This window comes from Perca fluviatilis, chromosome 15 (genome assembly GCF_010015445.1).
Source record: "Perca fluviatilis chromosome 15, GENO_Pfluv_1.0, whole genome shotgun sequence".
Lineage (NCBI taxonomy): Eukaryota > Metazoa > Chordata > Actinopteri > Perciformes > Percidae > Perca > Perca fluviatilis.
In genome coordinates, this window is record NC_053126.1 from 17,132,285 (window position 1) to 17,276,463 (window position 144,179).

At 39.8% G+C, this 144,179-nt stretch overlaps 7 protein-coding genes and 2 long non-coding RNA genes across 17 annotated transcripts in view; 5 read left to right on the forward strand and 4 right to left on the reverse strand.

Annotated features, from left to right (window-relative positions):
* Positions 1-464: 464 nt before the first annotated feature.
* igfals (insulin-like growth factor binding protein, acid labile subunit) lies at positions 465-3,342 on the forward strand. Its single transcript, XM_039825777.1, has 2 exons — positions 465-558; positions 674-3,342. Exon 2 carries the CDS (start codon positions 682-684, stop codon positions 2,413-2,415), a length of 1,734 nt encoding a protein of 577 aa, XP_039681711.1. The 5' UTR covers positions 465-558; positions 674-681; the 3' UTR covers positions 2,416-3,342.
* A 153-nt stretch (positions 3,343-3,495) lies between these two features.
* LOC120575136 lies at positions 3,496-13,419 on the forward strand. Of its 3 annotated transcripts, XM_039825775.1 has the most exons (30): positions 3,496-3,511; positions 4,095-4,183; positions 4,319-4,423; positions 4,530-4,772; positions 4,897-4,996; positions 5,137-5,248; positions 5,321-5,563; positions 5,655-5,942; positions 6,016-6,151; positions 6,238-6,429; positions 6,714-6,854; positions 6,945-7,136; positions 7,233-7,340; positions 7,432-7,576; positions 7,738-8,017; positions 8,514-8,596; positions 8,769-8,923; positions 9,311-9,437; positions 9,595-9,726; positions 9,814-9,978; positions 10,204-10,506; positions 10,688-10,741; positions 11,165-11,328; positions 11,425-11,563; positions 11,763-11,857; positions 11,952-12,066; positions 12,443-12,651; positions 12,752-12,840; positions 12,940-13,009; positions 13,202-13,419. In XM_039825775.1, exons 2-30 carry the CDS (start codon positions 4,097-4,099, stop codon positions 13,268-13,270), a joined length of 4,341 nt encoding a protein of 1,446 aa, XP_039681709.1. In that variant the 5' UTR covers positions 3,496-3,511; positions 4,095-4,096; the 3' UTR covers positions 13,271-13,419. The 3 variants fall into 3 exon arrangements, with proteins under 3 accessions (XP_039681709.1, XP_039681708.1, XP_039681710.1); XM_039825774.1 differs by lacking the exon at positions 3,496-3,511 and having other exon boundaries at positions 3,944-4,183; XM_039825776.1 differs by lacking the exon at positions 3,496-3,511 and having other exon boundaries at positions 3,944-4,141.
* Positions 13,420-14,230: 811 nt separating this feature from the next.
* On the reverse strand, positions 14,231-29,881 carry unkl (unk like zinc finger). Of its 4 annotated transcripts, none has more exons than XM_039824490.1 (16): positions 29,756-29,881; positions 28,898-29,107; positions 26,768-26,944; positions 25,941-26,074; positions 25,690-25,825; positions 25,404-25,521; positions 25,014-25,098; positions 24,632-24,789; positions 24,024-24,212; positions 22,569-22,619; positions 21,630-21,807; positions 21,448-21,537; positions 21,087-21,323; positions 20,490-20,677; positions 20,119-20,376; positions 14,231-19,944 (listed from the first exon to the last, which is right to left on the reverse strand). In XM_039824490.1, the coding sequence occupies exons 1-16, from the start codon at positions 29,818-29,820 to the stop codon at positions 19,789-19,791; spliced, it is 2,430 nt and encodes an 809-aa protein (XP_039680424.1). In that variant the 5' UTR covers positions 29,821-29,881; the 3' UTR covers positions 14,231-19,788. The 4 variants fall into 4 exon arrangements, with proteins under 4 accessions (XP_039680424.1, XP_039680423.1, XP_039680426.1 ...); XM_039824489.1 differs by having other exon boundaries at positions 24,623-24,789; XM_039824492.1 differs by lacking the exon at positions 24,024-24,212.
* Positions 29,882-33,197: 3,316 nt separating this feature from the next.
* On the reverse strand, positions 33,198-41,000 carry gper1 (G protein-coupled estrogen receptor 1). Of its 4 annotated transcripts, XM_039823771.1 has the most exons (4): positions 40,966-41,000; positions 40,577-40,655; positions 37,433-37,557; positions 33,198-36,027 (listed from the first exon to the last, which is right to left on the reverse strand). In XM_039823771.1, exon 4 carries the CDS (start codon positions 35,674-35,676, stop codon positions 34,573-34,575), a length of 1,104 nt encoding a protein of 367 aa, XP_039679705.1. In that variant the 5' UTR covers positions 35,677-36,027; positions 37,433-37,557; positions 40,577-40,655; positions 40,966-41,000; the 3' UTR covers positions 33,198-34,572. The 4 variants fall into 4 exon arrangements, with proteins under 4 accessions (XP_039679705.1, XP_039679703.1, XP_039679706.1 ...); XM_039823769.1 differs by lacking the exon at positions 40,966-41,000 and having other exon boundaries at positions 40,577-40,704; XM_039823772.1 differs by lacking the exon at positions 40,966-41,000 and having other exon boundaries at positions 33,198-36,366; positions 40,577-40,704.
* Positions 41,001-49,609: 8,609 nt separating this feature from the next.
* Positions 49,610-60,710, reverse strand: gpr146 (G protein-coupled receptor 146). The gene is made up of 2 exons (XM_039825179.1): positions 60,453-60,710; positions 49,610-54,112 (listed from the first exon to the last, which is right to left on the reverse strand). The coding sequence occupies exon 2, from the start codon at positions 54,070-54,072 to the stop codon at positions 53,071-53,073; it is 1,002 nt and encodes a 333-aa protein (XP_039681113.1). The 5' UTR covers positions 54,073-54,112; positions 60,453-60,710; the 3' UTR covers positions 49,610-53,070.
* Positions 60,711-69,733: 9,023 nt separating this feature from the next.
* LOC120575351 lies at positions 69,734-71,133 on the forward strand. Its single transcript, XR_005641976.1, has 2 exons — positions 69,734-69,870; positions 70,522-71,133. It is a non-coding gene; the product is annotated as an uncharacterized LOC120575351 (long non-coding RNA).
* A 12,707-nt stretch (positions 71,134-83,840) lies between these two features.
* On the forward strand, positions 83,841-99,392 carry LOC120575242. The gene is made up of 4 exons (XR_005641969.1): positions 83,841-83,947; positions 97,757-97,866; positions 98,062-98,192; positions 99,044-99,392. It is a non-coding gene; the product is annotated as an uncharacterized LOC120575242 (long non-coding RNA).
* On the reverse strand, positions 94,849-133,015 carry baiap3 (BAI1 associated protein 3). The gene is made up of 34 exons (XM_039825940.1): positions 132,716-133,015; positions 123,161-123,303; positions 113,355-113,442; positions 112,233-112,316; positions 111,952-112,059; positions 111,711-111,770; positions 110,591-110,657; positions 109,558-109,771; positions 109,283-109,327; positions 108,467-108,544; positions 107,763-107,868; positions 107,521-107,628; positions 107,338-107,430; positions 106,772-106,875; positions 106,563-106,680; positions 106,265-106,389; positions 105,070-105,160; positions 104,286-104,342; positions 104,075-104,172; positions 103,900-103,951; positions 103,612-103,763; positions 103,332-103,455; positions 102,441-102,581; positions 102,180-102,275; positions 101,693-101,908; positions 99,894-99,962; positions 99,714-99,793; positions 98,975-99,083; positions 98,383-98,454; positions 98,209-98,292; positions 97,763-97,883; positions 97,548-97,671; positions 97,268-97,473; positions 94,849-97,079 (listed from the first exon to the last, which is right to left on the reverse strand). Exons 2-34 carry the CDS (start codon positions 123,292-123,294, stop codon positions 96,976-96,978), a joined length of 3,528 nt encoding a protein of 1,175 aa, XP_039681874.1. The 5' UTR covers positions 123,295-123,303; positions 132,716-133,015; the 3' UTR covers positions 94,849-96,975.
* A 7,359-nt stretch (positions 133,016-140,374) lies between these two features.
* The window catches only part of usp31 (ubiquitin specific peptidase 31), a 19,608-nt gene continuing 15,803 nt past the window's right edge, over positions 140,375-144,179 (forward strand). Inside the window, exons 1-5 of the mRNA XM_039824990.1 lie at positions 140,375-141,573; positions 142,142-142,276; positions 143,207-143,301; positions 143,393-143,485; positions 144,081-144,179. The exon at positions 144,081-144,179 is cut by the window's right edge and continues 37 nt beyond it. Of these exons, the coding sequence (XP_039680924.1) occupies positions 141,049-141,573; positions 142,142-142,276; positions 143,207-143,301; positions 143,393-143,485; positions 144,081-144,179 (947 nt within the window). The 5' untranslated portion in view covers positions 140,375-141,048. The remainder of the gene's footprint in view (positions 141,574-142,141; positions 142,277-143,206; positions 143,302-143,392; positions 143,486-144,080) is intronic.

The following is a 144,179-nucleotide window of genomic DNA, read 5'->3' on the forward strand; positions in this document are numbered from 1 at the left end:
CTGTATCGGTTTATCAGTTAAAATCTACAGGAAATGCACTCAGTGACAGGACCCTGACTTTAGTAAACACCAAAGGCCACTTAGATAAAATCCCTTATTAGGTTGACAATACAGTAAGCGTGAGAAATGTTAACAACAATTGAGGTACATGCACATATAAGAATCTTCATTAAGTATGGTTAACACCTTACTGAGGCAATGGAAAGTATATTCTCATTTTACAGACTTTATAACAGTACAACAATTAAGGACATGGTATCATTTCATTAAAATGATCAAAGTTGATGTTGGTGGAAAACAAAATAGGAACCTCTGAAAAAAAACATCAGTACATAAAAAATGACTAGCAACATTCAGCAAAAGTCTAATGGTCATTAATGGGTTAATTGTACATACTCAGTGCAGCTGACTTTAAAAAAAAAAAAAAAAGGGGGGGGGGGGGAATGGGGCTTGGCATACTTTCCATTCAGCATACAAACAATTGCACAAGGTTCAGTCAGTGTCAGTATCAGTGTTTCACAGCCTGTCCGCCTTAAATCAAGACCTCTCACATTTAAGGTAAGCAATATAATATAGGCCTTACAGCATTAAAACATTTATAATTTAAACATGTCTGAATTCTGTTGTGAATATAATGAGTATTTATATGGTGATGTTTATATTCTATCCACAGCGGTTAGTATGCAAACCATTGTGCTGTTGGTGTTGTGGGTACTGGGAACATCACTGGTGTTGCCAGACCCTGACACAGCTGGAGAGAAAGTGGCCGAAGAGCCTATTCCATGTTCTAAGGGATGCACCTGTCTGCATGATGACTACAGCTCTGAGCTTAACATGTACTGCAGTGCTCGTAACCTTACGCAAGTCCCCTCTGACATGCCCCCATCCACTCATTCCCTTTGGCTGGATGGCAACCTGTTCACCTCCATCCCAGTAGCGTCTTTTAAGGATCTTTCTAACCTGGATTTTTTGAATCTGCAGAGTGGCGAGGTGGTGACACTTGACCCTCAGGCTTTCATGGGACTTAGGTCGCTAGCACACATTCACCTTGAGCGAAATCACATCCGGGTGTTACCAGCTACGATCTTCCACAATACACCTAACCTTGCTTCAGTTAGTCTGCATAACAACCAACTCACTCGTATTGAAGAAAGACTGTTTGCAGGACTCTCACACATGTGGCTTCTCAACCTAGGGTGGAACTCATTAGCAGTTTTACCTGAGACGGTTTTCCATGACCTGCAAGGTCTACGGGAGCTCGTTCTAGCAGGGAATAGACTTGCGTACTTGCAGCCACAGCTTTTCCAAAATCTTGCTGAGCTTAAAGAGTTAGATCTGACTGGAAATCACATCAAGGTCATCAAAGCTAATGTGTTTGTTAAACTCACTAAACTGCAAAAGCTTTACCTGGCCCAGAATCAGATCGTGACAGTGGTACCCAGGGCCTTCTTTGGCATGAAGTCACTAAGATGGATGGATCTCACAAACAACAGGCTGACTTCTCTCCATGACGACACGTTTTTGGGCCTGCACAGTCTTCATGTACTGCGTCTTTCCAACAACTCAATCACTGGAATTAGGCCCAGGACTTTCCGTGATCTGCAGTACTTAGAAGAGCTACGACTCAGCTACAACAGGATCCGAGCGCTGGGGGAAAGGATCTTTGAAGGGCTTGGTCACCTGGAGGTCCTAGAGCTGGAGCACAACCAAGTACAGGAGGCACAAGTTGGTAGTTTCACTGGGCTCTCTCATGTGGCTGTCATTAACCTGTCTGGAAGCTGCTTCCAAAGTCTGCCAGACCAAATGTTCAAAGGTCTGTCAAAGCTCCACAGCCTTCATCTGGACAGAGGTTGCCTAGCAAGGGTCACAACTCAAGCTTTCACTGGACTTTCTGGTTTACGGAGGCTTTTCTTGCAGCACAACAACATCTCTTTGGTGGAACGCCAGAGCTTTGTGGACCTGGTGAGCCTATTGGGACTGGACTTGAGTTTCAACAAGTTGGAGGTTTTCACAACCCATACATTCTCCGGCCTAAAGAATTTGGAGTACTTGCTGTTGTCCAACAATGAATGTCGAGACTTTTTGCAGAATGGCACAAAGCAGCTACTCCCAAAGCTGCGCTATCTGGACCTGAGAGCTAATACTTTGACAAGTATGGTCCCTGATTTTCCAGAGGGTATGGAAAAACTTTTGCTATCTGGGAACCGGTGGAAATGTGATTGCAGTGCCCTCCCACTCAGAAATTACAGCTTGAGGAATCCGTTGGTGATACCTCGGCAAGTTGAGACCCACGCAGAAGGTGAAGAGCCTGACACAACTATCACCATATACAACAACATTACATGCACCAGCCCACCCCGTCTAGCTGGTCAGGACCTGCGGGATATTGACAGTGAGCACTTCCAAAGCTGCTAGACAACATGCACAGATCTGTTTAGAAAAGTGGTTGGTGTTATCTGTAGTATTTAAAAAAAAATTGATTTCAATATTTTAATTGTAATACTAATACATGATTCAGGCTCTTGCATAACATTTACTATCTACAAATAAATGGTTGTCATGTGTTGCCTTTAGATGAAATGGTTCAAAAATATTTAAGGAATGCTATGAATTTCTTTAAATGAAAAGACAAACCAATGTATTTTGCTGTAACTTTTCAGAGTTATAAGTTAATAGTTAATGTCTAATTGTGGGAAAATGCATCTACATTTGGTAAATTGTCACCTCTCTCAAGAAAAGGGAGAATTTGAGGTTATTTCCCTCAATTCACTTAAAATGCTTTGAAATAATTTGGTTTATATTGGCAATGGAGAGCAAAATGGATTGTATAGACCGGAGTTCTACCACTTTGGGATTAGGTTACCAGGTGATGTTGCTTGACATGGAAACATGTTTGCAGGAGTTATAAAACAAAATAGATAGCTAAATGAGATGCATTTTGATGGATTTTTTAAATATTTAAAATATTTTAATATATCTTGGACCTCATTTATGCTGTTGAACATGCCTTGGTAATTTGTGTCCTTTAGGACAATGAAAATGGAGATAGCGGACTAAAAAAACTGAGTGCAACAAAACTGAAATGGCGTTTTATTCAATTTTAAGTTTAACCCTATACATAAATTAATTGGGATGTGTGCTTAATATTAAGCTACAGTACACATCCCAATTTAGTTAATCATTGAGTAGAATGGTTGAACAATATAGCATTACAGTTCAGACACTAAAATGTCTTCAACATGTGTGCATTAATTGGTGTAACATTAGTAATAAAGGTCAGTTTGTCACTTTAAAAAACGTTGGGAAATTGCCTTAAAAGCGTAATAAATGTTTTAAAACTTGTGTGCCTTCACTTTCTTATTTTTTTCTTTTTCCATGTGCCCAAATAATTAGTTTAACACACCAGTTTAGCCATAGTAACGTTACCAGGTACGCCACTTCCCCACTGACCTAATGCATACGCAGCACATGTCTCCCATGAATTAGCAGAAAGGCGAAGTTTGACAGATTGGTAAAAACAAATACAATGCCTTGAAAATATGTACCTGGATAGAAACAGTTGGCTCATCACGGTCGATGCAACACCGGCAAAAGATAGCACTATAGCTAGCTAGTCAGCTAGCTTGCCGAGAGGACTAGCTAGCTAGCGTCATTCCTTTTAGCACTAGCTAGATAAATCAAATCGCCTTTCAATAAGCCAGACTGCAAGCCAAGCATGTGAATATGGCATTTACTGATGTCTACTATATTTGTGCAGACCATAGACCGGTGCAGAGTGCAGACTCGTTACCTAGCTAGCTACATCCAACATCTCTCTATCTCATGAAGAGTTAACGTTACAGCAGAAGCCTGTAATGTAGCTAGGCTAATCGTCTGTTTAGGCGTTAAACATTTTCCTGTGTTTCTCTTGTGCGGCTTAAGTTAGATAGTTAGTTGCAATATTTCTGACAGCACCTGAAGGCAACATTGTTAACGAAGCACACGTGCACGGAGAAGCTTTTAGTTGCCATGGTTACCAGGAGTCACAAATAATGAACTGCGGCACATAAACGGTAACCTTAAGCTACATAAAAACACCTTTATTTTACCGCTAGTAATGGACCTGAATCATTCGTCGTGTTGGGATTCGATTCTAGAGAAGGTGAAACCACATATACCGACCATCGACTTCGACTCTTCATCAGTATGTTTTTTTTTCCATCCTAAAAATGTGCTAACGTCTGCTAGCTAACTAACGCTAACTGACAAAAACATTAGCTATAACTTCATTTACAACGGCAAATAACACCAACAATAATGGTTCCTCTCAACGTTACAGTCTGAGAATGAAGAGATTGTCCCCATATATCAAAGACCAGCTGGTCTTTCCCTGAAGGTCCCTGAAGACTTTGACATTTTTTCAATGGATGATGATGAACTAGAGGTTAGTTAATTACTGTATAGTGTTAATCGTAGTAATGCCAGGACCACCAAACAAACATGACTGGTAATCATTGATGTTTGTTTTGTGTGCATGTGTTTATAATCAGGAGCTGTTGAAACCTGTAGCTCAGACATGCTGGTCAGAAGAGAGTACGAAGATGGATGATGATGAAATTGTGGAAGGCACTACTGCCACTCTGTGGGGTACAAAACACTCAGAAGATGCTGAAGACGCAGCTTCTTGTGAGAGAGTTATTGTGGAGTTGAACAGAGCCAAGCTGGATGTCTCTGTAAAACCAAATGTGGACAGCACAAAATCTGATATGGGTTTTACTGTTCTCTCATTTGCGGTGAGTTTGGGAAAGTAAAAAGGGTTAGGAATAATCTCATGGTTATGGTTAATGCAGTTAGATATTCTCTAGTTGTTATACCTTCTTGTAAGAAAATACTGGTTTCTTACACACTAACATTCAGAGGCTTGACCAGTGGGATTTGGATGATGTCCTCCGAAATCTGAAAGAGGATGGGCTGCCTTTGCGACGTGTGTCAGTTGAGCCTTCAAAAACACATGCAGGTAAGTAAGTTTTAACACACACCCCTGTAGCTATAGCGAATACTTAAGGGTTTATGGATGATTATGGGGGGGGGTTATGTATTCCATTTCCATTATGAATTTATCTTGTGGTATAAGTTCAACCCAATTTTTGTTCATAGATGGTGACAAGGACAAATCCCACGGAAATATAATGGAGAGACTAGTTACTTTCTGTCAGAGCCAGTCATCTAAGTATCTGCCAGAGACTGTGAAAACGCCAAACCACATCAGGTAAGAAAGCACTGCTATGGTTTTGTGATCCAAATATATAAGATAATGATACTAATCACCTGTTTCATGCAGACAGAATAATGTGTGCAACAAATCATCAGAGAGGATGGAAGCAGAGCTGCAGCTGAGCCACCAGGAATGTCCCACTGTTTATATCGACCTGCGTTGCCCTGATCCTTCAATAAAACCACCAAGAACATCCCTAAATCTTACATCAGAGTCAAAGTCACCAGCCAAACTTAACACTCACCAGGAAACACCACATGCAAAGAAACCCAATCTCAAAGTGCATGCTGAATCACGGATGGGGGACAGGTAAATATATCCTGGATTAGAAACATTTGTCATGCTTCAGTCATGCACACTTTGTTTCAGTTCATAGTGTTTTTTTTTTCTCCGCTTCCAGGGAAGTGACTGGCAAGAGTATGTTGCTTCGGAAAATCAGGGAGATGAATAGAAATGGGAATAAATATCCCAATAAATATACAGATCCTCCCTATTCAGTGCCAGGAAATGAGGCAGAAGAACTGAAAGAGAAGTTACCCCAGCCTGTAGAGTCTACATGTAGCCATGAGTCACACCACGTGTGGGAAGATAAACAATCTTCACATGTACAGTTTGAGTACAGAAACCCTAAAATGGAAAGCCCACCAACAACTCAGCAAAGTACAATCAAAGAATCAAAACATATGAGGTATGTATTTTTATTTATTCAGCACATCATTGAGAATAGACAAGTATTTTAACCATGGCAATGCTTTTGTTAGTGACCAACAGCAAGTTACGCAGACATTACAACATGAACACCAGCAGATTTTCAAACAACTACAAATACATTGTCCACACAAATCTGTCAACCAGACGCAGCCAGCTGCTGAAAGGACTGATGTTCTTTATGATTTTGTAAGTGACACAAAACTTAAAATTTACAGTACTTAAAAAAAAAAAAAAAAAAAAAAGACCTACACTTACAATGACTTGTTTTTTAGGAAGCATCTCATCTACCGTCAATCAGTACGCTACCAGCAAATATTGAAAGTAAGGGGTGTATGCTACTGACCGTCAACCTCTCCAGTCCTGGCATGGTTGAAGCAAGAGCTCATGGGAGGAAAAAACATCTGGATCCAGCTGCAACCAAATCAGACATCTACAACACTTTAGTGGCTTGGTTTTTGTCTTTGGTTAGTGAGCAGTGGCTTCTCTCTCCTAATGTGTGCCAACATTTGACATTCACAAAGCTGAGTTTATGTTTCACCACTTAAGGGTCATATCCTTACGGAAGAGGATTAGGGCCACTGTTGAAAAATGTATTTGAGTTCTGACTTAATTCTGACTTTAATCTCAGAATTCTGACTTTATTCTCAGAATTCTGATTTTATTCTCAGAATTCAGAACTCAAATAAATTTTTCACCAGTGGCCCTAATCCTCTTCCGTATATATCCTTGTTCATCCATGTGAATTTAGGTTGGCCCAGACCCAGGCCATAATGAAGATGAGGTTGGTGCACAGGTCCCATTCTGGGTTGCAGGACTTCAGCAGCTGTGGACAGAGGGTGGACTTGCTTTGCATGTTTTAGCTGTGGCTCATCACTCTTATACACCAAGGGTGAATAGCAAAAAACAACAACAACAAAAACACTCTGTAGGCTTTACAATATCTGTGCTGACGCTGTTCTTCTTTTTGTTGGTTTTGTAGAAAAGGGACGTAGACATCCATGCACCTTTCTATAACCATGTCTGCAGGTTCCTCTCTGAGACCTCACTCACTGTAATCGCCCGCTGGCTACCTCAGCTCAAAAGCTTGCTGGACCAACAAGCCTATGCCTCACCCATCCATCTGCCCTCTTCCTGTTTAAATGGTTTCATCTCCACCACCTCCAACAAAAAGGTGGTTTGCTTCAGAGAGTGTGATTTCATATATGTTTTTAAGCACTGATTTTGCATTCTGTTGACTGTGTTCTGTTCCCCTGGCTTTGTATTTCAGGTTATAGATAGGACATTTTGTCTCAGTCCAGGGTTTTACTGGCAGACTGTGGAAACTCAGGAGCGTGTTTGTAAGGGGAGAGAGAGCACACAAGAGCTGCACACGGAGGTGAGCATGTTGTCCTTGAAAATTGTGTGTCTTTTCAGAGGCAAAGCAGTAAAAGTGGAATAACTGATTCCTCATCTCGTTTTTGTTGCAGGTATCAGTCGCTCTGGGATGCAAAGCTTTCCTCCTACATCCCCTCAAAACACACTACACCCTCCAGCTTATTCTCAACTCAGGACTCGATGTGTGTGGTCTGCGGCTCCTTTATCCACCACAGGGGTTCCTGAGGGACAGTGCTGGTAGGACATAACTAAAGCCACCTGGTCATAAAATACTTAATAACTGTTCTTCTGGCTCATTGATCTGGTGTGCATCTTGGATCCAGCTGTGGCCTTGGGCCTTTGTCAGTGTCCTTATTGAATAAAAGCTGTCTTTAAAAACTCTCCCCCCTGATTTGTAGGTGCTGTACCAGCCTTCCAGAGAACTGATGAGACCTGCCAGCCTGTTTTTGCCCTTGCTGTTCGGGGCCTTCAAGCCCACACAGTGTTGAAAGATTTAACTAGTTCCTTAGATCCTCTGCTGCCCAGGGAGACAGATCCAACTTCTCTTAACCCTCTCCACTGCAGAGGTCAAGAACCTCCACTCTTCTACTCCCCTCGACTGGCCAGTCAAGTCCACAGGGAGCTGTGCTTGTGGTTTTCAGGAAGACTTCCAGGAGGAAATGCACAGAATCACCACCGGTGTGACAATGGGATATTTTTTACATCATGTATACGTTCTTTTTTTTTTTTTTTATTATTTCTCAATTTATCGTTAGACTTTTTTGACCAAATGTAGGGATGGATTTGAAAAAATAAAGGGGGAATGACCTTATTAGGGTTAGCTACGGTATTTCATTAATAACTTTTGTTTGACTGAAATTGCTCTGAAATTTTGCTTGTTTTTTCAAAAGAACCGTAAAGTTAAATCTTCATGTCCTAAGAAAAACTGACACATTTCAGTAAGCACATTTTCACTAATATACAAGCAACTGAAAAAATACTGTGCAACTCATAAAATTGACTTTTTTTTAAAGTTTTAATTAAACCTGCTAAGTAACTTTTGCAGTCAGTTCTTAGAGACTTAAGATATTCTATAAAGTCAAGAAGGTTTACTTAGTGCATACTAAAGCATAGTCCCTTTATTACTGTGGCGCTGTTTTTTGTTCTAATCAGTCACCCTCTCTTTTGTTTGCAGAGTTCCACCTTCAGATGACAGAGTCGGAGGCAGCCTGTTCAGTTTGAGCAGATCACCTTCCTTTCTGTGTGCTACAACAAAAGGTACCGTAAAACTGAACAAGGAGCCAAAACTGTCACAAGGGGGAAAACTGGCTTCTCTCTACATTTCATTTTCAACTTTCATCTTTGCTGTCCTGAGGGAAATTTTGTTTGCAGCAAGGACCAAAGATTATTATTCGAGTGGGGCCACTAATCCTTCTCTCACCCCGCATAGCTGACTTACTCCTCGTGGTGTCGCCTGCTGTGCCTCCATGTTGCTACAGCCATGTGCTGGCTGTTTGTGAACGCAGAGGCTTCAGTCTGCGGGGGCTGCGGAGCCTGCAGCTTGAGAGCAATAAAGCTGCAGTCATTGGACTCTCCAACCAGCAGGTAGAACTGCAAGATATGAGTTGTGTGTAGAATAGAAAGACATTAGTTTATCAAACCTAATGACAAAAGTCAATCATTGATCAAATATTTTATATTGTATACTATTTGCTTTGTAGGGAATTTTACTATTTACTGCATACATTTGTAGAGGTGGAAAGGAGAATGAATTTTGATTATAAGACCATGGAGCTGGTGTTGAAATCCAGGAATTACATAAAAAAAAAATGTCTATCATAATGGAACATTTGGCTGTAATTGTCATCTTTGCAGGAAATGCACCTCTAACTGTGGGCCAATTTCCAAGCTGTTTGGGTCTAAGGAAACACAGATATCTCCTAATCCTGTATATATTTTTTTTTTTTTGACACCTGTGTATGTTTTCTCTAGGCCCTTGTGTTCTGTAGTCCACATTCTGTGAGCCAGGATCAGGGTCCGCTGGAGCTGCCCTCTCACTGTCTGTTGTTGTTACTGAGGAGAGAGAATGCAGTGCACCACAGTGTTAGTCTGCCAGCAGGTCTGAATTCCATCTCAAATTATATCTACACCAGAATTTATTTCTATAAACTATATCAAAAATAAACATTCTGGTGCAATAATGTGAAAAGTCTGCATTACAAAGTTCCTTGGACAATAACATAACTTTGCAGTTTTACATTGTTATATTGTTTCAGCCCTAATGAGAGAATTTAAGGCACAAAAGCTTCTGGGTTGCATCCACTCCAGACTTGATGGCGTCAACACAGTAGAGCCAAGCTTCTGCTTCCACACTGTGCCCTACAGCACTAACCTGTTCCATGTCTTTGGTAAGCACCGTGTGTTCAGTGTCAGTAAAGTAGCCGATGCTCCTCTGCTGTTTCCCTTTACGTTTCTTCTGTATATTTTCTTTTTAGTTAAGTGTATGTGGGCAGTGCCAGATCCTTCCAGGGTGATCCTGTCCCGTAAGAAGTGTTCATTCAACTCTGACATGGAACAGGTGGCAATTTTGACCTTGTGTGGGAAATACATGAGCCAAGGCCTGAACCTCCTACACAGAGTGCTGGCAGAAGGGCCACAAGGTGGGTGAAGTTCAACTGCATTTGTGAAAGCACAGCCTGTCCTTGGTTTTGGGACTGGAAGTGGCAGTAAACAAAGAGAAACACAATACACTGTCAAATACACATAGCAGTTAATTAAATGAATGAACAGATTAGTGAGGATGTGAGTGAATATTTCCATCAGAATTCTCTTAACTTACCTTTCCTTTTTTTTTTACCTCTACTTTTTTTAAATTGATATTCAAGGTGATGTCCGACATGCAGGATTCAAGCTGCTTGGCCTGAAGTGGCTGCCTGCATTGACTCGACTTCAGGCTCAGGAAGTGAGTCCATACGAGGTGGGAGAGCAGCTCTGTAAAGACAGCCTGGAGAATCTGATGTCCTCTCCTGCCCTAGTGTGTGCTCTTAGACGGTTGGATGTTTTTTCTTCACTGAGGAAGCTTCTACCACGCGACTACCCCGGTAACCTCAGTGTCCTGATGTCACCCACACCTGAAGTGGCTTTCAGACAAGCCTCCCTCTTCTTCTTTGAGCATGAGATGATTCCTGGTAAGTGTGTTGAGTGCTGTATACAACTTGCAATCAGATACCAAGTCTAAAATCAATTCTCTTAAGGGATGCTACAGTTTGAAGTATTTAAGCCTATCACAACATTTAAGGAGAAATAAGAGGATAGTCTTGTGTGTATACGCCGGGGAAAGGCTCATCAGCCCACTTCTGTCCTCTACAGACCACAGCGTACTCCCAGTTCTGAAGTTATCTCCCCAAAACTGCAGTATAAAAGGTTTGTCTTAAATAGCATCCTAACAAGTAGATTTCTAACAACTACAGAGCACATCACAATTGCAGTTTTAGATTGCAGTTTTTTATTCTATAAATCTGAGGAATTAAACTGATAAACTCTCTTTGACTCTGCGTGCACAGAGTTTTCTGGCTCATAAGCTCAAGACAGCACATACAGTATAGAAGATCTGTATGTCTTCACATCACAAAACAGATAATACATTCTCAATATGAATCTGAGGCACTAATATTTTGTTGAGCTCAGGCTTGTGTATAATAGTGGCAAACTGTTATTATCATATTAATGGTTCACTGTGGTTGAAGGTAGACTTTCTGTGCATTCCGTTACAATGTTGATGTGATCGTCAAAAAGAGAAATCTTGTGTCAATGCATATAATATTGAACATTCAACTTTCTGTTCAGGTCCACAGACGCTGCTCACTGTGTGCCTGTTCAAGCCAGGAATCTGGACTCACTCTCTGGCTAAAATAGGCCACACACTCCAGCTGAGTGGGCTCACATTGGTGGGCCTGCATGTAGTGAGCCTGGACAAAAGCAATGCTACCTCACTACTACCTGCACAAAGTGTAACCGATAATGATTATCTGTCTGAAAAATAAGCTTTCCTTTCATGCAAAAAGCTAATCCTTGATCATTCATACAGTGTTAACTGTTGTGTGCAGGACCCCTCAGACCTGGAGGCCCATGTGGAGTACTTGTGCTCTGGCTCCTCACTAGCCCTCTGCCTCCAGGGGGAGAATGCTGTGAGGAGGCTGCTGGATGTGCTGAGCCAAGATGACTCATCCCTGTGGACCTATTATGGTATGGCTCATTTATCAACATGGTTCCGTGCACTGTCCTGCATACTGGATACACATTCAAGAACTGAATTGCTATGTATGCCACAATACTAGTGCATTATGTAAAGCACTTTGAATTGCCTTTGTGAATGAAATGTGCTATACAAATAAACTTGCCTTGCCTTTTTGTTTGTTTAAAATGTCTGTAACCAATGTTATAGCATCAGGATCATATCCGAAAGCAATTCAGGATGTGAAGAGGCTTTTTCCAGAGGGGCTCTGTTGTACTGAGACCAGCACAATGAGACAGGAGCAGGTATGCATGTCGCACACAGGACTCAGGACTTGGGTTGCACTTTTGACTGATTAAAGACAGACATCCTGTGTTTGTGCTTGGTTTCTCGTTTCAGATACTCAGCATGCGTTCAGACCTTTTAGCCTCTGTGGAGTGCAAACAGAGCTGCACACTGGCCCCTGTGGACCAGGACGGTCTGTCACATTCAATGGTATCAGGAACAAATGGAGGTTTGGACTATTTTTCTGGTTTTATTTTGATAAACAGACAATTATATGTATCGATAACGATATTGATTGCTAAGAGCAATGCTGTAAACTGCAGAACCAGGCTATGCCCTGTATTCAGGTTGCATTAGTGGTGTACTCATGCATGCACGTTTTTTCCTGACTGTTGTAATTAATGAACTTACCTTTAAAAGTCAAAGCATTTAACATTACATGGTTTAATCATTTACTAAAGCAACATGGGTCCCTTCAAATTATTTAATCATTTATTGTGACTTTGGCAGGGACTCTTCTGGAATGGATGTTGAAATATGACTCGGTTCCAGATGACCTTTGTAAAGAAAATAAATGTCCTGTTTTGCTTGTTTATTGGTACCAGAGATACGCGGTGCCGTCTGGCAGACAACTTGTCTGCTGATACCCTTAAAAGCTTCACCTCTCAGCCAAGTGCCATCCCAGCTGGACATGCTTGAGCAGCTGCTGAGGTCAGGCTGCCATCTGGTGGCAGGGAGGATGAGCATACTGGATAATGAGCAGAGGAAACATATCGCTGACACACTGAAAATGTCATCGAGAAGAGATGAAAGGGTTAGAAGACTGTCTTTGAAATAAGTTGCTTTAGAGTTATCGCTGTCTTAAACAGAGCAATCAGCAGTTGATTTTACCTGGTCTCATGTTTCCTTAAAAGATGGCTCATCTTTACACAACGGCACCCTGTCTTATCATGGCTCTACAAGGGAAAGCGATTGTGACATGCTTTAACATGATCCTTGAAAGGTATGGAAAAAGACAACTCAAACCGATTGTGCATACATGTAGAATATTTATATATAAATAACTTTTTCCTTTTCCCTGTGTATTTCATTGTTACACTAGCATTTACAAGGTGAGGCCAGATCTCGAAAAAGCGGGGGAAATTATTATCTACCCAGAGAATCAGAAAGAGGTAAATTATGAATATAATTCATGTTTTTCTTTAAGGCCTTTCTTTATTCCTAATAGATTAACATAACATTTGCTGCTTTATGTGAACCACCCAGGTGTACTGATGTGTTAAGATTTGGTGTATTGTCATAAAATCTTGTTTTATAGATCAACAAGTCCCCTTTGAATATATTTGTTGTGTTCTCCCATCCAGGCCAAGCAGCTGATATGCTACCTATTTGATGCCTTGTCTCCTGAGAGCTGTCACACTGTTGTGCCATAAAGTTGAAATGGATACACTAGTACAAGCATGCCAAAGGTAATGCTACTTCTCTTGGCATTTTCATATAACTGTTCTGAAAAAATGTCATTTGTAATTCCAGTTGTTCCGGAAAGACTTGTTTTGTATAATAAACCTATTTTTCCAACTCACTGTAGTGTAATAAATGTTTTGTTCCCCCTTAAAAAATCATATTCCCTCTCCTCTGGTGTCCACTCGACTTTTAAGGCACAAGCAGTTGTTTTCTTTTTTTTTTTTTAAGATTATTTTTTGGGGGCTTTTCCCTTTTTTTGAAAGTGGATACACATGAAAGTGTGAGAGAGTTAGGGGCTGACACACAGCAAGGGGCAGCAGGTCGGATTCGAACCCTTCGCCGCTGCAGGACTCAGCCAACATGGGGCGAACGCTCTTACTGGGTGAGATAGAGGCCGCCGCAAACAGTCGTTTTCTGAATTTTATTCTGTAAGTTGTGTTTGAGACCAAAAGTATTCACACATTTCAGATGAAAAATTATTTTAATTCTCAAGATGATAAAAATAATTTTGTGAACTCTGTAAACCATTGCATAACTGTAGTGTAACAATTTAACAAGTGTTAACAAACTAGTAATACACTACAGAAAATACACAATCCTCAATGTAGAAAAGAAAAATCTACTTTTCTAAGACTTGCACCTATGTTTGTGTTCACAACTCAAAAAATATCAATATACCAACAGAATAGTTTCTACGATGATCAGTAAAGAATTTCCTACATATCCATAGAGCTCGTCACAAAATAAGGGACATATAGTTTAATCTATAATGTCTAAACCTACTGACATTAAGAAATGAATGCATGAAATGCAGTTTCCTCAGATTTAACACATTCTCTATTAAATCACTGTATTACCCTGAGAAAAATACATTTCTTTCCTTATAGATTTCCTCATTATGCTGACAAATAGAAACTTGAAAACTTGCATTTGTTTTAGTTCTAATACATTTTATTGAATAGCAGTTCACAGCTAGATGCTACATCAATATGAATTAACTGCGCTCCATAATATCCAGTGACCTATTCATTGAATATTTAATTTAGGACAATACATTCAATATTTCAGGGCTTCAATGTTAAAATAACACTTCTACTGAAATGTTCTAAAGTATATGGAACAAATGGTTCCACATTCAGATTATTTACTTTTAACAAAAGCTGTTGTACTAGTATTTACTTAATTTGAACAGCTCCATACATACTACTCCTATACATTACATGTACAAGATTGCATAAATCTTCAGGCTTCATTTTCAAAATATTAAAACCAAAAGACAACACAACAACTAACAACAATGCAAAATAGAAACCATTTCAATGCAGAGCATAATGATACATCTATTACAGTTCATTTACAAGATTCTTTCTATTTGGTGCTTTTCCTAACAAACCATTTTTTGAGAAGAGTTTTTGGTGCCAAATGACTAATTGAGATCAAAATTGTGTATTCAATGGTTAAGTATTGCTGTGTTTTTTTTTGAATGGTATGACAAATACAGACAGAAATTTATCAAGTCAATTATATCCTTTGTTTCCTCATTTGGAACTGGTGAAGCAAATCTCATTAGATCAGCCTTTTCCATTTCAGTTTGAGTGGCCTGAATCCAGAGGATCATTTTACCAATCACATTGTGGTCCACAAAAATATTGTAAGGCACTAGAATTTTGATTCCAAATAAGAATGTTATATTTTGTCATCTGACTGAGAGCAAACACTGTCTTAGAGACATATTCTCTTAATGATACCAATCAGCATTAAGTAGTTATTAAAAGGCACAGATGTACTTGAAATTGGTCCATTAGAGATAATTTTAACATATCTTAAGAAATGTAACCTGTGCTTATCAAGTGAATGTTTCATTACTTTTTAGAAAGCTTGAATTGGGGCGAGTAGACCACTAGAGAGACTGACAACGAAGTACCATAATAACAACAACAACTATGTTTTAATTATGTCTGTATCTGCCATTGATGTTTGTCACAATCATCTGTCCTGTCATTTTCCAAAACCAAAAACTAATTTGGACCACGGCTTTAAGAAATAGAAAACAAAGAGTCAGATAGAAAGAAAGCACCTTACAGTCATGGTAGGCCTATCATAACAGCATATAATGCATAACCACCAATTTCCAAAGTGATAGAGATTATGTAGTTAAGTAAAATCAACAAACAAAAGTTTATATGGCCACTTTAGAAGCACAAATGTCATACACCTTTGACATTCCTTTACTGGAGACAACACTTAAACTGAATCCTCACTTAAGGTCGGCATGTGCTAGCCAGTATTGCACAAACCTGCCATAAACGTCAATGTATACTTAACACAAAATCAAATATACAAATACACATTTTGTAAGGATCTGAACCATGCATTTTTGATCAATTCTGTAACTACTCACTATTAGCTAACTTTAGATAGAAAAAGAATCCATTAATTACCGTTAATGAACATTATCTATTTAAGGTACTAGGTGATTACTTTATTAAATCAATTTAGATTTCTTACTGAAATAAAACAAATGATGAAATGTAGTACAAAAGAAATAACAACACTTCAGGTCTTTGGTAAAACTGCAAAAAATGGGCTCAAGTCCATTAATGTTGCAAGCAAAATCCATCGGCATAGTCCTGTTGTTTACTCACTACGAGGATATATGCCCTACTGAATGAAATATTAAAGCAAAAATCCATCCAAAAACAGAACTCCTGCCACTCACAATGCGTTCTCACTTCCATCTGGATGGCCCTGGTGCTCTGACCTGCCAGACCCGGCCCTGTTCCACAACTACAGCCTGATCTGTCCAATACCTTAGAAATGATTTTAACTCTGTTCACGGGTAAATTTTCCCTTTAGAATAAATATTTGGACAGCTACTGGAACACTACTTTGGTTGATTTTTAGATTTCCACACTAGACATCATTAATTTAGTTAGCCTCCCAGGCAAACCAAAATAGACCAAAGAACCTTGTGAAGTTAGCTGCACCGTGCACTGCTATCCAGTGTATGGGGGAGTGTGCGAAGAAATCCGACAAAAATACATTTACCTTCCATCAATTAAAAAATGGGACAATCTACAGCAGAACATGTCTGTGACATCATTCATCATATACAAAAGAACTGACACGTTGACTCAAATGGATTTACAAATCAATCATTCAATTAAAATAAGATTTAGTCACGTTAGATGCAGAGACTTTTCAGAACATTGTGTCATAGTTTCTGAAATCCGAGCAGTGGATGCACAACGACATTCAAACATCTAATTGTATTACAATAAACTAATAAAACTACATAAACTACACTTTTCCAGTAGCAGCAAAGCTTGCAGAAGTTATTAAGCCTTTACTACACTAAAAAATAAGTCAATACAATATTCCGGCAGTGTGACCCAGTGCAAACTTTTTTTTCCTTCTTTTTTTTTTTTATAGCTGGTTAATATAATATTGTTATAATAAAATATGCAATACCAGAAGTGTTTAGCCTGCCTTTTATGCTGTAATATGATGAAATCATAAAACATGAAAACGCTTAAATACCAAAAACTCTTTATAATTTTCCTCTGAGTTTCATAACTGTCATTTATGTGAATGTAAACAATGCATTTTCCCATATTTAGAAGTAGCAAAAAGTGTACCATGAGATACATGATTTTCTATTTAATTATTATTATTTTTTTAAACACAGTAGAAGGTCATTTCAATTAGAGGAACCTAAGCACTTCCTAAGCAAGTCCTTTCCAACTTACAAGTTAACTACGGAATTTTTCATTCACTGCAGGATTATTACAATACAACAAATTAAACAGTAAACTGCTTAAAAAGCTTTTTGTTCCATATGTTGCTATATAAATTCATGTGACCTATGTTTGCATACTCCCAAACGTTGAATTGAAAAACCTAATTTCACAGACTGAAGCTGCACCAAAAGAGCACCACGACCAAGGAATGAGTGGGTGGGTGGGTGGAGGGAAGGTTCATTTCTAAGGTCAGGACACAGGCACTGACAAGGTTTGTTTTCAATTATCTTTCGCAGAAATACTTACTGGGATTGGGCCAAATACACTGGCATATATATTTATATATATATATATATATACATACACACACACACACACACATATAGTCATACACGTCAATGCTTCTGCAAAATTAAACAAAACATGTTACGCAGAAACCTGTGCGCAAGCTTCAACTACTTGTTTTTGCTCTGACAATTCTACACTTCACCTTTTTAACTAAGGCAAGGCACTTTAGAGTTAGAGGCCGATATGTTCTAGACAAGGTCAAGAGGCTAGATTCCTACAAAAATCACCATCTCAGGCTTTTAGCAAATACAAGACATGCTTCTCTAATAGGCTAGGCTATATAAATCTCTACAAAACAAAACTAACTAACTGATTGAAGAACAGCCTGAACATGTAGCATGTGCCTTACTGATATTACAGCTGCTGGTTATGCCGAAAATGCATTTTAAATTTGCACTTATTTGATTGAAATTTTATAAATCGAACTAAGAAAGTAGAAACTATTAAGTATTTGTTTTATGAAATCTTAATATCTAGAACCATGCCATGATTTAACAAGAGGACATATCCAAATTATGTTTCACAGTACACACAAAAGCTTGAGACATTAGCTTATACATATATAGAAAAAAAAATATAAATCTAAAAAAAGACAGGAATACCTAGAAAGCAGCTCAAAGCAAAAATTCTATACACCCTTTAATAAAGTCCCAGGTCAACAAAGTGCTTTAATAATAAATGAAACTTCTTCAGAGAGTTGGTCAAAATAATGATGCTTGACTGGTTGCATTAAAATATGTTAATGAAAATGTGGCTTTACTTAAAGAGGAACACTAAAATGTGTCACGTGTTTGGTTGTTTTCTAGGTTAGTCGGATGTACTGCTGCTGATTTACAGACACAGGTGTGGTTCAGCAATAATACCTCAGATGTGAAACGCACAACAAATCTGCATATTCGGTCTCAAATGTTGGACAATAATTTGGCCAAAAGATTACCATTTTTAGTGTTGAATGAAAGTGTGTATTAATTCCTCTGAGCATGGAGCTTCTGAACGTTCAGGGGCTTTCTGGTACAACGAAGATGATCAGCGACCCATTTCACACCTGCGTTTTGGCAGCTCCATACTCTGTAAATGGTATGCTTAGGTTAAATGATGATTTGCTTCCAAAAGCTCCCGAGTGAATTATTTGCCTTTGATGTATTCCTCTTTAATTAAAATAAAAAAAATAAAAAAAATAAAAAAAAATCAGCTTTGAGTTTTGCCCATTTCATGTTTACCATCACCGGACTTGTTGAGTGGGAGTGAACTCAACATTTCCTGGCAGTGCATTTCAAACATTTACACAGCGATTTCTTTGCATTTGAGAACCTGGAATGCCTATGGCACTAGCTATTGTGGTAAAATATTAACAATGGCTTTGTCTATATTTATGTAGCACTGTGTGGGATAGTGCTGTTCCACAACAGTGACATTTTCATTTTCCAATTCCCCTATGGGATCAGTGGGCTACAGGGCAACTCCCCTTGATATTATTACAAAGAATACTTTGTTTATCAGACTTTTCCCACCATCAGAATGACTGAAAAATGACCTAAAGACTTACAGTATGAGAAGGACATAAGAGTTTTTTTAATATGTAATTTTAAAACTAGAACTTTTCAGTTAAGATATAACAATAAAGTTACAGTGAGTAAGCTTTCCTTCTTGTATTTCTTACTTCAAATACAAGAATCTGTGATGTAACAGCTTCACTAAAACCTTTTGATTTAACACACATTTCTACAGTGTTTTCTCAAAAGTAACGTGGGACTGAAATGCCTTGCGTTTTTGCGTCAGGTGGACTTTAAGTGCATGAAGTAAAAAGATCAGAGATTTATCCATAATAATTCCAAACTGCAGTGAAAACTTTTCAATCCATAAAAAGCTAAACATGAGGGCAGAAATACAAACTCACACTCATTAATGTCTTTGTGTATACAGCTTTAAACCAAGTTTATTGGTCCTCTTTGCAATATTTCTTTTATAATCTGTAATTTTGGATTGACTATAAGAGCAATATGTCAGCTTGGCAACGCATGTATACATTTTGTTTCTGGAAAGCAGATATCTGGACATGTTATTTATGTCCTTTAGAGTGTCCAAATCATGATTGAAGATTTGAGAAAGGGCACTGCAAGGTAATTTGATATTCTAATTTTGAGTGTGTGGCTTTTCATACAGAAAGCTACCTGGATGAGCAAGGTAATGTGCACATAAAATGAGCAAAAACTATAATGATTGAATCCCCTGCACATCTGATTCCTAATACTATATTTGTATTGTCAGTCAAACATCATTGCATCCTAAATTAATTTAATCACTGTATAAAACAGACATTGCTATTTAGAAAATGTAATATCTATTAGTAGTTTTTCCAAAGGGCTAATTCTTTAAATAGTACCTCGAATAACTTTACATCACCACTTCAATATTTTTGTTCTACAGTAGGGACATTCTGTTTTACTAGGTGCACAGGTCTCACATAGTACATAATGTTGGCAAGGCTGCAGAACAATGCAACGATCATGCTTTTGGCAAACTATACATTTCTTTGACTGAAGCTGATATATTACCTGTTGGGAAAGAAAAGAATGAATATCAGCTGCAACTCAGGGAAATACAGTGCATGCAGACTTTTCAAATAAGCATGCTTGATGACAAAACGTAGATCTAAATGATAGACTGATAAACCAGTTTAAAACTAGATGCTACAAACAAAATTCTGTGTGTGATCTAGTCTGTCTTACCCCGTCTACAAGGTCTAGGTCATTACGCAGCTGACTCTGGATGGAGTGAAGCTTTGACAAGGGGAGCTCGTCCAGCTCTCCATAGTTCCGTAGAAGAGGTGTTCCAGGGGTGCGACAAAGCACATCAAAGTCCCCTTGGAGCTCCTTCAGCTTGCGCTCTGTTTCCTCCCATTTTTGTTCTGCCAGCTGCCGCTCTGTCTCGGCCGTTTTTGCTTGTTCCTTTGCTTCATGAGCGTCTTTCTGGCAAGCTTCAAAGGCCTGGAACAAAGTTGAATCTTGTGATCAAAATGTTTTGCCATCTATGAAAATGGAAATCATTCTGGTACGCTAAAACAGACGTATTGCAATGACAGTTAACTTATAACACTGACTTGTTTGACCTGATGCCAGGCCTCCTCCCATTGTTTTATTTTCCTCTTGGCCTCGTCCAGATCTCTAAAAAGGCGGGCCAGATCAGCACTACTGGTTCCAGAGGTTAGGCTGCTGAAAACTGGAGATGGACTCGGTGAAAAGCTGCCACTTACAAAGTCCCAAATGCTGCTAGCCCCTCCATTCAAGCCTATGTGTCAAAATCACAAGACCAAGCACAAAAGTCAATAGTTAGTTGCGACTGGAAAGTTGCACTTCATTTAGAGCAGGTCGGATAATTCAAAATATTTGAATCAATCCTAAAATTAAAGAAATCTAGTTGCTTCATTGGGAAAAATATTGTTCCTTACACAATCAAACTCTAACAGCAAGCCTTCTCAGCTTAACTTCTGCATATGGAACTCTATTAAACATTTAAGTAAAATTGAAGGAAGTGCTCAATACTCACCTAAAATAGGAATATTATTGAACAGAGGAGTGGTGTATTAAGTCTAGAAGAATCTTAAGATATTTTTATTGACCTATACGCCTCAGAGATTACAATCTGAAGTCAAGTGCTTTCTTTACTTGGAGGAAAATGTCTGATACTATCAGCTTACCCAAAGAATTCTGGGAAGAAGAGGCGGGTGTTCCCAGGAGGCCATGCTCTTGCTTGGCTAACATGTTTGAAGGTTGATTTTGCTGCGATAGCGTCCCAGACAGCAGGGACTGCGACAGCGACTGGGAGAGGGAGCTTAGCGGGGAGGTGGAGAGCGAAGACGAGGAATTAAAAGAGGACGATCGTGCCAGTGAGCCAGGAATGTTAACTGGAGCAGATCCACCTAGCACCCTTTGACCTGTGGGGACAAAAGCAAATACTTTTGTTGCTCAAAAATAAATGTACAAGCAAAATTTGATTAGATCAATTGTGATTGACTGCTAAAACAACTGAAAGTACTTTAACAAACTAGCTGTCCTTACTTGCCAATCCTACACTGTTGTCTTGCTCCTCAAACTCCTTGTCAAGAGATGCAACATTAATGTCACTGAAGTTAAGGTCCAGAGCGGATCCTGAAGGGAAACAAAATACATCGGGCTGACATTTGACAACAAAATACAGTAGTCAGCTCAATTGGTTTACAGCTGACTTTACATACACATACCTATGACAGACTCCACTGTGTTGCTCCCTGGATAGAAAGGAGTGGCTTTTGCATTCATTGTTGATAAGGTGGTGGGTGAAGAACTATCGGAGCCAATACTAGAGGCCAAGCTGGATGTTATACTGGAGGTAAAGCTTGATGCCAAAGGGTTAACCGCAGAGAATACAGTATGCTGTGTCTAAAAGGAAAGCACAGAAGGCATTTGTTTAATCCCCAATGTTATTAAGTAAATGTTTATTTATTTCAACACGGCACAAGTAAATCCTAGTATTTTAAATTTGCGATTAATCGTGATTAATCACCGCCCACGACCGTGATTAACTTGATTAAATTTTTTAAATAAATTGACAGCACTAAAATAAACACATTATTTATTATTCATATCATCAAGCTATTACTAAAGCGTGATTTATGGTCCTGCGGAGGCTCCACGCAGAGCTTTTGCCATAGCCTACGTAAGTGGCCTGAAGTTTATACTTGTGCGCTGGTGGGCGCGTCAATCTCTTTAAGACAATAGCAGTGTGTGTGTTTGTGTTTGTGTGTGTGTGTGTGTGTGTGTGTAACGGGGGGAGTGTGTGGTAGAGCAAGTGAGAGAGTGAATACCGACTAAAGGCATAGTAGGAGAAACAAAGTGTCTCCCCTGTGCTTTTTGACCGCGGTGGGAAAGCTTTAGCAGGAAAAGTTAACCCTCTCCTTGATTTCATGTGGTTTATGGAGAAGGAGAACCAGGAAATGAGTCGGGGGAAATGCAACGCTACCAAGCCACGGCCGAGGGATTTGCGTCGCCGTGACGTGTAGTTAAATTTTTGGAGAGGCGCGTGTCAGGCTACGGCGTAGGGTCCATGTCTCCACGTACCTAGGTACACAGCCACGGCCTAGATTTAACACAGAAGCATAAATCACGCTTAACACCACAAAGTAACCCATTTAAACACAAACCTGTTTTTCTTGGTCCATCAATTTCTGATCCAACTGCCCCTTGTTCTTAATCTAAAAGTCATCAAATAACACAGAAACAGCACATTTCAGTGACACAACTTTAGATTTTACCCCCAGATAGATCAACTAAAGGCATGTTTGCAAAGCAATAAGCCACAAACAAAATTAAACGCAGAGATTTTTCACCTTAACCGTTATCTACATTCCACAAATGGAGCTAACTGTGAGTTGATGACGTGCTCCGGAGCAGCGTTAAATACTGCTCAAGGTCTTGTTATTGTCAAAATATGTGTGGTAAATTTTTTATCAATCAGAATCCGAGGTGTGTAAACTGATCTTGTAACTTAGCTCTGTGTGCCACTTGTAACTCTAGGAATGACTCAAACATATTGCCTTTGAATACAGTACGTCCCCATTGATAGAAATACACATTTACTGTGAGTGGGCGGCATTCTTCAGAAAGCAGTGAAATCAACCTAAGGGGTATTCTTAGTGTAGAGTTAAAAAATACTCTGAGTTACAATACATACTGGCTGAGCGAACATATCTTTTTAGGGAGTCTGGTTACAAGATCGAGCTTCTTAGAATGTATACAGAATGCAACATTGATTATAAATATCTCTCAAAAAGGCTCAACAACGAGAAGTGTGGTCAAATTACCCAGGTATAAACTACTCAATACACTAATCAAGTGATAACATACTATGGAGTCTTTTGTTAAGAACAGGCAACACATTAAATGATCCAAGACCTAAAAACCAAGCAATTCATTCATTCAAGTGATAAAATTAAAATGACATGAGAAATAAATAAAAACAGTAATTCAAAAATGAATGAGAGTGATACATTAAAGGTCCAGTGTGTAACGTGTTTAGTTGTTCATTATCAAAATCTGTGTTGCCCGTTCACAAACTTTTTTCATGAGTATTTACCACCACCATCAATTCCAAGTATTGCTTTTGGCTTGAAATTTTACATTTGCGTTTGCATTAACTGGGGTAGATTCATGCGCCATCTTGAAATACGTTAGCCAGTAAGGGACATACAGGACATGCTGAGCCGCCTTTCGCGTTTTCGCTGTCACGTGATAAACTCACAGGTGCTGCTAATGCTGCTAATGGGTATCGTAGCTTCCCGGCCCCGGCAAGTTTGAGGAAGGAAACGTGGAGGACCACACGTATTCAAAATCCATATTTCAGCAACAGGAGTCTTCTTCTTCGCCCAGAAAAAGAAAAAGGATATTGAAAAGAGCAAGAGACCGGCTTTTTGAAGCGTGAAGGCTACCGTAGCTGTAATAAGTACTTTTGAACTGCGTGGTGTGAGAGAGTGGATTGCGATATATGATCTCAACGCTAGATGGGAGAAATTCCTACACATTGGACCTTTAAGTGTAAAGCCTTAAGTTGTGTCGATGTGTTATATTCTTCCTAAAGCTGAAGAGAGCAGTCTGTATACCTGATCCTCACGTTCAAAGCCCGGAGCTTTAGGATAGTTAGACGTCAGAGATGAGACACTGGATGTGGTGGACTCTGAACATAAACTACTATTAGTTAAGGGTTTGGACCTGCTGATGGATCCCACTGGGGATAACAAACTGTCGTTTCCTGAGCTTGGAGTTACAGTTGAGCTATTAGAACATGAAACCTGAGAAAGAGAAGTGCACATGATCTTAATAAAATGATGATCAAAAGATGAATAAAACCATTATTCTGAATTGACTAGAGAATCTGATTGAAAATCTAACAATAAATTAGAGACCAGCTGTTTTACTGAATTATCGTCTTGAATAATGAGAAATTGCCTCTGTTCTTTTGAAATAATGTAATGAAATGTAAAACAGTAAAGGAAATAGTAATAATGACAAACCAATGTATATAAAAAAAAAAAACAAACATGCCAACAGAAAAATGAGAGCATGGTAGACAAAATGTTGACAAGTAAATGGCTGAATTGTGATTTAGGTATTTGTCTACTCTTGAAATCCAACACCCTGGATGAGTGGGTTATGATACACTTCCTATTTAAGGACTGACTAAGCAACAGAGAAAACATACACTTCCTACTTGTCCGTTGCTACTGGTTGCGCTGGTGGTGGAGCTGCCTCCACTGTTCCACTCACTGACTGGACACTCTGAATACTGCTGAGAGCCCAGCTGGGACTGTGAACTTGACTGAATCACTGTTAGCAATGAGCTCATGGTCTCCTCTGTAGAGGGAATTCCTGAAAGGAATAAAATAAATATTAAAATCATATGGTGTATGAGCAAGCAGGTTGTCAACAGCCAACATCCGATAGCATTGCTTGTGGCTATGTTTAAATCAATCAGAAGGGTAATGTTGCATTTTTTTACATTTGGAAAAACCAAGACGACACCCACACAAGTGTGTAGCCTATATGAAATCTAAACTGAACTAAAGACAGTATTTAGATGAACTTTCACTTACTTTCTACATGTGCAAATGCACAAAACGGTCCTCTGGGGCAGTATCCTGTTTGTCGCATATCATTGCATTTGGTAGATTTGTAGATCTTAGAGAAAGAAAAACCACAAGCCAATAAGATACAAAGGTAAGAAAAAACTAGTCAGCCACAAAGTTACATCAGTGAAGCTACAATGATATTAACAAAACAATAAAACCTCATAAATACAATATCTTGGACTTCCAGCAGAATTACACAGTCAAAAACACATTTCTCAGACTACACAATACCTCAATTAGAGGCTGTTTTGGTAAGCAGTCAGTTTTAGGGCTTGGGTATTATCAGTAACAATGTATTATTGTGAAAAGGAAAGCTATGACCACCTGTTTTTCAGATGAACAAAATTAACTCACCTCTGGGTGAAACTGCTGTTCAGTGCGAGAATGACAATACTGGCAACTGTCTCCACTGTCACACTTTGAGGGTTCGCCCCATTCATCCCCATGTTTCACATTAGGGCAGGGAGTTGACCTGCATTCATAGAGTCAGAACCTTTAACCCATTGCAATCACACAACAATTTGTTATTCTTACCTAAACAAAGTCATATCTTACCTATATCTGAACTTTCTAGGAACCTTTAACCCATTACAATTACACAACAATTTGTTGTTCTTATCTAAACAAAGTCATTTCTTACCTATATTTGAACTTTCTAGGATTTCGTCTTCGATCTCTACTGTTGTGGTAGTGGGGGCAAGCGTAGCCCTGTCTGCATAGTCTTGGGGGCTTAGTACACTGATCTGTTTTATAGTTGGCTAAAACAAAGTTGGTATCTGCAAAATTGGCACAAAGTATGAAGGTCATTTTTCCTTTTGTTTTGCAAGAAACTAGAAAGTATGTTATTTGGTTTTGCGTGCGCCCATTATCATCAGAGTGGGGCTTACTCACCTTGCCACCGGGGGTCTTCTGTCAGGGTTTTCTCAATCATAGCTTGGCTGGCTAATACACCAGGCTGCAGATCAGGAATACCTTCCCCAGATCCTAACTGTCCATTTTGAAGGGCCTCTTGTGCTTGAATCTCTCTGTGCACATAAAACAATGTAGTTTGTATCACAAATTCCTTAAAAAAGTTTAAAAAAATAAATATATCCTATAACCAGTTACCATTGATTTTTATCATTAAGCTGCAAATAACATTTAACATATTTAATATAATTTAACAAAATGATATCTGCTGAATCTAAATCTTAAAATACTATACAGGCAAATACAAAAGACAAGCAACAATTTATACTGGACCATCTGATATACCGTATAAGCTGTCATAACATTAGTTATAGGCAGGTGTAACAGCATCCTAATATAATTCATTCATAAAACACATCTTGTAATATCAAAATACCAAGAAAGATAATGTTATAATTATACAGAGGTTTATACATTTAACTCCTGAACTTTCTGTACAGGCAACATTTTGCTCATGAAACCCTTTGTTTGAAGTCTTGGTATCAGTTTTCACTCAGATTCTTTCAGCAGCACAGAGCTCAATAAAACGTGTTTATCTAGTATCAGGTCTTTGTATTTATTTATTTTTTTTAAATTCACTGAACCGAGTGACAAACCTAAATGTGAGTGTAGCGATCCATTAATACTTATAATACAGGTTTTCTGTTTACATTCTGTGTAAATTGGCTGATTTGTTCGTTCCATTGTGAGGCTTGTGAGTGAAAAGTTTGGCAGAGAAAAGAGAGGCCACTATTTGCTTTGTATGTCACCTGATATCATAGACTGGAGGTCGGAGATCATGTGGCCCGTGAGCAAACGCACAGTGGAGGCCATTCTTCACACAATGCCCTCGAGCATCTGTCTCATGGATACAAGTGCCAGTCTTGTAATAGCGTAGATGGTACTTGCGCTCTGTGTCACCAGTTGTCCGGTGTAAATAAGGACAGCTAAAGAAGCAAGGACACAACATTGAAATATCTCATCAGTTGATCTAAATAAAAAATGAATTTAAAATGATTTGCAGTGACATTAAAATAATGCTGAAAAAGTGCAGCCCATACCTCAAATCTGTCCAAAATAAACAACACATGATTCTCCTTCAGGTTCAAGATATAATTGTACAGTGCATCTTTAAAATGCCTGTGCAGGCAAAGTGTTACATATGACAACATAATAGCCAAGCACTGCACTGACTTTTAAAACATGGTCCAAACTAAAAAGGATTATGAATTGTAATAAAATGAGAGGATTCTACTGTGAGTGCAGAGATGACACACCAGCAATGCTTCAAGAAATCTATGGCCAATAAGCCTCCTGAATAACTCAAATTTCCCTTTCTTGAGTAGCAACAGTTGCTATGGCAACACATAAGGTCATACAAAAATAGTTGCCATTGGCAGAGGAGGAATTGCAGGGACCAGAGTCATTCATTTTCCATTAGTTCAATAATCTTATTTCTTTTTTTATTTCTATGTGGGGCTCAATTAAATGCTGTGCCCTTTTTAATTCCCAGTCACATAGAGAGGCTGCCACCCCTTTTGAGAATTCACATATCTAGTTTCTGTGCGACTTGACAGTTTAGTCAATATTTGTGATAATGCTAAAGCCACAAGCCTGTCAAAAAATATTTAGAAACCATTTCCTCCTGTGATGACACATGATGCTACATGCAAAACAATGGAGACTATTTGGACACATATAAGAAAAATCCCAAATTGGTATCTTGTAGGGACACTATGGAGAACAGACATTTTTTGGAAAATATGAAACTAGGACAAGATCACGTTCATGCATCAAATTATATGTTGCCATTAGCTGAAAAATAATAGTTGCACCATGCAACTGGAGGGCACCCAGAGACAACCTGTCACGTAGCCTAATCTCAAAGACAAAGAGGTGTGGTCATGCGACAAGAAGGGTGAGTTCAATCAGAAATGTTACATTTTGGTGCATAGACCTACTCTAGATAGAGAATGCATGCAACAACACAAAGGGCTAAGAAGTGGCCCATGCAATATTGCATAATGTAACATGCTGCCAACATCTGCTGCAACATCACACCTTTCAGATAGGGGACACTAAATGATTAATACCGCCAGTTTATGGGCAAATCCCATTTGCCTTTGTAAATAAATAAACTGCAAGCAACACAATCATATTCTTCATATTGGACTCATCACTTGCGTAAATAATACACACAGCTTTCCATCTTATCTTTAGATCACTCTTGTTTGATTACACAAGCACACAGTACGGTCTTGGAAGTAATTTTAAAATAAACAGCTCCTGCATCAATTTAGCTTTTGTAACTGTTTATAACCTCAGTTCAGGCCCAGCTGAGCTGATGTGCACATACATATGCCATTAAACAACAAAGCGCTTGTCAATCCTACACATTTGTGTCGCAATAGCCACAGCAAGCTGGTAAAATTTTGAAGTTTTTAATCTATAGGAATTTATCTCAAACGTATAATAAAAACACATACTTTCAGTCCCTTGCAAACATCACTACGAACAGTTAGATACGTAGCGCTTCCTCCTTGGACTGTATACACAGCATAATGAAAAAGTCCTGCAGTTTCGTAAAGTTTGTTTCAGTCGCTGTAAAACTGACTACATGAAGCAATAAAGTACTACTTCAACAAAGAAACCAGAGCTATATCCACACTATTCCTCTCAATGAAGACACATCACAGCCCAAAGCCATTTACACATGAACACTAAAATGCCCTGATGAACTGCATTCAGCGTTGATGGCATTGGTTTCATTCAAGTTGTGATGTGTTTCACAAAGCTGCATCCCAAACATGGCAGCAAAACATCTGTCATTTGTCTGCAGCTGCATCATGACACATTGACACTATCGTGTAGCTGAAGGAATGACTGAAACAGGGACTTACTCATCCCCATCTGGGCAAATGCCTGTGGTCTCGTCGTATTTCGTGCAGTACACGTCCGGGCTGTAGTTAAAAGTTCCGTCTCTTCTTCTAATGGGTCGTCTACGCCGCTGGTTGAGAAAATGCCAATGAAAGCACGTAAAGGGTCTGTGCTGCGTACACTTGTGTTGGAGGAACAACGGACACTGCTCGGTCCTGAACTCCTTCAAGTATCTGAAACAAGGAAAAACAAAAAAAGAGGTATTTTTATGAACCGCGTTTTAAAATGACTATTAACTAAGAAATAAGTCGAAAGCAAGGGAAAAGTTAGAGACAGTGAGTCGTGTTATGCTGCTAAGTAGTGTAGCCTACTATTTTGAGTCACTAACGTTAGCTCGCTATTCAGAGAGAAGATTACGTAAGTATTTTGACCTAACGCTGGTTGAAAGTCCGTGAGCGTACGTCTATGAATGTGCGTAGCAAGGGGGAACTCAAAATAAGGCCGAGGTATACAAGCAGACTGGTTAGCGAGTTCCTGGCTAATCGTTTAGCAGACCAAGTTGACGGTATAACATTCAACGGATTATTCAAAACAATTCACCAACTCGGTAAAACTATTGTAAACAATTCCGTTAAAGCTTGGCTGGTCCATTAAGTGATGTAAGATGTCCGCGTTTCTTACATTACGGCTGATGTCGTTAGCGTGCAGTCGCTGTTTGCTATGTGACGTTAGGTAGTCACAAAGCCTGGAAAAGCACCATGTTTTGAACTCACACATAAGAGTTGACGAATGCATGAAATGCAAACGGGCATAGGTTTACGTGGAAATAATATTTTCTACAACGAGCGATTTTGTTGTTTCTTTGCAGCAGCTTTACTTACGTATAGTGGGTAGGTTTCTCGGTTTGAGGAGACGCATTGGCCGCCGTTTTCGAAACCGACGGCATTTTCAGTCAAAACAATGAATTGCGCATGCGCTCGGATCTCTTGCTTGCGTGCTTGCACGCCAGCGCACACTGCAAACAGATGCAGGGAGCGCGGCAAATATGAGACAGTAGGGACATATACTTCTGACTGTTTATGCATTCTGGTTTGTCATAGCCGATTCCTTTCTTTCTTTCTTTCTTTCTTTCTTTCTTTCTTTCTTTCTCTCTCTCTCTCTCTCTCTCTCTCTCTCTCTCTCTCTCTCTCTCTCTCTCTTTCTCTCTAGTAATGCACCTGTGTCAATGTACTGTTTTTTTATTTAAATTAACATATTTAATAATAATAATAATAATAATAATAATGATATTAAGGAATATGTTCCCACATTCATAACAATGAGGAAATCCTCCCTTTTTTCAAAGATCCTTACAGACTTGAATTTAGAAACTGTATCTTCCAGGCTGTAGCCTAGTCGGTCTTCAGGACAGCATTTTAGAAACACTGAGGTTATCAGTCAAAATTCTACAAATGACCCCCAGCCCCCACCTTGAGCCACCATTTGTTTTGTTTTCAATCTCAGTGATAGACATCCAGTAGACCAATATACATACTGCATTTAGCATACAGGCGTGGGCTAAATAACTAATTTTTAATAGTTTTATATTCATTTCACACTCTTATTATTTTATAAAGCATGTGTTTATCATAAAATTCTTTGAGAATAACTGATAAGTAAGAGATCTATTCTAGTAAAATATAAAGTATGTAGGCTATTAGGAATCAGTTTTTTTTATGGTTCACCATGTATGCATTGTAGACACAGTTTTTTGTGTTTTGGTTTATTCCAAACACTGCATCATTTGCCTCCAGTGTGAATTTTCAAATTTGTGTGTTAAGTTTTGATGCAAACATGTATTTCTTTTGAGTGCTTTAATTATTAGAAATTAGCAATTTGATGGGGTCTGCCTGCAGCATGTCAAACTCCAATCCTTTTTCTTCCCTTCTGTATATTGGAAGCTAAACTGTTCTATGCAGCTCTTTTTTCCTGTAAGGGATTTTAATTTGCAAATGCAATTATATGTCTAATCCATTATTCAGCTGCTGAGGTCCACCAAGTGCATTGCCTTGTAATTATGCATAAACCCTGGATTGTACTGTTGTAATTACTTTGACACGCCCTACCCCCACTCAGTTTACAGTTGGACAATGTCCAGCACCTTTCTTAAGTAAGAAACATTTTTAAGGTGCTCACCTTTATGCTGAATTATATCTTTGCTTGCTTTGTTTTCTACATATTTTAAGCAGATCAAGCAAATGTCATGTTTTTGTAGACTTCTCATCTCTGTTGTTATGAAAACCTAAAACACTAATTTGTTCAACCGATAAAGAATTGGAAGCTGAATTTAAGAAATGTACATTCAGTTACCAGTTCATTTGATACATATGTACAAATAAAATATCATCCAATACAACAGCTCAGCAATGAATTGTGAAGTTTCTGAAGAGCCAGAAAGGTGTTGATTGAACTTGGACTTGACTGAGCTATATTTAAAGATGTTTCTATTTTTTGTCCATCCTCATCTGCATGAATAAGAGGGACAGCATATTAAAAACACATTTGACCATAATGCAATTATCCAATACACCAACCCTACCTGCAGCCTAAAATTATCGTAGAGCTGAATACACACTTCTTTGTACAAAAACTGAACATATATTTCTTTTATTTTAGTTTTCTGCATTAGCACATTGTTTTGCACCCAATAAAGTGTTCACTCGCTGTGTATTTGCACTTTGATGTGTTTGAGCAATGGCAGCAGGGGTACAATGAGGAAATTGTGTCCTTATGCTTGTTAATGATTTTCACCAACAACTTTTTCATCCAGCTAGTCAGTAAGAAAAAGCTCCAGGATTTGTCTATATTACATTATCATCATCCTGTGGCTGCCTTAACATGCCAATATTCTCAATATTATACACACACATAACCTAAAGATATTGTATTGTTATTTTACCTGATGGATTTGTTGCTCACAAACTCATTGTTTAACCCAGCATCATCCAGAGGAAGTATTGAATGTACAGTAAGCAAGGGGGAAAGTCACACCCTTTTTCCTTTCTGTGACGTGAGTCACCACAAACCTTTAACCTTACTCAGTAGTCTCAGCTGTACTCACAGTCCACTGTGATTCCTTCTCACAGCATTGTGAATATGTGTGTTTGTATGCATTTGGATGTTTGTATGTGTGGTGTAAAGCTGATCCTTTGTCTCTTCCACAGTGTTGAACTTGGAGGGTAGGTGTTGCCTGTTTTGCTCATTGAACTTGACAGCTCTCATTGGATTATTACTTCCCTGTCTTTGTACCCTCTGTGCATCTGATCGAGCCATGTGCTGTACAATATACAAAATATAAGCTATACTTAAACCTGTTCTTGTCAAGGTTTAAAAGAGAAAACTGTGAAAAGAAGAACATATTGACTGCTTTCTTGCACAGTAAGAATATGGGACATAGAATTGTGCAATGGAAACACAATGCAAAAGAATCTTTAGTGTCATGTACCACAACAAGTTCTGCATTTTTGTAGGGACCTCTAATAAACAACGCTGCTTTCCCAGGCTGCTGGGACTGTTACAGCTGGAATAACAGTTTGTGGTTTGGACTGTTGATTCATGCCATTATCTCTGGCTGCCTTATGCACAAACACAGCTCCGGCCCACCGCAGGCTGGCAATACATAGCTTTGATTTATTGATGTACAATCCTCAACTGTACTCTTTTTGTTGTTGCTACATAATACATCTACCGCTTTAGAATTCCTAATGCACATAACCTGTTGAACATGCAGTGTTTGTTGTTGCAAACATGAATAAGAAAGGGATTATTCTGTAAACCCTGTTATATTTCATATAATGCAGATAACTGTGGGCGCTATTGAATCTGAAGGAAAGCAGTGCATTGTTACAGAACAAGAATTTATAATGTTTGCTCTGGCAAACTTGGCAACTTGACCATGGCAGGTTTCATTAAAACCTCTGCTTTCGAGCCTCTGATGGGAGACAATTAAAATGTTTAAACTGCACCTGTGTAGCATGGTAATCTGCATTACAGTAACCTGTGATCATTGTGTTAATGAGCATCTTTGTTCTGTCAAAAGCATTTTCTCAAAGTGATGATGTATAGGAAAATCCACACGTCCAAAGCCAAAAATGTGCAGATGATGTAAGTTTTTTACTTGGAAACTTGTCACAGGCCCACGTCTAGGGTTGGCCATTGCTGTTTATCAGTGTATATATGTTAAAGACGGGTAAGAAAAAAAGTTTGAAGCAGCTTCATGTTGTCAACATTGAATAATGTGTTTACTCAGTCTCATCCCCTTCTGGCAGAACAACACCTGCCTCTTTGCTTTACCATCATGCTAACAGGAGCTGACAAGTGAGGTAATAACTCAGCCATCTTTGAAATGATTACTCCATAAATCCTGCATTAACCACAATATATAGGTAGAGTTTAGGCATTACTTATTATTTTGGAGATTATCCTACAAAAATCGTGTCATTAATTAACCTGATAGCATGACTGTGATCAAAACGTCCAGTATACCAAATAAGAAATGAAGGGTGTAGCTATGTTAGCCCTTATTTATTCCACAACGTGTACAAAACGAGCTAGGTTTATGTTAAATGTTGTTGGGTCTTTTCGAAACACATTTCTCAACAACTTCTGCTTTATATTCCAAGAAAAGTGGGACATTTTCTTTATTTTTAAAAAATAAAACACATTTTGTGAATTTTTTTCTGCAATTGTGCAATTAATGTTTAGCTATACGTAAGACCATTTTCTTTCAACAGTAGTAAAAGAAATGTTAGCTGGAATGCACAAAACAAGTGGTACAGTAATATCAACAGGGACAGTCACTGCTACATGTTGTGTCTTTGATTTCACCCCCTAATTGTGATGTCCTGGACAGTTATTGCCTTGTTTTATGTTGCATTTCTACTTGACAGATGACAGCAGTCATTTTGTCATAGGTTATCATGGTGGTGTTGATGTGGATGGTAGGTATGTGGTAGTTTCTTGATAAATGCATGTTTTCCTTTTTACATAATACAGTTGAAAGTACAGTAGGTTTTTAACCGAAATGACCCATTCTTTGCAGATGAAATAGATAGCCTGATTAGATGTAACATGATGCATTATGTCCTCTATGCATGCTGTAATGCAGCCTATTTCTACAGGTTATCCCACATACCCAGAACATGTTCTGGAAGATTTGCATTATAGATCACATAACATTAAACGTCTCATTCCACAATGGCTGGTCTCCTCTGGCACTCATCTATTCATTAGTTACCTTTGCCCACTGGCTGTATACTTCAAGGGCAGAAGCTGACATTTTGTTTCTCACATTTCGTTTCCTGTTGATTGCCTTGCCATCCAACTAACTTTTTGAAGAAAGAACACACCAAATAGACTTAAAGCAAACAATCCAACATGCAGATAAACATGATTATAGCTTTAAGTACTGTATGTGCATTGTTATCTACTTAATTAAAGGGATGCACTTATTAAGTCATTGTCATCCTTTGAGTGTACATCCTTGGTGCTTTTATGCTTTTGTTCAGAAAGTGAGCAGGTTAACTGAGACACTTGTACAACTACGAGGCAAAGCTAAATAACAGATAAAGAAAGCTGAGGTCATATTTCACACTGGGTGAAGAATTTTTAGCATATTCTGTGGACTCAGATTCATAACAATTGTCCCTCTTCTTAACAGTCACACCACGGACACTTCCCTCCTGACAGGCAGGTGTAAATCGAGGCCATGGTGGCAGAAGCGGTTCACTACTGACCAGCTAGCCTTCTGCTTAATGAAGAGACGCAGCTTGTCCCTGAAGGTTTCTCCTAGAAAGCTGTAGATAATAGGGTTGAGGCAGCTGTTGGAGAAAGCTGCCAGGTTAACAATGTGGCCTGTGAGTGGGTAGTCATGCCACAGGGTGGTAGCAGTCCTCTGTGACGGGTCAGCTGTGCCCTGCAGCAGTTGGATGCTGATGAAGACGTTCTCTGGCAGCCAGCAGATAAAGAACACCAGAACCACCACCACAATCATGAGCAGGGCCTTCTGCCGCCGTGGCCACAATCCGCGGTGCTTCTGGGCCCTCATAAGGATTCGCCCAATCAGAGAGTAGCATAGACCAATGATAGAGAAAGGCACCAGAAAGCCAATGGTAACTTCCAGCCACTGAATCTCAAAGACATTGGCGAAGCAGAAGTGCACCTCACCCCTGTGCTGGGTCTGCACAATGGTGAAGGGTAGAAGGGTGGCCAGGATGGAAGCCATCCAGATGAGGCCACAGCTGAGCTTGGCATGCTGCATAGTCCTCAACGGGCTGCTGCTTATGGAGCTAGCCAAGGCAATGTATCGGTCAATACTCATCCATGTGAGAAAGAAGATGCTGCTGTACATGTTGACCTGCAGGAAAAGGGACATGAAGGTGCAGAGGACAGCGTAGTCATAATACTTCTCATTCAGATTAAAGACCTCAATGAGGGAATCTGCCACCAGGATGAGGTCAGCTACAGCCAGGTTAACAAAGTAAAGGTCGGGAATGGTCATCTTCTCTCTGTGGTTCAGGTTCACCACCAGGATTAAGATGTTACCAATAAATCCAATAGGAAAGAGGAGGATGGTGTACAGACAGGACAGGAAGAGACCAATGATGTAAGATTGGTATTTGTCTGAGTTTTCAATCAAATCCGTTGTGTTGTACTCATCTGAAGTGTTCAGTTGTTCTGTACCGTTAACATATATCCAGACCAGAGACGTTGTCTGCACTTCCATACTGACTGTGGTTGGACTGTCTTGAATCATAGGCCACATTTAAGTCACCTGTAGCTGCTACATCATTAGACCCAGCTAGTTCCCAGTGATGTCTCTTTAAAGGGTGAATCATCTATGCAAGTGAGTGGAACAAACCGTTTCTTTGACCTCATGTTGACATCAAGGTTCATTTACCAATAGATTCCTAACACAAAACTGAAGTGCCTCCATGTCTTAAAACCCTCTTTGGTCTTTGTAACCTGATGACTCACATAATCACAAACAGTGGTCCTGAGATCACAGGGTGGACTTCTTTCTCCTCTTGTGAGTCATCTGATTTGTCTGTCCAAATCCATGTGCATCTTTATTCAGCAAGCCATGGCCAGAGACGCTATTGCTGTGACACCTGAGCTGTGGAGAGGAGAGAAGGGGGAAAAAATCTGAACATGAAAGACAATTAGGTGCACAGATTTAAAAAAAAGCAGCAATCTTGTGTGCATTTAAATAAGAATAACTACAAGGTATTGTACTTGTTTAAAAAAAAAAAACTTCAAAATCTTAAGATCAAGTATGAAAATGATGCAGGTCCACTTTGGAGAGAAAAGTTTAAAAGGGGTCTAAAATGGATGGCAGACAACTAAGTTAGCACATTAACATTTGAGCTTCAGACTTAAACAGATGCATTGAAATCCTCCAAAGAATCCTCAGTCCATCCCAGCTCACTCGAAACGGTTTGTCCAGACTTGATGACTATTAATTGGCGAGATGAAAACATATTACTCATTACCATTTAATAAACCTCTGTGTTATCCCTTTGTTTGATGGCTCCAGTCGACACACATCACACTCAGGTTTGAATGCATATAACACAAAATCTATGTTTTATATTCACCGCAAGCTTTTACGTTACTAACTATCTTCTTTCTTGGTTGATGATTTTTAGTCCCAAAATCTGACTTTGGTGATGGAAAGACTGTATTCTGTTTGGCAAACATGACCTTTAGCAAACATTCACAGCCAACTAAGGGTTTTATTTCCTCCAGAGGAAACCCTTATGCAATATTAATACATTCTTATTAACAGTAGTCTTCACAGCAGCAATTCAGCACAGACATGCAAAATGAGATAAATCCATGTACAAGCTGGAAATCTTACCTACAAAAAAATTCTATCATAGTTTTCAAATCATCCAATAAATAAATAAATAATTATTATCACAGCATGAGTAGCATACAACCTTTCTTTCTTAATTTTCAGGGAGAGTTCAAAACCCCCCCAAAAGCTCACATAGTTTTATATTAATACTTTTATTTATAGTCAAATATTCCTGTAACATTATTCAGAGAAATTATCTTGTCACCAAAAATCTTGTTTACTCTGATATCCGAATCCTATGTTATCATTTTGTATTATTAGGATAGGATATTTTAACAGATTGAAATCATTTTTGAAACAGCTTATCTGAGCTTGTTTTGATCTGAATTTCTACCAAAATCAGTGAGACCTGAGATTATGTAAAAGTGATTTTCAAGGAACTAACAGCAACATGAGACATGTAATGGAGCAAGATAAATAGCTAGCTGATGACATAATATACAACTCATTATGCAACTGGACCCTACCCTTATTCTGTTGAACCCCATCCTTAACCAAAGTGAATAAGACATATTAACTGTAAATGAACAAATACATACATAGTTACCTATAATTTTAATGCAAATTGTCCTTGTTTATAAGACTTGAAATTTACATAAAACCCATAATGCACTATAACCTAACCACAAAAAGTAGCAAAGATATCAATAGCAGTACTTACTTTTTAAAATTCGGGATTTGTTGCTCCTCCATGCTTGTCCTTTGCAGATATCTGAGAGCCAGAAATGTGTAAATCCCATATCCGGGCTTCTCTTCTGCACCACCTGCTGTTTGGCCCAACCCTGTCTGGAGAGGAGAGGAGGGCGGGAGAGACAGAAAGGCAAGAGATGATCTGTCGCCCATGGTTTGTCACCATGCTTCATCAGCTTCCCTTGTCTTTTCTGCCCAGTTTGTGATACCAGGTGTCCACTGAGCATTTAAAAAGATCCAGAAACTGAAGTGGGAGAGCTGACTTTAACATAAAGCAAAGTATGGGCAGCAAATAAGTAGCAAGGATTTTGACTTGACCACGTTGTGTTGTTATGGAAACCACTTATATTTTTTTTGCAGTATTTGTTCACCTGGGTGGTCTAGCTTTTAGTCCTAAGGGCCATGTCAACACACCAAACATGACCTTTCTTAGTTTTCCATCAGTATGTAAAATAGTGTACCTATACTGATCTGTATCGATTATTGATTTCCACACACAACAAAACACATTGACCCTTGCTTTTTTACTGTTCATTCTCAATACTACAATTACATTCAAATAAGCCTTAAAACACGGTGAGCCTTCACTCTCAATAAACTGGAAACAGAACAGACTCTTTGCTCCTGGGCAAGGCACATAATTTGAACTAATCTATGTGTCCAAACTGTGGCTATGGAGACCTATTTGATGTGGTGTTGGCTAGTGTTGTGCATTTTGATAGCTAGGAGGCATTAACTACAGATGTCTGCAATAATTTCAGTAATATAATAACCATCTGCTATGACAAAGCTAGCTATATATATATACAGAGCTGTATAGTAACGAAGTAGAACTACTTCACTATTCTACTTAAGTACTAAAAGGCTGTATCTGTACTCTACTGGAGTATTATTTTTTTTCTCCTACTTCCACTTTTACTTGAGTACATATTTTCGATGAGTTTAATACTTTTACTCCAATACATTTTTTATGTGCTGCATCGTTACTTGTTACTGTTGTGAATTCCTCACGCTACGGACACTGTGTAGGTTACGTGTGTATTTATGGCTATGTTAGTTACGGCTATGTTAGTTACGGCTATGTTAGTTACGTAAGTTATGTACGAAATCCCCGAGGTCGCGTCATGTTTCTTTTCATTACGGTTGCCCGTTCAGAAGTCAGAGACGATGTAAGTTTGTACTCTTTCTATTTAGCTATTGTTGCAGCAGAGTAATCTATTTCTGAGTTGTTTGAGTCTGCAGTGAGTCCTGCATGTTAACCGTTTCAACAATAGACAATAATAGTTATAACAGCTGTGACATTAATGTACCTTTTGGGGTTTATTTCAGAAACTTCCTTCATATCCAGCAATATAGGCCCTACAGCTTGTGACTGCCTTAAAGTTGAACTCAAACAATATGATATTCAAAATTTGACTGCTTTCTTTAATAACTACATAACACAATACTTGTACTTTTACTTTTAGTACTTGAGTAGTACATTTTCAAATAAACTACTTGCAGTAATTAAGTACAAAAAATGTTGATACTTTAGTACTTCTACTTAAGTGTGGTGCTTAAAGAGCACTTCTACTTCTAGTCAAGTCACTTTTTTGATAGAGCACTTGTACTTTTATTCAAGTATGGGTAAGTAAGACTGCATCATAGCAAAGAATAGTTGTAAAACTAAATCATTTTAGAAAATACTGTTGATTTAATTGACCCCTACATAATATTTTGATATCATAGTAGATTTATTTACAAATTATCAGCTGCAAACACAGCAGTAGGTAGGGAAAATCACTTTGGAATCATCGTATAATATTGAATGAAATCAATGAAAATAGAGGCATCTATCGAATAAAGATTAAATGAAAAAACAGGATTAAAGTGTCCATGACAACAATCATTTTCAATTGGCCTCCAAAAGACAGAATGTAGCTCTGAGGTCTTCGCATGGTGGAAAGGTCACTTAATCCAGAGTCTATATCCACAGCCTTTCTCTTCCGAGATTGCCCTGTAGCCGCCGGAAATTCCGCCGTATGTCCTTTTTTTCGACTGTATTTCTGTTACCTAACGCTTCCTTTGTGTTGCCGTTCTAAACTCTGGTGGATTCAAATCTCTGGAGGGTGAATTGTGATAGCTAGCTAGACTATCTGTCCAACACAAAACTATATGCACTCCTGTGTAGCTCTCCAGACTAGCAAGGAAAAGAAGTATCTGAGGACTCTGCGCTGATGACAAAGAAAGGCAAGGCAGAGTGAGAGAGGAGTGAGAAAAATGTTCTGTGTAGAGTGACTCAATGACATAAAGGATCACAGTCTGACTTGAAACCAGAATAGTTGGGGTCTCATGGTAGTTGGTATCAGTGTGTTTAAAGCTAATGCGCAACTATTTTATATAAATGAACGTCCGTTAGATTCAAGCCATTGCCAAATGAGTTGATACAAAGCAAATAAGCCTATCAACTCCACAAAACTCTCCCAGTATGTCTATGTTTACAAAATGGTATAGTTCGGCGACATTCAGCTTGAGTGATGTGTTTTATGTCACCGCTGAGAAAGGACAACAGCAGCGTTCAGCTTTGGAGATGAAGAGGACATAAAAATGACCAGATAATTCTGAAGAGTCCATCATGTATTTTTTATCCTCTGTGTTAGTAACTGTGTGGAGGAGGGGTGGGGGTGCGATCACCCGAAGGCTTGCGTCATGTAGATGAGCCGACAGTATTGTTGTCATTACTTTCTTTATGGGGGCAACAGAAACTACGCACTTTAGCTTTATAGGACCAATGTTTAGGCTTTAGGGGAATCTATTAGCAGAAATGGGGTATTCAGTTGGTTGCAATTTGCTACCTCACCGCTAGAAGCTGATTTTGGTAACCAAGAAATGATGCAGCAGAGCAGCAGTGATGGTCTGAAGGAGTGGACAGGGTCTATATGCCAGCTGGTGGCCCTGCTGGCACAAACAAGTGTGGGTTTTGACAAGAGAGGGGAGAACAGAGAATTATAACTGAAGGTTGGAAGAAGAGGATTTTAGTTGTGGTAGAAAGTCGATTCAGCAGCTAAGATGAAGATAGAAGAGTGTCTGAGAGGTCATTCAGCAAGCCTGATGTGTGTAATTTTCTCTCAGCTACCTGAAATCTCAGTTATTCTGTCCACGCAACTTCACACACAAAAACGTGGGGATGTGGGGTTCAGTCGAGTGGAAAAGTGCTAGAGAGGAGAGAAGAGGAAAAAAAGAAATTAATTCAATTCAATTCAATTTTATTTATAGTATCAAATCATAACAGAGTTATCTCGAGACACTTTACAGATAGAGTAGGTCTAGACCACACTCTATAAATTCCAAAAAACCCAACAATTACAGTAATTCCCTCAAGAGCAAGCATTAGCAGTGGCTATTGCGACAGTGGCAAGGAAAAACTCCCTTTTAGGAAGAAACCTCGGCAGACCCAGACTCTTGGTAGGCGGTGACTGACGGGGCCGGTTGGGGGTGAGATGAACAGTGGCAAATAATAATCACATTAAAGATGATGGAACAGTGACTTTGAAGGTCATCGTGGAAGTTCATGTCATAGCAGGGCACATCGTGTCATACTGAGTAGTGCAGTCTCCTATACCGGATCCTGACTACTCTGTGCATATGAACATCACAGCAGGGTGTTGCGGGATGTAACGTGGCGCTGCAGAGCATGGGTGGATGCGGCGGACGCAGCAGGATGCAGCAGGACGCAGCAGGACGCGGCCGAAGTACAGAATGCAGAGCATAGCTCTGAATGACTCGGGGAGTAAACTCCCCAGAGCTAGGTTAGTAACAAGCATTTCTGGGACAGGATGCATACAAAAGGAAAGAAGTGGAAACAGAGATAAGAGAGCAGCTCAGTGTGTCATAGGAAGGAAAGAACTTCCCCGGCAGTCTAGAATTATAATAGCATAACTAAGAGAGGCAGGTTAAACAGAGGTGCGAGGTCGGGCTAGAACTCTCCCCAAACGGATCGGGCTGTACTGGCCTGCCTCCCTCTACTCTCGCTATATTATTGATTATATAATAAATAAAACTGATGACTACGAAGAGGAGCAGATGGGCCGGGTTAGGCGGACGCTGCAACTCCTCACTTCCTAACTATAAGCTTTATCAAAGAGGAGGGTTTTCAGTTTACTCAAATGTAGTGACGGTGTCTGCCCCTCGAACCCAAATTGGGAGCTGGTTCCACAGGAGCGGAGCCTGATAGCTGAAGGCTCTGGCCCCCAGTCTACTTTTAGAGACTCTAGGAACCACAAGTAGCTCTGCATTCTGGGAGCGTAGTGTTCTACTAGGACAATAAGGTACTAAGAGCTCTTCTAGGTATGATGGTGCTTGACCATTTAGAGCTTTGTAGGTCAGGAGGAGGATTTTAAATTCGATCCTAGATTTCACAGGAAGCCAGTCCAGAGAAGCCAATACAGGAGAAATATGATCTCTTCTCTTAGTTCTCGTCAGAACACGTGCTGCAGCATTCTGGATCAGCTGGAGAGTCTTAAGGGACTTATTTGAGCAACCTGATAGTAAGGAATTACAGTAGTCTAGCCTGGAAGTAACAAATGCATGGACTAGTTTTTCAGCATCGTTTTGAGACAGGATATTCCTAATTTTGGCAATGTTACGAAGATGGAAAAAGGCTGTTCTTGAGGTTTGTTTTAAGTGGGCATTGAAGGATATATCCTGATCGAAAATAACTCCTAAATTTCTGACAGTAGTGCTGGAGGCCAGGGCAATACCATCCAGAATAGCTATATCTTTAGATAATGAAGTTCTGAGGTGCGTTTGTCCCATCACAATAACTTCAGTTTTGTTTGAGTTTAACATCAGGAAATTTTGGGTCATCCAGGATTTTATATCTTTAATACACGCTTGAAGTTTAGCTAACTGACCACTTTCATCTGGCTTAATTGACAGATATAATTGGGTGTTGTCTGCGTAACAGTGATAGTTTATTGAGTGTTTCCTAATAATATTACCTAGAGGAAGCATATATAAGGAAAATAGAATTGGTCCAAGCACTGAGCCTTGAGGAACGCCATGGCTAACTTTTTGGAGGGTTTATCGTTAATGTTAACAAATTGGGATCGCTCAGAGAAATAGGACTTAAACCAGCTAAGTGCGATTTCTTTAATGCCAACTAGGTGTTCCAGTCTCTGTAACAGGATGGTATGGTCAATAGTGTCAAATGCAGCACTAAGATCTAGTAAAACAAGAATGGAGACAAGTCCTTTGTCTGCAGCAGTTAGAAGGTTGTTAGTAATTTTCACCAGTGCTGTCTCTGTGCTATGATTCTTTCTAAATCCTGATTGAAAGTCATCAAATAAACTATTGCTATGTAGAAAATCACATAACTGATTAGCAACTACCTTCTCAAGGATCTTGGATAGAAAGGGAAGGTTAGATATAGGTCTATAGTTTGCTAAGACCTCAGGATCGTGGGTGGGTTTTTTCAGAAGAGGTTTTATCACAGCTATTTTAAATGACTGCGGTACATAACCTGTTAATAAGGCAACCCGGTCTCACGCCAGGTCGTGTAATAGTCACGTTATTTTGATTCATAATTTCGTGTAGCCTACAGGTTACGATTTTTACGTTTTTTTCGTGTATATGCAACGACTTTTGAACGTGTACAGGTCACGCTTTTTGAACCTGCTCTGGGGGACGCGACTACGGGGAAATGAGGCGCCACACGCCGGCCAAAACAACGGCACGGGCCGCCACTCGCGATCGGGGAAATGCGGCGCCACACGCCGGCCAAAACAACGGCACGGGCCGCCACTCGCGGGCCGCCACTCGCGGGACACGGGAAATGAAACGCCACAATAACGAGACGGTTGGGGTTAGGAAAAAAAAAGAACGGGGTAAGGAACCGTAACACGCGGGACAAAGGTACTGCCACACGCGGGGCGCGATCCCCGGTCTCCGGCGTGAAAGTCCTGTGTTATTTCCCCGGTCTCCGGCGTGAAAGTCCTGTGTTTTATGACCCATCCACCACCCCGACCAACCTCCCTACGCGGACTTTCGCCTTATCAACTACTCGCTACTCGCTTTCGTTATGGAATCACGAAATATGCTTCCCATTAAAATGCATTGCTTTCAATTTCGTAATCGCCACACGAAAAAAACGGCATTTACGTAACCTGTCCACGACTTAATAGATTACAATAACGTGACTATATAACGACCTGGCATGAGACTGGGCTGTAATAAGGACATATTGATCATATCTAGTAATAAGTGTTAACCACGGGTAAGGCTTCTTTGAGTAGTCTCGTTGGGATGGGGTATTAGAGACAGGTAGATGGCTTAGCTGAGGATATCTTTAACATTAATTGTTGAAGGTCTATATTATAAAAGCAGTCTAAAAATATGTCGGGAATAGTCGTTCTTTCTAGCGGTCCTGCGTTTAAAGGTGAACCGTTAGAAGTTGAGGGCAAAAGGTGATGGATTTTATCTCTAATTGTTATAATTTTATCATTAAAGAAGCTCATGAAGTCATCACTACTCAGAGCTAGAGGAATAGATGGCTCAGTAGAGCTGTGACTATCTGTCAGCCTGGCTACAGTGCTGAAAAGAAACCTTGGGCTGTTCTTATTTTCTTCTGTTAGTGATGAGTAATAGTCTGATCTGGCCTTTCTTAGGGCCTTCCTATAGGTTTTGAGACTTTCTTGCCAATCCAAACGAGATTCTTTCACTTTGGTGGAACGCCATTTACTTTCGATGTTTCGCAAGATTTGTTTTAATTTGCGAGTTTGGGAGTTATACCAAGGTGCTAGTTTCCTTTGCTTCATCATCTTCTTTTTGAGGGGAGAAACAGAGTCTAAAGTCGTCCGTAGGCAGGTCGTAGCACCGTCTACAAATGTATCAATTTGAGAGGGACTGAGGTTAACATAAAGGTCCTCTGTTATGTTAAGGCATGACAAAGAGACAAATGCTGTTGGAATATCTTCCTTAAATTTAGCTATAGCACTGTAAGATAGGCATCTAGTGTAGAAGTTTTTATCTAATTTAGTATAGTCAGGTAGTAAGAATTCGAAAGTAATTAAAGAATGATCTGATAATACCGAATTCTGCGGAAATATTATTAAATCCTCAATTTCAATACCATATGCCAGCACAAGGTCGAGGGTGTGGTTAAAACAGTGCGTCGCCTTGTGCACACTGACTGAAACCGATTGAATCCAATAATGAGTTGAAAGCAGTGCTAAGGCTATCATTGTCAACGTCCACATGGATATTAAAATCACCTACAATAAGTACTTTGTCTGATTTAAGGACTAAACATGATAAAAACTCTGAGAATTCAGATAAAAATTCAGAATACGGACCTGGAGCCCTTAATAACAACACATATAATTGGCTGTAATGTTTTCCATTTTGGATGTTGAAGATTAAGAACAAGACTCTCAAACGAGTTATAATTTAGTTTAGGTTTAGGATTAATTAACAGGCTTGAATCAAAGATGGCTGCAACTCCCCCTCCTCGGCCTGAGCCTCTAGGAATTTGAGTATTAATATGACTGGGGAGGTGGCTTCATTTAGACATATTCTTCATGGCCCAGCCAAGTTTCAGTAAGACAAAATAAATAAATTGTATTATCTGATATCAAATCGTTTACCAATACTGCTTTAGAAGACAGAGATCTAATATTTAATAGTCCACATCTAATTTTCCTATTTTGTTCTATCGTTGCAGTCGTTTTAATTATAATTAGGTTGTTAAGTATAGTGCATCTTTTGTTTACCTTTGATTTAACCGATCTGAGCCAGGGGAAAGACAACGTGCTTATTAGACTATGAGTGGGAGAGCGATTAAGGAGGGCGATATTTCCCTGAATAGTGATGGCATGAAAAAAGACCAAGTTAGTGAAGTGAGTATAACGCAACCCTCAAGTGGAACAGGTCACATTGCTTATATCTGATCTTACTTTTTTTGAAAATAGATCTTACTATATGTGATACCACTGTTTGAAGCCCAGTAGAGAACACTGTTGGTGCATATGTTATAACCATAAAACCCTAACCTAAAGATAATAATAAATAACACACAAAAAAAGACTGGCCTCTCAGACTCCTTTTGATCTCTATGACTCTGAATTTACATATTGTGCTTCAACTACCACTCATTTGTGAGACCTTTCCAACTGGATTCATTTGCTTAGCGAGAGGATGCACTCCCTGTTAATGCCCACTGGGGGGCCCACTAGCATAAACGCTGAGTGAACATCACTGCACAAGCTTTGTCTGAATCAGAGAAATGACTGATGTGGTTATTATGAGAATGACAAAGAGGCTGAAGGTTATATAATTGAATCATATGGTAAATTACAATGAGAATCCAATATTTGCTTTGGTCTCGGTTTTGTATTATAATAACCATGAAATTGTGCCATAACTGTGAAAACACATGATTACAATAGCTTTTTCTTTTCTTGTATGAAAAAGAGGCTTATGAAAGAACAACAAAACAATACTTACCCACCTAGTGACATCTAATCAACAAGACAACATTAGCATTGTTGTTAAAGTGATGGTTCGGAGTAATTTCACCCTAGGGTCCTTTGCACCATGACCTCGAGCCAAATAACACTTGCCTGCTGGCCTCTGCTCTCTGCTGTTGTTGTTGCTGCTGTAAGACGAGTGCTTAGGGCCGTCTACAAATTACAACACCGAAAAGAGATGCAACAAAAATATTTTTTAATTTAACTTTTTTTTTTTAAGTAAGTGCTGTAGTATAACTAGCAGGAGACAAGTAATAATTGAGGTAAGTTTGGAGACATTACCTTATTTAATCATTAAATTACTAAATATTTTTGTTGTATCTTTTCTTAGTAATGTTGTATGACCGCCCTAAGCCACTCGTCTAACTGGCAGGTAGCAGCAGCAGCAACAAAAAAAGAGCAGAAGAGAGCAGGTAAAGTGTTCATAAACTTCTGGTGTACTTACAAACTTTCCAATCCATCGTTTTATGAGTACATAACCTATATGTACTAGTGTAGACGTTTGGTATAATTTCGGGCATTATTAGTGGGGTCATTTACGAGATACAAACGTGGGTCCATTAGCCCCTGCGCTAAGCTATTCAGCTGATAACGCTACTCTACGCTAACTCTCCCAATGTTAGACCCAGGTGAAAAAAGCTTCTGGGGGGGTGTTTGGCTCAAGGTCATGGTGCAAAGGACCCTAGGGTGAAATTACTCCGAACCATCACTTTAATGGGAAGTTGTGGGGTTTAACTGCTTGTGGTTGGGTGAGTGAAAGTGGGAGGTCTAGAGGAGGGAGGGTACAACACTATCATCTGCCTCCACTTACCAGTGTGATGTGCTTCTGGCTCCATCCAACATATCCCACAGCCACAACCACAACCTCTGAATGGAACATCCTGCACAGTCCAGCTCCTCTGCACTGCTTCAAGGGCCATGTTTGATATTTAGCTGATGCTGAAATTTTATTGTTAGTGTATTTTTTTTATTTATTATTCTCTGCTCCCATTTCTGAAGAGGAAACGCAAAGAACAGTACTGGCAGGGGAGGAAGGGTGGATTGTTTTAAAAACATCTGCTCCAGTCCATTTGTCTCCCCAGAGCTGAAGTGATGTGGTGGGTCAAAGAGGAAGGCTCCTTTCTGAAGTCTATGCTCTGTTCTGTAGGATTCATGTGGTAGGAGCTTTTTTTGAGGACAAAAACTATAGATATTTTATTCTGTTCACTAATCATAGGAGTATGTTTTAGATGCAGGACAGTAACCAGTTCAAACGTTTTGTACCTGTTTTATCTGTGTTATGCTTTTGGTTAAATCCAACTTGGGATCAAAACCAGCTTGGCTTTACATCATGTGGTCTTTTCTATTTGATCTCATTATATCATATTTGCATTGGAACACTTCCCTTGTCCCCTTTCCAGTGTTTACTCTCAAAATGTCCAACCTTTTCTATTTTCTTTTCTTTAAAATTATCAGTTTTGTTATGTGAATATTTTTCAGTCTCGAGGGGTCTGACACTTCTACTCTCTTCCTGTTTCAAGGATTCACAATTTTATTCCACTGCTGTCCTCTTTCTGACACCCTGGATCACAGTGTGAGATAGATTTCTAAAATACTCACTGTAACCTGTCTCCCAATGTTTTCGTCTTTAGATTCTGCAGCCCAATTTGACCCACATTAAGAAAAACGATAGCGGTTTAAGGGTCTGTGTGTGAAATCTGGTTGACAGCCAGATAAAATATTTGAAGCCACAAGCCAAATGTTCTGGCTTCATAGGTGGTCTGATTTTGGATGCTGTATAATACTTTTGGTCAGATTAAACCTCTAAAGGAGAAAAACAACATTGACACTAATGTAGCACATTAAAAACTGCCTAGTCAGCGTTACCCTATTCCCAGACAGATGCTCGTACAGTTAAGAACTTTTCCTGGTAGACTACACTTTGATTCAGTGCAACCTGAGGAAAACAACCTGTAGTTTTACACATAGTTCATTTAATCTGCATACCTTTTTTTTGTTAGATTGAAACAAAGTATCTAAACCACTTATCCTCTTGTATATTATTAAGATTCAACATTTTTTTTAAATAGTTTCACATCATGGGAAAAACTATTAAACTATTATTAGATGAGAGACCACTCATGTTTGTTAAAATTTAAGCTATACTGCCAGCGGACGGTTAGCTTAGCTTAGCACAAAGACTGGAAACAGGGGGAAACAGCTAGCCTGGCTCTGAAGTTTCTGCTGATGGTTGCCTAGCAACTGCTTCCAGCCAAGACACAGCCTGGCACATAGCAACAATTAGAAAATAAAGACAAGAAAGTAGCTCTTTTATACGAGTTAGTACTCTATTGGTTGATTACCCTTTTGCTAGCTAGAAGACCTACATCTTGTGACCAGTGCATTTACATACTAATGAGGTCAGACATTTTTAGCTGTATTACATCTTAGAAAAATCAATTGCATCATTACCTTCCTGCTCTATCAAAATGGAATAAATACAGATGGTATAACTACACTGACTGACTGACTGATGTTTTGTGTTCTTTGTGTTGTTTGCTTGAGCTAACAGAATCAGGCAAAAAGCCCCCCCCCTCCCATGAACTCCAGTCCTCAGAGGAAAGGGAAATGGCAACCATGACAACCATGTTCAATTCACTCTATTGTCATATCATTTCCAGATGTACTACATATAATTCAAGACCTCCCCCTCCTCCTGCTGGACCTCTTATGTTTGCTCTGTGTTTTGGCTCTAAAGATGTTAAAATATACACACTATTGTGCAATAAAATGTTACTGTTGCTGGGCCTGACTCTAGCAGTGACAACAGCTGATGCACCATGATTACTCCTCACTGCAATATGGCACTTTACCTCAGTCTGTTGAGCTTTAATTGTAACCCTTCTCATAATTAAATATGATTTTCACAGAGTGCTATCCCTTCATCATCTCAACCCTGCTAGCCTCCTGTTGCAGCACTTCAACAGCACTCCTGTTGGCCCCCCCCCACCCCAGCTCCTCCTAACAGGCAATCACACAGTTCTGTGTGCAGCATTGTTATCAGATGTAGCCTACACACATTGTTTTCATTGAGAATGGCAGCAGTATCGGACTGTCAGACCCACAGAAGACAAAACAATTCCCAGAATGCCTGGAGTGCTGCTATTTTCCCCAGTCGGAGTGGCGTGGTTGAATGGTCTCGCCACAAGCAATCTGCTGTTAGCGGTGTGGCGAGCCAGAGGAGAGCTGTGGCATCCCTACTCACTCCCACCGTCACTGCAGCTCAGAGGGAGGGAAGAACCTCGACAACCTGCCATCATCCTGACCTCACAGAGTCCAAGAGCTAGAATTAACAGTATTTTGTTTTCATACTTGAGTTGTAGCCTAGATGAAAGCAAAACTTGAGTCAAGCGGTCTGTGTTTTTTTTAGATAAAAAAGTAAAGAAAGAATAGTATTTTGTATTTCAAGGGACTTTTTTTTGGGAGCAAAGCACCAACTCCAAGTTCTATCTCGCAAGACTTGTCACGTTTGGTTAACTTGTTTCAAGAACAAAGAGGTTTGGCATTAATCATACCAAGCAGCCATTCGACAACTGACTGCATAGCAGATGTTTTAACATATTTCCATCATATGTATTGTCACATTTTATTGAGATACGGAGTGGTAATATCCATGTTAGTTTATTGTTTAATCAGTCTTTGACTCAGTTGACAATAGAGTAGATTACTTACAGAATCTAAATATATCTCTCAGAAAATAATACTGGGTTTTTGAAAGAGCAAGGTATCTTCTAAATCTCTCACATACAATACAGTATATACACATTATTTTGTATTATACATACACTTGCATACACAGTCACAAAAGCATCACATCTGAAAGTGGATTCATCTGGACTTTTGAGGTTTTGTTGTTCAAATAGCTAAAATGCATCTACATACATTCGAGACACGAGAACTTTGAGGGTGTTTTTACACCTGGTCTGCTTCAGCAATTCATCTGAACTCAGTGATTCTTGCTCAAATGTCTTCACACTGATGTGAGATTATGGCCCCTCTAAAATAATAAACCAAACTCAGACCTGAGCAGTAATCTGAGTTGGTTGTGATTTTGAGCACAATTTTCTTTTAATCAATCTTTTTTTGCCAGTTGTGTGCATCGTGCAGTCAGTCCATTTGTGGTGATTGCTAATTATTACCTCTGCCAAGGAGTTGGTTTTAGGTCCTGTGTTTTACAGTACATAGCAAGATATTTCAGCTGCAAAACGTGTAGGAAAACTAATTGGATTTTGGTTTTAAAAGTGAGGCCCTTTGTGTGATTGCAACCACATTTAGATGGCACGTGCACTATCAACTCCAAGCAGTCTTGCAAAAACTGATGATATTTTCCCTACAGGTGGCGCTGCAGGGACACGGTAAAGTTAGATGGTCATAACTCTTATTTAGCTATTCTCCAAAAATCGGCACAGTTGCCATTCACTTTTTGTAGTTTGATGCAAATTCAGAGTCAGACCGAAATAAAAAAACATTATCAAAAAAAAAAAAAAATATGTTGTTGTTACATCCAAATAGAAACATAATCAGAAAACTGGGAAACATTCAATTCTATTCACTATAATCCAAGTGCCACTGTTGGACCTATTGATTAAATAATAGTTTGAGTTTTGTCCAACAGTATATAGTACACCAATTTGGGTCTAAAAATGGACACCACCTTAACAAATGCTGCTTAAATTTCCTCCATCAGACTGTCACAAGCTTTGATTCAAACCACTTATCATCTGACCATGTACTACTGTTTGCTTTAGCGTTAGGACTTTGAACTGAGTTCACATAATGATTAACTGTGTCACGTTACGTACACTTTTTTTTTTTTTTTTTAAATGGGGCAGCATATACTGTAATACATAATGTAAACACAGCCTCAGTTGAAAATAAACAGTACTTTTCACTGATTGATTGTAGATACACATAAGGGTGGGGCTATGCAGCCAACATTAAAATGTTGGACACTGTTTCATACCTCATTTGTAGACAAAAATATCCATAGTCACGAGAGGTTTAAAAAAATACAGTATGTGTTTGTGTGATATACTACTATAATCTTATAATAACTTCATATATGTATAAAAAGGTATCAAATCTGAGTCAGTAGATCTGGCAATCCTTTACATTTTACGCTAAAAAGCCAAGCACACTGGTGAATGTAGCTTACATCTTGTGTCAAGGCACATCGCAGAATTGTTTATTTGAAGGTGTAAATTAAAACTGTCTACAGATATAAGTGATTAGGATTTATTGATGTCTGGAGGTAGACTATAACGGTGTGTCCATCTTCCATTTCTCTACAAGTGAATGCCCCACCCCGCTGGTGTATCTGTTCACAGGATGATTGATAAACTGGCCCTCCAATTCAGAAAGCAAATACAAAAACTAAACTACTGCAGTGATGCAACAGACCTCGTGCAAAAACAAGTTTAAAAAAAATATATTTTTCATTTTATAACTTGGGTTCATCACTATTAGTCTGTTCACTTAAAGTGTTAGTAAGTGGCAGCCAAGAAAGCAAAGCAGCTTTACCAATGATGTGCAGATTACCCCGACTGGATCGGAGCAGCGTTACAGTTCAAAATCTGTGTCAAACACGCGGTTTGCAGGTGCTCGACAGGCGAGTCATTTATAATTTGTGAAGATTTTTTGTGAAGGTGCCTCTAGAGCAACCAAGACAGGCTTCAAATTTCCACTGGGAAAAACCTTCCAACCACTCATACAATTTAGAGAATGTACATGCCACCTCCTCAGGGCCCTTCACTGACTTTATGTGAGCATAATTCCTGAACAAGTCACATACTGGGCTGAGGCTCAAATTAATGAGCTGATTTTTAATGAGTGGATTTGAACTGCTTATGGTTAACAGATAATGTGATTTCAGTAGAGATCACAAGAGGTATACCGGTTATGTCTGAACCCTGAATATAAGCTTTATGTAAGCATTTCATGTAGTTCTGTATGACGTTAAAGTGGTGTGGATGTACAGTATATTAATTTATTCTATGATATTTGTTGTGGAGCTTGACTAGCAAGAATAAAAGTGTCAAAACCTCAGAACTCAGTTAATAAACGTGAATTGAGAACATCTCTTCATACAAGTATGTCTAGCTACAGGGTAGTACTGGTGTTAAGAAAGAAAAGAGCTTTTAAGAGACCATTAATATGTACTCTACCTTTAAAATGTGAAGATTATTTACTCTGATCATGAGGAATTACGTTCAACACGTTTAAGTGAAAGGAAAAGTCAGCTCTGGAAAGGTAGAACTGACTTCTCAAGTGATCGAGGCCTCTAGTTTGAGGGCAGTAAACTGATGTTCGCTGGCAGCGCAACATGTTTGCAATGTTGACACACAATGCAAGTTCATTAGCTCTGGTGGGTCGCTGATATACCAGCCACCATCCAATAATGCACGGTTGTAGAGTTTTTTTGAAGAAACTAAATAACTTGGCTTCACGTAATAATTAAAGTGTGTAGATTACTGCTTCTGCTTGTCTGATAGGAGAACGCATCATGCATCATTTAGTAATTATTTTTGTTAGGACTTAAATAGTATCTAGTAACATATTGTGACTCAACAGTGAAATGTAGGTGGTCATGCATAGGTCAAACTTGCACACTGCAGACAATTCATAACACACCTTGACCAGGGAAGTTGCACCCACTGCAATGGTATAGTGCTTGGAAGTTCCTTGCTAACAGGATATTGCATGACTGTCTGTGTGAAACTCAGAGAAAACACTGTGCTGGATAGTTATCTGCTGATAGTGCCTATTTACCGCCCTCGAACTAGAAGCTCAAGTGTCTTAGTGGAGAGTTTCACTCAGTGACAAAAAATAACAGCACTTAGTGGTTTTTGCTTGGCGTGTCCTCTCACTGCAGAACTGGAAAGATCAGATCAAATTCTGGAAGGTGACAGGAAATTCCACAGTTAGCTACGTCGCTCTTAACACAGTCCAGAGCAGCGAGGGAGCCCACTCAGATACTGGCTTCGTGGGGGGGTGGGAATAAGTGCCAGCTACGCCAAGAGGTTGAAAAGAGGGAGTGGGAGGGGCGTAATCTCCCAACGAGGAGATCTCACGTCACCACTTGCTGCACTGTTGAGCGTTCATTAGGGCAGGACTGGTCTCTGCAGTGCAGCCTCCTGAGCAACCGCTGAAGCTTGTTGGAGAAGTTTTTGTTCATCTGCCTATACATGAGAGGCATCACAAAGCTGCTTGAGAAAGCCAGCAGTTTAGACACACATCTCAAGAAATAATATGTAGGTAAGTAATGTACGTTGCTAATGTATCCTGGTGCACCAGCTACAGTGTGTACCAACAGGGTCATGTAGTATGGGGTCCACAGTACAAACTGTACACAGACTGAGGCGAGCAGCAGCCTGTGGATAGAAGGGTCCAAGCGAGCCGAGTCCTGGTCCAGAGGTGTAGACTCCTTCCTAATGCGCAAAATGAGCACAAAGGCATAAAGAACAGCCACAGCTGGAACCACGTAGCCGATGAACATCATGATGGCGTCTGCTGCCTCCTTGTTCTGCATTTTGGAGCACTCAACCATCTTAGTGGAGATGTGGTTGCACACATAGAAGAGCAGCGAAGAGAAGCTAGTGAGCACCGCGCCGCCCCAGATAAACCCACACACGTGTTTGGTGTTATACACACTGGACATGTATGTACGAGGCAGCGCCCGCTCTATATAGTAGTCCAGACTGAGCAGCGTGGTGGAATACATGATGACAAGAGAGGAGATGTTGAAAAGGATGATCAGGGTGATGTAGACCTCATTGTTGTACTCCCACGCGTGCCAGCGGGTGAAGGTGGAGCTCAGCAGCTCCACGGGCGCCACCAGGTTGAGCACAAGGCCCGCAATAGCCATGTTGACGAAATAAACATCCGGCATGGTCATAGACACCTTGTTAGAGAGGTTGACCACGACCAGCAGCACGTTGTAGCACAGCCCCAACGGGAAGCACACCAGGAGGTAGATGATGGAGAAGACTGACAGGATGAGGCCGAAGTCCTGGCAGAGCCGGAAGTCCACGCTGGTGTCCGTCTCATTGTAGACCATGCAGAGCCACATCGCTGGGCTCTGACACAGGTCCAGTCTCTCAACAGGTCGACTGCAGACAGAGAGTTGGGGAGACAGAAGTTAGTTACACAACCATAGGTGTGAATTACAGGGGGGATGTGGAGGTTACAACCCCCCGAATAATCAAAACTGGCCAGTGCAACCCCCCTAAATATCCCTAAATAATTAGATTTACATAATTAAAGACATTTGCACTATAAATTGATGCAGAAAAGGCACAAATTGTTGCTGAAAAATTTACCAGAATGCAGGAAATGAAGTGTTTAATATGCTCAAAATTTCAGTTTTGCTCGAACGTGGAGATCGCAAGCCCCCCCCCCGCCAACGTTGAACGCAAAGTTACGCCCTTGTAAACAACAAATAACAAACATCATATTTGTTATCAATAAGCATTAATAATAATTAGAGCGGAGTAAAATCGACAAAAAAAATCAAATATAGATAGAACTAATGGTAATTTCATTTAATTTAAAAAAAATGGTTTGTGGATGTGATCACTAGGCCGTTTCATTGTTCATTTCAGTGTGTAAGAATTACATGGTACGGTGTATATTATCATTGTTTTGGGAACATGTGAAAAAAAGAGAAATTGAAGCAACAACAACTGATGAGATACATGACTGTGTTTGGATCGAGGTTATCCACCAGCTTGTCAATCTTCCCGTTGGTCTTCTCCGCCACATACTTATTGATGGTATCAGCACAAAATAACCAAAATCACATCGTCATTTTTGTGAGCTTATGTGGACATTTTTGAGAAAGTCACCTCCCACACACTCCACCCCCGCCTCCTTGAAAACCACATTCAATTGTTCTTATTTCCATGAGCAAAAATTCAACCCTCTCTGTTATTGCTTTCTGTTTCTGACTAGGGGAGCAAACAAGGCCTGGACACAAAAACACGTCAGCCACGGCACAGCTATTAAGCCCTGGGTAACACTATTAATTTCACTTCACTGCATCTGACTGGCTGAATACAAACGCCTCACAATATGTTTCATTTGCTGGCTCAGCTTCAAAACCCACTATTTCTCCTCTTTGAGAGCCACACTGGGGGAGAGCAAGTGTTTACCGCTTTGTGCTTTTCACATGGTCAAGCAGCCAGATAAAGACAAACACTTTTCTAGCCCGACACTTCACAGACTGCTTTGGTTGTACTGTTCTGAGTAAAGCTCATGCACCTTCTATTGACTGGGGGTTGGGCACGTGGTGATGGGTAGATTTATAAAGAGTGAAATGTGAAGCAGGCTCTGGCGAAGGGGTCAGCCAGGATCAAGTTGCTGGGTTGGAGTTCAGGGCAAGGTCAAAGAAAATGACCATGTGCATGTCTGGAGTGTTTGGGCTTTGAAAAAGCTTATGTAATGCTGCCTTGCATAATTCACCCAGGTCCTTTTAAATAAATTATTCAAACAGCTTTGGTCAAGGAAATGGAAGATCATAAGGCTATTGCAGGATTGCAGTGATAAATCAACCAAGTTCACTGTATTGCATTTCCTCAGTGACAATTTGGCAGTTATGCTCCCACTCGTTTGGCTTCACTTCCAAAAACTGCTTTGCAAAAGGATGATTCTCTGAAGAGCAAATAAACTTAAAAATAAAAACGGATGTGCTAATGTGCTAATCTGTTCCGAATTTTCTGGAAACCGCTTTCCTTGAAAATACTGTGGAACAAAGTGCAGGAAGGCAGTTTTGATTTCAGGAGGATGAGTAACGATGCCAGTAAAGAGGAAACATTCTTCCGTTCACTTACGTAACACCACTACAGAGGGGCTGTTTTGGCCTTAAGCCTCAGACAGACGGATATACACACAAGGGCTCAGTCCCTCCTCTATACTACTCCAATTGGCTGTAATAAGACTATAGTGGAGGCTGGAGCTCAGAGCTGGACTGGACCAGGATCAGGATCAGGAGGAAGAAAGCGTAGAGTTACTCTTTAAAAAACAACCGTCTTCACCAAGACAGGAGCACTGGACAGACCTCTTGTAAACATGCTCTCTATAAGCAGCTAGGTAACTCATTTACTAAAACAGGCCTTGACACAAGTACATAATGAGCTATGGTCCTCTCCCATGGATTATGTGCTTGTCTCTGAATAGGTTGTAGATTGGAAGAAGTTTGTGTACCCTTCACTCCTTCAACAACCTGTGATCACTTCAGGAGAAAATGACTTTTAAGAGAATTTGGGCAATTTCAAAGAGAGCACACACTGCATTGTGGTTGGCTGTCCCCATTCATTAGCACCTGCTGTGTACAGTCGTTTCAGCCACCCTTTCATTATCACATTGGCTTACACTACTGCTTCCGAGAGCTGCAGGGTTCCTACAATTCTGCATAAATGGCTTTGTGATGCACTAGTGTTTGATTACTTTAACAGTTTGTTTCCAAATACTTTGTTTCCTGTTACTCTATATACAGTATTACCCTAGTATTTGACACATAGCCTTGACAATGACAAAACAATGATGAAGTACAGATGAAAACTAACGCCATGGCATTTATAATGCGTAGTCGATTAAAAGGTAAACAGCGGAAACTTTAGAATTCCCTGTGTTTACCTACTGAAAGTGACAGAAATGTGTTAATATGTTAACACATTTTATTTCATGCTAAACCATCATGCCCTTTTTTCTTTTTCTTTTTAAAACATCCCCCAGGATTTCACTCTTTTAAAGATAGGCCAAACCAATCAAAGCATAGTTACCACACAATATAGTTGTGACACACGAATAGAGAAGAAAATGCTAATGTTAGGGAGCAATTAGTCTCCTCTGCATTTCCTCCAAGTCACTGCAAAAAAAGAAAACACATTTGTTTGCTATAGCCCATACTAAAAATATTTTAAATCATGGTTTTCATATTAAACTTGTGAACAACCACTGCTAACTTTGCACTGTCTGCATCAATTCATTCTAGGCAACTTCTACTTTGGTGTTGTCATTGCACTTTAGTTCTGCACATTTTGCCAGCAGCCCATGATAATGAAATCTCTAGTTTTCCACTCCGCTGAGGGGACAAACGAGCGAGGTGAAAGAAAAATGTCTTCTCCTACTCATATCGTATGAGCTATGTTTGTTTGAATTCAGAGTAACCAAGATCATTTAAATTTAAAACCCATGACAGAATCTGCAGCGTGAAGTTCAGAGATGCGATGTTCACATAAGCAAAACAACACACTATATGCTGTTGTTATTAGAGCATGTGTACTACCTGAGGCATATGAAGTTGGGGTAGTTCTCTCTTTTTAAAGGTCGAGACACACCGACCAGACGGCCGACCCTCGGCAGAAAAGGCAGTTGGACTGACAGTCTCCCCGAGTTGGTCCAAAAAGTGCCTCGGAACACACCGAAGCGACGAGACGTAATACGTCTCCATAACAGCAGGCAGCACTAATCTGTATTGTCGCCCAAAAATGAAAACCGGCAACTGATTGGACGAACGTGTCATGTGGGTCTGGTTTCTCCGGAAATTCAAAAACAAACTGTCATGGTAGTTGCTGAATCTGTCTTCATTTCAGATCGACAAAGGTCAGTTTAAAAGATTTTTGTCAGATTTTGAGAGACTCTAGTCACGCACATTCTGCTCCTCGTTTTCCGGGGTAGCACTCTACCAATCAGATGGGTCATTTCAGTCCGACTACCGGCAGTGCCCGCCCCGCCAATTATACATGTCAAATCGGCCAAAATGAAGGCCGACATCCCCCTCCGAGAGACGATGGCACGGAACACACCGAACAGACTCAAGTCACTGACATCGCCATCGGCTTTGTGTGTCTGGACCTTAAGGCAATATTTATGCAGTGATTTAGGCCACGTCCACGCGTACCATAACAATCCCCCTCCCCCGTCTTCCCTGGCATCGTTTCAAGAATAGTTGCGTCCATTTGTAAATGACTAAACACGCTACTTTATAGTCCAGGCCTATAGGTGGCGCTGTTTCTGCTATAGAAATTCACCAAAAACAGAGAAGAAGAGGCCGTGCATGCGCATAAAGCTTGCACGCTGTATACAAACAGACAGTAGAAGAAGAAACCAAACACAAGAAGAACATGACGAAAATGGCTAATGCAAGGAAACCAGAATTGTTTGTGTGGACCAATAGTGAATTGTTGTTGTTATGAGATGTCGTCGCGGTATAAGAGGTCGAAGGCTAGAGGTCAATGTAAAGGTGCCATATGTAAAATGACATGGCTAAGTAAGAATAGCCTAAGCTGTTGTCAGAGTTCTTTCACGTCTTTGACTGCAGCTGTAGACTTGGTTAAGCCCCGTCTGAACTTTTTAAAGTTAAATATTCCCAGAGGGGCAGGCCGTGCTTTAGCATGCTTCAGCCCCACCAAACATGATCTCGTAAGAGTGACGCACACGTGCTTGACGTCTCAGCGTATTGAAGCCAGATCTCGCAGGCTGATGGGAGTAGTGTGACATACTGGTCCCACACCCCTCATATATCCTAACTGGAATTTACAGGCTCTTCTCAGAAAGTACTGAGTGAAGTCACATGATTGGCCACTTGTGTATGCAGCAGCATGCAGCAGAACAACAACAGAAATACTACAGGAGAAGAAAACAAGATTACATGACTCACATTTCTCGGCACACACATGCTGTGACTGTGCAACGATGTCAGAGTTGCAACACAGTGACATCTGATGCACAATTAATAGTGTCACATTTTAAGTACTTGCCTACAGAACCAAACTATTTACAACACCAGAGGACATTAAGATGTAAATGGTTCATTAAGAAGTCTTTTCGGTTCCAGTGCGTTTCTCAGGCACCTTTTATATTTGGAAAGCAGCCCACTAACTGAGAGTATTAATGAGAAATCTGACTTCAGGTGAACGCTAATGCTGCATAACATTTTGCAAATTAAAATGACTAAGCTCTCAGGGGTGATTAAAATACTTGCCATCAACTCCATTTCTGTGGGAGGGTTTTATATCATTTTAGAACATTTAACCAAAATCCTCATCAGTCCCACTCCCAACAGAATTGGTTCACAGCGCTGGAAGATGAAGGGGAAGATGACTTGTTTTTGAATGGATTCCTCACAAACTACATCACTGTATACAGGTCAATTATCTACCTGCCTATCATCCTTCTTGTATATCTGTTAAATCTTGACGTGTTAGTTAAAGAAAAACTAAAAAAGCTCCAAAATGTTGATTTCAATGACTCACTGCTGCACAGAGGGTGTTGTTTACCACCCTGAAAAACAGTATTGCCTCTTATCAAGTTCTTGTGTAAGAGACTCCGGTCAAGCACAAGTCACAGACAGTCAAGGCAATTTCTTCAGCGTCTTTTTGGAACAACTGTGACAGGTATCAACAAAGTCAGAGTTCAATGGTCAGCACAAAGCAGGCTTACTGACATTAAGCCATGGCACACATCCCATGTCCCCTTTGGTCACATGGATGAAGTTGACAACAACAAGTGCAAAGCCTAAATCTCAAGAAGCATTTAATTTGGTGAGCGGTATCTTGGCAGAACTACACTTTCATACAGTCTCCTTGTTGCTGGCCATAATAAGTGGTACATAATTAGTAACCAAGGTAAACATCTGGTTATTAAATAGTGGCTTTAAAAGCTGATCAAAAGCCTTGATACCATTTATCATAACAAATAGAATATATGAATGTGCCTGTGTGGAAAATCTAACATTGCTATTATTCTTTAAGCAGTTTATGAATGATTAAACTTCACAAACCTAAACATAAAAAATCAGTAATTATTCATTGATGGCCTGGGATTTAGTAGATTTACTGATCCAGTGAGAAAGGCTACTTCTTGCAGGCTGCTAGTTATAAACATCGCATATATGCTTAATTAACAGACTCACCATGACATCCGATTAGCTCTAGGTCCCAATGGCAGATGTCATGTCAACAAGATAGGTTATTCATATAAAGAGCAGCCTACCACAGCTGTAAAACTACACTTTTTTTATTGCCAGTGAAGGGGCTTTGAACTTCAGAGACCTGATTAAACTGATAACTTTTCCCCCCAGCACCTGAGAAAGCTGATCCCGTGAGAAACATCTTCAGGTGTTGTTTTTCAAATATAAACGCGTCGTTAAAACTGTGAAGGTAGACTACTACAGGTGAACAAGGGGGAGAAAAACAACCCTAGCCTATCGTAGTCTCTATTAGTGCGGACATGTCTCTCCATTACACTTGACTGCACAGATCAAAGCGTGGATAGCTGTCACGGCTTTACAACTATTCTAACGTTACCAATTCTGCGGCTATTGTTACCACGGACACTTAATCTCGCATCGGGGCAAATTCACTTGTATACCACTGGAACGATTACAATTCAAGTCAACCGCATCTAATTAGTGAGTCGAAATGATAATAAAAAGAGAGTAAAACTCACCAGAAACGTATAGATTTGGCTGGGTGACAAACCTACGGAGGCATTGGGTTTGGATGTAGCATTTTCAGTGGCATTTCTCAGTCGTTTCATTTCATCAACACACGTAGAATAATCGCTTCGGTGAAGAAAACAGCAAAAAGAACGGTTTAACTGCGTTACGGTGGAGAACTCATCTATCAACTTTTCGTACGAGGCTTGTTCTGAAAAGGGGCTGTCCGTTGCAGACTTTACTACTGCTGAAGTGCTGCTGAGCCCTACAGTGTGTACACACGTGACCCTCCCCCACTGTCTCCCGGCTCTAGGTCGCGAGGCCCGAATGGCTGTTCTCTGCTCTGATTGGACAGGAGGCAGGGAGGTGGGGCGCGATGGAGACCAAGGGGGAACACACACACACACACACACACACACACACACACACACACACACACACACACACACACACACACACACACACACACACACACACACACACACACACACAAGCTACAGGTTCATCAATATTGAACAATTTATTTGAACAATGGCTACTAACAGAGTGATAGAGAAAGACAGGCTCTGGCTACTAAGTAAACACAGGTAGGCTATCAATGCCATTTCCTCAGTGGTGAGTTTAAATGGTGTAGTGCTGTGACGTAGTGTTTCTCCATAACATTGTGTTTCCCTAACTTTTGAGAACCGTGGAATGTCGTGGATATAGACTAGGGCCTAGTCTATATCCACGATGTTCCACTTACGGGATTGCTCTGTTGCTGCCGGAAATTCCACCGGATGTCACTCTTTTCGGCCGGTTGTCCGTTACCTTCCTTCAAGTCTGCCTTAAAACAATAGTCAGGTGCCCATATGAACATTGCAACAGGTTTCTACTTGCTGTAATCATTCTAGTGATAGGAATTAAGGCTTTTTGAAGGGAGCTGGATGTTCCTTTCAGAGAGCCAATCTTTTTTTGGGGGGGTGGGTTACTAAGTTTATCTGCGATATAATCATTAAAACTTAGACAATATAATTTTAATTGTGCATGTGTGTTTAGAATAAAAACCTTAAATAATGTAAAAACATCAAACACTAGGCTGACTTCCTGGTCACTGCCTAAGTTACTTTCTTGTTTTTTGCAAGAAATAAATATGCAAGATAACTGACACAACCTACAAAAGTCTCACAATGCCTGGCTCTTAATGTTATTACCAAAGTGAACTGTTTCTGGAGAGAATACGTTAAAGAAAACCAACCCGTCTCTGAGAGCCGGCTCCCATCGTTCACTTCAAGGAGTCTGCTCATAACCGACTTGTTTGCGAACAACACATCACTAAATCGTTCCTCACTTTCATACTGGCCCTGAAAAGATCAATTCGCAAATCAATTTCAGTGTAAGTGGTGGGGGACAAGGTCTACACAGCTTGTTTAGTGTAAAAAATACATTCCATCCCTCCACCACAGCTTAGCATGAAAACCTGCTGAAGCCTCATATTAACTTCAGAGAAACTGTAGAATGTGTTTTTTTTTCTTGTTGCAATGTTCCTATGGGCACCTGACTATTGTTATCAGACAGACTTAAAACTATTGTGAACCTATCCATTAAAGTGCTCATATTATGCTCATTTTCAGGTTCATAATTGTATTTACAGGTTGTACCAGAATAGATTTAAATGGTTTAATTTTCAGAAAACACCATATTTTTGTTGTACCGCACGTTGCTGCAGCTCCTCTTTTCACCCTGTGTGCTGAGCTCTCTGTTTTAGCTACAGAGTGAGGCATCTCACTTCTCTTTCATCTTTGTTGGGAGGCACACAGTGACCGAGCTAAGCACTGCGTAGCTAGTCGCTGCAGTAAGTAGTGCTGTAGCAACCTAAGCTGATATGAACGAATGGCATGGCGATAACGGTTTACAATATTACGTTTGTTTGTTGAGCGCAGTAAATGGCTACTACAATAGACCTGTTTGTACAGTTGTGTGAGCTTCAGTAGTTTTTCTCTGGAAGATGGTAAGTCCCTTTGGGGTGGACTTTGGGCTTTTTCACTTTGTAAATCTATAATGTGCACAAAAAGATATATAACACAATAAAGGAAAAGGAAAAAGCCAAAAAGCACGATATGAGCACTTTAACCCTAACCTAAACCATTATCTCTGTGAAGCGTAACCATAAACAGGAGTTCAGACTGAAAACAGCCCTGCATCAAAAGCAACACCAGGGATTGTGTTGGTGGGGTTGTGTTGTTTCATGTAGCTTGTGGTGAGATATGAAATATGATCCAAGAGGGCCATTTTGATTAAAAGATTTGTGGATTTAAAAATGTATTATTCAGAAAGTTTCCATTCTTGCATTAAACTAAATGTCATCCCTACTTTAGACAAATCTCTCGATGTCCTAAAGGTTATCCGCTGTCCTGCTTGTCCTGTCTCTCAAAATGAAAGACAATTTCAATCATGTTTGAATGCCCAGAGGAAGAATAATGGTGTGTTTCTATTCTGATGAACATATGAGAAAACGTTTGTAATGAAGCCGAGTTATTTATCGAAGTAATGTAATAAATGCAATATTTTAGAATGACGAAATGCCTGTGTTGTTCTGTTGAATGGAGTCTTTAATTAAGCATCTTAAATTCCCTAAGAAGATTAAGGATTATCGTTTACATTCTCCCCAGTTCATACACATATCATAATCCTGACATGGAGAACAATGTTGCACAGCATATGATTAAATTAAGTATTATATGTGTCTTGTTTGAACAGCAGCTAATTTCCCATACAGATAATAACCTAAGTTAGTTAATAACTAATTTCTTTTTATTACAATACCTAAAGGCTGTATCGTTTCATGACTTAATACTCATATATTCATTTTCAGGTTTCTTGCTTTGATAATTACACATTCTTAGGTTGTGTCTCAATTTGGATACTTCTGTGAGTACACTTACATGTAGTACACTGTGTACACACTATGTACTCACTTGTATAGTACGTACATTTTGACAGGGTAGTGCTGTCTCAAACTGGCGTGGCTGTTATGCCTTGACCGGAAATAACTCTTCTTCGTTTTAATGGTAAATTGCAGCTGGGTAGGGCATTACCCCCACCTATTGTCGCCTATTAAAATACTGTATATACCAGGTTGTTTTCTCACATCTGACTACAGTATAGTGGTACAGTTGAAATAAACACATGTACAGTATATATTACATTTGTACAGTATCATTTGGTGTTTGTCGTTTCAATACCATACCAATATACAGTATATAATCCTGAGTAATACATATTACCACAAATAAGTAAGTGCTGATAAGTCGATAAGCTAATTATAGCAAGTAAATGTCATGTTCAGTTTTATGTCACTGGAAACCTATAAAACCTTATTTGAAACCTTATTTGCTAAGCTCTATCCATGGGTCTGAGATAGCATGGCACATGCAGCATGGTAACATCAGTCCTTCACTGTGTACAGATCCATCCCTCAATTTCCTGCTCAGCACCTGAGGGGGTGGAGGGATACAGCAACAAAGCCCTAAAGTGAAAACCTGAAGCCACACAGTGTTAAAAGAACCTGGAAGCAGATATTTCATGAACTCTAAATGTATCAGTGCCCTTTCAGCTCTTCTCACAAGTAATGGATTAGTTCTAGGCCAGCAATAGAAAAGAAAAACAAAATGTACGATTTATGGAATGCACTGTTTCAAAACAAAACATGATCAGTGAGCACACTCAAGCTTTTTAGAGAGTGCGTAGGAGTGCTTAACATAAGTCTCTTGTACCACTTTGAAAGAACTGAAGCAAAAATATTGAAAGGGAATAATTCAAGTGCAGCATATTTCACTGATCTTATATTCAAGAGTTAGCATAACCAGAGTCCTGTTCAGTCTATTAGATTCAGTTGTTAGCCTTGTCCTCACTCAGATATCAAAATGTGTTACCACAGAACTGTAGACTTTGAGAATATAGTGTACAATTTAATGACCCTTCAGAAAACTGTAACTCAGACTGTTCCCTGATTAGCTACCATGAATCTAATCAGCCACATAAGAACAGAGAACTCTGTGCTCTAAATGTAAAACTGAAAAAAGACATTCACTCTGTCACATTATCTTCGAAAAGTATAAATTCAGATACCAGGACAAAAAAAAGCCTTATAATATCAGTTGTCATAACGTGGCAGTAATAGGAGATTAGTGCAGTGGAAACAGACAATATTTCCATTTGCATGTGCTTTAGTGATCAAATGTGCATGAAGGAGTTCTGCATCTCAGGAGTTACTCTTACACTTTCCACAGCTGCAGCGGTGATGGAGCCAAATCAGAAGCAATCATGGTTAAAGAAGAGTATTTCCTGTACATGAGCGGTGAGATATTCACCACTTCACTAAATTATGTTGATGATGGTGAGGCTCTGCAGGATCAGAGACAAAATGTTAAACTGGCCAATATGACGGTGATGGCTTAGGAGCTTTAAATGTACGAGTCTGGTCAGCACACAATTAACAGGCTTAAAGAGTGTAGTTCATTCAGTTCTGCTTGGTAAGTTTAAACTGTAGCACTTTAACATTTGGTTGGCTTTGACTGTGCATAACGATACATACAGTATGGCCAGTCAAACAAACCAGCGACAATAGCCGTGCAATTTGACAGCCAAATGACGTTTCATTTTAAGTCTACATAAAAGGAAGATCCTTCTTGTTCCTGGCCAGCTACGCCTTGATTTCTGTCCTATATCTCTGCTTTTCAACTAATTGAGACACAGCAGTGGAACACAGGTTTCTCATTCCTGCAAAAGCATCACCCTGGAGATTAGATTTGTTCAAGCAATTATATCATTGACTGCGTTCCCTTATGTTTTATCAAACATTTTAAGTCCATCAACATTCATATTGAGTTGTATTATGTAAAACTCACAACACACAGTATTTCAAATTTCCAGTTTTTGTCATGGAGTTACATTAAATAGTAGATATTTGATAATGTTTTCAATTGATAGAGGAGAAAGAAATTTGTGCTTTGCTTGATTTCAGAAAACAAATAAGATGATCTGAAATAAATACCCAAGCAATAACAAACTCTTCATCACTTACAGTCTCAGTGACTTGAGTGTAAAGGTTGGGTTTTAAAGATCCAATGGGTAGGAATTTCTTCCATCTACCGTTGAGATCATATATCGCAATCAACTCTCTTGCGCCACACAGTACAAGGTACGCATTACAGCTACGGTAGACTTCACGCTTTTTTCTCTTGCTCTTTTCAATATCCTTTTTATTTTTCTGGGCAAAGAAGAAGACTCCTGTTCCTGAAATTTGGATTTTGAATATGTGCGGTCCTCCATGTTTCCTTTTTCAAACTTGCCGGGGCCAGGAAGCTACGATACCCATTAGCAGCATTAGCAGCACCTGTGAGTTTATCATGTGACAGCGAAAATGCGAAAGGCGGAGCAGTATGTCCTGTATGTCCCTTACCGGCTAATGTATTTCAAGATGGCGCATGAATATGGAGCATCTACCCCAGTTCATGCAAACGCAAATGGAAAAGGAATACTTGGAATTGATGGTGGTGGCAAAAATTCATGAAAAGGACAAGTTTGTGAACGGGCAACACAGATTTTGAGAATGAACACCTAAACACGTTACACCACTGGACCTTTAATGCAATAATCCCTCAAATACAATCTTCAAAGTTCTACAACGTTAGTCAGATTAACTCTACTGTATGCTAAATGCACAGCTTAAAGTTTCCTTTAGCTTGTACGGCATTTATGAAAAGCAGGTTGGGTTTTTTCTTACAGAGCTATAATACAATTCCCGATTCCATGCTTTTTTCAATGATTTTGTCCATGCATATTGGTCACACATTGTATGTATCAAACTAGAAGATAATATTGCCATGAATCTTATTTTAAATTACTAGGTTTCACTTAATTTAACCCTCACAGCTGTGGTATATTTCATTAATACATTTAGTGCTGCTTAGGTATATTGGTAGGGGTTCTTTGTTTATAGTATTCATATTATATTAGTTATTCATCAGATATTGTGCCATCTGAATGACAGAAGTTCTTAATTATTGATCCTATGTTTAAATAAGGAACAAATGTTGATTTATAGTTTGTGTGGCATGCAGTGCTTGTAATGTGGTCATTTGCTGCAGCAGAAGAGAAAGTGAGTGTTAGTGTTAGGGGCAGAGTGGACCATGGGTCGGAGGACTAAATCACAGTTTATCCCCAATCAAGCTCTGAAATCTGTTCCTATTCTTGGAAGCCTCAGCACCACTGTAAGGCTCTGGTCTGCATTTACTTTGCCCTAAAGACTTTAGGCTGCATGACGACATATGGCTTGTTTACAAATGAAAGTCTACTGTATGCTCGGCCTCAATCAGCACCGGATGCATGTCAGCTGTTTGCACAGTCACTTTGGCACCAGATGGTCACAGACACGTACTGTGAGTCTAATGATAATGATTAAACCACTTTCTGAAACATTTCATAAGATTATGTCTCTCTTTTCTCACAGAGAACTGCTGTGATGAGAGCTGTTACTGTATACTGAAAGATGATGTTGTCAGAAAGTTATGACTAATCACAGCAGCAGACACACCTCAATGCTTGTGTGTTTGATTTTCTTTTATGTGGAGAATGCACACGGACAGAGTCAAACAGTGCAACACTGCAGTACAGTGCATGCAGTGCACATGCCTTTAAGCTCTGAGGCCTGGGAGTGCACATTAAGCTCATTAAGTCTGTGGTGGATTATGGTGTGTTGCAGACCAGGCACCAGCGTCCAGGGGCTGGGACGCCTCCTCATTTTCAGATGGCAGGGAGGAAGTAGATAAATAAGGGGTGGAAGAGCTCCTCTAAGTCACCATCAAGTCAACATTTACAGCTCACACAGATGGTTGATGCAGGATCCTGCATGCTTAACTAATATAAAATTAGACAGCATGTAGACTTCTGCCTTTTAATAGAAATAACACATCTAATTTAGATGCCATTTAAAACACACATGTTTTAACGATTGAAAAGCAGACTTAATTGCAATCCATAATGCATTTGCACACACCCACGCCACTAAAAACAAACAAGTGCAACGCTATGTAAAATGTTGATATGTACAACTGGAGAGCAGAGCTTAGATACTCCCATGATAATCAAAACAAGTTCAGAATATAAACATCAGGATAAAGCCTGCAGCTTGTTTTTGTTTTGACAACTGATTCGCCGCCACACTGGGGTCTGTCATCCTGTCAGACAGCTTCCTTTAAAAAGGTTTCCTCTGTAGCAAGATGTGTTGGTGTCACCAGGCCGGTTTGTGGAGGCAATGCATGTGTGTGTATCATCCAGTTTTCTAGTAATTTAAATGTGAACATAAATACAAATATGCAAATGTTTTAAATGCCAAAATAATGGTGTTGCAATAGCAGTGGAGCCTGGATTAATATGACCCCATGTAAGCCTGTCTCCTAAGCTGTGTGTGTGTGTGTGTGTGTGTGTCTGTGTGTGTGTGTGTGTGTGTGTGTGTGTGTGTGTGTTCTCGCCCGGGACAAATTATGCTTTGGAAAGCAAATTCATAATGAATTTTGATGTTTCCCTCCCATCTGTCTGTATTCTACTACTTCTTCCCAACAATGAATTAACCTTTAGCCTTTGCAAGCCAAATAATGCCATGGGCAGTTGTGTTTCTGCTTTGTCCTGGCTCACAGCCATCCTTTTTGTTTATGCTCAAGTGAGCATTATGCCTTGGCAGAAGATGGCAAATAGCACAATCTGCTAAACTGCAGCTACTTCTTCTAGTCTGAAAAACAGCTAGTGCAATAAAGATTATAGCTTCAGACATGCTATATTTTCCTTTTAAAATCATGTTCCCTTGACCAAGACCATGCATGTCAGTTCTGTGTGCATGCAATTCAATAGCACCTAACAATAGAAAAGCCAACTGCAGAGGAAATGTTATACTGCTGCCTTTCCCTGAGGTGTGCATCAGGTTTCCCCTTTGGGCTCCTTTCAGTTTACCTTGTTCCTACCAACCCTTGGGCAGATAAGATATACTTTTATAAGGTACTGTAGCTATAATCACTGCTATGCAGATGATATCCATTTATTCATTACACACTTGTTGATGGGTAAAGATGAGTTTTCTGCAGCTAAATACAGGACAACATGAGGTTCTTATTTGTGCCACAGAGGCTGTTTTATTAAATTGGAACAATGTATGTGGTCTTTTTTCTTCATTGGTAAGGTCAATTCTTAAACATGTAGGTGCACTTTTGAGTAGGTCTTTATCAGCATGTCAAATGAGTGGTTTTTGACTAATTCTACTGTTATGCATTGTAGGTAAAAAGACTGCATTTATATAGCGAGATGTGGCCAACCCACTCTACTTCCTTAATTCTACCTTCTGAGCCACATGAGGCTCACATAGGTCATGTAGATGTTCTGACTGAGGTGTGTTGGCTGTCCCTGTACCCTAAAACCTGTCACTCAATGCATTAGTTTTAATATCTGTAATATATATAGTACTGTAAAGCAGTTTATGATGTTTGCTCACAAAGGGCTATGTGAATAAACTCACGTTTTACTTACTAACTCAATGGGCTTTCTTTGGTTGCCTATCCTACAAACACAATGTGAAGTTTTATTATTGCTTGATTTATGAGCAACCCTGACCCTGCACACGTCAGCATGTAGATATTATCTCCTGCAGTGGATAGATGCAGAGAGGCCTGCATAGCTTTGTAACATTCCTGGAGTAAGTGAAGAGGACTGTTCATGTTTTGGTAATGGGCGTGTTTAAAAGGAGGATGAAGTGTAACTGAGGTGGTGCAGGGAAAAAAAAAACATGCAGACAGCTGTTTCCACCCACTGCTCTGCTGTTAGCTTGTCCCCAGCAAAGGAATGAGCCCTGACCTTAGGTCAACCTTGTAATGTATCCTTTTCAATAACATCCACCTCAGCAGTATGCTTAAACAGTAGTTTTATGGCACGTTCCTTGGATTTTCGCTGTTTCTCAAGGGACATTTATTTGTTGCCTTTTGTCACAGAATAGGAGTCCAAATCAGGTCAGCTCGCATGAAGCTTTTAGTGTAAATACAATCTAGAAGATTGGGGTGACCTCCGTTAGGAATGTGAGTGATTAAATAGCCTCCTGATCATGTGCTTTGTCTCTCGCTGGCAAATTGATCATCACTGTGTTTTTTGGATCATCTAGAGGGACTTACATTGTCCTCATCATTATTTGGAGTGTTGTACTAATCTAGGGATTTCTTTTCACAGTTCTCAGTGGTGATCCAGAGTGAAAATTGAATGAAGAATTTAGCTGAATGTGTTTTGCTTGGGGTAGAGGCGTGTTAACATTCTGAGTTTCATCAGATATATTTTTTATTTGTTCAAAATCTGCAGAAAATCTGCGGAGGTGTCAACGGAATTCCATGTGGGCCTGCTTCTACGCTATTGGTTAGTGGTAACAAAACATCTCTCTGTTGGTGGTATTTGGTGTCTGTGTGAAAGGCGCATATCAGGAATTGTTTTGCTACTACATATCTGTTTAACTTGCAGAAAGATCATACTGAGAAAAAAACCTGTGTCCTACAGACACTGTTTATATATTCTTAAAGAAAACTTAAAGATCCTATGGGTTAGGAACATTTTTAAAACCTTTATGAAAACTTGTCAGTAGTCAAATGTGATTTTATACTATGAAGTCATTCCTATTATAGGGGAAAAGAGAATAATTTCATTATTGTGTGCAGATAAAGACAATCTTCAATCTTCAAATTCAGCTATTGGCTTTTAGTTTTTGGAGCTGCTGAGTCTGGGGCAGTCATGCAAATCCTCTTGCACCTAATCTAGTTAAGAATGTATTGGTTTTATTGCATAAGAGTCTGGTTGCTTTGTGTTGCCCTTTATTGTTTTCTACTTTTTATAAAAAAAATATATAAACAAATATAACTTGGACACACAATTATATTAAGGCATCAGTTGACCTCGATGGATATTTCTAATGTGGACATTATCCTCACTTGAATGAAAAAAACAACTTATACACGTGTGGTTGAGGTCCATATGTCCTCACAACATTTTCTTTCATGTTTTTTTCTCTCTCAGTGGGCCAGAGAGGAATGGTAGGGGATCCGGTGAGGGCCCTCAGGACTCCCACCTCATGGGCCCCCTGCTCCATTCTGCTGCGGCTGTAAGGCAAGATTATTCTGCTGTTTAGTTCCACCAGATGCGGCAGCGCCACTGGATGGGCACTGTCTGGCCCTGATGAGCAGATCTAAGAGGGATTAGTGGGCTGTTGTGGTGGATCGGCAAGAACAGTGGGAGGCTGTCCACACACAGCTGTGTGTTTGTGTGTTTCATAATGCTCTGGCCTCTGGCCTGTATCTGGCTTTGGCTCCAACCCTGAACCACCTTTCCCTCCCACTGACCTCACAGTTCAGGGAGCTCTCGGACTACAGACAGCAGGAACTCCGAACTTTCTGGAACAGCATGAAAGCTTTTAGAGAAACACGATTCTCCCTCAAGGATTGTGGGAGAGATGTGCTCAGACAGACATACCGTATCATCTGAAAGTGTTTTTTTTTGGCTGCAATTGTTTGGGATTTCTACAGCTTTACAAACATGTAAAGCATTCATCAACAAATCATTTTAGAAAGTATTTTTTGCCGAAGAAAGCCATTTTTGTATCAATACTATATTAAAGGTATATTTCCTGAACAATGAGTCAGTGTAATTCTTGTCTACAAACTAAATAATCCTCTCATATAAAAATAGATCCTTGTTTGGACCTGAGAAACTGTGTTTATGTCCTTTCAGTGACATTAGTCATATTTCAAGTCCCCATAGCAGCCACTGTTAGCTGGTGGTTATTGACAGACAACAATCCCCGTAGTCGTAGACAAAGATTTGGTGGAAAATGTCAGGTGATAAATGTCTCATGGAAAGAAAAATCTCAACATTCCAGCATTAAAAAGGCCTGGAGAAGTAGGATAAATATAAAAAACACTGCGACGTTTATAGGCTTTGCAAGTGTTGGACACCAGCATAATTCAAATAAGTTACATCATCACAGAAAAGTGTTAAAAAACATTATTTTATTTTTAAAAACAGTGTTCTCACATTTGTGGTATGTAAGATATGGAAATATTTTTGTGGATTTTAGAGAGCTTTTGGAAAACCTGACCTAACTTAGACAGCTTTTAAACCTGACCAAACAAGGTTACTTAATAAATAAATGCGAGTATGAATTCAGGCCCTCTGTGGCTCTAATCAGAGAACTACACAAAGCTAATGACCTCCTGCTCTTAGTATGTTTGATTTTAATGAACTATTTCCTATCATGAGACTCACACTAAAATAGGAGAACAAGTTCAAAATCCAGCAGCAACATCAGTTCCCTGACTGATCTCATCTCTTTGTTGACCTAGAGTTTTGTTTTTGGCGTGGGCCACATTGTTTTTCTCCTCTCTTTTTCTCAAAACACTTTTCCTCAAAGACTTTCCCAATGAATCGGAAAGTGGAGCGGTCAAGAGAAATTGCTGTCCTTCCAAACTTTGAAGCCCTTTTAGTCTGCACACAACATCGCTAACAACTGTTTGGATTCAGTGTCTCTTTCCTCTCACTAGCTCTCCGTGTGTGTCTGTGTGTTTGATGTAGTGGTTTGGCTGTCCTCTAAAGCGTTCATTTCAGAGTGGTTACTTTGGGCCTCATTTTGACTCACTGGCTGTCCGCCTACACCCTGTGGTCTACCATCCACTACAGCAACTGCCTCTATGTGTGTGTGTGTGTGTGTGTGTGTGTGTGTGTGTGTGCGTGTGTGTGTGTGTGTGTGTGTGCGTGTGTGTGTGCGTGTGTGTGTGCGTGTGTGTGTGTGTGTGTGTGATTTTTCTTTTTGTGCACAAGTACTGTACATTCCACAATAAACTGTCTCTGCTATACACTGTATGTTGTTCTCTCTGGAATATAGGCTTGTTTAGTCTGGAATCGGTGGTGAACCATAAAGAAGAGCCCCTGGCTGTCAGTGTAACAACCAACCTCCAGTCAGCTGATGTTTTTTAGCTCCACTCATCATGCAGAAGCATGCAGTATATTGCTGTCAGCTCATAAGCCTATTAATGTAAGGATGAGGAGCGTACATGGAACATGCTCATTATTTTTTAATGATATCCGTCATCTTTAATCACAGTCAGAGCCGCACTCTATGCTGACTGCTCATATGCTGTAAGTGCAGAGCTTATCTTGTTAAAAGTGTTCCCCTTTCACTTTGTCAGATAAAGTAACTTCTGCTACACTTCCCCCGATGCCTTCCAGACACAGAAAAGCCAGAAGCCTCTTTTAAATTCATTGTGCAACAGGAATATACTACTGTATGAGAAATGAAGGCTTTATGTTTCTGGACAGCCATGAGATCACTACTAAATCAGAACTTTGCAGCTTGGGAGATAATTGTGGAAAAGTAAAAATATTACCTACAAATCTTTTTTTTTGTTTGTAGGCAGAAGTAGACAGACAGACTGTCCTATATCTCCATAATTATTAAATCCTCATGTTTTGAGCAGCATTTTGAGCAGCTTGCAGACCTTGCAGGTCTGAGCAATATACCTACATAAGGCAGACGGTGAGCCACTACCCTGCATATCTCTTGCTAGCTGGGTACAAGTACTTCCACTTTTACAGTATCATGTGTTAATCAAGTAATTCCTATAGGTTAGCTACTCCACGCAAGCTTTTTCACATCCATCTTTCACTGTCAGTGTTTAGCTCTGCTCTGTTACTGTAGTTATAGTCTCGCTTTGCCAGACCATCCACACGCTGCGGAGCGGAGGAGGGTCTGGCTAGTCCACACAGCATTCCGGGATGGGAGAAAAACGTGCTCTGGTTTATTGGCATTTTTTTAAACCAATCACAATTGTCAAGATCCCCACGGAGCAGCTGTAAAATAGTCATGCGAGAGAAAACTCAGATTTGACAGATATTCTAGCTAGCTGTCTCAATTTAGCATGCAGAGATCTGAGGAGCAGTCAACCATAGTCCTCATAAATCCACCAGAGTTTAAAATTCCAACACAAAGAAAACAGAAGGAAACGGACATCGGCAAAAATACATGCATCCAGCAGAATTTCCTGCGACAACGGGGCAATCCCGGAAGTGGAACGTCAAGGATATAGACTACTGCAGCAATGGAAGTGTAACGTAAATGAGCCACCAGATTTGTCTACATCAGAATCAGAATCACCTTCATTGGCCAAATAACATACAAGGAAGTTGACCCTGGTTCATATGTTACATGTCATATCTCAAATAGTATTCAACCATACCTTTCCACAGGCTTAGCTGAACGCGTCATAAACATGCTGACATTATGCCTGATAATGTGTTACATGAACATGCGACAATGAAAAAGCTAGAACACAGTTTTGGTTACAAATGTTGTAGTTATTGAAAATGCATACTTTTTCTTCTTCTTCTTTTTTTTGTTTTTTTTACTAGAATCCTAGAGACACACATTTTTAAAAACAAAACAATGGTGTCTTTTTATTTTCATGTGTGATGCCTGAAGGAAGTTCAGGCCTATTGCCTCTGAAAACATTTTTAAAATAACTGAACCAGACTGACAGGAACTGCGCGGGGACTGACTGGAAGACAGAGAGGAAGTGAATCGAGAACAAAGAGCCCATGGACCTCGGCGTTTATGACTCTCGATCTGCGCATGGAGTTTGTCTCTGCTGCATGGCTGTTTGAGCTACTCACTGTGAATCAGGCCAGGCTCTCTGAGTGTGGAGAATTGAATTGGTGTGGATGTTTGTACAACTGAACAGAAGACAGCAGGGGAGGAAATGCTAATGATCTTCATGGGCAATAAACAGAACATATATCTTAGGGTTGATAGATGCACATGACCTTTGGGGTGATTTAGTTACACTTAGGAATCTGAGTGAGTGTCTGGGGAAGCCTGACGTCAAAGGTCTTTTGGAGTTCTAGTGAAGAAGAGTTGACAAAACACAGAAGTCGAGAAGCCCTTGCCTCAGAAAAAAAGATCTAGTCTCGATCTCTTTTCTTCCAGGAACCAGAACGTTTTTGCTTCACCTCAGTCCAAAAACTACAAAATAGTGTCCCAACTCCCACCTTCATTCAGACTCCCATTTGGAACACATTTGTGTCATTTTGCTGTGTCATAACATTATTTATCGATCTTTCTGGTATTTCCTAGTCCTGTATTTTCCTACCTGTGTGTATTTGTGTGTGTTTAAACATTTAAAGCTCTCTTTGTTGTACTTTGTGATCAAAGCTGAGGAGTTTTACAGGCAAAAGACTGTTGGAGCAGTGGATATATATACCTCCCTCTGCAGCTCTTAATGGAGCAGAACACCCCCACCTTTCTCGTTTTTCTCCTCCTTAGTTTTGCCTCCTCTGCCACTACCAACTTTGGGGCCCCTTCATCAGATAGCACTGGAACTGATAAGGCTTGTCTGCTGCCTATAGACTACTCTGCGAGGGGGCCTGCTTGTAATGGCCAACAAATATTTATGTACGAACAACTGTGTAGTAAACTAGTATTTTAAACTAGAAGAGCATTCTAAGAGCATAGACCTCAGCCAAGGCATGCAGTGTGAATTTTCCCAGGCAGGACCTAATTTTTCAGATTATTCTGAAACCACATGAATGCAGCACAAATACCCTATCTCGCAATGTTAAAGAAAGGAAAACTACATTTCCGCCCAGTGATTTGGATCTGCACCAAAATCTAAATGGTTCTTGCTTGGCCCATGCTACACCCTAACACCAAGTTTTAGATAGGGCCAGTAGTTTTTTCCCTAACCCTGCTGACAGACAAACAAACTTGCAAAAACAAAAAGCTTTCTTGCTGAGAGTTACATGAGAAGATACCATTCTCATATCTGTATAGTAAATATGATGCTACTGCCAGTTAGCTTACTTCAGAAACGGGAAACAGCTAGCCTGGCTCTGTCCAAAGGTAAAAAAGTCTGCCTACCAGCACCTCTAAAGCTCACTTATTAACACATTTGCCTTCAATGGTACAGATTAAATAAAGAGATATAACATGTTAATTTGTGAACTTTAGAGGTGCTTGTAGACAGTGCCAGACTAGATGTTTCCCCCTTTCCAGTTTTTATGCTAAGCTTAAGGCCCTGACACACCAAGCCGACGGCCAGGAACTGATGGCGACGAACGCCGACCGTGGCGTCGGCCCACGTCGGCCCACGTTGGCCCACGTCGCCCCACGTCGCCCTTGTCTTGGTCAAAAGTTAGCACTGGAACACACCACACAGACTATGTACCACGTACGTTCTGCGCCTGCGTGTCTCACAGTCGCTTGTTTGCTTTCCTCACTCTCGTTTTCAAGATGAACAGCCAATCAGATGAATTGGCTGTTCGGCTGACAGCAGCCGACGAAGGCCGACACGTGGCGACGGTGCATCTTCTTATCTAACTCTTGGTAACAAAATGAATAAGTGTATTTCCCACAATGTCAAAATATTTCTTTATCACTGTATGGTAACAGATATGTCGACACTTACACTCTTTGAAAAATGTATGTTTAAAACAACTTCCCCATTTAACTTATTTCATCAAACTGCCAGACAAAATTGTCCATACATGTATTTTCGGGGTTGGAGAATAAATAATATGTCAATTCTAGCCAAGAAAGCTAAGGGATTTAGCTCGTCGTTCTTTTTAACTGCTGCGACAAAAATGTTTCTGACACCTGCTGATGTCAGTTTTTGATAGAGTAGTGGACTCCTTCCTTTTAATCACTGATGGTGTATTTTTGCAAAAATATTGTACTGTTGTACTATATGACATCCACATGAATTCTAATCAAAATGATCTATACCTTCTTGTTGTGGTTATGGCTCATGTTGTAGCTTCACCACCAGATCAGGCAAGAACCACAATTTCTAAGAGATTTATCTTTCTCCACCCTTGTGGTGTACCAAATGGCCGCCAGCAGGGGATCTAAATTCAACCAGCCATTTGTAGAAAAAAAAGCCGCAGAATAGGACCACATGTTTCACAGTCACATGAGGTACACGTTGGCTTGAAAGTGTTTGTACAGCAATGGCTCAAGTCATAATTTCTAGATGGCCAAAATATACTGTATAATATAAAATACTCCAAACAGACCTCATGTGTTAGCAAATGTATGCAAACATGGCCCAAAATTACATATTTATGTCACCTCTTTTGCCTTATCAACCCCTGCCAGCACTGGGACGGATTCGATGATTTTAAATGGCCGACCGTGTAGGCATAGCTTTTTTTTTTCTTGTTGTATGTTGCTATGCTATAAAAGCCACTCTCTTATGTGTGGCAATGTAGAAAGCAATCTTTGCTTCTATCTTGTCTCTTATTGTCCTATATCAGGACACCTCAGTGTATTTTTGCCTACCCATACTTGTATGTGTACTATCTTGCTTATTGGTTTTATTGGTTTGCACACATTCATAGAAAACAATACAACATAAATCACAACATATGTCTTTCACATGGAAAGAGAAAGACTGGCGGTCAGAAACCTGTGGGCGGCTAATAGTGAAACCTCACCCTGGTCACTAAAAGTTACTTTACAAAAACAAAGACATAAAATAACTACAACTAAAAGTCAATAATGGCGAAAATAGAAAATAGAATTTCTTTTACAATTTACATAGAATACAGGCAATACAACAACTCCAGATATCACAATACACCTGTTAGTGTGTGAGGAGGGAGATGCTTTTGATTGTGAATTAATTTCCTTGAACTCGCTTTCAAATGGTACCAAGCTTTCTTAAGTCAGAAAACATAAAGTGGGCTGCATTTTTTGTATAACCAACTTCAAACACTAATAATCCACATTCCTGCACTAATGTTCCTCCAAAGTTCAAAGAGTACCATTCTCCCTCTGGGGTTATTCTATGTAGTACTGCAGAACTCAGAGAATATGAAACTACACGCTCATGAAGTCCATTGATCTCACTCTGATTCAAATGATATGGTTGACTGGCCACCTGAAATCTCTCAGTACAGTGTGGGAAGGGCTGTGTTAGTACACAAAAAAGTCTGTTGTGTGCGTGATGTACTTCAGCTTGTGAACTTTCATACAGAATTTTTAGTGTTCAAAAATGTATTTAATATTTTTTTTCTGTGTTTTTCTCAAATTAGTCTTTTTCAAACAGGGGATTGCTGCTTAAAAAAATTACTTAAAGTAGAGGAAGGAAGACAAATAGATGTGAAAATATGAACAATAACAATCATAGTGTATTAGGTGTGATTCTGTCTAAATGGTTCCAAAACAGAGCCTCTTTACAAAATACACAATGCTGCTCTGACTCACATGAGGATTAAAAAAGGAGGAAAAACAATATCAGCCTCTCTAGCATAGTTAGATGTGCTATTAAATCATCATCTTGGCCGCAGGAATAATCTTTTGTTGCACACCACCAGCCACAATGATGGAGGTCTGCACAAAGTAAAACACCATAGGAAAAGGGCACTGATGCTGTGGGCTTTTGTCATTATTCAAACCTGTCACATGTCTCTATTGTGCAGTAACAAACTGTTTGTTTATTGTGAAACAATAATAGATGACAAATGTGTTAACCAACAGTTTGGTGCATATGTTAGAATCCTTTCTAAAACACACTGCAGCCGTAACACTTTGGCCATTTTGACTTGATGTTGTCCTGGTATTCTGTTAGATAGTTCTAACATTTTCTAGACAGTTTTTTGCTTGTTCCTCCCTTCATATATCACCATTACTGTCATTTCTGATCCCACAGACAAACTTGTGATACAACTTGAGGGAATCATGCACCTCATCACGTTGTTACACGCATCAGCCCAGGAGAATACTGAATTATTTGTTTGTTTGTTTTAATGGGTCACATGCAATAATAAAGACGTAAGCTGCTGTCAGCTTACGTTGTACGCTTTGACGTCAGGCTGTCCTATTTCAAAGACTGGATCCTCCGAAGAACGCAGGCAATGAAGGTAGAACCATTGAACCTGTACACCCTCCACAAATGAGACAGCGTAGCCCCCAAAACTGACAGTCCATTAGGTTGGTCAACTTGTAAAGTAAAAAAACGTTTATCACTAAAAAGATCCTCAAAAGGCTGACAAAGTATAGCAGTGGTGGTTAGCTTAAGCCAGGGCATTTGCTTTATGATGACCCATGATGGTGGTAGCCTGTGTAGCCTCCATCCAAATGCAGGCCCACCATCCAAAGGTACATGGTATTGAATTTACTGTATGAATTATTTCATGGAAGGTGTTGGAGTTTTGTGTCAGATAGCGCTAACATATTTGAAATCTGATTTCATTCATTGTTCAAAAAGCATTGCCCCTCCAAGAATTTGATGGTACAATTTCTAGATTTTATCTGAATAACAAAACGTAGCAGCTGATCTTTGAACTGGTGAAAGATGATGGCAAAACACATTTGCTGTGCTGTTTTCAGAGTGGTGCTGTCAGCATGGCGCTGGCTGCCTCCCTCTCTCTCTATCCTGTTACACTGTGGGCCTTTCAGCCGCCCCTCTCTGGGGCCCCCATCCCTTCCAAAGCCCTGCTACTCTCTATTGTTCTTGTGTTTGGTGCTTTGTTTGAGGCCTTCCCTTATCAGATGTGCAGGCTCCAGCTCTCCTATTTATAAACATCTCAAATATCTCCCCCTTCTGACTTTCTCCTCCCTGCTCCCTAAAAAAAAGCAATATTGAATATAACATTAAACAGAGCTAATCGTCTGACAAATTTACGGGCTGTGTCTCTCTGCTTCCATCACATATCACCATCCTCTCTCTACTCCCTGGACATTCCCCACTCTTTGCCTGCCAGCAGCCCTGTTTATTGGCCTTTTTAATGCATTGTGGGAGGTTTGTGTGGAGGTAGAGTTGAGGTGGCCACCCTTGTCTGGAAGCCTTGTTTTATGGGAGGTCTACATTCACCACACAGGATTTTTAAGAGACATGCAGACTTTAGCAGACGGCAGAGCATTGGGACATACCCACCTCCTTTTCCCACAGAGCTGAAATCAAGACATTGTTAGAGCATAATCCATTGTCCTTATGTTCCTCATGTGTACAATATTTATGTATTCAAGGTGGTAGAAGGATGAGTTGTGTGAGCATAGTGAGGTCATGTGAGGGACTCTATGGTTATAGCCAACACATGGAGGACCTTGGGTAGGATCAGTGAACCACAAGGGTGTCATTACACAGTTTTTCTTACATCAGCCACATTTCCTTCACACCCAAAAATACACATGACTGTAGCGAAAACAAAGCGCATGCCTCTGCTCTGTCCAGAAACACAAAGACATATGGACTGATAGAAAACCGTCACCACAAAGTTTTCCTGGGTTTGTCCGGGTGATATCTTGAACTTGAGTCACTCTGCTGCAGCTGTGTAGGAGATTTAACCTCAGGCTTAACCAGCTTGTATTAGAAAGCCTAAATAAACGCATGGGCCTCTGTGTGCTTTCAATCAGATAAAAGTATGTCCAGGGAGCAGGCATGGAGCATTCCTCTGCTCCTACACACTAGGTAGTGTTTGTCTGGCCTCCATATCTCTGGCCACTATTCCAATAGCAATCCAGGATGTATGCTGCTTATTAGATGTAGAAGCCTTTAGTCGCTTGCACCGAACTAGATCCCACAGAAAGATGATGTGATCAGAGCCTACATCTACTGTACACAATGGGCCAGCCAGCCAGCCAGTATATGGCATTACATGACATGGAGATAGCAGAGAGTCAATCACTGCCTCTACATATTATGTTATCATTATGCACGGTTTGTTTACACCACTGCATTTGTTACGTTTTTGGTGTTTACTTTGCTGCACTTACTGCTTGCAGTACAACTGACCCCTATTTTCGACCGGGTGCGTCGGCGCTGCGTTCCGGAGGCGCCGCGTTCCCCGCGAGCAATCACGGCCATTCAAGTCAATGCTTGATATTCCACCAGTCGCACCACGGAGCGTCCCAGAAGCGTGCATGAATCGGCTATCCGTTCTCTCCGCTAAAGATACGTGCCAGCCAGGTTTATTTTCACGTGCGCCGCGGGCTGTTCAGACAGCCGAAACAGTGAGAGCATCCAGTCAATTTACCAAAATACACCCCCCAATATCAACAACAGATTCATCTTGGAGACGGAAAAACATAATAGACACCACAGGACAACGCCAGAAAAGAGAAGGCATGGAGTTTAATTGCAGGAGTGCTTGGAGTGGAAGGTAGATACTATCTTAATAAACACGTGATGGTTCTGTTAAGTATTTGTAGAGACAATATAATCTGTGAGTCGGGCAGCAAGATGCTCCGCTTCTGAGACGCTCCAGGTGTGGAATGGCGCGTGGCGGGGGACGGAACAAAACCACGGCGTAGCCGGAACGCAGCACAGACGCCTTTAGTGGAAAATAGGATTGAGAAGGTCCATCTGTCTGTATGTTACACCACAATAAATCTTGAGGTGCTGATATATTGCAACATATGATTTAACTGAAGTTGTATGAGGTTAATGGTCTCTACTGGGACACACAGGGAGAAAAGGTATCATTATATTTGGAATGCTCTGAGGCATGTCTGACTTTCTACACCTGGATGCATAAAATTCAAAGCAAGTATGCTGCAGAAGTAAAAACACTGACAGAAAAAAAGATGATTTACATTGTGGTGGTGAATAGAGTGTCATCTAAACTGCCTGCAACAGCTATTTATGACAATAGATTATTTTAGCTCATCATAATATCTCTTAAGCACAAACAAAAGGGCAACATATGAGCTGGGTCACATTGAAGTTAATGTGTCACATTTTTAATAAAGATTTTAATATGAATACAAAATATGACTTTACCATGAAAATTAAACAATGTGTTTTGTGCTTTGAACATTGAACGGCAATTTAATCAATTAACAATCTGTATAGATGACCTGAAAATATCTCCAATAATCCATTGCTTTATTCTCAAGGGATGTTTGAATAACACTGCTTGCAGAAACAAAATACTTTCAGCTTCTTAATTTGACTTGAAGACGCTAATTTCCATATGTTTAAATATATGGAAATCTTTACGCTGCTTAAAAACTGACAGTCACAAGTTTGTTGTTGAGTTGCATTCATCACAAATTGCCCCAAACTATTTTTGTTGACGTTGTTGCACTTCTGAGGTTTGGCTGATGGATTAAATTGTCATGAAGTATTTCCATACCAAATTTAATTAATATCTGATGTCATTATGTTGACATTTCTCCTTTTCAGAATTAGACCAACCATAAATAATACCTCATTATGTCTAATGGCTTGTTTACTGGTTTTGGCTTGGTTCAGAGTTTGATGTATGGCTCTTTAAACTGTGTACACTACACTGTAATTCAGCCACTGCGCCACATGGTCAGAGATTTATGACACCAATTATTTTATAAATAGCCGGTGATGCAAAAAGGCTGGTGTACTTTTGCAAACTGCTGTCTCTTTATACTGTAACTAAGAGTAAGTGATACATTTGTTATCTGCTTGCTCCTGCTAAAACGACATATAAATGATGGAGGAGAGAAGTTTGGGATAGATAGAAAGATAAACAGACAGACAGACAAACAGATAGCATGGTTTTACAGCATGAGTTCTTTACTGAGATGAACCCATCATTCCTCACTTCAAAGAGAGCAGTGCACTCTGGGGCAAACTGCAGGATTTTGCTGTTGTGTAACAACCAAGGGGTGTTTCTAGGATCTGAGTGAAAGTGTGTGTGTGTGTGTGTGTGTGTGTGTGTGTGTGTGTGTGTGTGTGTGTGTGTGTGTGGGCTGGTATATGTGAGTGTGTGTGTGGCTCAGTGAATGCATTTGATCTGATAAAGTATAGTCTGCTCATGCACTGATTATATGCGTGGTATTTTCCATAGAAGGTTTGATATGCATGCACATGCAATTGGTTAATCCCATACTAAATTATATTGTGTGTAAAAGGGGCTGTTCCTGTATTCAGAACATTAATATAGCAGGAAACAACTATTGGCTATGTAAAGATATGGTGGAGTAATGGCGTCCTGACTAGAGAATAAGGTCACAATCCCTCTGTGTGTTGTAATCCAAGCTTCTTTGTTCTTTGTTTTGATAGTCGGTCCGGCTACGCATGCATGTGAGTGCCTTGTGCGTTGTATCAGACGCCAATGGGAGGGCCGTGACAAAGCATCGGTATTTCACGAGTTGGGAAACTGTCTGTGAGAGCTGTATGGAGGCAATCCTATTTTCAGAAGAAGTACAGCCCCTTTAACATTGGAGCAAGAGAAGCGACAGAAGGGATCTTTATCCTAAGTTTTAAGTGGAATCTAAAAGTTGTGAATGTTTACCTTTAAATTAATCCAACCTTCACCATGGAAAAAAACTCTCCACACATATATTCAGGCTTTTACTGATATGTTCTTAAAATTCTGCATTTACGCAACACATTCTTGAGAGTTCCCTTTAGACCATGAGCCAGATTTCTCACAGCTCTCTCTATTTCTGGACCCATGCTGCGATTTTTTGTTAGATTCTTTTTAAATTTCAAAAAGAACGTCTGATCATTTCAATAAACTTCCACCAAAGTCAAGACCTGTACATGACGGAGTGCTCTACTGCCATTGGGGGAGTCCACCATGTTGTTGATGGAAGCCAGTGAAGAGTATAGGATGAGACAGTGCTGGTGTTGCCAAATAGCAGGCATCTGGATTGAGTTTCATCCCGTTAGGGGTACAGATGGTGCTCACCAAAAACAAGCAACACAACTCTGATTAGAACCAGAGGGGCAGTTCTTGCACTTACGTGCACTCATTTTACTGCATGCTTGTCAAAAGGCCAATTTTAATAACATGTAGAAGAGTGCTTCCACACTGTTCTGTGGTAGGGCCAGGGAAAGCTTCATCCAATGTAAAAGCTAGTGCCGATAGATCAGCATGTGTTTCTTTCTGCTTCTGTTAACCTCAAGGAGAACCTTCAAGTGCTTAGTCTGAATATGTAATTTAGGTTTTAATTAATTTCATCGTGGGCAGCATTTTTGCTCAGACTAGAGGAAACCAATTTGTTTGCATGTAAGCAAAAGGAATTTGGGACAGATGGTGTTGTGTAAACAGTTCAATTGAAGCAGCTCTGCAGTAAAACATCTTCATGAAGCTTGCCAGTGAAAACAAACAAGCACAAGGCGACATAAGAGTGAGATGTCACCTCGCTGCAAGCTGGCACACAGACTCACAATGTTCCCTTCTTTTCATCCAGACTGAGTGTACCCTCGAATTACCAAGCATTAGCTCCTGGATGAAGGGGGGGGCACTGAGCTACTGTTCTGCTGGAATACAGGATGGCAGGTTCTTTTGAAAAGCTCACCACATGATGTCCACATGATACAAAAACGCACTGCAGCGCTAACCCACAATGGCCACAGAGTTTACTAGCTGTGTGGGAGCTGAGGAGAGCAAACTGTTGGCAGCTGCCATGGTGGTCCCAGCGACTCAACGATGACATCCATCAGGCTTTGAGCAGACTAAAGAGGCTGATGTGAGATTTTGGCTAAAGAAAGCCTACGTTTAGAGGATTTTGTCATTTTTGTCATTTTGAGGGCCATATGGTTTGCCTTGCGGTAAACTGTCACCTTCAATTTGTTTGCGCCTCCCAGCAGTGACGTCTTTGGTCTTCTGACACACTTGGGTACAAAAGTGTTAAAGACAAGATCCACCACTACAGAGACTGTAGTATTTTTAAGTTGCTACTATATTCAAGTGTCTAAGTGGTCATATGTGTTTAGGCGAGAATGTGCATTTAGAGAAAAGGAATGTGCTGGAAACAACAGGACTATTTAAAGGAATACTTTTGATGGCCCTCAATTTGCTTTTGGCTGATGTGGAATCATTTTGTTTATTTCAAAACAAGTAAGGAAAGTTAGAGTTAGTGGCCATTACAAAGCAAAATGGACAAGAAATGTGTTGGTTTATATGCTAGAATACACTGTATAACCTATACTAGAATATATTCATATACAATAGTCTACAGTCGTTTTGTATCCCACAATCAGCAACATTTAAATAGGTTGTCATGGGGGAGGAAAGTTTGTTTGCAGAGACTCAGTTATCACCTACTCTAATAATATGTCATGTTCATTTCTGAAAGCGTAAATGGACTCTCAAAGTTAAAGTCAAGATTACAGGTGACAGTGAAACAAAACATGGGACAGCTGAGCCAGTTGTGAAACATCATGTGCTTGGACAGAATGGTAGGATAACATTTTAACAGCTGCTCCTGTCCTGAAAAAAACACAACTTGAAAGTGCCAACACCCCATAGCTGATCCCCCCCTACTACCAGTGTTTGCTGTGCACAGCAATGCTGATGTACCGCAAGAGGGAGGAGTGGTGGTGTTTTGGCCGGATGGAGGCTTTGTCGGGGAAAGCTGATGTGACTTATGTGAAGGTCTGGGGGCATGAAAGCGAGGACGACAATCATACACTGTTCCTTTGACTCATGTACTGTACCCACAGGCCCCGTGACCACAGAGGCTCTCTTTAGATTTGTGTTTCTCACCCTCATTCCCTTTGGGGAGGATTCCATCGGTCTTTTCCCACAGCCTTCATGTGAGGGTCTAGTTAGGAGAAAGACAGAGAGCGCTACATACAGTTGTACCTCCCAGCCAGTGAACTTTGACTGTGGAGACTTTTAATAAACCACCACAAAAAAATAATGATATTTACATCCTTTGTACAATGCCTCACATTCAATGAATGCATGGAATGAAATGTGGCAGGAGATCTTTCAGTAGAGTGAAAATATTCCAAGGAAACTGAATAGTTGGCACTGGAAGACTCTATACAACACTCCAATACATTTTATGAAATATTTGAAGCCAATACAAAAGCATGGAAAGAGCAAGCGAGGAAGCACATTGTGTCTAAGTTGGCTTCAGGCCCAAGTATGAATCATAACATCGGTTTCCAAAGGTGCTGCAGTGTTCTGGTGCAAAATGTGTTTCTTGTCCAACAAAGTTTGGGAAGTGTGAAAAGTCTGCTGACCTTGAAATGAACCGGGAGATTTTATCTATGGCAACTGGTCACATTCTCCCCCTTTCACCACTGGTGGCCATAGATACAGTCGCCTTTGTTGGTTAGTGGCCATCAAAGACTTCAAAGACAGAGCAGTGGACGCTTTGGCTTTGCAACTGACCACTTGACCCTCGAACGCCCCGCTTGTGGAGAGCTGTAATAGGAAATGAACTAAAGATTACTCCGAACACAGTCAGTCAGGGGATGAAAAAGGGCTTTGCACCAGGGGATATTAGCCTTTGCAGCTAGAAAAGAGAAGAATACACAGGCCATTCAGAGATAAATGCTAGGGTGGTGGTCCTTCAGATTCAATTAATACTGACTTTGGGTGGCATGGCTGCTACTTTGAAAAGTTCAGACTTTGGCTCTGTTATTTTGTGACTTTGAAAAAGACAACAGTGAAGGAATAAATAACCTTAGGATTAAACAGCTCTGGTTCTAAATGTCATCTTTACTGTCACCATTGACGCAATGGTGAACGTGCTTTGATCAGCAGTGGATACAAGTCTTTTCCCTCCACTAAATCTTCAACTTTTGTGACCTTTATGCCCTCTCTGTGTAATTAAAGTGGATACAGTTTGTGTATTTCTCTTACGAAGAGAAGAAAGTTATATTACATCCATCACTGCAGTCAACATTTGTTCAAAACAGAAAAGGTTTACATTTGCTTGTGAATTGGTAGTAAAAGCAAAACTGTGTCACACTGTATGACTAATGTGGTGAAAAATACTGTGAGGAAAATGATTCAGTTTGAACTGTTTCATCAAGGCCAGATTACTGGCATGATCCTTAAATACAGTTTTCCTTAATGTCTGCCATTGTGCTCTCGCAGTGCCAAAGCAAACAGTTGGAGTGCATAAAAGCACAGCACATTTAGTAATACACAAAAATGTCCTCATGAAGAGAGACAGAATTATATCTATTTACAACCTTAAAGGTCCAGTGTGTAACGGTATCGTAGCTTCCCGGCAAGTTTGAAGAAGGAAACATGGAGGACCACGCATATTCAAAATCAAAATTTCAGGATCAGGAGTCTTCTTCTTCACCCAGAAAAAGAAAAATGATATTGAAAATAGCAAGAGACCGGCCTTTTGAAGCGTGAAGGCTACCGTAGCTGTAATAAGTACTTTTGAACTGCGTGGTGCGAGAGAGTTGATTGCGATATTTGATCTCAATGCTAGATGGGAGAAATTCCTACACATTAAACCTTTAAATCATCCTTCCTGAATGTTATTGTGATATTATGAAATTGAAACAGTAGCTTTTTTTCTTCCAGTATCATATTCAACATTGAGATTCACAGCAGTATACAGTTATGCACATTCTCACGCTAACTTCTTTTTTAATCTCAAACTTTCTCGGAAAGTTATCAACAATTGTACAGCTCATATTTGGACCAAGTGTTGTCTGCTGCGCATTAAATGTTAATGACAACTTCCTGTTTAATTAAGGAAATCGTGCATGTGAAGGAGGATCTCACCATATGGCAACAAGTGTGTAGGCCGATGTTTCTAGGCAAGGTATCATTTTCACACCAGTTAACAGTTAGTCTCCCTTTACGCACATAAAACAAACTGCCAAGAGAAAATGGATACACACTTTCCATAGACAAAGGAGAATACCAGGAGACCTGATGAAGGCCGTCTAATGCCCTCTTCCAATCCTGTAATCACTGTAAACACAGGCATACAATGAAAAATTTCCAATGAAGGCACCCTGCAGTCATCAGAACCAAACAAAGCAAACATGAACTCGAGCCAAAATTCTAGTACTCAAATTTTTCCACCATTGTGATTTGTTTATGAGTTTTGAGGAAGTACACACTGCTAAGAAATAAGTCTTTGGTGCTGTTGCAGAAATAGCCAGGGATGGATGTGCGTGTTTGGGACCAACCGAGGGAACCACAGTTAGTGTGCTTGCCGAACTGAGTGGATAAACAGAGGATTCATGACGACATGCCCTGCCACAATAATGACTTCTTCACAGAGCCCTCTGTAAAGAAAGAAAACAGTTCTGTTTTCATTTAAATCCCAAAATGAACATTCTTCTCAGAGATCAAACTATGATGTTGGCCAGCTTCCAATGTATGCTCTTCTCTCTACTTGTCACGCTGTTTTTTGTAGAACCTCCTTCTCTGCGATGACTCAGCCATTCATCGTCTACCAGCAAGAGAACTACAAATGATAAAATTATGAAGTGCTTTTAAAGGAATCAAAGACTCTGGGGGATATGTCAAAGGCCATAAGGAAATCAGATGCTGTTCATGTGATAACCACTTGGGCTACAGCATATACTTCTTATTTATGTACTGAGCCTTTGCATATGTTTGCAAAGGCTCAGTACAAATCTACCTTGTGCAGCTGTCATAACTAATTATATTGAGCTCTTCACAGTTTACAGCACAATTAACCGTGTGGACGCTGGACTCCCTGAATATTTTTGACCAAGAGTATGCATAGAAAGTTGGGGTTAAGGCTGGGAGCCAAACTTTGCAGGTGCACCAGCAGGGGAGGAGCTAAACAGTGGGGTGTCTGTTTGATTAGTTTGTTCATGAAACAAACTGTCACCCTCTCCAGGAAAGAATGGGGAAGAAGTTAATTATTACAGCAGTTTCCAGGGGCTATTTTACATGATGTAATAGTGGATAAAGACTGAGAACACATAAAAAGAACAAAAGAGAAGAATTGTGTTGTAGTACTGAACCCTCCATAGACTTTAACTAACGTCAGCTCAAAGTCATTTCTGTGGTGGCTCAAAGTTTTTCATGCAGTTAAATATGAATTTGTTACTCAATCTAAGTGTATTAGCAAAATCATATTGTTGTTGGCTCAAATCATGAAAACATTTGGAAATTGTTATTACTGGAAGCACAACACACGATTGCTACTGAGCTATGTACATGTCGGTCTGAACTTGTTCTTGGCAAAGTTTTTTCAACAGAGGTCTGGATTTTCCCTTTTTTAAAATGCAACTATGCTATGAATTGTGGGTAATTCTGTTAAGCGAGGTTGACTGAATTGTAGGAAGGCGCCCTCAAGCACTTACTGGTTTTACAGTGGGGTAAACCTAATCAGAGCGCGTCAAAGCCTGTGTGTGTATGGAGTGGGATTGGACCACTCACTGTATTGACATCAGTTGACTCTGCTCTCTGTGAAGCTGAAAGGATGATTCTGTGATGGGTTCTGTTAAAAGGCTCAGTGGAGTCTCTGTCTTTGGCCCAGGCACTGTCCCAATTGCATTCCTCTGGGGCAAGCTGTCCAATATTATTTCTGCTCACTCCGACAGCGGCCCCTGAAGCCACAAAGGACTTGCTGTGTTGGCCTCTCCTCACCCAGGGCTCATCACATTTGGTTAGGAGGAAAGGCAACATTAAGTGCCTAATTATGCAGCTGCCAGCAAAGAATACACCTGCAGACAACAGGTGTTTATGTCCTTTAAGTCGGCTGAAACCTTCCAATATTCTAAAGGAAACCTATCATGCCTTGGTAGTAGCAGACATTTATTATTTGGCACATCTGATGTAATCTCATTTCACTTCAACTTCTGAAGGAGGACATTTTTGTTAGTGCATCAGAAGTATTCCTTCCTTCCATTCTTTGAAGACACTTAAAATAACGTAATGCATGCAAGCAAGCACATGCAGATATGCAGGCATACTGTACACACTATAGCTTGGATAGGTTCAATTAATGATCTTCCTTGGCAGATGTAAATTCATCAGGCGGGGTGTCATGACTAAACCTGTGCTGTCAGTCTTCAAAGGAAAGGCACACAGTGCCACGTCAGGGAATCTGCAGGTGTGTGACCTAAAATCTTTAATAGAAAAAAAAGTGGAAGGAGTGTCTGTGTGGGGGCTCCAGGTCGAACTATTCCAGTGGAAGGGGACAGGCTCTGCAGTGTAACATTTCTGTGGAGGATTAGGGTTGTTTGAGGGGAGATAAGACACCGCGGGATCACAGCGCTGCTAAATGTATCTGCCAGAGCCAGCAGAGGAGCAGCAGCAACGCAGAGTCTCTGCCAACATTCCTGGGGATCAACACTAGCTGAAGGCTCCGAACCTCTCTCCCCTGTGGCCAAAACTTAGAGAACACCTGACAAGGGAGGCTCACTGCAGCCTCCCACATCACAAGTACTTTTGAGTACTTTTTTTTTAAATTTATTTTTGTAGCAGTTAGATAAGGACCTCAAAAGTGCATTAATGCAGTTTGTCCATATGACAAGATTACTCATAGTTGCTCATAGTAACTATATAAGCTGTAGTATAGTGCCACAATATGTTGGATATAGTTGTGAGGCATGCTGACTCATTTTCATGTAGCTTAAATAATTAAACTAGCAGCAGTTACTTGGAAAACCCCCAGTGTAAAGAGTAAAGGTTCTGCAATCAAATGTTTACTTAAGTAAAAGCACAAACGTTTTAGCATCAAAATATACTTAAAGGGGCTATACTCGATATTTAGAACATTAATATAGCAGCAAACAGATATTTGCTTTGTAAACATATAGTGGAGTAATGGCTCATCTTAACTTATAAAATACATTAATTTATTGATTATTGGCTGTATTTTATATTAAATACTCAAGTACAATACAAGTACCTCCAGAGAATGTCTAATAAGGGGAGAACTTCCACTCTTGGGAAAACTTCCAGCTTCTGAACTGGTTGCAGTTCCACTCTGGTTCCATATCAAGGCGCTCACGGGCGAGTGCAGAATGAATGGAGGTCTATGGAGCTATACCCCTCAAAATCCACTTTTCTCAGGATATAATTTTTTGTGTAGTAATTTGAATGTTGCATTCAAAGGGGAGGCAAAGAAAATACACACTGCTGGTTGCTTTTTTGTTCTAAAAAGCCTTTTAAATTGTCAACGACGTCATACACATCGTACGGTCAGAGATACTGCTTTACGGCAAGCTCTGAGTCATTTCTGTTTTTCTCTCGAGGCATCGACAACACAGCTAACAGGTTAGGCTCTCCCTGTCAATACACGTGCTAGAAAGAGTTTTGGTTTGCTAATGTTTTATAGATCACACCCATAGATGGCCTCTGACATTCTGGTTCCGCTTTGGATGCCATCAAGCGGGATCTCTGGTCGTAATCAGTCCTTCACTGACCAATCAGCATTCATTAGCAGAATGCTAGCGGGTTATGGGCAACGACTCAACCTGTAAGAAATCGAAAGGACATAAATACTCGTTCATTCAACTTTCGACCTATAATCCATGTTGAACTTTCAAAAACTACAATCAAATCTGAGATTTCTCAACGACAATCAGGCGAAAGAGACAAATTTAACCCTCTAGCTTCATAGACTCCCATTCATTTTGCACTTGCCCGCGATCACCCCACCTGGTGGAACTGCAACCAAATTCGGTACAATGGGACTTAAAGCAACACTAGGTAACTTTTCCTGCTTCGGTCCCCCTACAGGTTGGAAGCAGAATTGTCCATTGCATTACATTGTCCAGTTTATTCGAACTACAGATCCGCTACCCGATCTGGCAAACTTGCATAATGTAATGTAATGGACAATTCCGCTTCCAACCTGTAGGGGGACCGAAGCAGGAAAAGTGACCTAGTGTTGCTTTAATACGGAGTGAACAGGCTCTCCGTAGACAGGCTCTGGTACCTCAAAAGTGTACTTAAGTACAGTAATTGAGTGAATGTTCTTAGTCTCTTTCTACCACTGCAAACATTTAAAATCAGAGACGTCATCCCCTTAATGGATGAGGATGATGATCATGAGCTTTAAGAGGCTATCTGGGGATAGTCTTGTTTTGCTGCTCTGTGCTGCCATGACTGATGGCAATGTCGTAAGGAATCAGGGAACTATCAGCATGACTCACTCTCAAGGAAGTATTTGTAAAATTATGAGGACATCTAGTGGTTAAACTCAAAAGTCCCTAATGAAAATGTCTGTCTCTTGATCCTCTCTCTCACTCACATCGCATTTTATCTGACGCACTAATGTGCAGCTGGTATTTTACGATCCAGAATGGATGAGAGGGAACCAGTGAGAGCATTATTAACCTATATGAAGCTCCCAGCTGCACAGAGACATTTAAGCAGCGGAGAGCTGTCACCGATGGATGTAGTGTGTGCAGGCGCTGACCAGAGGGCAGGATTTCTGCACTAGATGAAAAGGTCCTTTCCACACCTGAGCCAGCACACTAGTCAATACCCTTTTGAATTAAAATTTATCGACCAGCATTCAGAGTACCAGTGCTCATAGACACTCATGTCCTCCAGCTATGAGAAACCCTTGTCTAATCTACTATGATAGGAGCTCTTTGAGAAATGTGGACAGTAAAATGGTTGTGTCAGGGTGAGTCCTCTGGCCCTATGATCTCTGGACATAATAACACTCCTGTTTCTCACTATTTGTATGTGGTCTTTCTCAATGGTTGCTTTGGTGTGACAGGATGTTTGATCTGCAGGTATATCTGCTGCAGAGGGGAGGTAATTTTAAAGGTCGAGGAGAGACAGAGGGAAGGAACATGGGAGATTGAACGGGCAGATGATGACATTGTAGGAAAGATGAAGTGTTGAGAAACAGGTCAGTGTCAGACAGTGACATGTCTTTACACTGAAGCCTAGAAACAACAGGTGCATGAATTTAGATATAACTATTATTTATATATCCATGCTACTATTCAAATGCTTTATGCTCATGTCAGTGAAGGCAGCAAGTTCAAATTTAAATACAATCTTTATTTAAGGTGATAGACATCTCCCAAAGGTATAATCCAGTAAACAGCAACACAGGCATTTACAATTCAAGGACAAATAATTCACTTTTACGGTAACAAATTGAAGGTGTTTTGCTTCTCATAGTTACATTTCAAGAGCTGTTGCCTTTAAATTTGGACAGCAGGCGACAAAACCAAATACTCAATTCAATAAATATTTCTATATTATTACCTTAAATAAAATATGTCCATGTCAGTGCTGACGGTCATTACGTTACATTGTGATGATATTCTGTTAATTCACAGTCTGATATCCTTTGCCTTTTTTTAAATTATAGCCAGCAAAACTAGTCTTTTAAGAAATCCACTTATTAGGAAATGAATATGATAATACTTCACTGAACATTTAAAGACTAGAACACTTTCTTTGAATTTTTTTAAATCACTTTACTCAAGTAATACTGACCAGATTGCCTGTTTAAGGGCAACATAAGGACATCTACAACACTGTGACTGAACATAGACAAGTGTATTTAATAGGAAAAGACTCGTGCTTTCCTCACAAAGAATCTGGAAAACGATTTTCCATTTAAAACTGTCCCTGTTAGAAATGTGTAAATTACCTCTGAAAGTTTTCTTGTGACCCTAGTATAAATTTTGGTATACAATATTAGCTAAATTCTTTATTATATAATGGTTTAGATTCAGAGTGAGGTTGAATTTATTTGTGTAAACATCTGGCCAGAATATCTGGTTTTAAAGTAATTTAGAGAAAATATCACTGCCACTCAATAAATCCATTAACCATTCAAATATACTGACGTACTTCTGTGCTTGTTTAGGACAGCATTGTTAACAACAAAGATGGCAGCGTATATTAATATACTAACAATGAAAGAGTTGAGTAACAATTGTTAAGACAAATTCTGCCTGCGATATCTTAAAAACAAAATGTAAAGGCAAGTGCTGTTCAGATGGACTGAAAGGATTCCTCGCTCCTGTTAAGTAAGGCAAGCTTCTTGATCAACTGAACAGTCCCTGCAATGCAGCACACTCTTCAGGCATAGATATGTTTTTTTGCGTACTTCATCCTCACAACTTCACAGAGTAACAACAAAGCACTACACAAGCAGCTACTGTTAAGTTACATCACTGACAAAACGCTGTCGGTGTGAAATCTCAGGTGCTAAGCTCTTGGTACTTGCTACAGTGTTTTTCCAGTGTTTCTTTACTACACATCTGTTGCTATTTGTCTACTTGTCATTAAGGTACAATAAAAGTGCCACATTTAAACTGGCAACATTCAACAACTCCTAAAGGCCTGATTTGGGTATATTACTAAAATCTTTTTAAGGTGCAAACAGAAATTCAACATCATGATACCCGTTTTTTCTTATTGTTGGGTGGTTTTAAGTAATAATAATAAATAGAATTTATATAGCGCTTTTCACAAACTCAAAGTCGCTTGTATGTAGGGTAGAGGAGTGTTCCTCTTCTGCATTTTTCCAGATGCATATAACTGCCTTGTCTTTTACCAGTTGTAAACTTTAAGCTACATTTGTGACAGTAAGGGCCAGTTTCCTGGACAGGGATTAATCTTAAATATACTAGAGATTAATTGAAAATAGTCCTACATTTAAGTCAGTTTTGCACTGGAACGATTTCCTGAAAGGACGATTAAAGTTTCTCTAGGACTAAAGGGGCTTAAATTAAACCTCTAGTTTGGAAGGTACAATACATTTTCAGTCTGTAGAGACTTTTATTGTTTTGTCTGTTTCTTTTTTTGTTTTCGATTCCACTTTATTATGGGGTTTTTGGAACCAGTTTCAGCTCTCATGAGCAGCTTCAGCCCAACGACACAGGTGATTGATATTAACCTTATTAGTGAGTACGCTCTCACTAGAAGACGAACACAGCTGACTGAAATTAAGCTCGTTAGTCCAGGACTTTGTATGAAGTAAAATTGTTTTTGCTTTTTTAAACATGATTAGCTATTTTAGATGTAAACCTAATTCTGCTTTAATTAAAAGCCTCTACAGGAAACTTGGCCTTTAGACTTGCTACAATAGAATTAATTATTATTTTTTGTGCAAAAATATTAATCCTTACCCTTCAGTCACAGACGAGACACACAGCTTTGGAGGACTGGTGAGAGCATGGTGTTGAATTATACTTGGCAGGCCAATGAGAGCTGGTGCAGGCAGCAAGGTCTTGCCTTACCCCTTAAGTATAATTATGCCAATGCAAAGGTTCATTATGCTTTTCCTTTCTCTTTACCTCAAGAGATTGATGCTGCGTTCCAGGCAACCTGTGTTTTCACAACCTTCTACCCGTCACAGTGCCCTGGAATGGCAGTCAAAACCGTAACTTACTACCCGTGAACTCGTACCAGAACGTTATACTCCCAGTTACAGTTTTTGACGTCACACACACACACACAAACAAAAATGGCGACCCCTGTTGATGCTGTACAGACGCCGGTGAGAAATAGAAATGAATAGACATAAATAGGCAACGTAAAGTAATTCCGCACATTGTAATCAAAACAATACACATACGATTGTGTACTACTACAGGTTATTTTTATTAAATGAATACCAAAATATGTCGCCGACTAGAAATCGCTACTATCAGCTAGCGCTAGCTAACGTCAACGTTAGTTAGCCGCAGAAGGGTTTGTCGTGACTTTGCCTGGAACGCTACCAAGTCGTGAGTCGTGACTTGAAGTCGTAACTTACGGGCAAAGAATTGTGTCTGGAACGCAGCATAAGCCCCACACAGAGACTGAAACTCAAATGTAAGGCCTGTGATGAGCCTGCATTGATTTAAAGTTGGGATAAAAAATGGGTTTGCCATGTTTAATGGCTGTTTCCAGAACTTTCTGAACGCTACATGAGCTCATTAGCTGCAATTAGCTACCATCTGGCCACACACTGTGTAACACTGTGTAATCTTTGGGGACGCCAGGATGTATATTCTCCCTTTCAATTATCAGGAACAGGGTGTATCCCCATAACCATGAAAGTATGAATGGTTCTGAATATAGCTTCTGCTCCCCGAGGAGGAGAAGCAAGGTGCCAAAGTGATGAATTATTTCACAAATGAATTACTTGTTTAGTTGGACTGTGTTCTGGTTTACACAATAGTTAAAGTTGACAAAATAGTATTTTTTCAAAATTAAGCAACTAAAACTTGAAATAGTATCTTAAATAAATATAAAATTAAAAAGCAAAATAACCTTGTTGGAAATGACTTTAATGCTGGTTGGCAACATTTTGGGAAATACACTTCTTGCCGAGAGTTTAAGCTTAAGTTTCCCATCTGGGATAATAAAGTAACTCAACTGAACTGAGAGTTTGAGCCGTACAAAAGCTGAAGTGTAAAAACAACACATTGTGGTTTTACGGGGGTTATGTGCAGGTCTATTTCTTGACTGGACGCAGTCACTTCTAGTTCGTTGGCTAGCTATCGACATTTCACTTTTCGGTACCACTCAGGGTGGCAAAATCTAGTAAACATTTTTGAATATTTGTATTGAATATTTGTCAATATGTTATAATTGAATAATTTCAGGGGTCTTGTCATGACCATGAGGTGGCCAGGCAACCAGCAGAGACTCCAGTAAGTCATTATGCCCTGTCATTATCACAATTAGTTTTTTGTTTGGGTTAAATAAACAACATTTAACATATTAATTAGTGAACTTTAGAGGTACTGGTAGGCACATTTTTTTACCCTTGGACAGAGCCAAGCTAGCTGTTTAACCCTGTTTCCAGTCTTTGTGCTAAGCTAAGCTAACCAGCAGCAGGCTGTTCATTATTCAATACATTCTTAGCATATGACAGATGGATTTGTTTCTGTCAATGTGCTGATTTTGTAGAACTTATTTGCGCACTGCTGCCAAAAAAAAAAAAAATAACTGTGAAAACTGTCACATACATTTCTGCACAGATGTTGGCTCACTGGTGTCAGACAGCAAGAAGCAACTGAGTTAAAATAATTGGTCCTCCCTCCACAAGATTTTGGGCCTTTTCAATGACCCATCATGAGCTTTGTGAAGAGCAATCTGAAAAGCCAAATGAAGCAGAGCCGTGGCGTGTGCCTCAGGGGAGTATTAGGCCTCCCTGCTGCTGAACTGTCTGACTGGCCTTAAAACACTAAGTCTCAGAAAGTGCAATCCCCCAAAGCTGTATGTGTCTTCATGATTTCCTTCATGACAGGTATTTTTACACATAGCTGTTTGTTCATAAGCCACTGTATGATCAGGAAATGCAATGTGGGTTCAAGCTTTCACATCTTAAATAGGCTTTCATGCAATGTATCTCCACAATGTCCATGGAGAAGGAAAAGTCTCGATGCCTATTACACTCCCCTGCAACTAATGAGCATATCTGAGGTATAGATTTAGACTTTGACTGAATACTTTTGAATACATAAGCTACTTCCACAAAATAGTTCTGAAATGTTAAATATATCATATCAAAGATCATACAACAAAGATAACAATTACCTCATTACAAAAAATATAGACTAGTAACATTTAGGATCAACTATCCATTAAATTCTAAAATATAGTTTAACTGAGACAGCATAAGGTTGCACAGTGACAGGATGTTCATTTCCCAGATAGAAAACAGTGATAAGCTTTGCTGTTTTCCTTCTTTCTCTTTTCATTTTGGTATAATTACTGAACAAACAATAACATTGGAAAAAATTCAAATATTGTAAACATGATACCAGTACAAAAGCACATATGTCGCAAGACGTGGTCAGATAACACCAACACAGGCAGCGCTGACAGCTTTTACTCCTCCTCCATTGATTTCTCAATCTCCTTCAGCCTGCGGACAAACTCCTGAGCCTCCCTGTCACCGATGCGAGCATCCAGCATCCTCATGATTGGCTTTTCTGGAGGGGAGAACAAACAGATGAGAGTGGTTACGACACCTGACACAAATATCTCTAGATTGAATGGCTTTTCATGTTGTATTGGAGAAGTAATTGGAAACTCAGTCCAACACCCTCTGGTCTCCCAAGAAGCCAAAATTATGTTTGTGTGAAACAAAGAGCTTGATACAGCCTGGAGCTATATGTACCACTGGGTTTACTGCGAGACAGGTGGAGGATGAAAGGCTGGACACTCTTTCCGGCGGCTGAGGCGTTCGGTCTCCCTGGCCAGCAGAAGTCACTGAGAGGAGCCACGGCTTCACCAGCGAAGTCGTTGGTGGAAAGCCAGTCATAGTCCATCACAGTGAATGTCAAACAGGCAAACCTGTGTCTGTACTGTTCGGGACTGACGTGGCTGGAAGACACAACAACAAATTAGGCTCAGGGTATGCACAAACAGGAATAGGAAGAGAGGAAAACCGTACTCACAAGTAAAAGAGTTCATCGAATACTGGGTGCAGGGTCTTAAGTTTTACTTGCGTGCGTTGACTCTTGGCCATAGGGAACAGGTGGTGAGGACAGAGCTCCACTATGACAAATGGGTCACTCAGACCTGAAGGGGACCAGAAACAATGAATAAAAAATAAAAAAACAACTTTAAAACAACAACAACCTGCATTTTATTTTGCCTGTTACAGTTTTACCGTTAGCATCCAGTGCAAGGATATCTGCAGCATGCAGAATCTCCACCGTCAGTCTTTGCTCCGGAGCATCATAGTAGCACTTCACACTGATCCGACCATAACAGGTATGTTTGAGTGTTTTCTGAAACAAGTTTTTATCACAGAGGATTATTATAATCAGGATGCAAAAGAGAAGTAACATTGAAATGATGTTAAAATATGATGTAAAAGCACAACTCATTTTGAGTTTCCCCCAGCAGAAAAAAGGTGAAGGAGTTATTCAAAGCATATATCAGTCTTCATGTTGCTTCACCTGGCAGAATCATGTTTTTCAAGAGTCCAGAAGAAGGCAGACTTTCAATCAGAGGAAAAACAACAGAAGACAGGGTGTTGCGCTGTCCAATCAATACACCTCTGTGCACCTTAGGGCTAATATGAAAGTGTCAGCCTGGTAAGTGGAAACACACCTGTTGGGAAATCTTCTCCAGATAGTACTGTTCAATCAGCTCAAAGGAGGAACATTTATTCAGCCTAAGCTCTTCATCCAGAACCTAAAGCAGCATGGTCAGAAAGGGAAAATGATAAACAACACCTTAGTTAGGAGGATATAAATCCTAAAAACAAATTGCAAGAAGTCCCACCTTGTAGTCTCCACTCTTCATGTCTTCCAAGGAAAGACCCTCTCCCTTGACATGCAAGAACTGCAACAGGGTCTAAAGCAATCCAGTAAAAAAAAAATAAAAAAAAACTTGTGAGCTAGGACTCATCACATTCATCCCTCTAATTCTGATAGAATAAAGTCTCAGCATAGTATTGAGACATGTTGTTCACACAAACAGCATGAAACCTCTGGCAGGCAAACACCAGATCTGACTGCCAAACTCCAAACTCAGCCCTCTTGTGTAGCATGACTTGACATGCAAATCTGTCATTTCCACTGCCAGTTGGCTAAATTGGCATTAGAATATATACAATAGCTCCCAAATTTAATCTGAGAGAACTCACTTTGGTGCTGAACTGCTACTGAACGACTTCTTAAATATCTAATATATGTTAATGATTGCACAAGAGCAAGCATAGAGAGCTAATTAAAGGTTGATGGTAACAGTAGCGATGATTATCTGTACAGAGTTGACACGTCTTTTAAAGCAGACTATTCCTCTTAGTCAAACTATGCCAGACTGGAAAAAGCTATAAAACTGTATTGTGTGATAAAATGCAGTTGCCACTGACCTCCACTGTGTACTGGAAGCGGTTGTAGAACTCCACCTGAACACCCCTGTTTTCTGCGACCGCATCTAGGATCATCCGCAGGAGCAGCTCCCACATGCTTTGGAGAACTCTACAAGGCAGCAGACACAATGAGACACCCACATGTTTGTGTTTACTGGCTCTTCTAATAACACCCCAGTACCCTCACTTAGCCTCATGTATGTTTTCACAGATAATAGCTTGATAATGTTAAGTTGTCTGAGGGGTATTATTATTATGGCAAAGATTACACAATTACAGAATCTTACTGGCTGAGCTGTCACAGTTTTCACCTGGTACTATCACAAAATGTAATCTTATTTAGAGAAGAGGAAACAGTGAGTGTGGTTATGTAACTTGACATAAGGATATGTCTGTTATAAAGTTCCACAACAATCAATTTCCGGTGTGCTGGCATTCTTCCTGGTTTACAAGTCAAATGTATGCTGATGATGCAGTGTTATATTTGTCTGCTAAAAATAGGCAAACGACTGGACAGGAGTCTTATTCTCTTGTTTGTGTTTCATAATTTTTTACTAAATGTTTTATTTAAACTTTTATCATCAGCTGCACAGGCACACTAAATGAAAAGGAGCAATTAGGCAGAATGTGGAATTTATAATTCAGACAAGTTATTCAAATTAATTTGCACTGTCCCTGTCAAACAGAAAATAAATAAATGCATATTTATAGTGAGGAGAGAGGAGGAGAAAGTAATTACCTAGTCAGATTCTCCTTCACAAGGTTTTCACTGATGATAACCATAGTGTCTTGTAAGTATTTCATAAGAGGCGACACAGCCTGGAAGAATGTCAGATTAACATACATTACATACGTACTGGGGCTGCAAACACCACTGATACAGGAATGAATGCTGTAGAGAACCACTACAAGGCCTTACTTCATCATTGTTAATGGAGTCTGGGGACAGGCTGATGTGCTGGATGTACCTCCGCAGCTCAGGCAGCATCTGCAAAGAAATATCCTCTCATACATGTGCATGCAGGTGCATATGCATACAACTATGTGCATAATGGATATACATGAATTCATTAATGAAACCTTTATTGCCCCTAGGGGAATTTGCTTTGCACAAAGAGCATATATACATGATAGCACATGACAGTACAACATAAAAACATAAAAAACAGGAACATCATAAGAACATTCACTAAAAAGCATAAATCGGGAAATTGAGACATCACCATTTCAGACCATGTGGTCATAACTTCTTAAGGCCCTGACACATCAACCCGATTATCAGCCGTCGGACAGCCTGGCGAGGTCAGTGACTTGGGTCTGTTCGGTGTGTTCTGTGCCATCGTCAGTCGGAGGAGCAGTCGGCCTTCATTTGGGCCGCTTTGACATGTTGAATCGGAAAGGCGGGCAGTCGGACTCAATGGCCAATCTGATCGGTGGAGCGCTAACCCGGAAATGACGAGCGGGATGAGCGTGACTAAAGCTTCTCAAAATCTGACGAAAATCTTTTAAACTGACCTTTGTCGATCTGAAATGAAGACAGATTCAGCAACTGCATGGCCTATTTCTCGCTTAAAACTATCTTCAGAAAATATGAGATCGTATTCCGAACGAAGCCGCCATTATGCTAAAAAAGAGTCGTAAAATCCGGAGCAGTCAGACCCACGTGACGCGTTCGTCCAATCAGCTGCCGGTTTTCATTTTTTTGGGCGACAATACAGATTAGCGCCGCTTGCTGTTATGGAGATGCATTAAGTCTCGCGCACGCGCAGAACGTACGCTAAGGTTGGCGTCGCTTCAGTGTGTTCCGAGGCACTTTTTTGACCAACTCGGGGAGGCAGTCAATCCGACTGCCTTTTCTGCCGAAGGTCAGCTGTCTGGTTGGTGTGTCAGAGCCTTTAAGCAGCTGAATGCTGCGTGGGTCAAAGGATGTGATGCCTCTTTTAGTCTGCATCATGGGCATGCTATACCTTCACCCTGAGGGTAAATGTGCATATTCAGGCCTTAGAAGATGCAGTGGATCTGCTATGATCTTGTGTGCTAACTTCATGGTGTACCGGTCTATCATATAAGTAATACTGCACATTTGATCCCCAGCTATCTTGCTACCCAGCATAACAAACCTGTCCTGTTTGTTTTTGTTTTGTACAGACAATGTTCCTCCCAACACTGAATACAAAAGGTCAATATACTCTGAATAAAGGTCTTGCAAAACAATGTCAACATTGTTCTGTCCTCATTAAAACTCCTAAGTTTCCTTAAAAAGTAGAGACATACAGACACAAAAAGCTTACATATACAAAATGGTACAGTGTATTATCCCCCCATGCAAAACACCCAAGCACATAGTATGTCCTCTGCACTCCATAACAGCAGCAATGGATCACCGAAAGAGAGGACTAAAATTACTGGAAGCTTGACTCCTGTTATGGCCAAATTAGATGCAAACTTCATAAAAAAAAAACATTTTCATAATGTAAATTCTTCAACTAAAAAAGAAAATAAAACAGTATGGCATTCAGAGATTGAAATGCATTTTTTGTCCAATTTTTACTGTGTTTTTTGAACATATTTCATTAAGTCACTGCTTGTAGAAACCTCACATTGTCGAGTGGAGTACCGAGGTTTTCACTGGCAGTGAGAAATTGCTATATATGTGTACCATGTATCATACTATCAAGAAGAATTGATCTGCAGGTATTCATGCTTTGAGCACCGCACCTTGTCGGTGAGCAGTGTGATGAGACGTTTGGCTTCTCTCTGGAGGTCCAGGTCCATGTTGAACAGCTGCCCATTGAGAGCCTTGTAAACCTGCTCCTTCCCCTCCACCCCACAGGACTCCTCCATGGCCCGCTCCACACCTTGCCAGTCCAGGTCACGGGGTAGGTGACCCAGGAAAACGCGCACAAGCTCTGTGTTGTTCAGGGCGATGCAGAGCTAGCAGAAAGCGAGGAGGAGCAGAAGAGGAGAAACAGAGGGTGGAGGTGGAGAAACAAAGAAGGAAAAGAAGCAGGGCTACAAAGAAGTGGAAGGACGGGGTAGCGAGTGTAAATGATTGAGGACGACAAGAGGCGACTGCCTTTTTTTTTGTGTGAACATATCTGATCGCCTGCTGAGCCCTTTGTGTTGCCAGGGAGAACACTTGCTGACATTTACTTCCCAGGTCATTGCGTACCCTCCCCCACTTCTGTCTTGCTACAGGCGTTACCTGCACTGTGAAGCTCTTTTGGTCTCGGCCCAGCTGGTTCCTCTCAATCTTGCGTGTTATCATCTCAGAGTAGCACACAGCCTCGCTGCAGAAATTCTGTGAAAGATAAAATAGCAGCCCTGTTATTACAGTGAAATTCTCAGTTTCCGATGACATCTTCTTTTAATCCTGCGCGTATGTATGTGCGTCTGTTCAGAGTCATGTTTTGATGTGTGCAGGATGTGCGTACTTGAGTTTGGCAACACTAGAAGCAGCACTCACGTCTGTCAAACGAGTGACAAAGATGAAGGCCCCCGCAGAGTCTGGCCAGGCCAACTGGAGCCAGATCTCGCGTACCTGGCTGAAGCATGTTGTCACCTCCACTGCTGAGGAGCTGTGTTTGGCCTGCTGCACAGGCTCGAGCTGCTCACAAAACACATGCACTTGTGAATAAAACAGGGGACATGTTTTTCAGGACTATACAACAACCATTTCTTTTATTTTTATTTTTTTTAAAGTTCAGCAATACTTTATTTCAACCCCCTATTTAGCATTTCTAAGGATTATGTAAACAGTTAATACATGATTAATAACTAATTATAAACACTAATATGTAGCTGTGTCCAGCTATAAAGAAATTTAGTGTTTATAAATGTATTTGCCAACAACTCTAACTACTACCACCGTGTACTGTATAAAGAGTTAATGAAAGCTTAATAACACAGTTTAACACAGTTCTAATTACATATATATTTCTTTGGTAGTTTTTAACGCATTTACAGTACATAATAGTTTAAACCTGCTTGAGGATGATTTGCACATATGTATAAATGGTTAATAAGTACTTTATAACATGCTGAAGAGTTGTTATGAATAATTTATTACCAAATAAATTCCTTCCAACCCACTAGTAGTTATAAGCTAATCAATAAACATCTTTATAACAGGTTATCTAAAAATGTCTAAAAAAGAATTTTACATTCTACCTACAATGTATTTTTATGTGTATGGGAGTTAATGAATGTATTAATAAATGCTTTATAACACTAACTGTAGTAAGAAAAAAATGAATAAGGATATCTTTATATTAGATATATATATAAAAAAAAAAAAGTTTAAGTTTATCTGCTAACAGCTACATTATAGTACATTTGAATAGCAGAAGACTCTCACGTTGTCTTTTTCCACTGCTTTACGAATTCTGTCACAGGATCTGTCATGAACGATCTGCAGCCACTTATGAATCGAGGACTTGAACCAGTTATGAAAGCTTGTCAGGGCCAAGATTTTAGCATCCCTGTTAGAGAAGAACACACATCTTTTTTTAATAAATGTAAAGAAGACGAAAAGGTTGAATTTTCATCTCCTGGCTGACATTTCAAACAAATAACCACCAGTCAGAGCCTTTTACGCTGCTATATAAATTGTCATGAGAGTCAAACTGATAACCAACTTGAGAGGAAGAAACTCCCGAAAGCCTTTGAGGATTTTCAAGGACATGAAGAGCTCAAAGATGGTTTCTCCCATTGTCTGAGTCAGTCTGGAGCTCTCCTGCTCCAGAGTCCCACAAACCCGCTCCATTGCGACGCTTACATCATCGGCTACCTTAAGGATCAAATAAAGTGCGTGTGGGTTCACGTACCTGTGTCAGGTTAGCAACAACAAGACTGTATGACTCACAAAAGGCTTTATAAGACTTGTTTTACGAGGACTTTTTTTCATATCATTTTCAATGACATACCTGTTTCTCCAACTGCCTGTACGATATGCTGAAGAAATCTACTTTCACTGCACTGTGAGGACAAACAAAGGATGAAATACCATCAGTCCAACAATAGCCAAATCAATGTTTATGTGTTATAGCACAACATTTCCACAGTCTTTTTCTTGATGAGATATATAGCATTGATGTTCACCTGTAGAAGAGTTTGTTGTAGATGTTCTGGGCTCTCTGTACGTCTGCACACGTGGCATCAACCACCTGAACCAGCTTCTTCAGCTGCTCCTCCAGAGTCTATGTTGCCAATACAAAACAAACAACATTCTGAATAAACATTGTGGTCGGTAAAATTTAGAAAACTGGATGATTATTTACATTAGGACTTATATTAATCAGTATAAACGTACCCCGTCCTGTGGTTTATATCTTGCAATTAGGCTCTCATACCACTCCACAGTCCCTTTCTGTTGAAATAATTACACAAATTAAATTTGTCCTGTGGAGTACACTACTGTAGTTGATATACATGTGTGTTCTTCATGCTGCTTTCAAACAATACAGACATATACATGGACCTGCTAATCAAGCCATTCATCTACAGCAGAGGTCTTCAACATCTTTTAAGCCATAGACCGCTTAACTGAGAAAGACAAATTAGGGATCCCCTACTACATATATTGTATAAAAGTTTGTTGCATATTAAACTGGGCCTACAATAAAGTGTGGGCTGCCTAAAGCCTTTATACATACCTTTTTAGTGTATAGAATTATAAGCTATTAAAATAATAATTGTTGGCATGATTTTATAAATCATGTTTTAATGTTAAACATACATGAGGCACAGTGAATCCTTAGGATTAACTGTATCTGTGACTACCTTATTTATAGGCAAGTAAGCCTATCATCAATGTTTTTTTCACAACATTTTTTTTTTATATTTGCTAATAATTTGTTGAATTTATGTTAAGACATTTCAATTAAAAAAAAAAAAAAAAAACGGTCAAAAGATTTACAATAATTTGCTGGTACCCCCTGCAGTAACTCTGAGGGTCCCGGACCCCCTGTTGAAGATCTCTGATCTACAGCACACAATACCTCTAGTGGTCAAAAACTCCACTGGCGTACCTTTATGTGAAACAACTGTAAAACAAATGTTTGGTTTTTAATTGTTGTTTTAATTGTCATGGTTACCTTGACAGCAGTAGTGATGTCCAAATGAAGTTCATTTCGAAGAGGACACACAGACTTAAACGCTCGCATGTTCTGCATGTAGCCAATCCCCCTGGCATTCACAGACAATACAAAACTAGTTTCAGGTCACATTTCACATCATATTGTTCTTAGAATATAAAATATTAAATAAGCACAAAAGCTTCAATCTCACTAATTTTTTTTCCACTTCAATTGTATGCAGGCTTCTGCACTGTCTCTGCAGTAGAGGAGAGATGCAATTTCAACTGTTAGGTGAGTCACTGCGTGTGACTGTGTTTCTGAGAAGTGGAGAAAGATCTCCCATGAGGTGTTGATCACTGGGCAGAACTGGACTTTTTGCTAGGAAAATTGGTCATCATGAACTTCAATAATAAGCTGATTTTACTCGCTGGCATTTATAGAATCTTTAATTTGGTGCATTTCCCTGCTCTAACTTCCTTCTTTTGTGCGATGGTAAGTCAAAGTCTGTCCAAGACTTTAGAATATCGCTGCAGTACGGACCAGATTGCCAAATACATATAGTCATGGTTTTTATGGACACCTGGTCACAATTTCTTGATAGTCAACACATTGGATGGTACAATGTGTCTAAAAATGTATGCCTGGAATTCCATAAACCTCACCTTGGATAAGCATTCATCAAAGGATGAATGCTTATGATTTGGGGATTTTCTCAAGCTAAAAGTTCCACAAGCACTATCAAAAAATAAATCTTAATATACTATAATCTTCAATTTGCTGAGCACATTAATGCTTTAAAATGGTAATCCTTTCAGATTTTCATGACTGTATGGCCCTCATACCAGTGTGTATGACAGGATTTGGTCACTGATTTCACCAGTGGAATGGAAGCATAATATCATATAGGAAATAATACATGTTACGTCAGGTAAAACTATCTAAGTTGTTGCTTGAGACCACAATATGTTGCAGCAAATAACAATAATAATTTTTAAGGTTTTATTATACAAAATCTGTGGTCAGGAACAAATGTTTAACATTTTGAAATGAGTAATGAGCAATGATCAGGATATTTCCGTTTGAGTTGGGAGCTCAGCACTGCTTCCTCCACACAGTATGACTGATTGAAGTCTCTCTGTGTCTGTTGGGGTGAGAGGTTGAGCCTGTACCTGGTATGGCTGTTTGATGTGATGTGATGGCAGTGTGACTTTACCTTAGCATGAGCTCGTAGCGTGTAATGGCAGCGACACTGGTGCAGGGGAAAACCTGACGCATGTTCTTCATCAGGCACAGGCAGTGCTCTGTGTACAGCCTGAAGCTGTCTGAAAGCTGCCTCTCCTGGACACAGGAAGGGCCCTCAGTTATAGCTTCAAGTACACTGGCTGTGAGACATTTTTGGCTGGACCAAAAACCTTGATGCATGTCAGTGAAGAGCTGAGCTAATGAGGTGACTGTTTCCAGATAATGAAAGGTTTTTGTTCCTACTGAGAGGCTGATGGCTGACAACCTACCAGGTCTCCCCTCACAGCGACGGGGTCCCACTCTGCATCGATGGTCCTCAGGAGGCGCAGCAGCAGGGAGTAGCACACCCTCTGGGTCCGATGGTGGCTGCTGTAGCACTGCCAACGACTGGGTTTAAAAACAAAACATGCACCTTTTGACTTGATGCTTAAGTTTTCATATTTGATTTAATCAATTTGATTCCTCCATTAACACTCACATAATGGCCTGTTGGAGAGGTGAGAGATCAGTTTGCACAGCATGGTGAGTCAGTACAGTCCACGCTGGAGGACACACTTGCCCATTCCAGTTGTACGGCTCTCTCTAGAATTATATATGGTAGATAACCACGTCAGTTCAAGAAGAATCTGCTTGTACTCATCAAAACTTTTAGTTTGTTTTACAAAATGGCATATATCCATAAACGAATAATGCAAATTATAAACAACTATAAACTAATGAACTAATATATATATATATATATATATATATATATATATATATATATATATATATATATACACACACACACACACACACACACACACACACACACACACACACACACACAACACACAACACACAACACACACACACACACACATATATATATATATGTATAGTTCATCAGTTTATAGTTATGTTTATAATTTGCATTACTTGTTTATGGATATATGCCATTTTGTAAAACAAACTAAAAGTTTTGATATATATATATATATATATATATATATATATATATATATATATATATATAAAAACTACAAATATCTGCATGAAACTCACTTTAACATGAGCGTGCTCATACTCCACAATCTGACTCAGCAGTTTCTTGTGAATGGAGACATTTGAGTCTTTCTTAGACAAAGCTGTGTCCCTCTGAAAGAAGAAATCAAGTATTAAAAGTCATAATTCTTTGTATCCTATACATGCAAAAAGAAGAGGATACTGTAATCTGACTACACTAACCTGGCTGGTGAAGAGCTTCAGTATCAGGTGACATTCTCCCTGAACTTTGGACGTACTCGATCGAGGCTCCAGTTTAAACCAGGTGTCATAGCCGACAATTGGGATCTCCTATGAAAAGGAAACCAACCAGATTAACAACACTGACATACTTCCAGGGAAATCCTACACATTGTGTCCTTCGAAGAATGTATTTGTGGTCCTGTTTAATTTGTCGCAGTAGCTCTGACTAGTGAAACGCTCACATTCAAAGGGATGTTGATGCATCCGAGGAAGTCATCAGCGTTCTCCTCGGAGCCGGATGATGCAGATCCATTGGAACGCACTGACTTTGCTATTTGCTTAAAATACCTGACAAGAAAGAGCAAGGAAAAAAGGAATCTCGTTTGTCACAGGTTGAATTCACATGATGTAAATGTACTGTAAGAGCTATAATCTAACAATTAAGATTTATTTATTTATTAGGCATTTACAGTAGCTTGCTTTCATCCACCTAACAGAGCATCGGCAGAATGAGTTTCTATTTCTCAGATTTTTTGTTCAAATAGAAATTTCACATTTTCCACCATAGGTTTATGATCCTTTTGTCCTTGGTTATGATTGACATTCTCAGGTTTAAATTATACACGTCTGCTATATATTAGTCTCTCTATGGCCCCGGCTGAACTCTTTGTGTTCTTTATTGGCACTGGGCTTTCCTGTATTTTCTTGTTTAAGGTTAAATGTCAAATACCAAATGATCCCCTAAAATTAATAAGCATGTTGGGTTCAGTATTTTTCAACACATGTAGTTAACATTCTTCATTCATTAACTGCAACTTTTGGCTTGATTCAAATGGAAATGACCCTTTGATTGACAAAATTGAATAAGATGCATCTAAGACAGTTGCATCATTGCACTTGATTACATTCATGGTAATACAGAATTACACAACATTGTTTCTTCTACCTGCCCATTCCTCGAAGTCCACTGACTTCATTGAGCTTTTTGCAGGCCTCAGCAACAGACACGTCATCATCATGATCCCTTAAGAAAATAGGAGGATTCAGAGGTTATTACAACCTCTTGCTTCCTGCAAAGACATGCTTCAATAACTTTGCAAAACAATGGACGGAACTGAGAAGTGAAGGAGATCTACAATCTAGCCCCATTCAAGAAAAACATTAGCCTACTCAACTTTTATTGGAGTCAGGAGTGAGCTCTTGATCTCTTTTACCAGAGCTGAGAAAAGCCTCTATAACAGCTAAATAATGACTGTTCATTTTGTTAAGCAACATGGCTCCCAGTACAATTTTACAGTTTAGAGCCGAGGTACAGTAAAAAGGCAACTTCATTGTCAAGTATAAACAAAATCAGTTTTTTTTTTCATCCGACTTAAAAAGACCTTTTCCTTTTGCTAGGCGATTGAAAAACTGTGACTGCAAAGTGAGTATGTTCAAAAAATGTTGAAAAAATTGCCATATTATTAAGATTTGGGGGAAATAAATTATTGATTTCAAATGGTTTTGCCAGGTGATTGTATAATAAGTATCACAGCTAAAAACATTTGTTGGACTAGTCTTTCTATTTGCGTATACAGTATTCTGTATGCTTTTCTTTTGTCATCTATGATGCAAGAAAAAATAAATAATAATCTGATATTTAAAGCAAATTAAACCTAATCTAATATACAGTGCTATAAAGAAAATCATTAAAAATCCTTCTTTGTCCCTCTGGCATGGTGACATTCAAGGGATTCAAGGTGTTGCTGCGTACTAATCTTACCATATGTCAAGATGTAAGAGGTCATTGTGGACATCATCTATGTCACTGGGGAAGAAAACAATAAAAAAACAGGAAAATCATGAATTGAATTATCATTATAAACACTGATAATAAGCACATCAATCATTTAGTGATCCTTCCACAGAGATGACACTATGCTGCACTGGTAACATAACCTAACAACTTTAGTGTGAAACAAATGGAACTGTGAATCCTGCGTGTCACACATATCACAATGTTCAGCACTGTGCTAAAGGTTAAACTGCTGTACTCACAACACAAAGTGCTCGTCCCACACTGGGTTGAGAGTCTCTGGTTTGACCTCAGTCACCTGGATACACCTGGCAGGTAACACCTCCTTGATGCTGGAGCGTTTCTCCAGCTTCTCCTTTCTCTTCCTGAAGCTGAACTTCCTCTCCTTCTTCTCCTCCATCTCCCGCGGGCTCTGGCCCAGCAGGATTCCCAGCATGCAGTAGGGGTCGCTGTACCCTGGCAGGCCACGGGGTGACACATAGAAAGGGTTAACACACACACACACACACACACACACACACAAAACTGTTTATAGCACCCTGATGATGCTTTTACAGCGGTGAGAAGAGTGAAGCCTTTGGGCGCATTTGTGATTTCAACAAGTCTTGTGTTTTGGTGCTCATCAGCAAAAGGAGTGTGACTGGTTGACAATGGGCTGAAATGAATATCACCTTGAATGGAAAGCAGCACAGGTCGTTGGCTGTGGATGGGGGACGTGACAAAAACTTGCAGCCATTTTGGACAGACAGAAATAATACAGGAAGTTCTATACTTGCGAGGCCTTTTTAATCAGTCTTTTATATATTTAATCAGGTACAAGTTATTCAAATGTCATTGATTTGGTTGATGTGATGATGTATGTCTGGCTTTTTGACGCGCTGGGATTGAGAATGTGTTAATAGGACACATACATACCTGTGTATTGTGTATTATATACTGTACATAGTGGATATGCATGTAATTGTTTTTATAGAAAGGTCATGTAAGTATCATGGCCACCCAAACCTTATTGCCATCTCACATTAAAATAAATACTATTCAAATACCACCCCCCATTATGCAGCTATCAAATAATTACATGCATACTGTACATACATTGAGAGATGAAAATAAGAAGGTATGCATACAAGATAGTCACACCAATGATGTTGGATGTTAGACTCAATTAGAATATGGGACTCAACATTTATAGAGATTTTATTTTATCTGTATCTGAAATGTTACGCTATAGAGAAAGTATACATGTAGAGGTATCTAATGCTCGAGAGGTCTCACCATTAGCATCCTTGGCCATGAGACTCTTTGCTTTCATGACAGAAACTCTCAAGGAAAAACTGGCCCGCTGTGAAAAAAGGAAATTTACTGCCTGTAAGAAACTGTAAATGTGATAAATCAAGGGCATGCATTGAATACGTTACAATGCTCCTGTATCTCCATTTAAATAAATGTCAGCATGCAATGTAGAGTAAGAATAAGAAAAATGAATTCCTGATTGCTTAATGAGATATTTTATATATACTAGCTATGTGAGTCACAACCTAGAACAACTCAATGTTCCACCAGAGGCAAAATAACTGTCGTGAATATTTAAATGGAAAAATATTTTCACTTTGGTCACAACATTTCCAGCAGTCTATCATAATGGCTAACACTTCTTAACAGACATATTTGAAAGGTATCTGGCAGTCAAGTAAACAACACACAATCATACAGAATGGGACTTTCAGGTGTTACAATTCTTACATCTCTCTACTCTCCAGGGACATCATATCAGTGGGCTCCAACTGTTTCTCTCCCAGCCATGCTTTAAGCTCATTTCTTTCGAACTGTGCAAACTATGAGTATGAGAAAATACCAGGAAATACACTAAAATACCAACTGTGACTGCACAACTGAGGAGTTAGTGATGCTTTTAAATCTGCCACTGAGTTCACATAGTTCACATAAGTGCATTCTATTATCTATTTTATTAACTTAACAAGGTAATGACTTAAATAACTGTACCAGAGGTTTTACATGTTTTAGCACATTTACCACAAGTCAAATACTGTTGCAAACCATGTTGTATGTTAAATCTTTTTTTCTTTTGTTCCAGGTCCCAATTGGTTTCGATTTACTTCTGTATTACACAATATGACAATATATTAGGATATTCTTTACGTTTTTAGATTTTCATCCCAAAATCACTGTAATGGAACCAAAGTCTGCCTGGAACACGACAGAAAAAATAGATAAAACTCTAAAATTGTACAGCATTCATTAAAAAATAGAAACTACTGCAGTGTAAACTCTTCCCTAAGACAACTGATGTCAGCTGTCACTGCCACAGTGTGTCTGAATAATATTGTTATGGCAACATTTGAATGGACTGTGGCTCATGAACAAATTGTCTCACCTTCGATTCTTGAACTTTTTGGAGAATGATGTCATGTTCCTCTTCGCCCATATCAAATGCCTTGGATGGTCAGACAGTAAGAAATAAAGCTGAATAAATATTCTAGAAACACTTGATTTCTTGTTACAATAGGATAGATAGATAAATAAAAGAATAGACAGATAGATAGATAGATAGATAAATAGATAGATAGATAGATAGATAGAAAGATAGATAGATAGATAGATAGATTAATAAACACCTTTAGCAGGTAAGCAAACAGCTCTTCGTCACTTGTCACATGTTCAGATGAAGGTACTCCCACCCGGTTGACCACCGTGTACACAGCTTCCTCATAAAGCAGGTCCAGCTACATGAAAACACACTCCACTTAATAACAACCCTTCCAAAATAAAAGCTCATGTTCCTCTGCTTTCATGCTTTCTGCTCTGCTGCACATCGAAACCAGGGAGAGTTCTGTTATTGTGACTTTTAAAATGTAATCCCTGCTGAAATACGATGAAAACAGAGAAGCTGACGCACCTCTGTCCTTCTGCTTCTGTCAGGGATAAAGGCCTGGTCCACATGCTCTTGGGGCGGCGGCACTGTGCAGGCCCCTCTTTGGCACTGTTAGGGGTCAGAAACAGTTCAGCCAAAACAAAACCTGCCTTTCTAATGAGAACTGGAGAGAGGGGAAGCTGAGGTCGCAGTTAAGATATTATTGACAGTAGCCTCTCAATCATCTCTTGGAAGTGTGGTAGTTTAGTCCAGTGGTTCCTTATTTAAGGTCGGGCCCCCTCCAAAGAGCCACAAGCTAAATCTGGGTGGTCTTGAGATGATTAATGGGGTAGGAAAGAATAATAAATAACAAATGTGTATTCATTTTTTGGAGAAAAGAAATTCTAATCTTTGCTTTTGTGAAATAATGGAATTCTTTCTATACCACATTGGGTCTCAAATTTGGTTTTAAGCTTTTGCAATATATTGTATTGTATAAGCTTACTTTTTTTTGGCATTTAATGCCTTTATTTCATAATGATAGTGGAGGGAGACAGGAAATGAGGAAATAAACTAATGGAATGCATCCTAACCTTTTGGCTATTAGGTTGCCCTATCATGTGGTTATTATGTGAAATATTAATCTGAAAAGTAATTGGTCACTGTAGCGGTCAAATAAATGTAGTGGAGTAAAAACTTCAGGAAATATTTTTCCTGAATGAACCATGTAGAGTATATTTCCACCACTACTGCACCAAACAAAATCAGAAGACTGACTTCAAATTTACACATCCACAAAAATGATATTATGTTTTAACAATTCTAACATGTATAGTGGATGTTCCTTATCTTTTGATGATGAATATTCATGTGTTGCCTCTTTTTTAAACTCTTGTCTAACAGAAATTTGGAAATGAAGACATCAATTGTTCTCAGCAAAGATCTTAATACAGCATCATTGCCTTATTAGCATTGGCAGCAGGAGGAGCTGGACATAGCCATCGACAGCAGCTTGTCATGGCTGAGCTTCCAGTCTTCTGAGCACCCAACTCAACCCGGCCCTTCTGTCTCTACAAGTCATACTGGTGCTGAGGCCTACTCGCTACAGTACATGAACGCGTTTCAAGGATGTAACAGATGGAAAGGTGAAAGTTGGGTGGGGGTTACCTCAGCCTGGGCAGCCCGCAGCATGTTCTCCTGCTTCTGAAGGATGGCATTCACACGCTCAAAGAACTCCAAGCTCTCCTCGGAAATCCTGCCAAGAAGAGGAAGCAGATTGACAAATCATTTCTAAAAAAAAAGGTGAAATACTTGGAAAATATACTTTCATTTATGAAAAACAAAAAAACGTGACATGCATGTTGTGTCATGGTAAACAGATGCATCATCTCATCAGTCTAACAGAATATTTCTGGATCGCAGTTAAAAAACAAAGTGGGGTTCAGTGACATTGATGTCTGCATCCTGTTTACAGACACTTTGGAGAAGTGTCTGTCAATAACTATCTGTTTCCTTTTATATGTCGAACTACTGGACTCCAATGCCTGCAGTTCAGCTCCTTATTAGCTATCAAGCACCTTCTTATCTCATGCACTGAAAAAAGCAAAGCAGGTCTAGACCAAAGCTCTAAGCAATCCCACATGCCTGCACTCTGTGTGAACCTTGTTAATCTACTATGATGAGCAGGGCTGTGCGCAAAATGCAAATGATGTTTTCTGTTTCCTCCAGGTGTGAGTGAATCCCCGGACTCTCTCTGGTCCCAGTTGTCATGGTGATACAGGCAAATTCAGGGAGGGAGTAGCTGACTGAACACATTGGGAATCCCCCCCACCACCTTCACCACCACCACCACCACCACCTCTCATCCCTCCCAAATCTCACACTGGGTGTCTTCATCCTGGCCTGTATGGATATCACCTGGGAAGGCAGCAGCTCGGATGTGAGCTGTAGCAGAACCGTCTGGATCAGCCATGCCGTCTGCCTAGAACTCCTCACCCCCACAGCTCCCACACCTCCCAGCTTCTGTCTCCTTCCTCATCTCTTAGCCAACGCCGTCACATTATACAGAGGAGCCGTCCACAGAGGCCCTGTCATGCTCCTTTATTAGCGTCATCACAGCAGGCGTGTGGCAGCCCATCCCAGCCCCCACTGGCTCTTGCCAGGGTGGGGGAGCGGATGGCAAACCCCTGAGGTAATTGATGAGAACTAATGGCAGTCATGCTGACAGAGTTGGTCAGGTTTCCACTGGCGTCAAACGCAGCAAAACTTGAAAGGTGGATGTATTCTGTTAAAGGATGGAGTTTAATGTTTAATTTGTTAGCATTAAAACTATTTTGCAACAAAGGCATGCCTTTATATTTTTGCCTCACTGGTGCGTTTGTTGATTTTTCCAAATACTGATCAAAATCTGAGTTGCTATTCTGATCTGAAACCCCTCAGTCAGTGTTTGAAAGCTTGAAGCCACAAGTTGAGTCTACATCTGTCATATCTGTGAATGCCTCCACAAACAAAGCCTGTTCCGCTTACAAGAGAAGGGAGGCTTTGTTTTTTGGAGCTTAAGGTTTTCATTTGCACATGTAGTAGAAATAAGCTTCATTTGATTGTAATACTTGTGTTACGAGCCACGCAATTCTCTCCACATCAGTTGTCAATCGTCCAGAGCATCCTTCTTATCCAGAAATCTGTCCCATCTTTTATCAGTCAGATTGAGGATTTGTCCAGACAGTCTGGTAGCTTTTGTTTCAAGCTTTGAGATGATGTGCTCATGAGCAGAAATAATGCCCAAATGATGAAAATCCAGTCAATCCTGATTTGATACATCTAAAAAAAATATGATGCCAATCTCTTTTAACCTTTATCTCTCATGCACTCATGCACACACACACACAAAATAACAAACGGAGTTGATGTTGCTAGGAAACAGGTCCTTTTATTGTCATTTTATGTCATTTGTTTTCAGAATTCATTTAATTATGTTTTCATGATTGGAGAGTAAATCAGAAGGAAAACATGAATACAAACATGAAACTTCTATCTGCAAGAATATGTGTTTAAACGTGACTAATTGTGAGTGTGAAGGTGACATCAACCCTTCACTTCAAACTTCAGTTGAATATGGCAGTGTACGTAGTAATTCACAGTGCAGACATGTTGTCTGCAGCATGAAAGGCAATGTGACGTCTGTATGCATTCTAATCAAATAAGCAATTATTTAATGTGATTGATCACGGTTGTCGGTGCATAATGTCAGCCTGCAGCTCCTATCATTACATAGGATCTACATGACAAGGATCCCCTCCTCAATACTATACATTAGACTGTTTGTTTTAGTCTAATTACACATTTGTTTAAGCAACAAAACATTACAGGTGAAAAGAACCTAATGTGGAGATACGATTGCAGAATTTCTTCATTCGACAACTTGTGAAACAAACAGCAGTCTCGAACTACTGACAGACATAACAGAAGCTTAGTGGGAAAATATTTTCAACTTGGGTCTTCTTGGGTTCTTCACAATGGTGATTAATAGTTTTCACTTCCTCAACGTGCAGGAACACGACACATTTATAAAACAGGCAAAGGGCAACTCCAACAGGAAGCTCTTACATGATCCCTGACTGCAAGAATGGCTGAACAGTGGACTTCTGATATATGTTCCTCGTGTTTTATTTATCAGACAATATTAGGTGTGGGGGAAAAACAATTAATATTTCCGTGGCAATATTGTATCGATACACAGGTGCCAAGTATCGATCTATTATTATATATGTGTTGGTCAGTTTGTCTGCTTGACAATCCCATTTTGCAGCAATAAAATTGAAGTGAGATGAACAAACAGAGATATGTGCAATATGTTTAAAATTGTAATATCGAATCGTGACATAAGTATCGTGATGATATTGTGTCGCGAGGCCTCTGGTGATTCCCACCCCTAGACAATACTGTACTGTACAGTATAGTTATGCTATAACTTAAAAGGGTGAAAGAATGATTATATAGGGTATTTCACACTGTTCCTTAAGGTCTCCTAATGGGGTATGTAACATTGGTTGGGCTGAAAATGGCCTGGTTGATATTTTATTGGCCCTTATGCATGTGTTTGGCCCTATTTGTAACAAGAGCTTTTCTTCCAAATATGGTATGCTCATGAATATTTAGATGAGCTGCACGCTGATTGGTTGAGCGAATCCCCATACACACACATTAGAGATGAGACAGCAGGTCTCATATAGAGCTCAACAGTCCCGCCCACAGCGGGTTCCGAAAGTAAAAATACAATGCAATTTCTCCATTGACAAATTGGAGTATAAGCCATAAAATGGTAACCGTCGATGGTAGAATTAAAACCAGCATGCCGACGTGACTAAGCGATTCTATATGCTCATATAGACACCAAAAATCATGAGGCACCCACCTTGTTTTGAGATAAACGTCTTTTATTTGCGATGTCTTGGATAAGTACTTCATTACCCACAATCCTGAACAATCCCACAGTGATTGCTCTGATTGGTGGAACTCATGCTGTCGAGGAGAGGGAGCTGCCTGCACGAGCCGTCACGAGGATTTACGACACTGCACGAATCACGATGTGTTCCAAGCTTCTGCCGTTAGCCTCCGCCGGGAAGCTAACGTTAGTTTAGCTAAGAGCTAATTCGGCTAACCGCTAGCTGACAGCTTGATTCAGTCTAAAATAACGGTAACTCAAACGAAAGCAGGCTACAGCTGATGTAAAAGCCGTTATATATTATTATTATTATTATTATTATTATTATTATTATTATTATTAACAGTTATTTTCAGGTTTCATTTTGAGAGTCTTTTAAAATTATTACATAGCGGTTAGCCCAATTATCTGTTAGCTAAACTAATGTAGCTTCCTTTATTCAGTGGCGCGCGGTGGTTTACGGGATGAGTAGTTCCTTCGCTCTGAAATGACGACATGTACACAGTCTTGTACCTTTGACTTTTTTAGGATTTTCTGTACGTTTTTTCACTCGAAATGGTACGTTGTATGCATATAAGTCACGTACCATCTGGTTAGCCTAAGGCATGATCTAAAACTCTTCATATACAGATTTTTCCAGACGTCAATGGGAGAAATGAATGGGAAATTTACTTCCGGAACCCAAGGTCTCTCAGAGGAGGGGCGGGACTGTTGAGCTCTATTCCAGACACTGCAATGTTTCATTACCAAATTCACTTCTGAGACTTTTTTATGCGAGAAATCAACTATATAAAGCTCAAATATGGGCCGTTTTATGAAAATTGATGGCTAATTGCAAATTTGGTAAGACGTGTCAGACTTTAGGAGCTCCACACAGTCTGACGAGAAAGCAGCAGCCTGTTGGGCTCCATACCAAGGGCAAAGTCACCCTTTGTGGATACTGCGCTGCCGGGGCTCCGCAGCCGGCTGCCGGCATAACTATAATATATTTACAGTTTGAATTTCATACCCGGCACTTATATTACAGGTTCCCCAAGGTCTTACAAAGCTTAGCTAACACTTGTCCGATTTCAATTTAATGCATTTTTGTGAATTTCAGAGGTCTCGTTAGGAGGAGGCTAGCAAGCTCTCATTGATGGACTCCAGCTCATCGCGGCTCTATCAATGAGACTCGCGGACAAGAGGCGTTTATTTCCCCGATCGTTTGTTTAAATAACTCAACACACATATCCATTATAAGATTAACTAGAACCTGCGGTAAGAGATTGCGGATGTAACAAGCTCGCTGACCGCGCTCTCAGTCACTCACCGGCCATTTAGCAGGAAGAGGGGAGGGAGAACAGCAAGCTGCAGGCCCTGGAGCTCTGTCAGGGCAGCGGCGTTTGGTAGTCCAGTCACCCAGAAAGGGTGAGTTTGCGCGGGTATTGAGCACTGCGGGCTGCCCTCCGTGATGGAGCTCAATCTAGCTCACAGCAGGTCGGGGTCTGTGAAGGAGGACGGGTAGACCGGCGATGTAGCAACCCAGGCAGCACCGGCTGCTGAACTCCGACACGCAGTCCGACAAAATTTGCAATTAGCCATCAATTTTCATAAAACGGCCCATATTTGAGCTCTACATAGTTGATTTCTCGCATAAAAAAGTTTCAGAAGTGAATTTTGTAATGGAATAGCAGAGATCTGCGCGACCTAGATTCAGAAGACTACCTGATCTCAGGTCAGTTGTGTAGCCTATGTAGATGTTGGGGCGTGACAAAGAGAGAGACTAGAGCCAAATGAGGAGGAGCCGCTGAGTTGACGTCATCTAGGCGGCTTGTTGAGATTTGCCCATTTTCAGAGGCAGTTTCAAATTGTGAGATTTGCAGAGGAAAGAGGTGTCATTGGGATTTTGAGGTTCTATGTATGTCCTATTTACCCATCAAACTGTCATTTTTAAACTATGACAAGGTCAAATCGGTTTTGCATTCTATCACCCCTTTAAGTATTGCTGAGCTAAAGAAATGACTCCTGGATACATCTAACAGTATTAGGTCATATCATAAAAATAGTAGTATTGTATTATTTGAAAAGACCAAAACCAACAATGAACTGATCCCGCTAACAACAAGTATTGCCTGTGTAGCCTCAGATTTCTTATTCTTCTGTGCCACTGAGCTCCCATTGTTGTCCAAAAACTATTAAAAACTCTTCAATGAGCCACACTGTTGAATGTCCCTTCAATACAATTAACACATGCACTATAGTTTATTTAAAGTGAATCACACATACACCATTCTTGTGCCTTAAATTCACACTTATAGGCAATGGGTCACTAGATAAATCCAAGGGGGCGAGAGAGGATTAATTGGAAAGGGAAAAACACAAAGCAGAGCAATCTTTTCTTGAACTTTTCTGTGATCTGTGTGTTTTTTGTAAAATATGTTTTACCTCTTCAAACCTCTAACAATTGTTTAAATGACAGAATCTGAGACGTTTAGAGGGAAAAAAAAAAAAATCACACTTTAGTGCAGTGTTTCTCAACGGGGGCGGTACCGCCCCCCAGGGGGCGTTCAGAAGATGATGGGGGGCGTTGGAAGCAATATTTTGGAAAGGGGGGGCGCTGAGGTGCCCTTGGGGGGGGCGTTTGTTTGAAAGCTAGTTTAAACCAAAGATTCACAATAACAATACATGTTTACACTTAAACTACTTGCAAAAAACTGTTTTCTGCAACATTAAAACCTGCCAGTTCACGGCACTGCAAATGGACGAGACGGTGTATCATTGTTTGGCGCAGCTCCGTGCTGCCTTCATGGAAACGGGACGTCAGAGCATCGTCTTAAATGAGCTCCGTATTTCAGTGTGAAGCTGCGTTCAGAAAAAAATAGCAATCGCCGCAGGGTGGTGCGACGTCCTGTTGTATTCTTTATTATTATTATTAAATTATAGTCACCTTCTAAAGGTGCTGAGGTTCACACCATGCAGCAGGCCTTTTGATAATACCTAATTATAGTTTGAATGTTACATATCTAGTAGTTCTGATTGGCTGCTGTTATTTAATTTGAATGTCAAATGGTTGCATTTAAAAAAAAAAAAACGTAAATATTGCTATTCACATGGCTTTTTTGATACCTGGGAAACTAATACATGTGTTGTTTGTTATTCAATGATTTGATTTATTGATTATTTTTTATAACAATAGTAACAACAATAATAGGCCTATATTAGGGCGTAATCATTAATATTCGGGGCAATTAGCTTACATAATATTTGATGGGGGGGCGTTAGGGACCTGGATAATGGATAGGGGGGCGCTGGCACAAAAAAGGTTGAGAACCACTGCTTTAGTGGAACCCCTCAAAAGGCATAGACATCTGAAACCTGTGATGAGGTGTAGTAGACTGCTTTATTTGAAGGGGTCAAATGCCAAAAAAGATTTGGAGCCTCTGCACAAGAGCACCAAAGGCCTATTAATCCTCGGCTAAAAATAGTCCCTAACAAATACACTGTTTACTCCGGTTTGATTAACTACAGTGCACAGCAGTTTTAGGATATCGCTGAGCCTTTAGAAAATTTAAATTATAGTATTGGTTTTAAAGATTTGTATATATAGAAACAAATGGGCTTGGGGCTGATTGCCACACACAAGCTAGGGAGATCAGGAAAATATTGAGTTGGTCTTGGTGTTTTAATGAGATTAAGTGACAATAAAAACAGAGACTAACACCAGCCTTATCCTTTAAATTTATATCTGTCATTAATAATTACTGTAATTGCCTGCACATTAGGGTTTTCTGTTTAATGTCATTCTAAATTGATTGTGTTATTCTGCATCAATTAAAAAATGAGAATGACACTGCAGCAAGCTCACAATTCAAAACAGAGTGAAAGCAAGTGTGAAATATGAAGTCCACCGCTGTTGACAGATGGAAAAGAACAGTGAAATACGCAAACAATAATAAACCAAAATATACATTTTAAATATAAATCCCTGTGTGCTATAGAACGCCTGGTGATCTCCAGGCGTCTCATGCATTTCCATAGACTGAACAACTGGCTCTCATAGGAGGTAAAAAAATAATTTGCTCAACTGAATTAAAAAGTTCACCTCCAACGTGCGGGTCTCTGCTATGAAAGCTCAGCTCTGACAGCCGACTGTACTACTGGGTCAACAACTGTGGACCTTGCCGCACAAAACTAACCGGCCTCATTTGCAAATTCTCAATTAAAGTGAGAGAGCAGGCAGGCCAGCAGCAGTCTGAATGGATAACAAAGATCAACAGCCTGCCTCTAATGACGAGCGCTCAGGGTATGTGCACAGCTGAGACTCAGTGGGAAGGATGTAGCACCAGGGAGCTGGCATGGGAAAGGGTGAGATACTGACAGTTTGAATCAGTCTTTAATGAAGAACACAAATAGGATCCTATTGGAGCAGATTTACATTAAATTGCATTAAGAATATAATTAAAAATTCTAAAAATCAATAAAATATACTGGGACAGGACCAAGAATGTGCATTAAGTAACAAACATTCATGGAAAATGGTCAATCATTAGTCCTTCAAATTCAAAATTGATCCAAGAAATCCAACAAAGCATCTGAGGTTATCTTCCACGTTAAAAATAGACCTCGTCGTCAGTACAAGTATTAAGTTCACACAGCAGCAGCCTGTGTTTAGGTTGCTATAGAAACCTCATGTTACTTTTGGCTTCAGATTAAGCTTCAAAACAAGACTGAACAAAAAAAAAACAGATGAATGATATTAACTGTGCCACTTTATTTTATGCTACGAGGCGGACAACTCCACAAGAAAACCTTTAAAAAAGAAAAGAAAAACTAATAAACCTTGACAGAGATCAGACAAGATCAAATCCACTAATCCTGTTTATTCTCCCCCAAGATCTCAGCGCTGTCAAGCTAATGGTAACATATGACATTAATCAATACATTACAAGGGAAACCTAAAAAGCCTACAGACAATAACAAAAGAATAAAACAAAAAAATACATATAAATATACAAATATACATATTACATATCCACATATACATACACACACATATAGTACATCCATACAGTATTTACATAAAAACACATAATAAATAATAAAAACACATAAATCATGGGCCGTGGTCAAACAGTGAGCAGCTCCTGAAGAAGTGGTGTTGAATTTTACATTAATGACAAAAAAAAAAACCTACAATAAAATAAGAGAAGTGGCGTTTGCTAAGAGTAACATCTAGACTAAATCAAACGCTGTACATTTATTATAATAAAATACTAATATAGTAGTAATAATTGTGTTTTATACAGTTTATCTAACATCTTCATATTCCTGAGATCTATTTTAATATCTGGATGGCATGTTTGAAAGATGAAAAGTACATTTGTCTAGTGTTTCTTGGTTAACTGATTAATAGTTACGTCTTTCAAATAAATAGCAATTTCCAATGCCTAAAGTATTGATTCTTTTGTCCAACCAACAGTGCAAAACCCAAAAAATATTTAATTTACTAGAACTTAGGACAAGGAAAAGTAATAAATCCTCACATTTGGGACGGTGCAAACAGCAACACACACACACACACACACACACACACACACACACACACACACACACACACACACACACACACACACACACACACACACACACACACACACACACACACACACACACACACACACACACACACACACACAGATATCTTTATGACCCAAGCAAAAGCAGTGGTGTGCCGTACTATGGCGCACTCACATGTTGAAGGAGACTAATGGACATCAGAACCATGTGGTGTAAACTGATACACAATAAAACAGTAGCATTTGTGATGCCCTCCAAGCCTGACTGTGCATGTAATAGTGTGGTTGATGTGTCCTTGGGGGACAGACAGCTTGTGTGTTTCCTGCTCACAGCGAGTTACAACTCTGGAATAAATGTCAAATGCATTAAAACATTCTGTTGACAAGAAATAATGACCTGTGGCTTCAGCTGGACAGCCAGGCAAAAAAAAAATAGAATGACAATGAGCTTGTGCCGCCGTCTTTGAAAGGATGTCATCTTCCTGAGCTACACTGAATGCAATTTAATTTTCTCTTATAGACTCTTATTATGGGAGCTTTTATTTGTCCAAAGCGCCACCAATCAAGAAAATAATAACTTTAGCTAGAAACAGTAATATATTCACAAGCAGCCTGGCTCCTGCTGCTTAAAATCAAGCGGACGCTTAATTTGTGTCTGACAGCAATGCAAAGAAAAGCAGAGAGTGCATCACAACTTTACTTTTAATATCATAAGTTCAGGCAGAGCTTCTGCCACTCAACGTGCCCGGAAGGATTTCATTACATCTCTACATTTTCATTAGTTAAACTCTGAATGACAAGTAAAAAAAATTCATGAAAATGAATTCTGAAATCCCAGTAAAATTATTAGTAACATGTTAAACAAAACACCACCAAAATTCTACCAAAGCCATATCCATGAAAAACAATCATAATAACCGGAATCCAGCTACAGTGCTTGCAGTAGCGTGTGTGTTTGCACACCAGGGACTCACCTGCGAGGTAAGGGCTCAGGACTGTGCGTGAGGGGGCTGCTGGCGGTGGGTGGCGGCTCCCTTCGGCTCCTAAGCGACTGGCTCCTCTGCACCTGCCTCAGCATACTACTCTTCAGGTCCAGCAACGTCGTCATGATCTTTCACTGCCAGAGCACACACAAAGAGCAAACATCAAGACGCTGTCACTCTGGCAAAACCCATGATTGGCAGCATTTGTGTAATGCAGAAGTGAGTCAAAATACATTTAATTTCAGCTGTGGGATCATATTTATCAAACCGGTTGTTTCTGGAAATACAGTTGGCCCAGGGGATTCTTTTAGTCTAATCAGCTGCATAATCACCCCCCTTTTGCTCTTTTAACATAATTACACTCTTCCTCAGCAGAAGGTGTGTTCTATTTCTGTCTGAGCCTGACTGATGCCGCGGGTGTGCAATTTACCTTCCACCTTTTGGTCTGGTCAGTTCAGAGTCAATCAACCTTTATTTTTGGGATCACACTTTGTGCAAGATATGCAAATCAAGAAGCCTTGCAGTGCTGAGAGCCACAGGAACCGCATCACAGCAATGTCATAAAAGCTGTCGTATCACTCAAATTAAAACAGCAAGGAAATAGAGCTAAGTAAAAGCTATGTTTAGAAATGATTCCCTTGGATGTCTTAATCATAGACCTGTAGCATCTGCATGGCAAAACCTAAGAGGATCTAATAACTAGACCTAGAATATGTTGCAAAAACAGCTCAGTCAAAGCCAGATGATGTGAAAACAGAGAATATTAAGATTGTACTGAGGGTCAACAAAATAGGAGCTTGTAGGGTGTGTACTGTAATGTGGGTTCGATGGTGTTTTAAGCCCCCACCGTTGACGTCAAGGCAGTGCTGCGACCGTCAACTTCAAGGCACCTAACCCTAACCCTAAGGCCGGCTACACACTGGTTGCGTGGCCTGAGCGTGGCGTTTCTGTTGTGTGTCAGCTGCGTGGATTTTTCTGTCTTTACAAACCAGAAACGTGTCTGACGTGGCGCTCCTGCTGCTAGCCTTGTCTGTACAAATGTATGTTTCCCATTGATAAAATGAAATACCATGTTAAACATAAATATATACTGATTTGATAACAGCAAAGACAACGTCAGCAGTATTGATGGCAAAATAGGCTACAGAAGATTTCGTTCTGTATTTACAGGTGCAATATTAGAAAATCTATTTTTTTTTTTTATTACATTTATATCTGCATTTATATCAAAACCTAGAGACTTTCAAACATCAACATGTCTTTTATTAATATGTATTTGTGTCAAAATGACATATAAACCTCTTTTCCTATTCTATTTTGCCTGGAAACGCTTCAAACACGTTTGCGTGTCGTGTGAAAAATAGACGTTGGTTCTATTTCTAGCATGCATGAGTTTTCGGCACGGCTCGAGCCGCGCCTGAGAAGTGCGTGTCACGCAGGCAGTGTGTAAGCTCTAACCGGTTAACATGGGAGCCGAAATATAAATGGACACGCCACGCAGCTGACACGCTCACGCGACGCATCCAGTGTGTAACCGGCCTAACCCTAGTGCCTTCCATGCAGCGCTGCCTGGAAGATGACGTTGGGGGCTTAAAACACCAAACACCGTAATGTGGGCGTTACAGAGAAGTAGTCTAATAATAAAGCACATTCAGTAATAATTCCTGTACCTACCTGTACAGCAAAAGTATTATAATCTATAATAAAAGTGAATTAACTAGTTATTGTATATTTTACTCTTTAATCATCTTTGCAATCAGTGGCAGTTAAATGTTGATTGTGTGCACTAAGTAAGTAATATAATTAACTTTCACAACAGGAACCTTCTATCAGGGGTTGCTAGCATTTAAGCTTAGCATAGCATAAAGACAGGATACAACCAGTTCAGTGTCCAATACTGAACTGGTTGTTTTTAGTAACCACATTACTTGTTCATTAGTGAGCATTATAGGTGCTGAACCAGGAGGTGGATTTCCTTAGGAGAGAGCAGAGCTAGCTGTTTCCAGTCTTAATGCTAACCTAAGTTAGCCTGCTGCTGGCTGTAGCTTCATATTTATCAATATACTATACAAGTATATATGATCTTCTCATCTAACTCAAAGCATATAAGTGTATATCACAAAAGTAAATATCTTGTGCCCTTTGACCAATCATTGCATTATGTGGACAAAAAATATATCAAAGGAAACCACTGCTAATAAAAAACAAAGACAATTTTAACGTTTAAAAAAATGTATTAATCCACCTAGGTCTAAAATTCGGCATAATTAATGTTGACTAACAAATGATCGATTCCTAATAGCATTAACCAGAATTATTAAAATAGAAAGCAATTTAGGATAATATTGGACCACAGGCATTCTATTTAATAAACAAATACGATATAAAATCAGTTTTCTTTTTTTTTCTTTTTACAAATGGCAGCTTTTCACTTTGATAAGGTTCAATAGACACAAGAATGTTATCCAAGCATTTATAGAAAAAGGTATACTTGGTTGTTGTGACTGTGAAATATGAATTTAGAAAAATTGATTCTATCTGGAGACCTCAGTGAGATTGGCACTGTGTTGCTAAGCAATTTGCTGAGAAAGAGTGAGTCTTTCTCGGAGCCATTTGCTATAAAGTGAACTCTCATTTTGGCTTCATGGCGTCTTTAAAGTATAACTGCATTATATGACTTCATAATAATATTGTGCACCGTCAGTGACCCCCGCAGTAGAAAAGCTAAAGAATAAAATAAATTGTTCTGTTTAGGGATATTTAATGAAACTGTGCACGTCTTTATTTACCCTAAGTAGAAAGGTAAGACTTTTTTTTTTTATTAAAAGCAGACTTTACAGTTTATTTGCAATAGCAACAGCAAATTGCTTTTATATCAGCTCGATTTATCCTCTTAACAATGACCAAAGCGGAGTCTGAAGGCACAGGAATTCAAAATATATACTGTCTGTAAATAAGGTATTCTATGTGATTAACTCAACCACATATGTAATTGGCATTAATATTATTAAGTGTAAGCCCCTTTCTGACTTTTTTTATCAAAAGTCAGAAACTAAACTTCATCACGTTCCTTCAGTATATCTACCCACTATTATTAGGAGTTAATCCTTTCAATCTCAAGAGAAGGTTGGGCGTCTGTAAATACCCGGTTCAATGTTGAAGTCGGTCACTAAACCCTCACATTCAGAATACATGTATTGGCTGCCATATTCTCAAAGTAAAACTTAACATTTGCATTACAACAAAACTGTTTACAGTGCAGGCAATATTTAATTTCATTATCCATTTCAAGTCAAAAAAGCATGAAGTTTATCTGACTGCACGATCATTAATTGCATAAAATGTCAAGAGTTCCTACAGAAAAACACTCAGGGATGCTCACACATCTGCCTAGCAACTGAGGAAGAGAATGAAGCGTATTGTCAAATCAAAGAGTCTCCTTAACAGCATCCAATCGCTTTTGTCCCTGCTTGACCAATTTACTGTTGCAGGTTAACGGCGATGGAGCTTTGGCAACGCTGGCTCCACCTGGAGTCTTTTGAGAGCTTCCTACAGTCAGCTTGCTGATGAGCAACAGCGAAGAAAGAAGAGATTCAAATAAAGGAATGACAAGGACACAAGAGAGAGGCTTTGATTGATGGAAAAGTAGTTTCAGAAGACACAGACAGTCAGACATTCTTTTCAATAGTTGACAGCTGATGTCTGTACATCTGTGTGAAAAAGAACCAATTAACCACAGTTGCTGTGAGCTTGTTTAGATTTTTCTACCAACAAAAAACACACAACAGTCACCATTATTAACAAATAGAGGACAATTAGCTCAGTGTGCCTGTGAAAGGAGAATTTGAGAGGATACTGCACTATTTACAACCAAGCTTGATTTTTTTCTTTTTTTCTTTTTGGGATGGCACTGTTGAAGCTTGCCTGTTTTGAATTGCTGCCTTACACCAAATGGATCTAGAAAATAAAACATATTTGCATGTAAGACTGCCGTCATTCGGTGCTCCAGGACAATTGCACAGAGAGCAGCGTGCAGTCAGCTTTCAAGCTCGGAGTAAGCCAGAAATTTGTGATACAAGCTGCACCATAGGCTGAGCCAAAGGACAGTATGCTATCGATCCAGGAGGCTGACACCTGTTATCCACTTGGAGCATCCACATTTTCCTCCATTAGACTGAAGTGTCTGTGCTTCTTCTCTGTCAGACATCATCAATGTGTCATTTCCAAGTGAGAAACTGTCGGAATTTCCTCTTGTTCTACTTTACATAGTCATTTCATATATTTTCTAAACTGTGCGATGAATAAAAAGGTGTAAACTTACTTTTTTCAATCAAAAGGTGGTGGATGTATAAACATTCAGCTTGCCAACTACTTGCCAACATATCTTGAGGTATTGATTCAGGATGTATTTAAGCGGCTGTAGCTGCCTCATGCATGATGGATTTATTCCTGTGTGCTTTTTGAATGTCACTGCTAAATGTCTTGAGAAAGCTCTTGCTGTTGGAGTCTGACTGAATCTGAATTGTTGATACTTTCTGCTATCACTCTCCATTGCAGCTGTACTGGAAATATGTCATAAATAAGAAGGTATAATGGCTATGTTTAGAAATTTATATTTATCAACAGGAATAAGAAACAGAGTGACTGTTTTTACCTCTCACAAAAGGAATATTATATTTGTTAATGCATAATTTTATATATATATATATATATATATATATATATATATATATATATATATATATATATATATATATATATATATATATATATATATATATATATATAATAAATGAAAATAGTTGCTTTGTCATCAGTTTTGTATTTTGTCAGGTTCGTTACCACTTCAATACTTACTCTACTTATTAGATTTTCGTTAGGTCAGAGGAAATAAAAAAAAAATATATATATTTAAAAAAGGAAATATTCTGATAATTATTTATAACAGACAAACAACAGTGTACTAATGCTAAATGTCAAGGAATCACAAAGGGTTACCACATTTTGGTGATGATTTGAATCAGGCAGTTTTATTTTTTGTCTTACTATAGATTTTATGCAATATTACAATACAGGAAAGTCACAATCAGGCCTTAAAGTGATGGTTCGGAGTAATTTCACCCTAGGGTCCTTTGCACCATGACCTCGAGCCAAACACCCCCCCAGAAGCTTTTTTCACCTGGGTCGAACATTGGGAGAGTTAGCGTAGAGTAGCGTTATCAGCTGAATAGCTTAGCGCAGGGGCTAACGGACCCACGTTTGTATCTTGTAAATTACCCCACTAATAATGCCCGAAATGATACCAAACGTCTACAAGTAGTACAAATAGGTTATGCTCTCATAAAACGATTTATTAATTTAACTTTTTTTTTAAACTAAGTGCTGTAGTATAACTAGCAAGAGACAAGTAATAATTGTTGCAAGTGTTCATAAACTTCTGGTGTACTTACAAACTTTCCAATCCATCGTTTTATGAGAGCATAACCTATTTGTACTACTTGTAGACGTTTAGTATCATTTCGGGCATTATTAGTGGGGTCATTTACAAGATACAAACGTGGGTCCGTTAGCCCCTGCGCTAAGCTATTCAGCTGATAACGCTACTCTACGCTAACTCTCCCAATGTTAGACCCAGGTGAAAAAAGCTTCTGGGGGGGGGTGTTTGGCTCGAGGTCATGGTGCAAAGGACCCTAGGGTGAATTACTCCGAACAATCACTTTAAAGGTGCATTTTTGTACGTTTTCTGACCGTCAGAGGCTTTGTAAGGTGAGAAAGTGTTCACTGTTTTACGCTCTTCTTACTGGGTGACTTCTTTTTATAAGTGCTTGCTTTCTTCATGACATCTTTAAAAGGCCGTGCAGCTGAAATACCTGAGGCATGTTTTCTCGCTGTGGTAAACAGGTAAAATATTTCAAACACACCAGCTCAGAAAACACACATATCCAATACATGCAGGCTGGTAAGCACCAACTGTTGACAGCTAACAGGCACCACAGAGCAGCTGTCTCCCAGGTGAACTCATTTCAATTATGGGAGTGGATCTCTCCCAACTGGATAACACTCTGTCACAGCCGTCAACCCATAGTGACAAAACGGGTCGACGTGCCATCGCCGGTGGGGCGCCGGCTGCCAAGGAAACACCATCAAAGCCAAGGAAATGCCTTTCTCGCTACACTGGTGCTGAGCTCCATACCAGGGAAACACTTCCTCTCTCCTGTGAGAGCCAATGAGCCCGGCAGCCAAGGCGCCTTGCTGATAGGGATGGAGTGTCTCTATGGTAACAGCAGAGGAAAGGGAGCTGGTAAATACAGGTAAATGGAATACTACAAAGTCTGAAAATAAGCCCCTTGGTGTGTTCACCTTAACGCAGTAAAACATAAAGGCCATTATATATACAAAGTCACAATCTTCATCCCCTAACACAACTGTGATGGAGATGATTGTACACTGTTCAACCCAACATAGTCAATAAGTCCAGAATCACGGATAATTTTTCAATGTGACTCATGCCTTTGCACATCTCATCTTAACTGCTGTTCACATTGGTTTCCTGTGTGATGTTTTCAAGTCAGACAGCAAGAGAAACTTAGCATGTCAATACAGAAACAAGATTGGCAACGTGTTCGGCACCAGTCGGTTCTTAGCAGCTGTAAACAAACACCTCAAGATTAATCTTCGTACGGTTTTCAGTAACGCACCATCTAAGTCATTAGTCTTTTGTTGTTGAACAATTCTTCAAGTGTCTGTCTGAGCGTGAAAACATCATCCTTTAGTGTTATTGAGTGTTTCAAATGAGGGGGAGACAAAGAGAGCGAGAGAGAGCGAGAGAGAGAGAGAGAGAGAGATTATGATTTTCTACATGTCTTTGTCTTACAATCATTGTAATTAGGAGCATGTATTTAATTAATTACATTCCTCCTGAGTCGCCTAAATGAAAAGGAAATATTAACCGTCTTCCTTTACGATGACATTGACAGTGTGTGTAATTAAATGAAAGATGCAGAGCACATTATAAACTTAATTTAACCACATCAGCCTGAGGGGATGCACATTCAAATCCCAATTGAAAGTAGATTATCCTGTAGCACTGATGTTAAAAAAGCATGACTATCATAACCTTTATGACAAAAGCAAGATCCTCATCATTGGCCATCAATGTTACGGCCCTTGGGGACATGGGCTAAATGGATCCAGCTGCCAGTTATTTGTCAAATCTTTAACAAGCTTTTCAGTTGAATAGAAGTGGAAAAGTGTGGAAATCACGGTGATCTATACCGTATACACCTGTAGATAACACAATCTATAATCCAGCAAGCCTGAAGAAACACACAGGCTGGATGCTGCTATTCCCAAAAGATCCCAGCGTCTAGGTTGTCAAGGCACAAGATGACAGGCACTTTGGCTTGGAAATTGATTGCAAGAGAAAATCCAAGGAATTGATGGTTGTGAACTATTGTAAAGGGCATCTGCACCACAGCCAGAAATCACTGACAGCCACGCACAAAATATAAAACCTAAACAATAGCACAAATCCTTGCTTATTGTACCACATATAATACATCCTTTGTCACCCCGAAAAACACTCAATCCAGCAATTAACACTGCTGTCAAAAATAGCAGCCGTTGAGTCTTTATGCAGAAAAAATAATGCCACATCCATAGTTTACGCAAAAACATCAATCTGCATCTACAAGACGCTGTGCTGCAAACAAGTGTCATGCAACTTCAGCTCACACACTATCATTAATACAGTAAAAATGACTACTATATTTCTGCAGCATTACCATAACCTTTTCTGTGACGTCTCTTTAAATGTGTGGCATAGGGGAATCATTGGGAAAGCTTTTTAATCGACAGTTTTGACCACTGCTTTACTGTATATTAGGAGGAAATGATTAATTACGGACTAATGGAGTCATAATGATTTATCTAAAGTGGCGTTATGACCTGTACCAGCCAGCTTCTTAAGAAGAGAGGAGAAGCCACACATATACGGACGTTCACATTGATTTTGTTCTGCACATGCCAACCACAGCTCCTGTTCTATGAGACTGCAGTTTCACGCAGTTGATGAACAATGAAATGTAATGTAATTGTATTACCCTTGTAATCTGCTGCACTGTGAATATTAAAAGCAAAAGGTAAATTGCAGGCTCATAATTGCTGTTGCTGTCACTGGGGAAAAAGATAATTCTAGCTGAGAGACTTTTTGTGTGTGTGTGTGTGTGTGTGTGTGTGTGTGTGTGTGTGTGTGTGTGTGTGTGTGTGTGTGTGTGTGTGTGTGTGTGTGTGTGTGTGTGTGTGAGTGAGTGAGTGAGTGAGAGAGATCACTCCATGAGCGTCTCCAAAGCGCAACATTGATTTATACACAGTATGAAGCTAAGCAATCTGTCAGCTGGCTTTATTTTCACGACACTTGTTATTTTATTTTCTGGAGACTATAGTAAAGCACATCTTCCAACATGTTGTGAATAATGTTAAATTCCACATTCCATTCTGTGAGAAGTCTGAAGAAAGTCGTTCTCATCCGTTTTATTTGTATTCTAAATTGCAACACTATTTTCCTATCTGTGTGAACAGACCTTGAGACAATCCTTCTGCCCATCCTGACTCTTTTATCTTACTACACGTCATATAAATGAATGGAGACGATTGTTAGAAAATGCGTATATCCTTGTGTGTCTCATTAAACCTTTAGAACATTGTTAAGTGAGCCCTGTTTCGTGTCGCTTTGTTCTCCGAGATCTCGCCACTGCTTTCAGAATCAACTCGCAGGGGTCAAGCCAGTAGATGATAGGATTCGAACCACAAAACAATCCTGATCGGACAGCCTACAAATGTTTCAAAAAGTGCATTTAGAGTAAAATAACATGTTTATCTGTATCTGATGCTGCTCGGTTACACCTGTCTGTGTGTGTGTGTGTGTGTGTGTGTGTCTGTGTGTGTGTGTGTGTGTGTGTTTGTGTGTGTGTTTGTGCTTGATGGGTGTGGGGCGTTTCTATCTTTTGAAATGAGTTATAGATTACATACAGGAAAAGCATTTTCATGAACACACAAAAATGGTAACAATACAACCTTATCCACCTGTCAGGTTTTGGTGAAGCCGACGTTATGTTAACATAACATTTTAGTGAAATGAACTTCCAGAATGTGTGTCTGGCTAAATCTGGTTCTTAATAGTGGACAGAAGGGGAACTTTTGGCCATATGGCGCACAAAGTGTAGCATTTGATCTTTCTTCTCACAAAAAAAAGTGAAACAGCTGATCTGAGCTCACGAGCATCATATATGTGACTCAATACTTATTCCTGCACTGATATTATCTGGGTATCAACAGAACTTTATCCTCCGTCAAAAAGGCTCATTTCTATTTATTTTTCAACTAACATTACAAGGAATGCAGATCAACAGGTGCCAATGAACCAACCTCCCTAACAGTGACATTACGAGTCAGTAAAGCTGATGCATGTTTTTGCTTTAATTAATCTAAACCAAAGAGGTCATCTTCATGCTGTTAAATGATAAAAAAAAAAAAAATCCAGCTCACCTGTGTCTACTGACAGTTTTCCAATGTGAAATGTTTTTGCGTCTGCGTGTGTCAGAGTTCCTGTGAATCAAAGCTCTGAGCACTGCAGCAGCAGAAAGGACGTTGTTTTCTTCTGTGAACGAGGCGCAGTCAACTTCAGTGAAAAAAACGTTGGGATATTTTTCTTGCGATAGACGACAGACACAAGCTCATTTTGTAGTCCTTCGAAATGCTTCCTGAGCTCACGCTCCACCGATGCTCACCCAAATATGGCCATAGGAAGTGCAGCGACACTTTACTGCCCTCGACTACTGTCGGAAATATCGCAATTACGAGTTGACCAAACGACACAAAAAAGGTTGAGGCTAAAGGTGAAAAGGGATTTTTCTTTTTTTTTATAAAGAAAAAATCTGACGTGAAGGGGCGCAGCTGTGTGCACAAATTATTGTTAAAGTCATATTTTAAGATCTAAGTGTAGGCTATTCTTGTGTATAGCCTACTGATTTTATTAAATAGCCGAGCCTCGTTGTAGGCTATAGTTGCCACATAATGAAACAAGTGATTTCACTTGACCTAATGTGATTCATTTTCCATAGTTTGATATTCAATGTATAGCCTTGTTAGGCTACCACTTTTTTTTTTCTTTAAGCCTACATGTTGCCTATGACAACTAGACTTTACAAAAAGTGAAAAGAAATACAAAACAAATGGAATTTGGTGTAAAGATTGTTTTGTCTTTTTTCTACAAACATAAAATAAAAGAATACAAAATACAGCCTAATACATTTTTCACATCTATTACATGCTATAATTACTGAAATGAAACAGCTAAATTAAAAAAATATCATTTTATGATTTATTTTTTCAGAGTTTGACTGATTTTCTTTCTTGAAGTGAAGCAATTTTTCATAAACTGCATTTCTTAGAGTTGAGATTATTTTGTCCATAAACTAAACAATAATTTTTAAATGATATTTATTCATTTGTTGTTTGACATCAGACCATCTTCCATATTGTAATTGTTATTTATTTTATTTTAGAGAAACTGCATTGAAATTTCCCTTATTTCGTCAAAATCACAATAAAGATAGGCTATTTTTCCTCTCTCCATGGTTTGCTCAGTGTAGATAATTACTTCTGACCAAAGGTGCTTGAATGAAATGAAATGAAGGAGGTTATGATGTGCACATGAAGGCATCAGTTGTCTGTTGCTGAGGGATGTCACTGAGAAAAATCCCCTCAGCGACAGAGAGAGCAGGTTTCAGCTGTCAGTCAAACTGAGATTCGCCTACTTTAACTTTGTTTTCCCTAATGAGCTCATCAAGTGCTTTAACACTTTGATAGGATCTAAATGTTAATGGGCTACTCCGGAGACAAGGACGCTATCACAGACTTTGTGCACATTAGGCCCTATGTACAAAAAAACTAAAAAGATTTCCCAGTTTTCACAATCTGTCAATGAAATTGAACGTCCTTACTTCATCTGTCTTATTATCAATGAGCGAAAGCACGATGGCAGACTGGAGAGGAGGCTTTTCAAGTTCTTAATTTGTGTATTTATTAACCAAACCAACACCAAAACATACTCAAACCAAAATACAAAAACAAAATATTAAACTGAGGCAAAATAATAGCAAACAAAACAGCAACCTCAAAGAAAGCCGCCAAGCGTCTTTCACCTTCTTGTCCTGAAGTCCTTTTTAACTCAGCCTCCCCTAACTGGAACCTACCACCTGCACAGGTGATTATAGGGTGAGCTAACCTGAGCAAGCAACAGTAACACTTAAGTTTCTCAAAAAAATCATTACAATTGGGTAGATCAGTTACTGCTGACATTACTATTTATACATATTTGTGCACCCACTACACTAGGCACCCCAAATATTATAAAAATGTAATTTACTGCAGAACTATCTTACCTATCGTTCTTCACCTTAGGATTGCCCAGCTCCTCCCCACAGAAAGGACCTCATGAGGCAAACCTGCATTCACTCTCCCTGATTAAGCTGGTGAGCAGCTGAGCTAACCCCCCCATCACAGGCAGAACCATAGCAAAACACTATGAACCCATAAACCTTCCAAACAGGCCTATGTCAAATAATAAAGTAACAAAACTAAAACAATAACCTACAACATTACACTGAAATTAACACCAAACAGTATTCATTTTGGGAACAGGTCCTAGTGAAAAGGGAGAAAGGCAGCCTTTTCACAAGGAGTAGCTTAAATATTGCCCCTTTTTTGTTTTACTGTGCTTAATGTTTATTTTATTTATGTATAACAGAACATTAAAATGACACAACTATATTCTATTTACATTTTAATATTTCCTCCTAGAGGATTAAGCATTGGGTTAATATTTATATAAAGAAAATAAAACATAATTTCCTTTATATTACCTGTGTTAAATTGACTCCAATATGTTCTCTGTCAGTGCTTCGCTGTTTGACATACTTACAGCAATATTTATGGCACATGCAAATAAGATTGAGCAGATGATAAACAGCACTTCGGAGGCCTTGTATCATAGGACTCGTCAGGCTTCTTCTCACGTCTCCTAATGTTTGCATGATGCACAAATGCTTTAAATAGACAAAGGGACATTCATTATGTGTTTGTAGGGTAGAGGTGCCTCTCTTCAAGCATAGAAATTATTTCACACATGGCCATTATAACAGAAGCTGCAGTCAGGCATGTAGGACTGACAGTTCACAAATGGAACCCTTCATTTGCATCAACAAAGTCAAAGCACACCGACATCCTGCGATTACAGAGTTTCCTTATCACTGTTTACCAACAATAATCTACATTGAATACAATTATGAAGCTTTGATTGTGTCATGTGGAACAATGTATCCAATAATGAGAGTGAAGTTTGTTTATAATGCCCATGGTGACATAAAATCAAATCAGATCTGTTATTTGGAAATAATGTGTGGTATTGCAAATCCCAGCTGCAAACACCAGACTGCTCAAAAGGTTTAAAAGCCATATTCGAGCAACTTAACATTCCTGTCAAAAACAATACCACAATTCAGCTGTATGCATTGGGCAAACACAGGCATTTGAGGAGATAATAGCTGAAGTTCAGTGTTCAAAATTAATCCTACATCCATTGCTTTTCAGCTCAAAGTCAATGATAATTAATACTTGATACTTACGTGGCTCATGACTGGATAATTGTCATATTGAGTCACTTGAGTTGTTTACTTTTCAACTTTGTTTGCATTTTAAGAGAGGGGCCTTTCTTTTTAATTGTGAGTGCCTCCTGAGCTGTGAATGAGGGTGAAATAACAGAAAGAACAGACAGAAGAGGAGACTCAAGCTTGGGCTTGGAGAATTACATCAGACACCGTCTCTAATTCACTAATGAGGAAAAGCAAAAGCTAGATTTCTCTCTGATTTTGATATGTTTTGACATCATTTTAAAATCTCAGCAAAATTGAACAGGCTTTTTTCTGTGTTGAGTGATAAGACACATGTGACCCTTTGCCTTGTTTCCATGGACACATCATTAGAGAACTTCCGCAGCTGGCCCCAACTGTTTGTGTTGACAACAAATAAAAAGTGAAGGATTGAATTACTACCAAGAAAAAAACATAACCTGACTTTTTGATTAAAGTCCTAAAGCTGTGACATAATGGAACAATTAGAGAAGATATATTGGAAATCATGCTTTACAATTATATGTTTACTTATGTTTTTTTATCTTTTGTAGTTATTTCTTAATCTATAATAGTTATTTATTAATACTAATAAATAATTATAATAATAATACCAATCAATGTCCAGTCACTGCACTTTCTTACCTTCAAATCACACATTTAAAGGTCATGTATTCATTTCAATCAGTAAAGACTTTGTTGAAAGGTGCAAAATAAAATGTTTTCATCACTACGCACAATATTGAAATATACAGTCTTTCCCAATTAGACTCCATCGCTATGTAAATTATTTTATATAGGGTCGAAAAGCCATGAGTAGGCATATCTTCCCCGATGGAGGAGTGGGGCTTTTGGAGGAGGACCCAGGGTGCCGTGGATGACGGCGACCGGAGGTGGATGGGGTGGAGGAGGGTTGCCTGAATTGACAACTGACAGCAGCAGAGAGAAGAACAGATTTAAAGCAGGGATGCAATGATGTGATTGGCTCACGGAATTCACGGCCAATTCTGGTTGGTTTAAATGAAGAGTGAACGTCCCGAATCAGCTGATCAGTTTAGGAAAGAGAGAGAGGTGTATGAAAGCTTAGAAGTCTTCCTGAAAGAATTCACGCTGAGCTTCAGTAGTCTTACTATTGGAGAAGCAAGTGAGTCTTTCTTCATTTCTTTTTTCTTCTCTCTAGTACATCTGAGATGTTTGACACCAGTGCAGAGAAGAGAGGTGTAATTGTCGATCGTTATTTGCTCTCAACCTATCGGGTTGTCTCATTGCCTTATAGGTGGAAGTGGCAGAATAAGCATGTGCACACTGAATGCTTCCCGATGGCATGTTCACCAGCATTTCAGATTACATGATCAGATTACAGATCAATACAGAGCAACTGCTGATCCTGCCATTCGATATAAGAGCTCAGCCCCAAGCTTGCAAATTGCACAATAGAAGCAGCCACATGTTTCCAGTGCTACCACTCAGATTTGACCCACTTTGTTTGGAGATGAGCAGTTCAAAGCTGTTTCCAAATATCACTTAGATCTAATCTGGATATGTTTTGGGGCACAGAAATCACTTGTATTGATCTCTGACTGTTGGGAGCACTTCCACTATATGACATCAGACAGAGATTCATCTCTACACAATAAAACTGTGGGCCAATCAGTGTTACCAAAAAAGACGAGTAGAGTCGAGGAGTGTAGTTTGAACCCCTTCCCTCCAGCAGGAGGCTGCGGTCCATCAGGACCAAAACCTCACGCCACAAAAACAGTTTTTTCCACTCAGCAGTAAGCCTCACCAACAAGGCCCCAGACCCCCCATAGACACTGACTCTTAATCATTCTAGCTATACTGTATACAGGAAGAGGAAAAAAACTATAATTAGTCACCACACATAATATTTTAATATTACAGTGTTAATGGGATGCTCTATCTTGAGAAGGTAATAAAAGACAAGTGCAAAGTCTATTTTTTCCCCATATTAGCTTAATTTGGCATCAATAATTAAATCCTTGTGATATTTGTGGGTGTTTTTCCTCTTCTTCTTTCTATTTTTATTCATATTATCCACGCACTTACCTGAAACGTAAAACATGTATTATCTGTCCAAATGGTTGATTCCAACCTGGTCTCATGGGATAGATGATTCATATTGATTAAAATACTTATAATGTGTTAACCACTGACTCAGTGTTTCCGCTCTCATACTCTCTTATACACTAATCATACATACCCTGCCAATAAGGCAGCAATGTTCCGACTATGTTGTTTCACACTTAAGATGTGCAAAGAAACACACACACACACACACACACACACACACACACACACACACACACACACACACACACACACACACACACACACACACACACACACACACACACACACACACACCTTTAATAACTGCAATGAGATAGGCTCAATATTTAGACTCACCGTGCCTCCCTCAGGCAGAAGAGTGAACTGACAAAGAGCAGTGACATAATTAGGCTACTTACATTTTGACTCAGGGTAGATCACAGCTGCTTTTGTCACTACATGTGCTGTAATGTGTAGTCTACCTATGAAAAGCAGAAATAAAAGTCCTAAAAAGTTGAATAGGGGTTATTGATAATTTGTAGTGGTGCATTTAAATAATCTGTTTCTGCAATACAGGTTGAAATGATAGAAAATGCACAAATGACAAGATGAGTCAGACTAATGTTTGTGTACTAGTTAAACCTTCAGGGACACTAGGCTACAGCATATATCCCACAAAGGCAATTAGTTTTGAATTATTGTCGTTAAAACAGTTGGCTAGCTCTAAATTTAAAGGGGTGATAGAATGCAAAACCGATTTTACCTTGTCATAGTTGAATAATGACAGTTTAGTGGGTTACTAGGACATACATAGAACCTCTAAATCCCATTGACACCTCTTTCCTCTGCAAATCTCACAATTTGAAACTGCCTCTGAAAACGGACAAATCTCAACAAGCCGCCTAGTTGACGTCAACTCGGCGGCTCCTCCTCATTTGGCTCTAGTCTCTCTCTTTGTCACGCCCCAACATTTGCATAGGCTACACAACTGACCTGAGATCAGTTAGTCTTCTGAATCTAGGTCGGGCAGATCTCAGAAATTGTATACATTGTTCATCTGCTATTTTACCAATAAATTCACTTCTGAGACTTTTTTATGCGAGAAATCAACTATGTAGAGGTCAAATGTGGGCCGTTTTACGAAAATGTATGTCCAATTGCAATTTTTGTCCGACTGTGTGTTGGAGTTCAGCGGCCGGTGCTGCCTGTGTAGCTGCCTCGCCGCCTGGCCTGCCTTCCTTCACAGACCCCGGCCTGCTGTGAGCTCGATTGAGCTCCGTCAGGCTGGCAGCCCACGGCACTCCATACCCGTGCAAAGTCACCGTTTTGTGGGTTAATGGACTACCAAACGCCGCTGCCTGGACAGAGCTCCAGGGCCTGCAGCTCCCCTCTTCCTGCTAAATTCCCTGTGTGTGTGAGTGAGAGCGCGGTCAGCGAGCTTGTTACGCCAGCAATCTGTTACCAAAGGTTCCAGTTAATCTTATAATGTGTGTATTCATAATGTGTTGAGTAATTTAAACAAACGATTGGGGAAATAAACACTTGTTGTCTGCGAGTCTCATTGATAGAGCCCGCGGTGAGCTGGAGTCCATCAATGAGAGCTAGCTAGCCTCCTCCTAACAAGACCTCTGAAATTCACAAAAATGCATTAAAATTGAAATCGCTTTATAAAACATTGGGGTAGATGTTATATAAGTGGTGTGACGAAATTCAAACCATAAATATATTATAGTTATGCTGGCAGCTGGGCACGGAGCCCCGGTAGTGCAGTATCCACAAAGGGTGACTTTGCCCTGGGTATGGAGCAGGCTGCCGCTTTCTCGTCAGACTGTGTGGAGCTCCTAAAGTCCTTACCAAATTTGCAACTAGCCATCAATTTTCATAAAACGGCCCATATTTGAGCTTTATATAGTTGATTTCTTGCATAAAAAAGTCTCAGAAATGAATTTGGTAACGAAACATTGCAGTGTCTGGAATATGAGATTCTGTCGCTTCTCTAATGTGTGTGTATTGGGGATTCGCTCAACCAATCAGCGTGCGTCTCTAATGTGTGTGTATGGCGATTCGCTCAACCAATCAGCGCGTGTCTCTAATGTGTGTGTATGGCGATTCGCTCAACCAATCAGCGCGCAGCTCATCTAAATATTCATGAGCATACCATATTTGGAAGAAAAGCTCTTGTTACAAATAGGGCCAAAACACAGGGATGCATAAGGGCCAATAAAATATCAACCAGGCCATTTTCAGCCCAACCAATGTTACATACCCCATTAGGAGACCATAAGGAACAGTGTGAAATACCCTATATAATCATTCTATCACCCCTTTAAAGAAAGGGTTACTGCCAGGCTGCTGCTCTTACTCCATCCCAGTAGGTGGAGGTAATGTAGTTGTAAACCACCTCACCAGCTGCTAACACAGACAACAACAAGAAGAGGAAGAAGAGAAGAAGAAGAAGAAGAAGAAGTAAAACGATTCTGCTATCTGGTAGCTTAGCCCGAATGTTCCTCCAAATATGTGACACATGTGAGGTTAACCAAATTGCGGACACACTCTCTACTTTGACTGCCATGACCTGCAAACCATGGCGGAATATTATTTTCTGTTGAACATGGGCATCTCGGCTGAAAAGGACTATTGCTGTTTCTGCTGCTCTTGTTGTTATTGTAGCTAGCGCTAGAGTTAGCTAATTAGCTAACACTGCTGTCTTCGCTCTCAGCATAACCGATGTTGACTCATTGCTGCGGGGCAGTAAACCGCAAAAACAAGGTAACTCTGGAGCAAGTTGCCGGCATCAACAACTGACCTTAGCAATGTTTATGTTACGCTTCGGAAATCATTAGGTAATTGGCCTTGGTCAATATTTTAGGCAGGGTTGCACGATATGAAAGCGTTATTTGACAAGTGGAATTGAACACCGAAGTTACAGCTGCATGCTTTAGAAGAACACCTCATTTAAAATGATATTTCTAGCTAAGGTCAGCTAACACCAACCTAACGCTGCCAGCAGTTATTGCTGTTTGCAAGTTTTGAGATGGAGCAGAAGATAGCAGCAAGTGAGATGGCTCTCGTTCTTCACAGCACATCTGCCTGAGTTGTAACGCCCGTGAAAGAGAAATCATGTCTTGCAAAGCCGCAACCAAGGACAAGAAGTCGAGCTTCAGCAAGAAGCTGTTCAGGCGAGGCTCTGTGCGCTCTGCTGGCAGCTTTATGAGCAGAGTCCTGAGGACACTGACAGCGTTATCACACTTCGGATCTGAAGTGCAAACAGAAGATGACAAAGATGATGGGGGATTTTCCACTTTTAAATCTGGCTGTAAAGATGTGCCCATGGATGATGGGGACCTCGCCGGTCTTCTGTCCGGAGAGAGAGTTCCTGGAGTGTCAGGTCTCAAAAACCACGGGAATACCTGCTTCATGAATGCAATTCTGCAGTGTCTCAGTAACACTGAACTCTTTGCTGAGTACCTCGTTTTGGAGCACTACAAAGGCGAGGAGCTGGATGAGGACAAACCAAAGACCAATGGTGTACTTCTGCAGAAGAAGGGTCCTCTGGCCAAAGGAGAAGTCACAGAGCAGCTGTCAGGACTTGTGCGGGCTTTATGGACGTTTGAGTATACCCCGCAGCATAGCAGGGATTTTAAGGTAATGGATTTATTGTCCGTATGGAATAGGGCTGCACGATATGAGGAAAATATCAAATTGCGATTATTTTGACTTATATTGCGATTGCGATATGATTCACGATATTGGAGGGAATGATAATTTTTGTATCATTATTTTCATTTTCATTAAAAAAATATTAAAATTAGAAAATGTTTAAATGATAATAGTGTGATTTGTGCAAGGATCTGTACCAAACAAAGATTTTTCTTGAGTCTGTAGGATATGATTTGTAGGCTGGGACGTCTCTGCAGTACCACAATTCTTAATTAAAATGGTTTGACACATATTTTTGCCTTTTAACAAATATTACGCCCCACTTGCAATTTGAATATTGCATGAGTACATATTGCGATTTCGGTATAATTGTGATAAATTGTGCAGCCCTAGTATGGAACCACCGCCTGTGAAAAAAAATGCTTTGCCAATGCACGCTGAAATTATGTTCAGGATCTGCATTTAATAAAACTTCATGACCATCGTATTTAAGTTCACATACAAGAGATTTTGTCGTTGCATGCATTGTAACCTTGGGACCATGCTGTTGCAGAATACTGTGTCGAAGAATGCCACCCAGTTCAAAGGGAATGCTCAGCATGATGCTCAGGAGTTTCTGCTGTGGCTGCTGGACAGAGTACACGAGGACCTCAACACAGTCAACCCCAACATCCGGCCTGCTATAAAGGTGTGTTTAGAAGACTTGGGCTTGTTACGTAACCTGATTCTGCCAGATGGATTGCTTCGCATTTGCTCGGCATATCCATCTGGGAACTTTCCTTTGGAGAACATTTGGGAAGGGACGAAAATACTGGTTAGCTGATTGGATAAACCATCTGTCTATCACCACCTATGTTGGTAATAGACGGGCGAAATCAACCAATCAGATCAAACTCTTGCCGAAACCAGTCGGGAGAAGAGCAAAAACATCTTTTCCTCCGAGAAAAGCCTCCAGTGCCGTTTTTTTGCTCTTCTTTCAATGAAGGAATACTTTCTAATTCGGATTAAACTTGCGTGATAGCTACGCTCATGTCTTCCGTGGAAGCTGCCACGTTGTTTAGACTAACAGTCGCTTCTCGTTGCGTCACACCTAAACCCGCCTCAAAACCAACGCTGATTGGTCGGTCGTTTGGCGAACGGCTCCAGATTTCTCAACTCCAAAAATGCCAGACTGATCTGCGAGTAGAAAACTGGAGCTCGTTAGATCAGGATGGTCTCACGAGGCTACTTGTTACAGGCATTGTTTTTTTTTTTTTTTTTTTATTGAAAAATGCTAATGCTTGTGTCAAATTTCCCCCTCATTGCTCAGCCATACATTCATTGTTGTCTGAGAGGCTGAAAATAGATATTCCAGTTTTTATTGCACGGCTATTTTGTTACATTACAGGTGTTTAAATAATTTTGGTCACTCAGTGTATCTTACCAATGAGCTGCATTCACAGTCCTGCTAAGATAAGCTAGGCTTGCCTGGTATTGTTTCCTCTTGATTCCCTGTAGCTAGTTTATAACAACAAAATATATGAAGGCAGTATGGCTTTCTTATGAACCCCGATAGACTGGTATTATTTAGCCCATGACTTATAAATCTGACTAGTAAAACTTATTTGTGTTTGTTCAGCCACCTATTGAAGAAGACGATCAAAGCATAGAGGGTCCATCTCCTCCCCTCTCCGCTGGCTCGTTTGTACAAGAACTGTTTCAGGCTCAGTACAGGTAGGCTTCATGTCCAGTAAAACATGTTTTTCCAGTATGGCCACATTATCTCTCTGCCATATTAAGGATTTACACTTTTTTTTCCCAACAGGTCTTCTCTTACATGCCCACATTGCCAGAAGCAGAGCAATACGTTTGATCCCTTCCTGTGCATCTCCTTACCGATCCCACTGCCACACACACGGTAAGTTACTGTCTTGAGCTGTGCTGATCAGTTAACCCTGCTCAGTTGACATGTTTTTACATGTTCATGACCAATTATTACTGGTTTATAAGGTGTATACAGTAATCCCTTGTGCATAACTAAGGTAAACATTTACAGGTACAACAATATTTTTCTAAGGTTTTCAAAAAGGTTTGTTTGTTCTACCACTTTTTCTACCATCTAACAATGTGCAATGTATTTAAGTTCGTCAAAGGGGTGACACCATTCAAGGTTACGAGAACCTTAAGCTAATATGTGTTGTTACAGAAGCAATACTGTAGCCTGGTGTGTAAGGAGTGTGGGGGGTTGAGGGTGCAGGAGGAGCAGCAAACAGTTGTGGGAGGAGCGTGCACTTTCAAACCAAAACAACATTGTGTTCATGTTAGGGGAGTCTTCATTCCAGAGAAATAAATCTCTGACCAAAAATGTGTATGGGGGGGGACAAAGCTAACATATTTAAACTATAATTAATGTGAACCATAGCTTTAAAGCAAGAGAAACTCTGCTAGCATAGTAACGTATTTTAAGAGAGTATGTTAGAATTTTTTTGTGTGTTAAATGTGTTTTTTGCTAGGCCCCTGTATGTGACCGTGGTCTATCAGGGGAAGTACTCTCACTGCATGAGGATCGGAGTTGCTGTTCCCCTCAACAGCACCGTCTACCGCCTCAGAGA

Bases quoted from the DNA above. Each gene is read 5' to 3' on its own strand.
- baiap3 (XM_039825940.1), bottom strand. From the start codon at position 123,294: ATGACGACGTTGCTGGACCTGAAGAGTAGTATGCTGAGGCAGGTGCAG. The intron at 105,161-106,264 runs GTAAAGTCACAC...TGTGAATGCCAG, and splicing joins CGCTACGAGCTCATGCTAAG to GGGGATTGGCTACATGCAGA. The intron at 99,963-101,692 runs GTGCGGTGCTCA...ATTTCTTTGCAG, and splicing joins TCACACTGCTCACCGACAAG to ATGCTGCCTGAGCTGCGGAG.
- unkl (XM_039824489.1), bottom strand. From the start codon at position 29,820: ATGCCGTCGGTTTCGAAAACGGCGGCCAATGCGTCTCCTCAAACCGAG. The intron at 29,108-29,755 runs GTAAGTAAAGCT...TCCTTGTTTCAG, and splicing joins GAGAAACCTACCCACTATAC to ATACTTGAAGGAGTTCAGGA. The intron at 21,538-21,629 runs GTATGTGTATGT...GTTTCCCTTCAG, and splicing joins CACAGTGGAGTCTGTCATAG to GATCCGCTCTGGACCTTAAC.
- igfals (XM_039825777.1), top strand. From the start codon at position 682: ATGCAAACCATTGTGCTGTTGGTGTTGTGGGTACTGGGAACATCACTG.
- LOC120575136 (XM_039825775.1), top strand. From the start codon at position 4,097: ATGGACCTGAATCATTCGTCGTGTTGGGATTCGATTCTAGAGAAGGTG. The intron at 8,018-8,513 runs GTGTGACAATGG...TTTTGTTTGCAG, and splicing joins AATGCACAGAATCACCACCG to AGTTCCACCTTCAGATGACA. The intron at 9,727-9,813 runs GTAAGCACCGTG...TTTTCTTTTTAG, and splicing joins TAACCTGTTCCATGTCTTTG to TTAAGTGTATGTGGGCAGTG.
- gper1 (XM_039823771.1), bottom strand. From the start codon at position 35,676: ATGTGGCCTATGATTCAAGACAGTCCAACCACAGTCAGTATGGAAGTG.
- gpr146 (XM_039825179.1), bottom strand. From the start codon at position 54,072: ATGTGGCTCTGCATGGTCTACAATGAGACGGACACCAGCGTGGACTTC.